Raw genomic sequence first — 144,179 nt, 5'->3', positions numbered from 1 at the left:
GCAACTTTTGCCTCTACAGCTGCTACCTACCACCGCGCTTTTCTATCAAAGAAATCTCAGCAGTCCTGGATGAGCTGGTTAGCGATGCAATAGTGACTTTAATGCCTGGGCAGAAGAATGGGGCTCAGCCTACACCAACGCAAGAAGCGAACACTTCAGAAAGTGGACCTTAGCTTCTGCAGCGGCTCGCTTTTCCAGCGTGCCCAATGGTCACTTAGCGAGTTATACACGGCTAGCGACCACAAGGCAATAATCTGCAACTTAGCTGAAAGGAGACCTACCAGAGACCCTCCACCGGAACGACACTTTAACCATAAGACTGTCCAGCTGGATAGGTTCATTAGGGAATTTTTAAATCCTGCCATTGGCGAGAACGCAGAAGATAACGTGGCGAGCATCACTCAAGCAGGAAAGAAACGGGGAGCCAACATTGCGAGGAGGAGGAAATCACAGAGGCGCGTAGCAATTTCTTACGGGCTAGACGGCAGCAGCAACACAAGCAAGGTGTCGCAACTCGAGCTCATGAGGCAAGTGTGCGCCGAAAAAAGAAAGACACTCTAGAGACTCCTTGAGGAGTCAAGAGGAAATGCTTTCTGGAACTGTGACTCAGCTGAACAGCCGACAAAATTGTAGTAAAAAAATTTAATAAGCATGACGACGATCGTGGGACACCTGTTCACATCTATGCCCACAGCTTCGCAGCGGATGCATATGGCACGTGGAGCCACATCACCGATCCGATCCCAGCCGGAAGAAAACCGAAGGGTTCCCGGGGATACGCCGTCGCAAGCACCTTCAACCTGTGCCTCACGGAAAGCATCTTTGCGGAGGTGTGGGAGATTCAGAAGCTGGTTCTGCTACCCAAGCATACATCAGCGATCGCGTTACACTTGCGGATTACCCCTAGGGTCTGTACTGCAGCCATTGCTGTGGAATGCAATGTACGATGTACTAAGGCTGCCGCTGCTGGGTCATAGGCGTCGCGTATGATAAAGCCATCGTAATCGTTGCAAAAACCATCCAAGAAGCGGAGGGCCATGGAAACATTTCGGGGGCTACAATAGAGTAGTACCTCCCTTCGGTTGGGCTAAACATAGACCACAAAACGGAGGCGGTCCTTATATCCACCGCAAGCAGCCATTCCACAGCTGCCATTCAAGTCGGAGGCGTCTCGATCAAATCGGCGAGACTAATACGGTATCTAGGAATCAGGAGCAGCTGAGACGTGCCTCAAATACAAGCCTAATTAGATGCAGGCAGCTGGGAAAATGCTGACGCAGATACCCGATGAACCATAGGCAACTGTATATGCAGACTTTGTCGGACCATTGCCCAGATCGAAGCATGGCAACCAGATGCTGCTAGTGCTGATAGATAGGTTTTCAAAGTGAACAGAGCAGCAACGGCAGAAACACTTCAAAAGGCGTTCCGAGAAAGAGTCATCGCTAGGTTTGGAGCCCCAAAGGTGGTAATAACGGACAATGGAGTTCAGTTTGCCAGCCGCGCACTCAAAAAATTCATCAACGAAATGGGCATTAAGCAACAATTCACAGCACCGGAACATGGAGAAAGCTGCTCAGCACCAAGCCAGGCATTACAATCTACGAAGGAGGCAATGAAATCCAACAATAGCGGACACGGTCTGGGCGAAGGAGCACCATTTGTCAAAGGCAGCCGAGGGTTTCGCGGCAAAGCTAGCGCCGAGATATGACGAACCGTACACGGTAATAAACTTCGTCTCACCAGTCATTTGTAGAATCCGCCACAAGGATAACAAAAAGAAAGAACCGTCCACGTCAGTGAGCTTAAGCAACAAACACAAGAACTCGGTACAGACAAGCAAGGACAACACGAGCATGCAACGATAAAAAGTGCGAACTATAGCGTCGGGCATAAGCCAGAGTCTATATAGACCGCAGGATAACACGAGCATGCAACGACAAAAAGTACGGACTATATCGTCGGGCATAAGCCAGAATCTATATAGAACGCAGGATAACACGAGCATGCAACGACAAGAAGAGCGGACTATAGCGTCGGGCAGGTACCAGAGTCTTTATAATACGCAGGACACAAGGATGCACTGCGACCCAGACAACGAGGCAAACAGATTCTGCGTCGTGCATGAAGACGGAGTCATTCGTTTATACGGCGCGAAGAATAAGGTGATGCACAGGACAAGAAACCAAAAAGATCGCAGGCCAACAACAATCCGTAGCGTCGGGAGACTCTGTACGAATCGCGGAAAACCACGACCAGATCTTTGTTTCCCGAGGAAAGAGGGGAGACGGTTCAGCTCGAGAGCTTTACCGTAGCATGCCAAGCCGGAAAAACACGAAAATGACGAGAATTTACATAAACGGCAACAATTAAAACAAGAAAGGAAGGAAACTTCGGCAAGCCGAAGTTCATATACCCTTGCAGCTATTGCAAGAATTAGATACTTTTTAAAACATTCAAATTAGGACTTACTTGCGTTTATGTCTAAAAACATTGAAGCTATGATGATTTACAGCTCAATTATTAGATAGTTATTTTATATATTTTTATTATTTCTATGGTAGCTATATGATATAGTCGTCCGATTTTGATGAAATTTAAACCGTAACTCTGAAATATTTAACCATTACTATATGTCGAAGAACTAAAAATAAAATTAAAAAGAAAGAAAGCAAACTTCGGCAAGCCGAAGTTCATATACCCTTGCAGCTATTGCAAGAATTTAACATTTTTGAAAACATTAAAATTATGATTTACTGCGTATATGTTTAAAAACATTGAAGCTATGATGATTAGCAACTCAATTATTTGATAGTTATTTTATATATTTTTATTATTTCTATGGGAGCTATATGATATAGACGTCCGATTTTGATAAAATCTAAACCATAATTCTGAAATATTTAACCATTGCTATATGTCGAAGAACTGAACAAAAAATTAAAAAACAAAAAAGTTATAATTTTTTTCATTTATTTTTCCGATTGTTCCTATGGGAGCTATATGATATAGTCGTCCGATTTTGATATAATTTAAACCGTAAATCGGAAATATTTTACCATTAATAAATGTCGAAGGGCTAAACAAAAAATTAAAAAACAGAAAAGTTATAATTTTTTTCATTTATTTTTCCGATTGTTCGTATGGGAGCTATATGCTATAGTCGTCCGATTTTGATGAAATTTAAACCGTAAATCAGAAATATTTAACCATTACTAAACGTCGAAGAACTAAACAAAAAATTAAAAAACAGCAAAGTTATAATTTTTTTTTCATTTATTTTTCCGATTGTTCCTATGGGAGCTATATGCTATAGTCGTCCGATCCGGCTCGTTCCGACTTATATACTACCTGCAATAGAAAGACAACTTTTGGGAAAGTTTCATGCAGATAGCTTTAAAACTGAGAGACTAGTTTGCATATAAACGGACGGACAGACGGACAGACTGACAGACGGACAGACGGACGGACAGACGGACATGGCTAGATCGACTCTACTAGTGATGCTGATCAAGAATATATATACTTTATAGGGTCGGAGACGTCTCCTTCACTGCGTTGCAAACTTCTGACTGAAATTATAATACCCTCTGCAAGGGTATAAAAATGAAAAACACACACATAAAGTGCACATGGAATCCGGGGTCGCTGTGAATCAAACCACTTGCCAACTAAATGCAGAACGACGCAAGAAGGTGATGAACCTAGCAGGGTCATTGACCCCGGCCCCAAGGGCAGGAAAGGTCAACTCTGCAATCCTGGGCCAAGCTTTGAAAGAAAGAGACAATAAGTAAACAACAAATCGATAGGAAATTGCGCTTACCATATCATTTTGCGAAGTCACTTTAAACAAGGGATGGGGGCACTTTGATGTAAGGCGGCCGATTGGCACTGGACGATAGTGTCGATCGGTGGGCACAAAATACTGGAAATATCGGCACAAGGAGTCACACTGTGGAACATCGATAACAGCGGGTGACAACGCCACGTTGGGTCACGGAACCGATAGCAGCTGAAGACCGATCGGTTTGGCGGAGAGTGACCATACAACGGAGAGTCACACGGGAGAATATCGATAACACCGATAACAACTGGAGACCGATCGGCACGACGTAGAGTGACCATCCGACGGAGAGGACAAGTCACGGAGATCGAGAAAGTAATCGGGGAACACATCTGGGGCGGGAATTCAAAAGTCTATGGGGAAACGTCTGAGCGAGAATTCAAAGTGTACGGGGGAAACGTCTGGGACTGGAGTCTCAAAATCTGGAAGGAGGATCGGCGCTGTGGAACTCAAGAAGAAGCTGTGAGCGTCGATAGGAACCATCTGGAGGAGTGACTCGACTAGAAGATTACAAGTAAACAAGGACAAGTTCGAGGAGAAGATACGTTCAGGGAAGGATGTCAATATTTGGAGGATTCCAAGAAAGAGAGAACAACGAGTCTCTATTGCGTTCCGGAAGTAAGGGGAGAATGTGAGGAGTTGAATAACTCCCCACAAGTTAAGAAGCAAGCAAGAAGAGAGCGGCCACGGGCCGTGTGCAGCAGGAAGTAACAGGACGGCACCGGACTTTGGACCCTGATATTGGTGCCGTGCGCAGAGGGCGAAAGGTCTAACGGTAACGACAAAATTGTAGTAAAAAAATTTAATAAGCATGACGACGATCGTGGGACACCTGTTCACATCTATGCCCACAGCTTCGCAGCGGATGCATATGGCACGTGGAGCCACCGATCACCGATCCGATCCCAGCCGGAAGAAAACCGAAGGGTTCCCGGGGATACGCCGTCGCAAGCACCTTCAACCTGTGCCTCACGGAAAGCATCTTTGCGGAGGTGTGGGAGATTCAGAAGCTGGTTCTGCTACCCAAGCATACTTCAGCGATCGCGTTACACTTGCGGATTACCCCTAGGGTCTGTACTGCAGCCATTGCTGTGGAATGCGATGTACGATGTACTAAGGCTGCCGCTGCTGGGTCATAGGCGTCGCGTATGATAAAGCCATCGTAATCGTTGCAAAATCCATCCAAGAAGCGGAGGGCCATGGAAACATTTCGGGGGCTACAATAGAGTAGTACCTCCCTTCGGTTGGGCTAAACATAGACCACAAAACGGAGGCGGTCCTTATATCCACCGCAAGCAGCCATTCCACAGCTGCCATTCAAGTCGGAGGCGTCTCGATAAAATCGGCGAGACTAATACGGTATCTAGGAATCAGGAGCAGCTGAGACGTGCCTCAAATACAAGCCTAATTAGATGCAGGCAGCTGGGAAAATGCTGACGCAGATACCCGATGAACCATAGGCAACTGTATATGCAGACTTTGTCGGACCATTGCCCAGATCGAAGCATGGCAACCAGATGCTGCTAGTGCTGATAGATAGGTTTTCAAAGTGAACAGAGCAGCAACGGCAGAAACACTTCAAAAGGCGTTCCGAGAAAGAGTCATCGCTGGGTTCGGAGCCCCAAAGGTGGTAATAACGGACAATGGAGTTCAGTTTGCCAGCCGCGCACTCAAAAAATTCATCAACGAAATGGGCATTAAGCAACAATTCACAGCACCGGAACATGGAGAAAGCTGCTCAGCACCAAGCCAGGCATTACAATCTACGAAGGAGGCAATGAAATCCAACAATAGCGGACACGGTCTGGGCGAAGGAGCAAAGGTCTAACGGTAAAACCGTGGACTTTGGACCAGGAGGCAAGTAGACGTAGATAACTAGCGGTAAACGGAGGCCTATATAAACCGGCCGAGCGCATGAAGCTGGATCAGTCGATTTCTACCAAGTCAACAAGTAACAGTGAAACAACGTGAAGGAGCAAGTAAAGCCGTGCGGAGTCATCAAGGAAACAAGATCGCTACGTCGAGACGTTCGGGACATAGAGCTTAAGTCTCCGAATTGAGACACAGGTATCTGAGGTCCTTACGGCATCACACGGCTAAGTCCAGGCGCTTTGTCACAACTTCTGTCGCGATTTGAGCTTGGCATCCCACCCGGCGTGTCCGACAGAGTTGAACAAATAGAGTCCTTCGACGAAGAACCGTGGGCTCAAAAGGAAAGTTGTCTAGAACTAGCTACCTGCCTACAAGGACTGCATTGGTGAACTCCGGCGTATGCCTGATCGTCCTGCAGGAACTGTACAAGGTCCTGGTGCGACTAACCCGGAAGGACGCGAATTCTTAAGTCTGCGGCAGAGAGGGTAGGGTGAAAGCATTCGTCTAGAACCTGGCGTTTGACCCAGTCTGGGAACGGTGACGCAGTCCTAATCCCTGTAATCCCGCCGAACCAAAGGCAGCAGAGGACATCGCGAGCGAAACCGTCGTAGCAGCTTCGCAGCCAGCACGATACAGCGAGACGTTCAACGTGGGAAGGAGACGACGACCGAACATAGTTCTACATTATCAATAAACTACCGAGGCCGAGGGTCAAGTCGGCGAATAAAAGTGATCTTTATATGTATACTTCCAATCTTTCTGTGCGTTTTCACTGATCAACAGGGCGTTCACGTTATATAAATTTGGTGGGACGAACACTTACATCTTCTGAGCTAGCCGCACGATATTCGTAGCGAGCAGATAACAAAGAAAATCAGTTCGTTACAACCCCTATTGACGGACTAGTCAACTTTGTTAGTTTCGTAAGAATATAAAACATATAAGAAACCTGGATGGTCATCCCTGGCCAATAGAACTGGGGAAGTGTCTTAGCCATTCCTTCATGAGCTGCCGTTGGGTCCGCATGGGCACGATCCTTCGAGCTCGTCATCCAGATTTAAGTTCACATGAATACCAAACATCGGTCGCATGTATCCGTGATTTCTTAACGCTCCGGAAAAACAATTAGTCACTCAGTCGAAAACGTTCGAAAAAATTTATAAACGCGAGGTTTTGCGATTCGCGATGCTAATTCGCTTATCGTAAACTAAAGATTTAATTAAGTAATTAATTTGTTGTGTTTGAATAGAAGCGTTCTCGGTGAGTGCTTGGTACAGACTGACTTTATTCAGAGATCAGCGAGAGAATGAACAAAAGTAACGTGTGTATGTATACATGTGTGTGCTTATAGAACGAAGGAACACAGATTAGTTTTGGATGTGCGAAGTAGCGAGAATACATTTTTCTTATACATAACACATCTTCTCCTTTAATTAAGAACTATTTATTAGCTTAGATTTTCTGAAGTCCTTTGGCTTAAAACGATCTACTTCCTGGCGAACACGACTGCTTTGGCGTACTGGTATGCCTGAAAGACGTCGTGTAGATTGTTTCTGCCTTGACTGCTGGGTAGGCTCTGCTGCGCGTTCAGGAGGACGAGAAACAGGAACAGGATCAGGTTGCTGAACAACTGGCGGAGTTGAAGGTCGATCTTGTTGCTGTATTTCTTGATTGAAGGATGGTTTTGGCAGTTCAGGAATCCACCAAAACTCTGGAGGTCTCTTGATTGAATTGTTTGCTGACAACTTCGGTTTCAGCTGGTTGAAATGGCGCTTGATGTAACCATTTGACGTGCGAACAATGAACAGCACTTTCCAAACTGGACGGTCGATAATGCCTTCAATCCACTTTTCTCCCCTTGAATAGTTTCGAGCGTATACCATTTGATTAGAGATGTACTTGGTGATTTTCTGTTTATCTTCGACAGGTTGCTCGAAAAGTTGACTAAGCACTGTGCGGACTGGTCGACCGTGGATTAACTCGGCAGGAGTTTTACCTTGGGCGTTTGGAGTGAACCTGTAAGAAGAAAGATATTTTGTTACAGCTACCCTAAGTGGTATACCGTCTTTGAGGTTCTTCTTAACTGCGAATTTAAACGTCTGTACAAATCGCTCTACTAATCCGTTGGATGCTGGATGAAACCGTGCTGTGGTAATATGCTTAATACCGTGCAGTTTGCAGAATTCTTCGAAGGCGTCAGCTGTAAGCTGAGGACCGTTGTCGCTAACCATGATTTTCGGGTATCCTTCGATGGCGAAAATCGAAGACAGTGCAGCGATCATGTTGACGGTTGTTGTAGACGACATTTGGATGACAAACTGTGAGTACGCGTCTACGCATATGAGCCACATAGCGTCAAAGATTGGACCGGCGAAGTCGATATGAATTCGCACCCATGCTGTTGTTGCTGCTGGCCAATTTTGGTACTCTCTTAGTGGTGCAGGATTGTTGCACTTGCAGATGCTACAAGACTGAGCAAGGCTTTTGATGTCATCGTCTATGGTAAGCCACCAAACATGTTGTCTTGCCAACTGCTTCATTCGAATAATGCCCCTATGGTCTTCATGTAGGAGTTTTAGGATATGGGCTCGTAGACTGGCTGGAATTATAATACGATTTGCGTCTGTGTGTAGGCAAAGCAATTGTCTGTTAATTGTAAGAGCAAACTTCCGGTTAAAGTAAGGCAATAGGGCTTCGTTGCCTGGCTGGAGTTTTTCTGGCCATCCTACAGATACGTACTGCAGGACCTGTTTGAGAACTTTGTCTTTGTCCATGTGGTTGCGAATTTGCTTGGAATTTATCGGTGGTGATACTTCGACTACATTGTGGCAAGCTTCCTCTTCTTTGTCGAAGTCTGGATCTGTACCCACTGGAAGGCGTGTAAGAGCATCTGCATTACCATGAGCAGATGTAGATCGATTCTGGATATCGAAATTGGAGGCCATGAGAATACTAGCCCAACGTTGTAGCCTGTTTGACGTCATCAACGGAAGATGCTTGCCTGGATTAAAAATGGTAACAAGCGGCTTGTGGTCTCTGATTAGGATAAACTTTCTGCCATAAAGGTATTGGTGAAAACGCTTTACTCCAAATATTATGGAAAGTCCTTCCTTTTCGATTTGGCTGTATTTAACCTGATGCTTGTCGAGCGTTTTAGATGCGAAAACAATGGGTCTCTCTCCGCCATCTGGCTGAAGATGCGAAAGGACTACCCCGATGCCAAAGGATGAGGCATCTGTAGCGAGCACAAGCGTTATTTTTTCATCAAAGTGAGCTAGCTGCGTTGCGTTAATGATGTGGGACTTAAGCGCTGTAAAAGCCTGCTGCTGTTGTGGGCCAAAAAAGAAGGCTACGTCTTTTCTGCGAAGTTGATTCAATGGAGCAGCCAACTGCGAATAGTTCGGAATTAAATTACAATAATAATTAACTTTACCCATGAATGCTTCCAATTGTTGTAAGTTAGAAGGCGGACACAACAGTTTTACAGCCTCCAAGCCTGAGCTGTCTGGGAGAATGCCGTTTGCGCTAATTCTTCGCCCAAAGTATTCTATTTCGTCCTTGAAAAAGAAGCATTTTTGCCTTTTGCATCGATGCCGTTCTCTTGAAAAATGCTGAGAACTCGGTCGTTTCGGTTCAGATGTTCCTCGCTTGTAGGTGCTGAGATGCCACAACCTTCTATTCCTTTTAGAAGTTGCTCGTGGTATCTTTGAAAGATTGCTGGTGCGCTTCCCGTAAGGAAGACACTGATATTGAAATAGGCCCAGTGGTGTGTTTACCACCATGATTTCCTTCGAAGCCAAATCTAATTCCATCTGGAGATAGGCATCCTTAAGGTCTATCTTGCTGAACTCCTTACCATGACTAATGATGTGAAATAGAGATTCTTTTGTTGGTAACGGATACTGTTCGACGTCGATTTGTGCGTTGACTGCCTGTTTAAAATTGCCACAAATACGAATATCGCCACCTGGCTTAGGAGCGAGTACGATTGGGAATGCCCATTTGCTGAATTTTACTGGTTTCAAAATTCCGTTTTTTGTGAGTCTGTCTGCTTCGAACGAAATTTGGCGGCATTTATAAAACTTTGGTGTCGCTGAAGATTTTAAAAATACGCTGGCTTTGAAGTCTTTAATGACACCCATGCCTGGTTCAAACACTTCGCTGTACTTGTTGCAGAGGTCATTTACTTTGTCATTATGTACCTCAAAAATGTTTGATACTTGCATGATATCAAATCCGAAAACGTTAAATAAATCCATGCCGAAGAGATTAGTCGAAGTTTCTATATTTGCCACGATTATGACCACTTGTTTCTCTTTCTCTCCGCACTTTGCGAAAGTGTGCATCTCCCCTAGTATTGGTATTGGAGTATGTCCAACCGCATGTAAAACTCGGGAACACTTGTGCAATTTCGGCTTCTGCAGCAAGGCGTATGTATTGGAGTTTATCACGGATGCTGTTGCTCCGGAATCCAATTGAATTGAGATAACTTGTTTTAATATTTCAAGATCAATAACTTTTCTGTTTTGTTGACATTTTACTTGACCTGCGACACTGTAAGCTGCTTCGATCACTTCAATTTCGTTTGCTTCGTTCTTATTGGACTTTACTTCCCGGTTATTTACTTGACCCGGCCATTTGACATTTGACTTGACATACTTTGACATACAGACGACTGCTATATGACCTTTCCTACCGCACTTGTGACATACCGCTGTTCTGAACTTACATTTTTCTCTCTGGTGAGTTTGACCACAACCAGAGCAAGATTTAAGATCACCTTTAAACGATCTGGCATCCTTTCCGCTGCTTGCTGACTTTTTTGTATATGTGTGGATCGCATCGATTGGATCCTGTTTGTATACGTTCTCTTTTAGCGTTGCAACGGTTTTTGTTGTTGTCTCATAGGTTTCTGCAACTATGAGTACATCTTCAAGAGTTGGCTGTGACTTTTGAAGAGCAGATGCCCGGACTGCATCATACGGAGTATGTACTATGATCTAATCTCGTACATAATTTGATAAACAACCGTTTGCGTTGCACACAAATTGGCATTTACGAGCGATCCCGCGCAAGTCGGCTACCCACTCTCTATGTGTTTGTGAATGCTTCATCTCTCGTTTGAAAAACTCGTAGCGAGCTGCTACAACATGGCGTTTAGTGGTGAAATGCTCCATTAGCTTATCTGTGAGCTGCTTGTATGTATACGTGTTCAAATTGTTACTCCCGAATAGATTTTTTAATAGTTCGAATATGTTAACACCACACCATGAAAGGAAATAGGCTTTTTTTTTTGTTCTGCACTAACCGAATATGCGTTGAAGTGCTGCGATAATTGTTCCAGATATGACTCCCAATTTTGATTGTCTTTGTCGAATTTGTGGAATGGAGGACACATAGATAATTTACCCGCGTGGCTTGAATCACTAGCAACTGGAGAAGCGTTTTTTTCTAGAATTTCTTGCATCCATGTACGTTGTTGTTCAATAAGAGCTGCTGTCAATTCTTGCTGTTAAGCATGCATTGTCTGGATTAGGTTCTGATCTGCCGGCATCTTGATGAAAATCAACGAGTAACGAGTAATACAAGTTTTCTGACCGCCGAAAACCAGAGAACTAGTTCTTGCTCTCCCGCCCTGTTTTTCACCGCTCAAACGCCATGGAGTGAGCAAAGCAAAACTCCAACCGAGCTTCTGCCACTTAGTGAACCAACAACAGCAACTACTACGTCAATTACAACGGTCTCTTTCGCCAACAATGCAATAACGGCTCCACTCCCTTCTTCTCCAGCGGGTAAAGCAACAACACAACCAAGTGCAAAAATCGGGTCAAAAGGCAAAAACAAAGCTACGGTATAAGAAATGACAATTCCGCAAGCGGGTTCAGCCATGCAGACAGGCATGGATAGCTACATTAATATTTCCAAGCGCAAGCTAACACCCCCAAAAAAATCTGACGGCAATATGCCCAAAATAAACCGTACCATCAAAGGCCCTGAAAATCTCGGGCCATTAAATGAAAATAGATTTTCCATTCTGGCGGAGCCTGAAACAGAGTACGAAGAATTAGCCCCAAAGAAACTAAAGCCCCCACCTATCTTTATTCGGGAGAAGATCTCTAACGTCCTAGTAAATAAAATAGTTGAGCTTGTCGGGAAGGATAACTTTCATGTTATTCCGCTTATGAAAGGGAATATAAGCGAAACCAAACTTCAAACCAAAACCGAAGATGATTTCCGAGTAGTGTCGAGGTACCTAAACAATGCCAAAAAGAATTACTACACGTACCAGCTGAAAAGTTGCAAGGGCTTACAAGTTGTCCTCAAGGGAATAGAACCCGATGTGACCCCCTCTGAAATTATAGAGGCTTTAAAAGAAAACGGTTTTTGCGCTAAAAATGTTATAAATATTATAAACAAAAACAAGAAGCCGCAACCACTTTTCAAGGTCGAGCTATAGCCAGAAAGCATAACTTTGAAAAAAAACGCAGTGCACCCGATCTACAAGTTGCAGTAACCGTAGGATCACAGTAGAAGAGCAGTACAAACGGAACGAGCCAGTGCAATGAACAAATTTCCAGGAATACGGACACACCAGGGCTTACTGCACCCTCAGGTCAGTTTGTGTAACTTGTGGAAAATGCCACGGCTCCGAACCCTGCCCTGCCAACAAGGAAGACTCTCTTACTAAAAAGTGTGTAAACTGCCAAGAAAACCACACAGCAAACTACAGAGGCTGTCCAGTCTACAAGGAGATGAAAAGTCGTATGCAACGAGCGACAATGGCATGCCAGAACAGTTACATGAAATCACAAACGACACCGGAAGTTTTCTTCGCAGCCAGGTCATCATTTGGGCCTTCAGTTATCAGTTATCAGCCCACATAGAGCCGAAAATTGATAACAGCCACAAAGTAACATGGAAACTATGATGATAACTTTGCAACAAAATATGATGGAATTTATGTCCTTCATGAAAACCACCATGCAAACTCTAATGCAAACCCAAAATATCTTGTTACAAATGCTTGCAGCTCAGCAGTCCAAATAAATTATGCCTAAACTAAATTTCTGAACGAAAACCCCATCGACATTATGTTGCTGGCAGAAACGCATCTCACCAGCAAATATAACTTTCAATTACGGGGATTCACGTTCTACGGCACCGATCATCCAGATGGCAAGCACATGGCGGAACCGGCATCTTAATAAGAGACCAAATCAAACACCACTTTCACCAATTAGGGACTTCTACAATTCACTTGGAGAGCGATTCATAGCAGCAAGCACAAACACTGGGGATACCGACTTGTGACCCCCAAAGGAAGGCAACTATATAATGCACTCATCAGAACATGCAACAAACTGGACTACGTACCACCAGGAAGTCCAATATACTGGCCTTCAGATCCTAGAAAACTATCTGATTTGCAGTGACAAAAAATATTTCTCGTAATCTAATATCTGCAAAATCGCTTTTGGATCTATCATCGGACCACTCACCAGTGCTAATAACTCTATTAATCGAGCACCCTTGCAGGCTGACGTTGCATCGAACCAACTGGCTGAAGTTCAAAAAGTAAGTTAAGTTACGCCCACATTGAACTAACTCCACAGCTCAACGTTAAGGAGGACATCGACCGCTATGCCGATGCACTGGAGTCTGTACTCGTCGCAGCAGCCAAAGTCTCTACACCGCAAGGGAGGGATGGGCACACACAAACACAAAACTCTTCAGGCAGATGGGCCAGAAGCGACAAAGAAAGAGCTTGTACATTTGCTTTACACCTTCGAAATGTTTTTCGGCCAAACCCTGCAAATAATTCATTCACACTACCGTCGCCGTCAATTCAAATTGGATCTGAGACGGCGCCAATTCTGGTTCAACCAAACGAAATTGCAAAAGTCATCAGGGACCAATTACAAACAAAAAAGGCCCAGGCGGTGATCTAATAACTCCTAAGATGCTAATTGAACATCCAAACTGTGCAGTTGAGGTCATTTGTAAACTCTTTAACGGGATTACACGACTTGGCTACTTCCCAAAAAAATGAAAAAAGTCGGTAATCATAATGATCCCAAAGCCAGGAAAAGATCACACAATACCAGCTTCATACAGACCGATAAGTTTACTCTCGTGTCTTTCAAAACTGCTCAAAAAATGCCTTTTGACGCGCATAATACCATATCTGAAAGGACACAACGTTATTCCGGCACATCAATTTGGCTTTCGAGATAGCCATGGAACAATAGAGCAAGTCAACAGATTAACAACAGAAATACGAACTGCATTCGAGCTTCGGGAATACTGCAGTGCGGTATTCCTTGACGTTGCGTAGGCTTTCGACCGAGTCTGGCTCGATGGCCTTACGCATAAAATCAGAATGTAACTGCCGGAAAACACTCACAGGATACTTGAATCGTACCTTTACAACAGAGCCTTCGCCGTGAGATGCAACACTACAACATCCGACGATTAAACGATAGAGGCTGGAGTTCCTCATGGTAGCGCCCTTGGTCTAACTCTATTTCTCCTTTACACCGCAGATATTCCCACGAACGAGCGGCTAACTACTTCTACATTCGCAGACGATACCGCGATCCTAAGTCGGTCCAAATGCCCAATTCAGGCAACAGCACTACCAGCTGATTATCTCGTGGTAGTGGAGAGGTGGTTATCAGACCGGCGTATAAAAATAAATGCGCAAAAGTGTAAACACATAACGTTTACTCTTAACAGATAAACGTGTCCCCCGCTAACTCTGAACGTACCTTGGCGTCCACCTAGACAGTAGACTTACATGGCGGAGACATATCGAATCTAAGAAAATTCATTTAAGACTAAAATCCAATAGCCTCCATAGGCTCATAAACGGTCGTTCCCCCTTCTGCCTGGACTTCAAGTTCGTGCTCTACAATTCAACGCTTAAGCCAGTCTGGACTTACTGCTTCCAATTGTGGGGAAACGCGAGCAGCAGTAACATCGACATTATCCAGCGAGCACAATCAAAAATCCTGAGAACTATCACTGGGGCACCTTGATATGTTCGGAACGGCAACATCCACAGAGATCTTGGCATTTCATCCGTAAAAGATGATATATCAAAACAAAAACCGTCCTACCACACCAAACTAACTTTTCATCCAAACCAACTCGCCAGGGTTTCCAACCGGACCCGATTACAACGAAATGACCTTCCAGCTCAGCAATAGTTATTAGAGTCTTACATCTTGACTGTCAGATATAGTTTTTAATTTAAGATTTCATATACTTATTATTAGTCTCAATTCAGAGAAGATTCAATAAATAAAATGCATATATAAACAAAAAAAAATAAGACGGTTGAGTCGTTGAGCCGGCTTGACCGACAGCGCCGACTGCGGAGCTCAGCACTAAGCTAAATCTAAAAATATAAAGTCTATGGCCTTTATATTTTTAGCTTTAGCTAAGTGAACACGAGATGAGCTGATGAGTTTTGCGTTGCCGTTACAGAGCATTTAGATTGACTTAGAATGGCAGTATCATCAGCAAATGTTGATGTTTTTTTAAGACTGGTTGTCTGTAGATCTGCTGTGTAAATGATATAAAGTGTCGGTCCAAGCAAGTTGGTGTACTCCATTTTCAATTGGATGATATTCAGAGAAAAAATCTTTGCATCGCACTGCAAAACTTTCTTCCTGCAGGTATGACGCCAATATTTTGTGGGTGTTTTGTGGAAGTATAATTTTAATTTTATAAATTATGTCGTCTAACCAAAAACGGTCCAATGCTTGGGCAATATCTAGAAAAATTGCGGAGCAATACTCTTGTTTTCTTGATCAATGGTTCCGTGTTTTTCGCGAAAACCAAATTGGTACATTGGAATGGCTTTATAGACCTGAAGGTGTTGCTTGATGCGACTGTGGAGCAGCTTTTTAAATATCTTCGATAGAAACGGCAGGAGGCTGATGAGCCTATTTGACGATGGTTGGGACTTATCCTTTCCGGCTTTATGGATCATTGTGATGACAGACTTCCTCCATTGCTGAGGATAATGGCCCCATTTCGTCACGCTATTAAATATTATTGTGAGAAAATATACTGCACAGCTCGGCAATTCTATGATCATTTTAGGGGAGACCCGGTGCACTCTTGATTTCTTGAGACTATATGACTCTTCATCTGAATAAAATATAATTTTGATTATGATTATGAAGTAGCTTTATGGTTGTTGATTATTGGAACCTCAAAGCTATTTGTTTCTGGAAGTGGTTTGAAGTCGTTTTCTAAATGGACGGCAAATGTATTTGTCCTCTTTTCGTTGCTGCGAGTCCAATCTCCTGTTTGAGGGTGTAATGGTGATTCACTTATGATTGGTGGACATATGCCTGATTTAGCTTTCTACAGTGAATATAGTTTTCTATTTGGAGGTACTCTCCATATTGAATACTTAAGCTCGATTTATATCATCTTCGATGGCTTTTCGTAGTATGTTATTGGCTATATTTAAGCTCACCATCGACGCAGGTGACTTATAGGGTGCCACCCTCGTTGAAGCCTTCTTTTATTGCGTAGCAGTTCTTCAATATGCCTAGGATCAAGACTGCTGGAGGGAAGTGTTGTGTAGCCAATGACATAACAGACACTAACGCGATTGGGCAGTAATTAATATGCGTACTAACATACGTTCTGTATTTATGCCAATTTTAACTATAAGTTAAAAAGAGTGAGTGTTCTGACAGCTGTGGATGGCCATAGAGGTGAAGAAGGTGACAAGTATTCCGCGCTACTATGAGCAATTTTCTTGTAACAGCTTAATTTATAAAGTCAGGTTATTTTTCCGATCTGTGGACCAGTATTTAGGTTTGCTCGGAGAGATGAAGTCAAGCTTGTTTCGTGGTGTTATTATAGCGTAGTAAAGTTTTTTTCCTTTGTGGTTTGTGAGTTGAGATCCCCAGTGGATGTGTTTTGCGTGTTAGTCATCAGCTAGTATAAGGCGGTCATCTAATAGGTCAAAGAATTTTACAAATTCTGCTTCGGAATCGGAGAATCGAGGTGGACTGTATTCAGTGGCTAGGTTTATATCAAACAAAAACACCTTTTAACGATGTAAAAAATTCGAGACGATCGCACCGTCAACGAACTAAATATCTGATCTCAAACTTTGTGACAAAAACTGAATAAGCATTTAACTAAATAAATACACTTTTTAAGTGTTCCCATTCGGACCGCTTCATCCAGATATTATATTTATGTATTTATTAAATTTGAAATCACATATTTTATATGTTGAAGGTTTGATCCTCACGGCTTTTTTTAAATATAGTCAGATAAAAAAAAAATACTTTAGCTATACTTCAGTACTAATTTTATTATAACAAACTACTGTAGAAGGGCTTTTCGAGCTATCTTATAAAAAAGTAGGCAGTGGAGTTTAGGTTTTAGATTCAGAATGCTAGCCTGTACCAAGTGCAGCCCATCATGATCAGGTGGCGCCCTCTAGCGCGGGGCCCGAACTCTTCCGTAATGGCAACGCAAGAATTAAAATCAGCTGAGTGGAAGTCAGTGGTCTTTGGTCAATATCAATTTTGACAGGGAGATATTTCCGTTTTGGTGTAACCTGCTAAGCGCACGGCTTTAGCTTATTCTTTCATATTTCCACCGCCAACGATACCAGTTGTCTGGAATAAATTTTCCCCGACCAGCAGGCAGCCCTCGTGGTTTCTTGGCTACTTGGTTAAGAAATAAACTGTGAGTAACAACCATCCAAAAGAAAAAATAAGCAACGAAAGCTTATTAGTGCTTCTATTTAGTTTTTTTTTTAAATAAATCTATTCCTATAACGCAACACGCGTTCAACGGTGGCTAAATATAGGGAACTATCAGAGGTCTGTCGGATGCTGGCTTAGCACAACCATATTCCTCCTGAGACCACATCTAACCCTAACCGCTCTGGCTTACAACACTGCCTAGTGGCCATACCTAGTAGCGCTGCCTAACAGGCGTACCACGATCAGCAGCTACACAGCAGCCTAAGTAGGCAGGTGCAGAGCAGGTGCAACAACAGCGGTAGTACGATCAGCCGCTACACAGCATCCCAAATAAGCCCAAAAGCCAATTGAAATAGAGCAGAGCAGGTGCAGCAACATCAGGGCTATCCTCAGTAGCTATACAGATGCCTAAGCAGGCCCAATAAGCTGTCCATTGCAGAGCAGCAGCCGCAGCAGCAGCATCAGCAGAAGCTTTTGCTACTCATCCTAACCCTACGACAACATAAAACTAATTCACGTTGTTGCTATATTTTTCTGAGTAATTTTATTAGAAAAAAAGTCTACATGGTATGAATATAGATTTTCCATAAAAAAAATGTAATAATTATAATAAGAGTTCTTAATTTGCTGTGGTTATAAGATAATGAAGAGAAAAATTATAGGCAAAGAGATCAATATTGCTGCTGAGAGCCTTTGAAAACTGACAGTGAACATAAAAAAACAAGAAAGGAAGAAAACTTCGGCAAGCCGAAGTTCATATACCCTTGCAGCTATTGCAAGAATGAAATATTTTTTAAAACATTAAAATTATGATTTACTTGCGTATATGTCAAAAAACATTGAAGCTATGACGATTTGCAGCTCAGTTATTAGATAGTTATTTTATATATTTTTATTATTTCTATGGGAGCTATATGATATAGTCGTCCGATTTTGATGAAATTTAAACCGTAACTCTGAAATATTTAACCATTACTATATGTCGAAGAACTAAAAAAAATTATAAAAACAGAAAAATTATCATTTTTTCGTATTTATTTTTTCGATTGTTCGTATGGGAGCTATATGATATAGTTGTCCGATTTTGATGAAAATAAAAACGTCATTCTGAAATATTTAATTATTACTATATGTCGAAGAACTAAAAAAAATTGAAAAACAGCAAAAATAAAATTTTTTTTGTATTATTTTTCCGATTGTTCCTATGGGAGCAATATGCTATAGTCGTCCGATCCGGCTCGTTCCAACTTATATACTACCTGCAATAGAAAGACAACTTTTGGGGAAGTTTTATGCAGATAGCTTTAAAACTAAGAGACTAGTTTGCGTAGAAACGGACGGACAGACGGACGGACAGACAGACATAACTAGATCGACTCGCCTAGTGATACTGATCAAGAATATATATACTTTATAGGGTCGGAGATGTCTCCTTCACTGCGTTGCAAACTTCTGACTGAAATTAAAATACCCTCTGCAAGGGTATACAAATTGGCGAAATAAATAATATGTGAATGTGCTCAGTAAATGTATAATCCCGCAGTTTAAACGCGCAAATACAGTCAATAAAATTCGTACCTAAAATATCAACAAAAAACAAACGAATGTTTACTGTTCAAAAAACCTAGATACTTCAAATAAAACCGACGACCATATAACTAATTAAACATGTATGAGAAGTCTATTTGTTAGACAATCGCCGCTGCCAAAGATATTTTGCCGCCGGAGTTAATTGACTGTAAGTTACCTTTAACATACCTTGTTTCATTATTTGCTTTATTTAGTTATTTCGGCACTGGTCAAACCGAATAAAATTTACGATGTTTTGTTTTGAATATACATATTTGAGCGTTTACGCTGTATTGCTGAACCGTTGCTTGCTGTTTTAATAAACGAGGGCCGGTACAAAAGTTCCCTCAAGACTTACACGCGCAGTCACTTATAAATTTAAAAACCTGAAATCTTTACCATGATCATATGATATTTACTTACATTTTTTTATAAATTTATATATATATTAATCCCGTTCTCTTTCAGCAACAGTAAACTCTTTGCCATATTCGACAAGAAATAATGATATTAATTAGTTAGACAGTTTTATTGTATGTATGTAAATAAAACCGTAATTTTGTGAAGCACTAGTTTTCAAATTATTTGTTTTGTAACACACAAGAATAAAGAAAAAAAAATAAATGAAATCGAAATGATAGAGAGCTTTTACTAGGAATAAAATCTAACTATATAAAAACATTCTTTATGTTTTGGCAAGTGTATCTCTCACGTTTTGTTTTGTTTTCGTATTCTTTCCTTTCTTCAGCCTTTGTTTTCTCTCTACCTTCCCAATGTCCCCAAATAAATAGTACGCGAATTTTAATTGATTTATACTAGCATACGAGCATTATAACGTGGCGGTTTTGTTTTCTTTCGAGTATCCACCCCATGCCGACCAGACATATGAAACACCGAGGATATCGCGTACTCCGCAAACGCGTAAATTTTTCCACCAGATCTTTTTTAATAGATCGTTATGCTACAGAAATAATTATGGCACCCAAGGTGTGAAGCCTGACCTTGCTTGCCTCGATAGAGAATAAAATAGTCAACTTCATCAAACAGTGCGAAATTTTCATATACCGCTGAAGACTAAAAATATGGTTACAACATTACTTTTCGTTACATTTTCTAACACAAAAAAAAATTAATAAAACTATTTGCACCTACACGCTTGATTTAACATAAATTTGGATTAGCGAACTATTAATGTAGAAATGTTCCGAACATTTTTAATTTCAATGTGTCATTAAAGAGGAAAAAGCTAAATCAAGTAGGATCCTGCGATTGGAAGTGGATATTTTAGAAAATTTCTATCACCTGCCACACAGCAAAATAAAAACTCTGATAGGCTTTTGAAGTAGAAAAGGATTAGATACACTTTCATAAAAAGGGTTCTACCGTTACTTACAATATTCTCGAAAGGTGCTTAGGGTTTCCAAGATACGAACTGATTTCTTGCCAGAACTATAAACTTGGATCTAGATGGATATCAGTGGCAGTACCGCTTTGGAATTTTGTTTTGTCTTTTTTCTGTTCAATTTAGTTATTGCAGGTTGCAAACAATTAAAAGTCGCAACATAGGTGTGCCAGAGTAGAAGCTTTATTTAGTAGCTTTAAAACTTTTGTATTAGACGTTTGTACGAAGATTGGAATGTCTGCAATAGTTAAACCTAATTTTTGTTGTTTACTCTTGAGCAATACCATAATGATCACTAGACACGAAGATTGTTCTGATTCCCGGAAATTATTTTTAATTTAAAAGAAAAAAAATGTTTCAATATTGAGTTATCTTTTTGATTAATTATTATAAAAAATTAATGATTACTAAGAAATGTTAGGTAAAGACGAACCAGCTGAATTTATTTCAGTCACGGCAAACGGTGACCTCTTTATTTGTCTAAGAGGAATTGAATACGCTGCTCAATTGATATCAGCTAACTGTCACACATTTTATCGAGTCTGTTTTAACACAAAGGTTCGAAATCATAAAAATTGTCCTGTGAGTAAATCAGATTTAAAACCCTGTAGTGAAAGTGCAAGTAGGCCATCGAGTGCACTGGGTAGGTCTCAGATTGATTTGAACAAGGAACTAGCAGGAATCCTATTACAGGCGACTATAACATGGAAGAGTAGTTTCAGAAAACCGTTAGGGAAACTAATATAAAGCTGAAGCTTTAGCAGAAACTATTAGCGCTGGGTTGCAACGAAAGTTAACTCTTTTGGAGAACCAACAATAAGCCGCAGATGCTGGTATTAGGCTAATAGAGAGTGATGATCAGCTTCAGGAATGAGGGAACTTTCCTGCAACAGGACATTCTTCGGCTACAGGAAATCTACCTCCAATAGAAAGTAGGCCTGTAGCAGGCAATTCATCTCCAGTAAGAAATTGCTCAAAGCAGGAAATGAGTCCGAATCTAGGTTTTTCCAGATGAATACAAATTTAAGACTAGATCGTAATAGCCAGATAATGATAAACTGGAAACTGCGTTTCCCAGGCCGGTCATACATGTCGATTGTCGAATTTATTATCGACTTGAAGCCTTTACCTTTTAAACTAACTTTGATCAAATAGCTCGTTATATAAGTTATATATAAGACGGAAGTGCTAATGACTGGTTATCATAAAAGCGTTCAAATAAGTCAGGGTACCGCATCATTGCAGTGGTTCCACAGACATTACCGCGTTTAAAAGCTACCTAGAAGAAGCCATAAGCCTAGACATTTCGTTAAAAACAGGAGAGGAAATAGACTATGCTGTGGAGCTTTTCACAAACACAATTCACAAAGCGAGCTATATAAATACGAATCACACCCACAGAAACCAACAACCAAGCCAACTGTACCTTACTACTGAAATTCGAGAAAAAATTCAACTCAAAAGGGATCTAAGAAAACGTTGGCAAGAAACTCACTATCCTGCCGACAAAAGGTTATACAACAAAGCTGCGTCTGAGCTTAAACAATTACTGTCTAATCTACGAAATGAATCTCTAGCGGCATATTTGAGAAACTTAGACCCTAGTTCTAGCAACAAAGAGTATAACCTTTGGAGAGCAACCAAATATCTAAAGAGACCTGCAAAAAGAAACATAATCATCCGCAAAAGCAATGGAAATTGGTGTAGATCTGACGATGAACAAGCTGAGGCATTTGCTCAACACCTGCACTCTGTGTTTCAGCCAAATGATATTAGCAATCCTATAACAGAAGCTGAAATAGAAAACTTTCTTGGGTCACCCTGTCAAATGAGCTTGCCTATTAAAAGAATTCATTTTGACGAAGTTGTCACAGAAATTAAATGCTTAAACAATAAAAAATCACCAGGCCCGGATAAGATAGATGGCATCACTCTTAAAACTCTACCATCAAAATGCATACGGTTTCTCACGCTTGTATTTAACGCTATTCTCAGGCTAGACCACTTCCCAAGTCAATGGAAATGTGCAGAAATCATTATGATCCTCAAGCCAAACAAGACAGAAACTGAACTATCATCTTACCGTCCCATTAGTCTGTTGACAATATTCTCGAAAGTATTTGGACGAACTTGCCATTATTCCTGAATATCAATTCGGATTCAGAAAAAACCACGGGACCACTAAGCAATGTCACAGGGTTATCAATGAAATTGTATCTGCACTTGAGAATAAAAAATATTGTACTGCAACATTTCTTGACGTTCAGCAAGCTTTTGATCGTGTTTGGCACAATGGATTACTCTACAAGATAAAGAAATGGCTGCCTGCTCCATTCTATTTATTAATGAGATCCTACTTGACTAAGAGATGCTTCTACGTGCAGCAGAGAAATGATACGTCAACACTACTTCGCATAAAAGCAGGCGTTCCTCAAGGGAGTGTATTGGGACCAGTCCTTTATACACCATACACGGCAGATATGCCAGTAACAAACAACTGCACCATTGCAACATATGCTGACGATACAGCCATTCTGGCAACAAGCTCATCTAGAGACGAAGCATCTCATCTCTTGCAATGTGAGCTCAGTCTGATTGAGGCCTGGTTCCTTCGCTGGAAAATTAAAATCAACTCCCTGAAGTCTGTCCAAATAACTTTTACACTAAGACCAGGAAACTGTCCAAATGTCACACTTAACGGCTTAGAAATTCCACAAGACACCTATGTGAAGTATCTTGGCATGCACCTCGACCGCAGACTAACATGGAAACACCACATAAAAGCGAAAAAACAACAACTCAAACTGAAAACACTGAAAATGTCCTGGTTACTAGGTAGAAAATCAGCAGCCAATTTGGAAAACAAAATTCTTCTCTACAAAGCCATTTTAAAGCCTGTTTGGACCTACGCTATCCAACTCTGGGGAACAGCTAGCAATTCAAATATTGAAATACTTCAGAGCTACCAATCAAAAATCTTGCGACAAATTGTTAACGCTCCATATTATGTAACCAATGCAAATATTCATAAAGATCTAAATATTCCAACTGTAAAAGAGGAGATAAAAAAATATAGTAAGAAATATACAGACAGACTTCACAATCATGTAAATAATTTAGCCCTAGGTCTATTAGAAAATAGCTTAACATTCAGAAGACTCAAAAGATTCCACATTCTTGATCTCCCTGATAGGTAAATTTAAGTAAACGAGAAATTAAATTAATAGCAGGTTTCACTGGAAATCTGCTATTCCTTTTATGTAAATATTAGTGATACAATTTACTTATTGTCATTAGACAGATTGTAAATAAAAATTAAATTAAAAAAAAAAAAAAATCGTATTAGCCAGATAATAATAAACTGGAAACTGCGTTTCCCAGTCCGGTCAAACATGTCGATTTTCGAATTTATTAACAACTTGAAGCCTTTACCTTTTAAATTAACTTTGATCAAATAGCTCACTATATAAGGAATATATAAGACGGAAGTGCTAATGACTGGTTTTGGCGTTATCATAAAAGCGTTCAAATAAGTCAGGGTACTGGATCATTGCAGTGGGTCTCAATTTAAAGATGAACTTTTGGATCTCAACATTCGCTCAGCAATAGATCGACGTAAGCAGAAAGAAAAGGAATCGTTTGATGAATTCTATGAGTCGATCGTATTGTTCGCAGATAAACTTTCGGTTCCGTTGTCGGACTTAGCATTGCTGCAAACTTTCAGCGATGAAGACGAGAGTCTTGAGGTAGCAGCATTTAATTTGACTTGCTGAAACTGTCGAGCGAAAGGCCATCGAACGGCAGGTGTTTTGTTACGGCTGTGGTCAGCCTAATACTTATAAACCGTCATGTACGAAATGTACTGGCACAAAAAACGTAGGAGATCGTGCACCAGTGGCAAGTGCACGGAAAAAACAAACAGCATTACGACTCAGACGGATTTGTAGAGCCACCTCAATCTTCAAAAACAATTCTACCAGACAAAACCACAAACCTGCCAGTACCAAAACACTTGCATTCACCACCAGAGAGAAGCAAAAGATCTTGCTTGCTTTTATCGAGAGACAACAAAGCGCCTAAATTTGTACATCGTTCCGTCCCTTTTTCAGTCGTTATATTTAGTCGGAGACGGTATTGCTAGCTAAGCAAGTTCGGGTGTAGAAAAAGCCATTCAATCATTTCCATCATTTTCTGAAAAGGGTCTGGGTAAAACAAATTTGTTGCATCAATAAATGTAGGTAGTACAAAGCCCATTAAGTAACGACCAGTTTCCCTCTGCTATCGAAAAAATTATGTATGAGGAAATAGATCGTATGATTGGCCTTGGAGTCATTGAAGAATCCAATAGTTCGTGGTCTTCGCCAGTGGTGATCGTAAGAAAGCCAGGCAAAGTGTGCCTCTGTATATATTGTCGCAAAGTCAATGAGGTGAAACGAAAGGTTGCTATGCCACTAATAGAGGGTATCTTAAGTCGTCTACCAAAGGCTGAGATCATCACTAGCCTGGACCTTAAAGAGGCGTATTGGCAAATACCACTCGACATTGATTCTAAAGACAAAACCGCCTTTACAGTTCCCGGGAGACCTTTATATCAATTTAAAGCCATGCCTTACGAATGCCCTTCAACAATGTCAAAGTTAATTGCATAAGTCCAGCCTACCTTCGAAATGAGGTATTCATTTATCTGGATGACCTCCTAATAATTTCTTACACTATTGAGCGGCACATAAGGGTGTTGCGCGAAATTTCAGAAGCATTGGAAAGAGCAGGTCCGACCATAAACGTTCAAAAAAGTTGGTTTTGTATACCTGAAGTTCATTAACTATGGCTGCCACAAGAACTAATTTCGATTGCCTTACCAAAAGCTCACGATAGTCCGTTATCCTCTCATTGTGGGATTAATATGACACTAGAAAGGATTAGACGACGTCAATAATTGTGTAGTGTGCAAAACCACTAAGCATGTGGAAGTTAGATCCGACGATAGATCGGCACTCTTCTTGTAAGAGCAAAATAAAAAAAATCTGGCTTAATTTTAGGATCTGCGGCCAGTATGTAGGCATGCCTGGAGATATGAAGGCCCTCATGTTTTGTGTTTAATTTTAGGCAAATATTTTTAAATCGCTAAACTTATTTGATGATGAAAAATTCTTATTAGACCTTTTTTAAGTAACATGGAAACATACGCAAGGGTATTAAAGACAAAAATAATATGATTATGTTGAGGGGTCAGAACTGTGTTTTTCAGTTTTTTCAATGTCCAAGTTATATGAAAAAACCACCTGGTCCTGGAATTGGTGAACTTTAACAAAAAATTTGAATATAGGTCTCCTGTACAAATGTTAGTTTGTTAGATATAAATTCAAAATATATTAAATTTTTTTTTTAACAATAGAGTCAAAAAACGGTTAATTGCTTTTTTACAAATGTAGAAACACCTAATATTCCTTCAAAACCTCCAACAGCTTTATATTAATTATAAGCGTTAATTAACATTGGGTTATTAAAATAGTAAATTAAAAAACATTTTTAAAAAGTTAATACTAACTACTTACTTAATTTTAATTAATCTATCGCTTTAAGTTTGAGCTATTGGTCTTTTTAAGTATTTCCGCGTACTCAGGAATGAGAAATATCTAATTATTGTCAACAATAAACTGCTTGGTTGATAAAAAAAAAACTACAGTATTGATCAATATACTTGTTCGAAGGTTTGCTTTGATACTGCTTGCTGACTAGAGGCCAACAATTTTATTATCAACACCCGCAACGGTAATTCTAAATGAAAACTGTTGCAGTACAATATTCATGCATTGTCAAATCTGTGAGCTATGTTTTTTTCAATACTTGTAGTCAAGTCATGAGGGACAAAACATTGTAGTAGTTTTAAGGTAATCTTTTTATGGTAACTAGGTTTTGAAGCTGTGCAGTAAAAAGACTTTTGATATCAAACAAAAACGTCTCTTGACGTGTTAAAATTATCGAGACGATCGCACCTTCTACTCTAAAATCTTCTGATAATAGGTTTCGTGACAACTTTTATTTATTTTACCAAAAAAATATTTTCCTTTTTCAATTAGTTTCGTGATCGGTAACTGTGCACAGCCTTGTTACTTAACAATCTTCAAAGCAGAGTGCCGCTTACAAAAAAAGAGGTGTGTTTATAAAAAAGCTAACAATCTGGGTATGGAGTAACCATACAAGACAAGCTGTTTAAAAGACATATGGATCTTTAAGGTCCCTTTCCCACACCTAATTACATATATTATTTTAACCTCAAAGCTTCGATTATAATTCGAGATATTTGTAAACGGTGACACCATGAGTAAACAAAATCTAATCGCAGTGATTAATAGTGTTGCCGGATATGTGTTTAATGTGAGACGTGGCGATCCAATTTCACGTTTTTCGTACAAGATATTTAAAAATGATCATATATTAAATTCAGTACACACAGTAGCAGACAAAGAAATCCGGACACCTAGGGTATGGCCTCTATACGCAAACTTTTAAAGGGCGTAAAATATGTGAAAATTTGTTATCTGATTGGATCTTTTATCATGTTATCTATTAAGTATTTAGTTTTAAATTACCATCTATTTTAATTATCGTAAGCTTTTGGTGCAAAACAAAAAAAATTAAAAGTGTCGAAAATTACTTATACTGATAAAGTTGCTCCAAAAAGTGACATCATAGACTTTTACGCTTTGTAAGTATTACTACAGGGTTGCCCATATTCGACGGACCCATGTTTTTTTTTTAAAATCAAAGAAAAAAATAAAAATTTGGCGGTTGGCAATCTTAATCATTTAATTTGTTCCAAGAAGATTTGTTTACATCAATTTTTGAATATGATATCTTTCAAATGCCCGCCTCTGGCGTTGATGGCGTATTGTGCCCTTTTTGCAGCATTTTCCATCGTTTTCGCCAACATTTCGGCCGGAATAGCGGCTATTTCTAGGGTCATTGGCTTGTTAACGTAAACCTTGACTTCAAATATCCCCACAAGAAGAAGTCAGGCGACGTCAAATCAAGCGAACGCGGTGGCTTTTTTTTTGTTTATTTCCCATTCAATGTGAAATGTGCTTCATCGGACATGATAATTTTGTTCCAAAATTGATCGTCATCTTCGGCCATTTCGGTGACTCTCGCGTGGCATGTATTGTTCCATGGTAAAAATCTGCTTGGACTGACGCTTCAAACGCGGTATGTCATTAAGCGATCTGGCATCTCTGTCAAAAGTTATGGCGTCGTCAGATGGGTCCATCGAATATGGGCAACCCTGTAGAATCTGTATTTCAAATACCAAAGCTCTAGCTTTAGTTTCCGCAATCTTGACATGGCGAGATCAACTCGGCTATTGGTCCTTAATAAGAATATTAAAAAGTATTTTTTTATTTTTGCTTTTTAAATTATTGTTATCAAAATCAAAATATTTAAATTTTTTGTGAATAGCACAAAATAGTGCAGGGATGTCAAATAATTAAAAATAAAATGTAAAACGGTCTTACCGACAAAGATTTCCGTCCAACCCAGCTAAGGATCTGACCAATCCGATTTGGCGATTGGTGGATTGATGCAAACTTCCGGTTGATAGACCCAAGACTGGTTGTATATTGTCAAATATGCGAGATATGATGAAATTGTATATATTACATTACATTAGTAGGCCAAAATATAACTCCAAAAATAAAATATGCGGACAATCTTTTGAGTGCGGCAATATGGTAATGGAACTTTTACAAGAATATTCAATCGAAATAGAAGTTGCGGGCTATTCAAATCAAGTCCTTAATGAATTCTTCACACTGGGATCATATGCGAAATATCGGACCTTGGCAGACTATCGGGGTCTCGAATGCCTCAGTTTGTAGTGTTCTCCATGACTTTAGTGTTGAAGTCTGGAAGGCTCTTTCACCTTCGTTCTTGTCTCCTCATTTCGCGTAAAAGCATTTAGGTTGCTAAATGAGTTAGGCTTTAATCATTATAACTTGTTAAACGACCTCAAAAAAATTATGCTATGAACTTTTATAATTACAAAGGATTGTATTAAGTAATTCTCTTGGCCTTGGTAGACCACAAGTATCTAATATGAGCTTATTCAACAAAATTAAAAATTAAATGTTTTTAAATCCGCAGATATGGATTTGCATTTTTTATTATTGGTGCTCCCGGCAGTTGTAATGATTCTCGAGTTTTTGAACAGTCCCAGCTGAAAAGGCTGATCAGAACAAAGGACTTTTTCCTTGCAATGCAATTTAAAGCTGCAGAGTCTTTGTTCCGGTTTCGGTTTCCCAATTTTCAAAACGCTGATGAAACCTCATCCATATTCTACGACTGCACCGCCCCAAGAAAAACAGTTGAATAACCATCTTTTAAGTGCAGACGAGTCGTAAAAAACGGTTTCCACGAATTGGAAAAGGTCTTATTCTGTTAATAAATATATGTAGCCCTGTTGTTCAAAATATCTACAAATTGTGCTTAAAAAGTTATATTGTCCTCTAAAAAAAGATAGATTTTGTTGCCATTTCGATTTGACTCCTCGTCTCCAGGCTTTGTACAGCCAATCACTTTGGAAAACTAAACTCACTCATACAATTTTTTATTAAATTTTACGGCACGGAAAAAAGATGCGATTTCTGAGTCACGTCTTGTTGGCTACGCAGTGTGGAATCTAGTGGCCTATAATTGCCCTGTCCAACTTCCACCCTCTATTTTTGTCTGATTTTTCTCTAAAATATTGGTCAACGGAAATTTTCAAGGCCTCATCAGAGAATAGCCCGAGCGAACCGAACTAATTTGAACGGCCAGATCGCCAATGTCTTCTACACCAGTAGGAGAAGCTGCCACCTTCCTATTTTACTTTTGCTGTTATCGGCTTCAACCGCAATATATTATCAGTGTATATCTTGTAAAAAGTGTCGTCGAATGTGTCGTCTGTTTTCTTAAAATTGATTTGTTAAGTGTGCAACCATGCTGGTACTAATGTTCAAAAGCCCTTAACAATTTTATGAAGAAATTTATTTATTACTTAATAGTTTATCTTTCCACTTCATAAGCATATGGGGGAGGTCAAATCTTTAAAATTGTATTAAAATTCTAAAATAAAATACATTTTCTGCAATTCCTATAGCATTCATTACTTCTTGCTTGCAACACTTGTGTGTCTCGCTCATATCACATTAACAACATGGTTTTGTTAAACGAGGTCAATCACCACAAACTTACTTGAATTGACATCTAATTGATTAAATATCGAAATGTAGACTGATGTTATATACATATACGGTACTAGTAGGGCTTTTGATTCTGTGAACTATTCTCTTCTTTTATTCGAAGTAGATAAGCTCAAGTTACCGAATAATATATAGCTTGGATTTCAAGTTTTTTTAATGGAAGAATGGAAGAAGACAGTTTATTTTGATAACGAAGTTCCTTTTGACCCAAAATTAAAACTCGCCTTCCACATAACGTCTACTATAACGTTTACAAGGCTATCTAGGGTTTATTAGGAAACCTTGGTCGGACATAGTTCTTTTGTAATCGAATTTCAAAATTTCGTGTTATAATCATAAATCAATAAATCATAAATCAAACTTCGGCAATACGAAGTTCATCTACCCTTGCAGCTATTTCAAAAATGAAATATTCTTGAAAACATTTAAACTTTGATTTATTTTCGTATATGTTTAAAAACATTCATTAAGCTCAATTATTCGATCGTTTTTATGGCAGCTATATAATATCGTTTTCCATTTTAAATAAAATTAGAAGCGTAATTCTGAAATATAAAAATACTATTATATCAAAAATAATAATAAAAGGGTTATAAATGATTAACGAAAATGTACGCACAACTATGTATTTTATTTTACATGCATAGCAAACATAAAGTAACAGAATATTTATTAATAGTATAACCTTGGCATTATTTTAAGTACAATATTTTAAATTGGTCCGATAGTTTTATCCGAATCTTCTTTTGGTTTCGAGAAAATCTTTCCCTCGTCTGAATCGTCATGTGTAGGTAGCTCTTTATTCCAAGATTGTATTTCAGCCGTTCCAAAAATCTGATACACAGCATAAGTCAATATCGAAATAATCGCGGATACTTCAAAAACTATTCGCCATTGATCGATGGAGTCCTGAAAAAATATAGAAATGAAGTGTTAATATCAAGCTATTCGGCTATAGTTTAATGCTATATTGCCATATGGTGATGTTGCAAAGGCTTATTTTTTTTTTATATTTTTTTTAATTAAAAAAAAAATTTCGTAATCGGTCATAATTGAAACGAGAACAAAAGCTTACTAAACCATTATGTTAGGCAATAATCAAGATAAACGCAAAATTTTTCGAAAACAACCAAACTAATTAAATTTTTGTCGATCGTGCTCATGGCAACTTTGGGATATAGTAGTCCGACCGGTCATGATCAGTGTTAAAACAAAAAGTATGATTCGGCAGTTGTGAGATTTTTTTTACACTGCAGCGTGAAGTCAGTAAAACACATATGAGGCAAATATAAGATATTGTCAACCGATTTTGACAGTTTGATTTGGATAGGCTCGAAATACTATTAAATGCCGATTTAAGCTGTGACAGCCCACAACAAAGAACAAAATTAATGAAATACCAAAAACATTGAACATTCCAAAACAAAGTTGTTTTATTTGGAAATCCTGGTCCCGCGTAACTATTAAAACACGCGCCCAAAGCGAACAACACATAATTACACGAAGCCCTGTAGCCAACAGTCATCGTCAGATCTGTCACGATGACGCCGATAATGGGACTATCACCATCGCTCACCGCAGCCTCAGACCAGTCCTCGATCACCGAGAAATATCAACTGAAGAGGAATGTCTTGCAAAGTTTTCTGGTAGCTAGTCTTAATAGTGGTGCTGGATCCGTAAGAGATCGGTTAAGATCGGCTCTACGAATCGCTGTGAGGATCACCGACGCCTAGCGCGGTAATGATCATTGAGCCCGGCCAAATTTGGAATTCAAAAGGCTCCCGACCCAGAAACGACACGTTCCTTCCGACCGAACACTATAGATGTTCTTGACCGACGCGAGGCACCACATCAAGCTAAGCTCGGCCCTCCGCAGCACCGTAGCAAGCAGTAGCACAACTCGGCTCTCCCGCAGCGCCGACAACAGTAGCACAGAGACGCCCATCTACTCAAATTACCTATTGTAAATTAGTTATTACGAACCTAAGAAAATATAAGCATACTCCATAGCGTTTTCTCTCTGTGTCACCATTGGGGAAAGGGAGAGAAAAAACGATCTAGAGAGGAATTAAATTTCTGCCTCTACACAAATTTAACAAACAAAAAGCGAAATTCTAAAATTTTAAAAATTGCAGCTATGGATGTTGAAAAAAGCTTTTTGACCGGAAAAAAACTTTTTTTAAATAAATCGGACTTTCTTTGAGTGCATCTAACGAAAAACAAAGTGCGAAGATTAATCGTAATTAATCGTATAAGCAAAAGTGCTCAGTACTGCTGGCCACACTTATCCTAAGCTGGTGTTAGAAAGCTAGTTTAACTCTCTCTTCTACCGGCATCTTTTAAAGTAGCAAGACGGTTTTTTAAAAAAACAAAGATATTAATTGCAAAAATTATTTTTTTTGGTGAAAGGCGGTTAACTTTTTAAAGAGAAAGCAAGTAAGTGAACTTAAAATTTATTTCGTCAGAATTTCTTAAAAGAGCCACTCGCAATTCAAAGAAAAAAATCATCATTGGAAATATTATACATTTTGAACTATTGCACGTAGCTATTTTGAAAAACTCGGAATTACACTTAAATTATTTAATTTATATGATTGTTCATACAAAACTAAAAAAAAAATGAAAACGTTTACTTAATCAATCTAAAAATTTAAAATTTAATTTTTTCTATTTCTTTTCAGTGGCACTAGAGCTAAATCAGCCGGGGTTGTGCACAGAAAAATCAAAAAAGAAAGCGTTTCAAAACCTTATAAAGTACATAAATACATAATTATAAATATTTAGTTAAACTGAAAACAAATAAGTAATAAATAAATATATATTGAGTTAAAGTATACGTTTCAGATGAAAACATTTAGTACATTTTCATACGAAGGTTTATATGAAAACGTTTATATGAAAAATCACGGGTGAATCACGGGTGACTTACACTCTTTCACGGGTGATTCACCTCATGATTTGTTTTAGAACTGCGGAGTACTGTATCAACCATAAATTGGGAAAGGACTGAAGAGAAGGAGAATAGAGCTCGTTATATTAGATGTACATTTTGGTGAATTCCAAGTCATGCTTCTAGGAAACTTATATGTGTGTAAATTTTTACAGGTTAATCTCTATCTTTTGTAGTTTCCGAGATCCCAACGTTCACTCAGAAGGGCAGATGGACAGACAGACGGACTCGGCATGCTTTGCAAAAAATACTATACCCTTTTACTCTACGAGTAACGGATATAAATTTGGAGAAAACTAACAAACGTTAAATAAAGGCATTAGATGGAGCAAAATATTCCATTTGAATATTTCGGTATAAGGGCATTATTTAACGAAATAGATTTGAGAAAAGTAATTAGGAAAGAAACAGCAGAAGATTCGGAAGAAAAACGGAAAAAAGAACAACAATATATTTTGCTAAGAGTGAAGATACTGCAAAAGAGGTTTTGCGAAATCTAGACTCAATCTATCCTTAAAACGTTAGGGCGATAGGCAGCTATGACTCCATTTTGCTTTGTTTTCCGGAGCATCAGATGCCTAATTAAATGAAGCCCATCTTCGGATGACGGCGTTATAACGGCGATTGAAAACTCGTCTGTTGAGCCACGAGATCAAGTTAAAGAATATTAGCAAAAATACTAGACTAAAGTTTATGCAGAATATAAAAATAGACAAAAAACCTAAATTTTCTTATAAAAACAATAGTAAATTTGGAACAACTATCCTCGAAGTTATAGAAAATTGTTTTCATGGCGGCAAGACTGGTCACTTATGTATTCTATCCTGATATCCCAGAAAACTCGGTCTGATTAAAAAAAACGCAGAAAGCAGGCCAAACAATTGTATTTCACCCAGGAGATGTAAAAAGGTAACATAATTGTATTGAACGGATAATGTTCCATTGGCTTATTTCTTTTTAAATTTGCTTGTATTGCAAATACAACTAAAAATAATAATTATAGTTTGTAGCATGAGAGACTATAAAAGCAAGGGAAAGTTTTTAGAAATTAAAACAAAATACTCTCTGATTATGAATGAGTTTTGTGAAGCTTGTGTAAACGAGAAGCAGGCGAGATAAAGTTTCAATAAAAATAAGAACCACATAATGCGACCATTATTTGCTGGTCATTTTGGTGTGTGGTCAAATTACAGCATCTACTGTTGATCATAAGAATTATTATTTGGTTTTGTGAAGAGTTAAATCAATCTTCACAAATAAAAGCAAGCAGTCAGGCAATCACGCCAGCAGTGGCCTATTGGTTGCCAGATACGCGTCGAATTCGCTCGTAGTAACCGTAGTGCGGCGAGAGAGTGTAGTGCAGTGTGAACAGAAAGGGACAGGAAGGCCCCGAGAGAGACGGCAACAAGAGAAAGAGCGTCAACGTGCCGGGAGCAAGAGGAAGTAACGGGACAGCACCGGACTTCGGACCCGGCTGTGGTCCCGTGTACTTTGGACAAGGTGACTTTGGAGGCAAGGAGACGCCAATAACCAACGGTAAACAGAGGCCTATATAAGCAGGCCGAGCGCAGAAAGCTGGATCAGTCGTCTTTTACCAGTCAACAAGTACCAGTACGTGAAGAATCAAGTGCCTTGCGGAGTCAAAAAGGAGTAAGATCGCTTTGCCAAAACGTTCGGGTCTTAGATCTTGAAGTCGAAGGCGACGAGCGTCAAGCGAGGGGCGAGAAGCAAGCCATCGGTTACTTAAACATCTACAAGTCCCCGGCAAAAAGGCTAGGGTGGAAGCGTTCATCTCCGGGACGTGCGCCTGAACCGTCAGGTAAGAGCTGAGCAGGCGTTCGGGGCGGCAGAGAAGGACAGGAGGCTGTGGCTGAGAAAGGACCTAGTCTGAGAACGGTGACGCATCCATAAGCCCTGAAAGCGGCCAAGCCAACGGCAGTGGAAGGAACCACAAGCACCCCGAGCGGAACCTGCAGCGGAATAAACCTGGTGCGAGTTGATCAACGCCGGAGTTACCAGGAGTAACATTGTGGGAAGGAGAGTGCTCAGACGGGGCCGGCGAAGAAGGCGATAAAGTACCATTTGTCATTATCAGCCCCAGGTCGAGGGTCAAGTCGGTAAATTAAGATCCTTTGTATACACCAACTATCTGTGCGTTCTTGTTGGTCAATTGGGCGGTCACGTTTATATAAGTTTGGGGGGGCGAACACATAAATTTTAACTGTTCCCCAATTCTGGGAACAAATGCTACATGTACACTGTCTTATATATTAATCTTATAATCAAAAGTGTTCTGCTGAGTACTGATCTGGCCTGAGTTAGTTTCAGTAAGCTCTTTTCTACTGCAATTTGAAAAGACAAGAAGTGTTTAAAAAGAATAGAAAACATATAACTAAAACTAAAATATTTCACTGTATACATCGGAAGCTAATATACATACTGTATCAAGCACATATTGTGTAAGGACTGAACTGACTTGTCCTTTTTTGCAAGAATAGGTTGCAAAAAAAGTGTAAAAAATTGGTCGGAAACTAAGTGCTTGTTACAATGATTTCTAGATTTCCTCCGAAATAGTACCATGAATACTTTTTAATCAATTCTTTGGCAGTTTTGGGGTCCTATTCATTTAATTTGTCCAAAATACTGTTGTTGCTTGAAGTATAGGGGCATAGCGATAAATAAGGTTTTCATTAAATCCTGCAGTTTTGGATGCCAATTTGCAAACTTTTGAAACACACTCGCACTTCTTTGTGTGAGTACTTGACGAAACTTGTCATTATGTGTGTGACGACTGCGGTTTTACACTGTTCATATCGGCCTTAGCCTCGTCCGAAAATAAGCCTTTGCCGACGACTGATCTATATTAGTATTTGAAAATTTTTGCTTATACTGACTACGACCCGTACTTCCATAAAATTCCCATTTTGCAATGAGTCTTAAATTTTTAATTTAATTATCCGTGATTAAGTCAACTAAGTTCCTTTAACGTATGGGATATTTTCTCTACAGAAATGTTCTCTGGATATCTATATATATATATATATATACACAAAGTATTCGAAAAAAAGAACCTCGATTGGAAAATAAATTAAATTGCATAATTCAGCTCTCGAATAATAATTTCGCAACAAATTTCAAAACCCTTCAACTTGGATTGTTATTCCCATTTGGTTGTCCAACAAAAAGTGGAAGAATAGAAAAAAAAAGAAAAAAAACAATAAGTCCAAAGTGAAATTAAAAATAAACTAAAATACAATTTTTATTTTACTATAACAAAAAAAATTACTATAACAATGGCACAACCAGTTATCGCCGCACCCCAAATCGTTGCGCTAAGCGATAACAACCTTGCTGAAGCTCGTCGGCAGCTAAAAGACAACATGCCATTTAAGGGTGATCCAGAAACTCCCTACACCTTCGTCAGCAGAGCGGACTACGTAATTTCACTCTAATGATGTACGACAACAGAGGATTCTTTTGGGAGCCATCGAAAGAACCTTGACGGACAAGTAACACGATCACTGGGCCTTCCGAATATTGAAGATTGGTCTACCCTTAGATCGAGACAAGTTGTAGAATTTAAACCGCAAACACCGAACTACAAACTACTGGAGAACATCAGGAAGACACCTTACAAAGGAAATCTGAGAGCATTCTGCGAAGAAGCAGAAAGAGGAAGTCAAGTACTGATTTCGAAATTGCATCTGGAAGGTAACCAGCCAGATTTTCTTATTTATATTCAGGCGATTAAAGATTCCATTAAAATATTGATCAGAAAATTACCAATACAATTATTCATTATTTTGGTTCATAATGATATTACAGATCTAAGATCGTTAATTACTCTTGCACAAAATGAGGGAATATATAAAGAACGCGTTAATTTTGAATTAAAAAAAATCCAGAAAACCGTAATAAAACCCCAAACCCTTATCAGATTTCTAAATTAACAAATTTCCAAGCCCAATATCGACCAAGTTACCCACAATATTGTCAACCATTCCAACCTAATTTTAATCAATTGTTCACGTTTGAGCATGGATAATTTGGTTGCTGGTGCAACACCACTTCAGATTACACTTCTGACCTAAGAAGCATGTCCCCCCTCCCCAATTATTGATAGGATGGGATAACCCAAATAATTGACATTTGCCATTTATGACATACATTTGTTCCCGAAATGGAGTATACATATAAACTCCTAAAACTAACCCCTAGAATTGGTTATACATAAGAACACTGCAGACAGGCATGGATCGCTTCATTAATATTTCCAAGCTAACACCCCCAAAAAATCGGACGGCAATATGCCCAAAATAAACCGTACCATCAAAGGCCCTGAAAATCTCGGGCCATTAAATGAAAATAGATTTTCCATTCTGGCGGAGCCTGAAACAGAGTCTGAAGAATTAGCCCCAAAGAAACTTAAGCCCCCACCTATCTTTGTTCGGGAGAAGAACTCCAACGTCCAGTCAACAAAATAGTTGAGCTTGTCGGAAAAGATAACTTTCATGTTATTCCGCTTATGAAAGGGAATATAAGCGAAACCAAACTTCAAACCAAAACAGAAGAAGATTTCCGAGCAGTGTCGAAGTACTTTAACGGTGTAAAAAAGAATTACTACAGGTACCAGCTGAAAAGTTGCAAAGGCTTACAAGTTGTGCTCAAGGGAGTATAACCGGATGTGACCCACTCCGAAATTATAGAGGCTTTAAAAGAAAACGATTTTTGCGCAAAAATATGTTATAAATATAATAAACAAAAACAAGAAGCCGCAACCACTTTTCAAGGTCGAGCTGGAGCCAGCCAGCAGAACTTTGAAAAAAAAAACCCAGTGCACCCGATCTACAAGTTGCAGTAACCGTAGGATCACAGTAGAAGAGCAGCACAAACGGAACGAGCCAGTGCAATGCACAAATTGCCAGGAATACGGACACACCAGGGCTTACTGCACCCTCAGGTCAGTTTGTATAGCTTGTGGAAACTGCCACGGCTCTGAGCCCTGCTCTGCCAACAAGGAAGACTCTCTTACTAAAAAGTGTGTAAACTGCCAAGAAAACCACACAGCAAACTACAGAGGCTGTCCAGTCTACAAGAAGATGAAAAGTCGTATGCAACGAGCGACAATGGCATGCCAGAACAGTTACATGAAATCACAAACGACACCGGAAGTTTTCTTCGCAGCCAGGTCATCATTTGGGCCTTCAGTTATCACCAACGTCATTTCCTCCGCTAGTGCTCTAAGATCAGGCACAGCTCACATAGAGCCGAAAATTGATAACATACAGCAGGCCATGGGACAGCCACAAAGTAACATGGAAACTACGATGATAACTTTGCAACAAAAAATGAATCAATTTATGTCCTTCATGAAAACCACCATGCAAACTCTAATGCAAAACCAAAATATCTTGTTACAAATGCTTGCAGCTCAGCAGTCCAAATAAATTATGCCTAGCCTTCGAATAACTCTGTGGAACGACAACGGTGTTTCACGGCATATACCTGAAATAAATCATTTTCTGAACGAAAACCACATCGACGTTATGTTGCTGGCAGAAACGCATCTCACCAGCAAATATAACTTTCAAATATGGGGATACACGTTCTACGGCACCGATTATCCAGATGGTAAAGCACATGGCGGCGTCCTAATAAAAGACCGCATCAAACACCACTTTCACCAACAGTTTGCAAAAAATTATCTGCAAGCTACATCGATAAAATTACAATTGGGTAACTGCAACCTTGCCATTGCCGCTGTCTACTGCCCACCCCGCTTTACAGTCACCGAAGACCAATTCATGGACTTCTACAATTCACTTGGAGAGCGATTCATAGCAACGCCAAGCACACACACTGGGGATCCCGCCTTGTGACCCCCAAAGGAAGGCAACTATATAATGCACTCATCAGAACATGCAACAAGCTGGACTACGTATCACCAGGAAGTCCTACATACTAGCTTACAGATCCTAGAAAACTACCTGATTTAATTGATTTTGCAGTGACAAAAAATATTTCTCGCAATCTAATATCCGCAAAATCGCTTTAGGATCTATCATCGGATCACTCACCAGTGCTAATAACTCTATTAATCGAGCACCCTTGCAGGCTGACGTCGCACCGAACGAACTGGCTGAAGTTCAAAAAGTAAGTTAAGTTACTCCCACATTGAACAAACTCCACAGCTCAACATTAAGGAGGACATCGACTGCTATGCCGATGCACTGGAGTCTGTACTCGTCGCAGCAGCCAAAGTCTCTACACCGCAAGGGAGGGATGGGCACACACAAACACAAAACTCTTCAGGCAGCTGGGCCAGAAGCGACAAAGAAAGAGCTTGTACATTTGCTTTACACCTTCGAAATGTTTTTCAGTCAAACCCTGCAAATAATTCATTCATACTACCGTCGCCGTCTATTCAAATTGGAACTGAGACGGCGCCAATTCTGGTTCAACCAAACGAAGTTGCAAAAGTCATCAGCGACCAATTACAAACAAAAAAGGCCCAGGCGGTGATCTAATAACTCCTAAGATGCTAATTGAACTCGCAAACTGTGCAGTTGAGGTAATTTGTAAACTCTTTACCTTGATTACACGACTTGGCTACTTCCCAAAAAAATGAAAAAAGTCGGTAATAATAATGATTCCAAAGCCAAGAATAGATCACAAAATACCAGCTTCATACAGACCGATAAGTTTACTCTCTTGTCTGTCAAAACTGCTAAAAAAAATGCCTTTAGACGCGCATGATACCATATCTGAAAGAGCACAACGTTATTCCGGCACATCAATTTGGCTTTCGAGAAAGCCATGGAACAATAGAGCAAGTCAACAGGTCAACAACCGAAATACGAACTGCATTCGGGCTTCGGGAACACTGCAGTGCGGTTTTCCTTGACGTTGCGCAGGTTTTCGACCGAGTCTGGCTCGATGGCCTTATGCATAAAATCAGAATGTTACTGCCGGAAAACGCTCGCAGGATACTTGAATCGTACCTTTATAACAGAGCCTTCGCCGTGAGATGCAACACTACAATATCCGACGATTACACGATAGAGGCTGGAGTTCCTCATGGTAGCGCCCTTGGTCTAACTCTATTTCTCCTTTACACCTCAGATATTCCCACGAACGAGCGGCTAACTACTTCTACATTCGCAGACGATACCGCGATCCTAAGTCGGTCCAAATGCCCAATTCTGGCAACAGCACTACCAGCTGATCATCTCGTGGTAGTGGAGAGGTGTTTATCGAAGCTAAAAAAATTCATTTAAAACTAAAATCCAATAGCCTTCATAAACGATCGCTCCCCCTCCGCCTGGACTTCAAGGTCGTGCTCTACAATTCAACGCTTAAGCCAGTTTGGACTTACTGCTCCCAATTGTGAGGAAACGCGAGCAGCAGTAACATCGACATTATCCAGCGAGCACAATCAAAAATCCTGAGAACTATCACTGGGGCACCTTGATATGTTCGGAACGGCAACATCCACAGAGATCTTGGCATTCCACCCGTAAAAGATGATATATCAAAACAAATAGCGTTCTCATCCAAACCAGCTCGCCAGGGTTTCCAACCGGACCCGATTACAACGAAATGACCTTCCAGCTCAGCAATAGTTATAAGAGCCCTTACATCTCGCGTCAGTCATCTTGACTGTCGGATATAGTTTTTAATTTAAGATTTTATATACTTATTGTTAGTCTCAATTCAGAAAAGATTCAATAAATAAAATGCATATGTAAACAAAAAAAAATATAAAATAAAAACACTGAAACTAGTACATAAGTGGAAAAGGGTATAAAAGACGAGATGAGCGCCAAATAAAGATCAGTTGTGTTTTAGTCAGGGATTCGGCGGTTAGCAGTATAAGTTGCTAGCTGAACGGAGTGGTTTTAGCTGCCCCCAAGACACGCTGCTAACATATCGTCCTTCAAGCATAAGATTTCTTTGCTCATGTAGACTACCAAACCAATCGGTATACTTGACGGTATTTTGTATTTGTATTTTGTTATAAATTTTCATCCTAGTCACTAAGAGTAGCAAATAATTGTTACATTATACTTAAAACTAATTTTCATAAAAACTAACCAAAGTCGCCTATTTTTACTTTAATTTACGTAATAGTATTTTTAAGGTGTGTGAATAATTTTATCTTGAATTGCGTGGCACTGCTTATATTTTTAAGGTGGTTGAGGAGCTGATCGAATAGCATTAATTTAAAATTGTCTTTCGGATTTCAGAGATTTAGGTCTTATGCAAGTAAGACTGTTTTAGCTATTAGTAAACGCATATCGGTGGGCAGGCAATTTTTAGTTACGGATAATGTTCTTATTATGCCATATGTTTTCCCTGCAGACTTTGCAATATGATCATTCCAGGTAAGAGTTGAATGTAAAACCTAAGTTTACAGCTGTATCAACGTACTCAAGTGGCGGGTTATTTATACTCAGTGGGTGCCAATTGTTAAAATTATCTTTCCTTTACTTATGACAAGACATTTTGATTTTGATGGGTTGATCCCAAGCCATCGGTTACTTCAACATCTACAAGTCCCCGGCAAAAAGGCTAGGGTGGAAGCGTTCATCTCCGGGACGTGCGCCTGAACCGTCAGGTAAGAGCTGAGCAGGCGTTCGGGGCGGCAGAGAAGGACAGGAGGCTGTGGCTGAGAAAGGACCTAGTCTGAGAACGGTGACGCATCCATAAGCCCTGAAAGCGGCCAAGCCAACGGCAGTGGAAGGAACCACAAGCACCCCGAGCGGAACCTGCAGCGGAATAAACCTGGTGCGAGTTGATCAACGCCGGAGTTACCAGGAGTAACATTGTGGGAAGGAGAGTGCTCAGACGGGGCCGGCGAAGAAGGCGATAAAGTACCATTTGTCATTATCAGCCCCAGGTCGAGGGTCAAGTCGGTAAATTAAGATCCTTTGTATACACCAACTATCTGTGCGTTCTTGTTGGTCAATTGGGCGGTCACGTTTATATAAGTTTGGGGGGGCGAACACATAAATTTTAACTGTTCCCCAATTCTGGGAACAAATGCTACATGTACACTGTCTTATATATTAATCTTATAATCAAAAGTGTTCTGCTGAGTACTGATCTGGCCTGAGTTAGTTTCAGTAAGCTCTTTTCTACTGCAATTTGAAAAGACAAGAAGTGTTTAAAAAGAATAGAAAACATATAACTAAAACTAAAATATTTCACTGTATATATCGGAAGCTAATATACATACTGTATCAAGCACATATTGTGTAAGGACTGAACTGACTTGTCCTTCTTTGCAAGAATAGGTTGCAAAAAAAGTGTAAAAAATTGGTCGGAAACTAAGTGCTTGTTACAATGATTTCTAGATTTCCTCCGAAATAGTACCATGAATACTTTTTAATCAATTCTTTGGCAGTTTTGGGGTCCTATTCATTTAATTTGTCCAAAATACTGTTGTTGCTTGAAGTATAGGGGCATAGCGATAAATAAGGTTTTCATTAAATCCTGCAGTTTTGGATGCCAATTTGCAAACTTTTGAAACACACTCGCACTTCTTTGTGTGAGTACTTGACGAAACTTGTCATTATGTGTGTGACGACTGCGGTTTTACACTGTTCATATCGGCCTTAGCCTCGTCCGAAAATAAGCCTTTGCCGACGACTGATCTATATTAGTATTTGAAAATTTTTGCTTATACTGACTACGACCCGTACTTCCATAAAATTCCCATTTTGCAATGAGTCTTAAATTTTTAATTTAATTATCCGTGATTAAGTCAACTAAGTTCCTTTAACGTATGGGATATTTTCTCTACAGAAATGTTCTCTGGATATCTATATATATATATATATATATACACAAAGTATTCGAAAAAAAGAACCTCGATTGGAAAATAAATTAAATTGCATAATTCAGCTCTCGAATAATAATTTCGCAACAAATTTCAAAACCCTTCAACTTGGATTGTTATTCCCATTTGGTTGTCCAACAAAAAGTGGAAGAATAGAAAAAAAGAAAAAAAAACAATAAGTCCAAAGTGAAATTAAAAATAAACTAAAATACAATTTTTATTTTACTATAACAAAAAAAATTACTATAACAATGGCACAACCAGTTATCGCCGCACCCCAAATCGTTGCGCTAAGCGATAACAACCTTGCTGAAGCTCGTCGGCAGCTAAAAGACAACATGCCATTTAAGGGTGATCCAGAAACTCTCTACACCTTCGTCAGCAGAGCGGACTACGTAATTTCACTCTAATGATGTACGACAACAGAGGATTCTTTTGGGAGCCATCGAAAGAACCTTGACGGACAAGTAACACGATCACTGGGCCTTCCGAATATTGAAGATTGGTCTACCCTTAGATCGAGACAAGTTGTAGAATTTAAACCGCAAACACCGAACTACAAACTACTGGAGAACATCAGGAAGACACCTTACAAAGGAAATCTGAGAGCATTCTGCGAAGAAGCAGAAAGAGGAAGTCAAGTACTGATTTCGAAATTGCATCTGGAAGGTAACCAGCCAGATTTTCTTATTTATATTCAGGCGATTAAAGATTCCATTAAAATATTGATCAGAAAATTACCAATACAATTATTCATTATTTTGGTTCATAATGATATTACAGATCTAAGATCGTTAATTACTCTTGCACAAAATGAGGGAATATATGAAGAACGCGTTAATTTTGAATTAAAAAAATCCAGAAAACCGTAATAAAACCCCAAACCCTTATCAGATTTCTAAATTAACAAATTTCCAAGCCCAATATCGACCAAGTTACCCACAATATTGTCAACCATTCCAACCTAATTTTAATCAATTGTTCACGTTTGAGCATGGATAATTTGGTTGCTGGTGCAACACCACTTCAGATTACACTTCTGACCTAAGAAGCATGTCCCCCCTCCCCAATTATTGATAGGATGGGATAACCCAAATAATTGACATTTGCCATTTATGACATACATTTGTTCCCGAAATGGAGTATACATATAAACTCCTAAAACTAACCCCTAGAATTGGTTATACATAAGAACACTGCAGACAGGCATGGATCGCTTCATTAATATTTCCAAGCTAACACCCCCAAAAAAATCTGACGGCAATATGCCCAAAATAAACCGTACCATCAAAGGCCCTGAAAATCTCGGGCCATTAAATGAAAATAGATTTTCCATTCTGGCGGAGCCTGAAACAGAGTCTGAAGAATTAGCCCCAAAGAAACTTAAGCCCCCACCTATCTTTGTTCGGGAGAAGAACTCCAACGTCCAGTCAACAAAATAGTTGAGCTTGTCGGAAAAGATAACTTTCATGTTATTCCGCTTATGAAAGGGAATATAAGCGAAACCAAACTTCAAACCAAAACAGAAGAAGATTTCCGAGCAGTGTCGAAGTACTTTAACGGTGTAAAAAAGAATTACTACAGGTACCAGCTGAAAAGTTGCAAAGGCTTACAAGTTGTGCTCAAGGGAGTATAACCGGATGTGACCCACTCCGAAATTATAGAGGCTTTAAAAGAAAACGATTTTTGCGCAAAAAATGTTATAAATATAATAAACAAAAACAAGAAGCCGCAACCACTTTTCAAGGTCGAGCTGGAGCCAGCCAGCAGAACTTTGAAAAAAAACCCAGTGCATCCGATCTACAAGTTGCAGTACCTTCTGCACCGTAGGATCACAATAGAAGAGCAGCACAAACGGAACGAGCCAGTGCAATGCACAAATTGCCAGGAATACGGACACACCAGGGCTTACTGCACCCTCAGGTCAGTTTGTATAGCTTGTGGAAACTGCCACGGCTCTGAGCCCTGCTCTGCCAACAAGGAAGACTCTCTTACTAAAAAGTGTGTAAACTGCCAAGAAAACCACACAGCAAACTACAGAGGCTGTCCAGTCTACAAGAAGATGAAAAGTCGTATGCAACGAGCGACAATGGCATGCCAGAACAGTTACATGAAATCACAAACGACACCGGAAGTTTTCTTCGCAGCCAGGTCATCATTTGGGCCTTCAGTTATCACCAACGTCATTTCCTCCGCTAGTGCTCTAAGATCAGGCACAGCTCACATAGAGCCGAAAATTGATAACATACAGCAGGCCATGGGACAGCCACAAAGTAACATGGAAACTACGATGATAACTTTGCAACAAAAAATGAATCAATTTATGTCCTTCATGAAAACCACCATGCAAACTCTAATGCAAAACCAAAATATCTTGTTACAAATGCTTGCAGCTCAGCAGTCCAAATAAATTATGCCTAGCCTTCGAATAACTCTGTGGAACGACAACGGTGTTTCACGGCATATACCTGAAATAAATCATTTTCTGAACGAAAACCACATCGACGTTATGTTGCTGGCAGAAACGCATCTCACCAGCAAATATAACTTTCAAATATGGGGATACACGTTCTACGGCACCGATTATCCAGATGGTAAAGCACATGGCGGCGTCCTAATAAAAGACCGCATCAAACACCACTTTCACCAACAGTTTGCAAAAAATTATCTGCAAGCTACATCGATAAAATTACAATTGGGTAACTGCAACCTTGCCATTGCCGCTGTCTACTGCCCACCCCGCTTTACAGTCACCGAAGACCAATTCATGGACTTCTACAATTCACTTGGAGAGCGATTCATAGCAACGCCAAGCACACACACTGGGGATCCCGCCTTGTGACCCCCAAAGGAAGGCAACTATATAATGCACTCATCAGAACATGCAACAAGCTGGACTACGTATCACCAGGAAGTCCTACATACTAGCTTACAGATCCTAGAAAACTACCTGATTTAATTGATTTTGCAGTGACAAAAAATATTTCTCGCAATCTAATATCTGCAAAATCGCTTTAGGATCTATCATCGGATCACTCACCAGTGCTAATAACTCTATTAATCGAGCACCCTTGCAGGCTGACGTCGCACCGAACGAACTGGCTGAAGTTCAAAAAGTAAGTTAAGTTACTCCCACATTGAACAAACTCCACAGCTCAACATTAAGGAGGACATCGACTGCTATGCCGATGCACTGGAGTCTGTACTCGTCGCAGCAGCCAAAGTCTCTACACCGCAAGGGAGGGATGGGCACACACAAACACAAAACTCTTCAGGCAGCTGGGCCAGAAGCGACAAAGAAAGAGCTTGTACATTTGCTTTACACCTTCGAAATGTTTTTCAGTCAAACCCTGCAAATAATTCATTCACACTACCGTCGCCGTCTATTCAAATTGGAACTGAGACGGCGCCAATTCTGGTTCAACCAAACGAAGTTGCAAAAGTCATCAGCGACCAATTACAAACAAAAAAGGCCCAGGCGGTGATCTAATAACTCCTAAGATGCTAATTGAACTCGCAAACTGTGCAGTTGAGGTAATTTGTAAACTCTTTACCTTGATTACACGACTTGGCTACTTCCCAAAAAAATGAAAAAAGTCGGTAATCATAATGATTCCAAAGCCAAGAATAGATCACAAAATACCATACAGACCGATAAGTTTACTCTCTTGTCTGTCAAAACTGCTAAAAAAAATGCCTTTAGACGCGCATGATACCATATCTGAAAGAGCACAACGTTATTCCGGCACATCAATTTGGCTTTCGAGAAAGCCATGGAACAATAGAGCAAGTCAACAGGTCAACAACCGAAATACGAACTGCATTCGGGCTTCGGGAACACTGCAGTGCGGTTTTCCTTGACGTTGCGCAGGTTTTCGACCGAGTCTGGCTCGATGGCCTTGTGCATAAAATCAGAATGTTACTGCCGGAAAACGCTCGCAGGATACTTGAATCGTACCTTTATAACAGAGCCTTCGCCGTGAGATGCAACACTACAATATCCGACGATTACACGATAGAGGCTGGAGTTCCTCATGGTAGCGCCCTTGGTCTAACTCTATTTCTCCTTTACATCTCAGATATTCCCACGAACGAGCGGCTAACTACTTCTACATTCGCAGACGATACCGCGATCCTAAGTCGGTCCAAATGCCCAATTCAGGCAACAGCACTACCAGCTGATCATCTCGTGGTAGTGGAGAGGTGTTTATCGAAGCTAAGAAAATTCATTTAAAACTAAAATCCAATAGCCTTCATAAACGATCGCTCCCCCTCCGCCTGGACTTCAAGGTCGTGCTCTACAATTCAACGCTTAAGCCAGTCTGGACTTACTGCTCCCAATTGTGAGGAAACGCGAGCAGCAGTAACATCGACATTATCCAGCGAGCACAATCAAAAATCCTGAGAACTATCACTGGGGCACCTTGATATGTTCGGAACGGCAACATCCACAGAGATCTTGGCATTCCACCCGTAAAAGATGATATATCAAAACAAATAGCGTTCTCATCCAAACCAGCTCGCCAGGGTTTCCAACCGAACCCGATTACAACGAAATGACCTTTCAGCTCAGCAATAGTTATAAGAGCCCTTACATCTCGCGTCAGTCATCTTGACTGTCGGATATAGTTTTTAATTTAAGATTTTATATACTTATTGTTAGTCTCAATTCAGAAAAGATTCAATAAATAAAATGCATATGTAAACAAAAAAAATATAAAATAAAAACACTGTAACTAGTACATAAGTGGAAAAGGGTATAAAAGACGAGATGAGCGCCAAATAAAGATCAGTTGTGTTTTAGTCAGGGATTCGGCGGTTAGCAGTATAAGTTGCTAGCTGAACGGAGTGGTTTTAGCTGCCCCCAAGACACGCTGCTAACATATCGTCCTTCAAGCATAAGATTTCTTTGCTTATGTAGACTACCAAACCAATCGGTATACTTGACGGTATTTTGTATTTGTATTTTGTTATAAATTTTCATCCTAGTCACTAAGAGTAGCAAATAATTGTTACATTATACTTAAAACTAATTTTCATAAAAACTAACCAAAGTCGCCTATTTTTACTTTAATTTACGTAATAGTATTTTTAAGGTGTGTGAATAATTTTATCTTGAATTGCGTGGCACTGCTTATATTTTTAAGGTGGTTGAGGAGCTGATCGAATAGCATTAATTTAAAATTGTCTTTCGGATTTCAGAGATTTAGGTCTTATGCAAGTAAGACTGTTTTAGCTATTAGTAAACGCATATCGGTGGGCAGGCAATTTTTAGTTACGGATAATGTTCTTATTATGCCATATGTTTTCCCTGCAGACTTTGCAATATGATCATTCCAGGTAAGAGTTGAATGTAAAACCTAAGTTTACAGCTGTATCAACGTACTCAAGTGGCGGGTTATTTATACTCAGTGGGTGCCAATTGTTAAAAATTATCTTTCCTTTACTTATGACAAGACATTTTGATTTTGATGGGTTGATCCCAAGTGCATTGTTGCCGGCCAACTCATTTACACGTTCAAGATACATTCATTTATTCTGTTAAAAGGACGACTCACATACATTTGGACATCATCAGCATACAAGTGTACATTACATTCAGATAACGCATTAGAAAGGTCATTTACATACAAGGTAAACAATAAGGGAACAAGCACAGACCCTTGGGGTACACCACGATTAACATTTTCATATGAAGACGAAACGCTAGACAGTACAACAGATTGACGACGATTTTGTAGGTACGAAGACACAAGTTTAACAGAAGTTTTATAATAGATAAACATATTACGTAGTTTTGCACAAAGGACATTATGGTTTACTGTATATATACTATAGTCCAGTAAAACTAAGAGTGTTACATTGTTTTCGTCTATTTGTTCCCTTATGTAGTCTGCAATTTTTAAAATAGCTGAGGTAGAGCTTCTGTTTTTCGTAAAACCAGATTGATTATAAGTAAGCATTGCATTGTCGGATATAAATTTATTAATTTGATCAGCCATGAGATTCTCAAATACCTTGAATAGGTATGGTAAAATCAAGATGGGTCTGTACTCATTATTTAATTTAGGAATCGGAATTATTTTGGACATCACACTATTAACACACATTAATCTAAATCTAATATCACAGACAGTTTCATGTACAAATCGTGGACTCAGATATTTATTTTCAGTGATTTCAGGTACTGTGCAGTTTAATAATTTTTTATTAAGTTCATTTACATTTATGTCTTGTTCAAGTCTTAGTTTAACTTTGCATATTCCCAGGTTTTTAATTATTTTCCATGTTCGAGCAGTGGAAGATGGGTTGTTGAATTTATGGGAATATAAATTTGTCTTGGCGGTGCCAGTAAGATTGTTCACTTTTTTTCTCAATGACTTGAACACTGCGTAAGCTTGAGGTGTCCTGTACCTTCTCCACTTATTGTACGCCCCGTCACGCTGTAATATTGCGTCTTTGATGTTTCTTTGGAACCATGGTTTTTCAGAAAAACGAATAACTTTGCTACGAACAGGTACGAGACAGTTATATAAATAACAAATATGGTTTTGTAAAAGGTTAACTTGTTCGTCTACTTCGGAAAGGGAATATATGTCATTCCAATTGCACAAATTAAAGGTGGAGTCCAAAAGGTCATAGTTGATATTTCTAAAGTTCCTAAAAACTATTGGATGGTCAAGGTATTGTAGGTCAAGTGCGTCAGTCAAGTATATGAGGTCGTGTTTTGAGAACGATGGGACAATAAGTTGGTCATATGTAGCTACTTTGTCTGTATTAGACACATAAAATAAGTCTAAAAGCGAGTTGCGGGTTTTGGTAAACTGCTTAGGGGACACGAAGTTAACCAATTTCATCCCCAGCGATTTTATGTCCTCTGCAAGGTGGGAATCCCTTAAAATATCGCTATTAAAATCGCCTATTATAATGACTTCTGAATAATTTAATGACACGTCAGGAAGGATATTTAATAATTGTTCATAGTCCATCCGGCAGTTAGGTCGGTATATACACCTAATTAGTAGCTTGTCAGAATATCTTTGGCATCTAATTTCTATAAATAAATATTTAATTGCACTACTGGTTGAGTGTTTAAATACAAACGTGGAACTTAACTTTTTACTCACATATATTACAACCCCACCCCCATGACTATCACGATCAGAGCGACGCAAATTATAGCCATCACATTCAACTAAAACATCACAGAAATTAATGCGACAGATTCTAATCCTAAATAAGTATAATAAAACTAATGCTTATTTCACAAAAATGGAATATAAATATAAGCGCCTCTTAGGTGCGAAATGAATTATCATTTAAAGTCCCAGAACTAGCAGCTTCTAGAACAGCTAGTTAATCGGGGGTGCAAATCTCCATTTGAGCCAGTTCCAGGCTTTGCACGCAAATCGCCTCTCCTCCCTCTCTCTTCTTTACGAAGATATCTCCACGGCGAGAGAAAACAGCTGCTAGGCGCGTCTGCCTCTTGAGATGCATCGCCCGCTTGAAGATTTCGTTTGGTCAGCTGTTCGTTTATATATATAAACGCTGGCGAGTACAGGCCGATGGGCTTTAGGCTCAGTTACGTTTTGTTTTCTTTTCGGTATCGCGCACAGCAGTGTAGCCTTATCATGCACGTGTTCCATTTTAATAATTATAATTGGATCCACTACTGTGAGGGTCGATTTTCGCGGTCGCATTCGAAAGATCGAACGTACTTTAGGCGGCGGGGTCAGTTTGAGAGAGAAGCACAGTGCGTGAAAAAGTATCCACGGTAGAAAAGTCCGAAATGCGCACTTAACGGTGCACTACGGCAAGATTAGGAAAACAAAAATAAATACATCGACGATTGCAACCTAAGACTGCTGCGTGGGACGAAAAGGCGGTAAACGTGAGAAAGATCAGGATCAAGCGACAGCGTGCGACCTTTTTAGGAGGCAACTGCGGACACTTGAATATAGAGCTGAAAAGGCGTGGGAAATCCACTCAACGAGGAGCACGTGTAGGACCGCGGCTAAAATTGTTGCGACAGCGGATGCTTGTGACTGCAGCGCAGCTACAACGGCGTGGGAGGTCCACAAATATACCGAAATCAAGTGTCGGACCGCGGCTTACACATCGGCAAGCGACAGCGGAGGCTTGAAAATAAATCCAAAACGGCGTGGGAGGTCCACGAAATAATACGAATCAAGCGTCGGACAACGGCTAATAGGATAGCGTCAGTGGAGGCTTGGTGCAAAGAAAACAAGAAAGCAAGCAAACTTCGGCAAGTCGAAGTTCATATACCCTTGCAGTTATTTCAAAAACTAAATACTCTTGAAAACGTTAAAATTATGATTTACTTGCGTGTATGTTTAAAAACATTGAAGCTTTAATGATTTGCAGCTTAATTATTCGATAGTTCCTATGGCGGCTATACAATTGTTCCTATTGGAGCTATATGCTATAGTCGTCCGATTTTGATGAAATTTAAACCGTAATTCTGAAATATCTAAACATTACTATAACTCGAAGAACTAGAAAAAAAAATTAAAAAATACCAAAGTTATAATTTTTTTTTTATTTATTTTTATGATTGTTCCTATAAGAGCTATATGCTATAGTCGTCCGATTTTAATGAAATTTAAACCGTAATTCTGAAATATTTAACAATTACTATATCTCGAAGAACTAACAAAAAAATTAAAAAACACCAAAGTTATAATTTTTATAGCCTTGCAGAGGGTATTATAATTTCAGTCAGAAGTTTGCAACGCAGTGAAGGAGACATCTCCGACCCTATAAAGTATATATATTCTTGATCAGCATCGCTAGGCGAGTCGATCTAGCCATGTCTGTCTGTCCGTCTGTCGGAACGAGCCGGATCGGACGATAGCTCCCATAGGAGATCCGGCTCGTTCCGACTTATATACTACATGTAATAGAAAGACAACTTTGGGGAAAGTTTCATGCAGATAGCTTTAAAACTGAGAGACTAGTTTTCGTAGAAACGAACGGACAGACAGACATGGCTAGATCGACTCTCCTAGTGATGCTGATCAAGAATATATATACTTTATAGGGTCGGAAACGACTCCCTCACTGCGTTGCAAACTTCTGACTGAAATTATAAAACCCTCTGCAGGGGTATAAAAAGAAGCAAACAGATTTGAAGTTTCTATATCAGAATGAGAAGTTAAATTTCAAAGGTACATAGCAGAGGGAACTGAAGAAACTTTTTTTTTTTTTGAATTTGACAAACCTCCAAAAAGATTTGGTGTTAAGTTTCAGCTTGCTCTCGACGCCTGCTTTGTACTGATGGTAAAGAAATTTTTTTAAAAACACAAATTCTCATTTGTGTTTCAAATGCCTATTCCAATCTCTCGGATCGCGCGGTACTAAAAATTTTTTATAAAACATATTGCTAAGATTTTTCAGCTTCTTTAGGCCTTTGGTATACCAAGGCAGCGTAAATGAACTTTGCATCCTTTCTTGTGCATTATTTTAAATTATGTTTAAAATAATTTCTAACATGCGAAAGAACTTGTTGCCATAACTGAGGAAATATCGCTTCTGATAGAACGAAGGCAGCTTTAAGTGAAAATGAACTAGGAAAAATTATTCGCTGAAGGCGTACAATTATAAATGGCCTATGATGAACATCGCAGTTGCTGATAGGTAAATTACATTCAGCTAAGGAAAAATTAATATCCGGACTAAGAAATGCTAAATCTAAGAGCTTATATAACTCATTGAATATATTATTAACTTGTATTAAGCCCATACTGAATAGATCGTCGATGAAAAGAACCTCAAGTGGCTGATGTAAGTTACTTGGCAGTAAGGAATGAGAGTCAGGGTTTCTCGCCCAAGCAAGGGATGACAGGTTAAAGTCATTAATAACGCAGAGATGCTGTTGGTCTAGTAGATTATCATAGATATTGGTCACGTTCTCCAGATGGGCCTTGTAAAGAGAATAGGTACTCTTCAGTGGTATATAAGACGCTACAATTAGTAGCGTATCCACTGGTCCAATAACAGAAACAGCCACTTGATCCAAAAGGCTATCTTCATTGAGAAGGCCGATAGCCAATCATCTCAAGCTACGACAAACAGCCACAATTACGCCTCCCCCTCTAGCGCGTAACTGTCCTTGCGATAGACTTGATACAAGTTGAAATCAAAGTACTCGTAAGAGTAAAAGTTCATGTTAAGCCAGGTTTCAACTAGGACTATGACATGAAAGTTGCCTTGGGATGTAGCAAGAATTACTTGTTCCGCTTTTGTTCGCATTCCAGAGAACTTTGAAATTAATTTTAAGTGGGGAAGTGCTTAAAATGGAATGATTGTCGCCACCAGCTGTTTCGTGTTCGTGCTAATGCATTCCAGTGCATGCGGAGTATCAGCACCTACTGATCCTAATGTTTTAATTCCGCTGATCGCCCTAACTTTAATCCATTGCTTATCTTCAGAATTAAGTGCGCGGCTTTCGCAAAATATATTAGATTTCTCGAAAGAAGAGAAGCCAGAATTTAAGAGCGATGGCTCTAAACTGAAAGCGGCCATGTCCAAGAGAGCAACTTTAAGAGAATGTAGCGAAAAAAGTGGGCGATGTTGTTGTTCATCCATCATCTGGTCAGAGAGTTTAGCAGAGGGCTCTACTCCCAAACGCACTTTCAGAGTCTCATCAAATCCAGAACAGCTATACGAAGCGGGCGGTAAAAATTCCAGATAGGGTTGTATTTGTAGCATCATTGCAGAAAGCTCTATTCCGGAGAGCGGACAAAGAGCATTGACATTAAAACTATGGCTACTATATTAGGAGAACCTCGCTCAAAGCGGACTTTGAAAGCTCAAGACGAGAATTTTGTGGAGCTGTCGTGAGCGTGTGGAAATAATAGAGCGCGTCTCGGAAGAGCACGCAATCAGTAATAGGAATGGAACCCGATGTTTGGCGAGGGTCGAAGAAAACGAACAACGAGAGCTCCAGCTGGTGTTGTTGGATATTTGTCGGTGAATAAAGCGCAAAGAATTTAAAATTTGAAAGAATAAAGGCAATAGGCAAGCCCAGCCTTTGTTGTTGCGAGCACAAACCCAGTATATGTGGAAGAGGATCCCAGAAATGACTCGCAAAGGTGATGAAGCCAGTGGCGCCTATTCCTGGGGGTTTTTTGGATCTGAATTGGGTGCTGATGAAATAGAAGAATGATCAGTGTGCAACTCCAAAATTGTTTCCTTAATAATTGGTCTATTCCTGTGAATGAATCTGCTGGCTTTTACTGCTTCTGGCCAAAATTCATCGCAAAACACAGATTGATAAAATTGCTCAAGCACTGCCAGCTTAAAATTGATGAACTTCAATGCTGATATATCTGCATCTTTTTAAATTAAAGGTATGCAAATTATACGGTCAGTTTTCACGCACAATTTATTAGCAACAAATTCGCACAACGCCTCCGGTCTGATGCTTACTGCAAATTTGCCAATATGCAGAAATTTGTTGCTTGGTAGAACTTCAAATTGATCACAACTAGGGGCTAAACAATGCTAAATGCTAAACAATGATTATTTTTGTAATTCCTTTTGGTGGCAGCTGCTGGAGCGGTGGATACCAGAACAGCTTGCTTAGGATGATGAGATGAAGCATGGTTCGCTTGATGGGAAGTAAAAGAAGTTGCTGCAGGTTTCACCAACTTTTTGCGCTGACTGACATTATTATTGCCAATAGCTGGCACGAGAAAAGCATTAATAAACTTTGAATTTAAGTCTATGTATAGATTTCTTAGCTCCCGAATCTCTTCCATTAGTTCTCCGATTTTACAGTGAGAATCGGTACTCACAACACAACCGTCGCATTGCCAGAGAAGGTTCGGCATATTAATTAGTAATTTAATTGCCTCTTCGGGCAAATCAACACAGGCTGTGTGAAATGTGCGGCGACAGACCGACGAACAACGGACCGCCTCGAAACTTCGTAGCTGCATAGCAGTAACCTCGGAATTGCATTCGGTGCAAAGAGACATAGTTAAATACAACCGATCGAAATGAGAGCTGACTAAGTCTGAAAATCTATCAATGAGTTAGATTTGGTTATTGGAAGAAAATTCTGTTTCCTTTTTTTTGTGAAAATTAAACTTTATTAAGAAAAAAATATTTGTACAATTTTTGAAAATTTCTTGTACAACAAAAAATAATTATAAATATTAAAGAATTATTCTGCGTTTCAATTTTTTGTTTGCCTGTTTGGTTCCGTTTTTATTGGCTGTTAAATTTTTGGATAATATTATGTTGAAACAAGCTGTGAGCCACAGTATATGTACGCGCTGATGTTCAAAGCAAGTAATTTTCCTATTAAATACCGTATCTTATATATTTTCTTTTCAGCGTTGTAACAACTCAATAAATCACGTTAGATTGTCTTTTATAAATGTTCTTTATTTTCACTCTCCTTCCGCGGCGAGTGCCAAAATCAAACTAAACTAATTATGTTGAGAACAGTGATCCAAGGTCTAGGAAGGGAGATAGCCTCGTTCTCCTACAACAGTCATCGCTGGCTTAGTTCCTTGGTGCCGGTTCCCACATCCCTTCCTTCCTCACCAGCTTCAGTTTCAATCCATCCTGGTTATGTTGGTCCTTCTCCTCAGGGTCTTGCTGCTTGGATTGGGTTAATGAATCCTAAACTTGACCTAAGCCAGGATTTTGAAGGGGCTCCATGTTGGTATCATCAGGTGATTCCGTCTCTATGGGAATCTTTTTAAGATGACTAACATTTCTCATAAGCGAAACTCAAAACTCAACTCAACTCGAAACTCACCACTAACATACTGACGACCATTATCAGTCCGCAACTGCCTTGGGTATCCTAACCTGCTAAAAATTTCCTTACACGCTTCAATTAACGATTCAGATGTGATTAAGCGCAAAAACTTAAACTCCATACATCTCGAGTAATAATCTATTAACACTAAGATGTATTCGTTATTCGGAAGTGGCCCTAGTAGGTCTGTAGCAACTGAAAGCCACGGCCCGTTCGGAAACTCGGTTCTCTTCATTGGAGGTGGGTGTGACGTCTGGGATATTAAAATACAATCTCGACAGTCCTTGACAAATTTTTCGGTATCCCTGACAATCTGCTTCATTGTCGATTCGCCAGGGTGGCCTTTGTGTGCCAGTATTAACACCGATCGTTTTAGGGTTGACGGAATGACTATACGAAATCCTCTTAGCATAATTGTACCAATAGTTGACAACTCATGTCGGAAAGGGTACAGTTTATTTGAAAGTGCGGAGTTCCAAGAACCCTGTTGAAGGCACATCATTGCGTCGATAATTTCCTCGTCCTGAGCACTTTTTTCGGCGATATCAGATATAGCTATTGATGTTGGTGCAGTATTCTTGATATATCGCAGTATGCTGTGCTCGCCCTTGTGGTCGTAACAAGGGGAAGGTCTCACACAACCAGAATAAACTGTCAGCTATATTTTCCTTGCCGGACTTATAGATGATTTTAAACTTGTGCGCTTGAAGACGAAGAAGTCATCTTGCGATACGCTCCGGAGGTTTTGACGTAGGCTTAAAAATCGCTTCTAGTGGCTTATGATCAGTCACTAGTTCAAACTCGAGTCCTATTAAATAAAAATAGTATTTCTCTACTGCCCAGACTAAAGCCAAACTTTGCTTTCCTGTTTGTGAGTAACATTTAACCACATCAGTTAAGCTTCGACTGGCAAAAGCGATAATATTTGTTTTGAGATCATCTTTAAATTGTAACAATACTGCGCCCAAAGCTACAGGGCTAGCATGAGAGGCTCATGATCTTATATAATGCTGACTTTAGCTTTTGGAATCCATTTTCTTCAATTTGTCTCCAGTTGAATTTCTGTTCCGTCTTTAACAACTCACGTAACGGTTCAGTTAGGTCAGCAAGGTCGGGAATGAATTTACCAACGTATGTGACCAATCCGAGGAAACTACGCATTTCTTCCTTAGTCTTGGGAGCACGGAAAGAATTAATAGCTGTTATTTTCTCTGGATCTACTTCAATTCCTTTATCAGTCAACACATGTCCCAGAAACTTGATTCTGTTCGTCTTCCAAATGCACTTTTCATTGTTTATTTTCTTTGAAAACATCACAAACCTTTTTAACAGATTCATCATGCTCTTCTTCGTTGCTTCCAAAAATAATAATGTCGTCGATATAATTCATCACATTGTTGCACGATGCAAGGAGTTCTTCAAGTCGTCGCTGAAATATTTCAGGAGCCGCATTTATGCCAAAAATCAGCCGTTTATATCTGAACAACTCTTGGGGTGTAATGAAAGTTGTGATCTGTCGACTTAATTCCTCTAGCTCCAATTGATGGTACGTGTCTTTGAGATTCATAATAAATAATTTAGCGTTTCTCAACTTAGTCATAAAAGACTCAAACGTAGGCAAAGGGTAATTTTCTCTAAGAATCGCTCGGTTGGCCTGCATCATATCCAAACGCAGTCGAATGTCCCCATTTTCTTTAAAAGTAACAACTATCGGTGAGATCCAAGGACTGGGACCATTTACTGGTTCAATAATATCAAGCTTGTGCGCTTCCTCCAACTTAGCATTGACCTTACCTTCCAACGCGACATGAATACGTCTCATGGGCTGTTTCACCGGTTCAACATAACAGTTTTCCACTTAGGGAACGGTGTTACTAATTCAATGTGATTTACTGGTAAGCTCATCCGCAGAACATTCAATTTAGTTGCTGTTTCCCGTCCAAGTAGCGATTGTCGTCCTTTCTCAATTACAAAAAAGGATGCAATCAACTCCGAGCTTGACTTGATCGGTATTGGTGCCTCAAAAACACAAATGCGATTAAAAATTGTGTCCGAAGCGTATCTTTTGAATTGGTTGTGTGCATCTGTATGCACATTGAAAACAGTCGCCTTTTTCGCCTGGAGATTTAACCAATCGTGCTGAGAAATAATATTTAAGCGGGATCCGGGATCGATTATCATGGCAACGTCTTCACCACCAATTCTACATTTAATCCATTTTTCATATTCCTCGTCAATGTATATTTTAAAACAGTTTTCTCGATTAATTTCCTTTCCCTCTTGGTTGCCGTCTTTAACCCACCGTACATACTTCATACGACGGTGGGTATAGACGTTTTAAAACAGTTCGGCATTTCCGGGCAAAATGGCCCAGTCGGGAACATCGATTACATTTAGTCTGCCGCGCTGGGCATGTAGGACTATTCTCCTGACCTGACCGCCCACATCTTCCACAATCATTTTGACTGGTTGGCCGCGATGTCCAATTGTCTGAAAACGGCTTCGATAGCTTTGACTGTGATTGCTTATTAATTTCTTCGTCGACCTGGCATGCTTCAATGATTTCGCTTAAGGTATGTTCCTTCTCAAGAAGTTTCTTCTTTAGTTCCGGACTACCCCACGTATCAATAATTTTGTCCTTCAAACATATTTCTTCCATCTCAGTTTTCGTAGAACCAAAACTACATTTTCGGATCTGCCGGCGAAGTCGTAAAATGAATTTCCCAAAAGCTTTGCCCTCTTCAGGAGATATTTTCCTGAAAAGGTGTCTCTTGAATGTCGAATTTGGTTTAGGTGAAAAGTATGTTGTTAGTTTTTGGACCAATATCGAAAATACATTCCCTTCGGAGCACGGACTTTCCAGATTTTCGCAAAGAAAAGGTTTTATGATGCTCTCAGCCATTACGAATTAATGCTGCACCTGAAACAAATTTATATATATATATATAATTGTTTTATTTTATTATTTTATATTAACAATGCTTCTGTCGTGCAATTTTACTTCCAAACTTGGTCAACCTCTTGACTCATGCTACTATTTAGTTTTTTTTTTTATTTTTATTCGGCATTCCGCCTTTGACCACTGTCAGATAATGTCTCATTTATTATTTAAATTTCAAATTTTCATCGGCACTCTGCCTCTGACCTTTGTCAGAACTTGTTATAATTTTTTTTTTAAAGCTCTTTGCTTTTATCTGATCACAACTTCTCATACCCTTAAATGCAATTACTCTTAAAGTTTCCTCTCTAATTATTATTTTTTTTTTCTGCACATACCGTTTACTCGCACTCGAACGAATGACAACGACGAACGAGATGAATAAAAGAGAGATAAAAAAAAACTAACGGGTTCCTGCGAGATAAATTTGTTCACTTTTTACAAACACGTCTTTTTGCATTGCTTAGTTTTATGGTTTACTTTAACGATTTTAGCTTCGTTTTCCATAGATTTCACCTCGTCGCCAATGTAACAACTCAATAAATCACCTTAGATTGTCTAGGAAGGTCTAGGAAGAGAGAGGGCCTCGCTCTCCTACAACCGTCATCGCTGGCTTAGCTCCTTGGTGCCGGTTCCCACAAGCGTTTTATGTTGTATGAATAATATACAATATACATATATAAATCAGATCAACAATTATATATTTATATTCACAATATTAATATGTGTATGTATATGCATATATATAGGGTCTCCCTTATTTTTCTTGTTCGATATATAATAGTCCAATATTTTTGGGAAAAAAGTATTAGCCGTTGCATGCAAGAGAACCCGTGCCGACTTGCAATTTAAGCTTGTCCGTACATGTTGTCGCGGTTACAGCGCTGCGACTATGGACTACGCTTCATTCGTTATTTCATTCGTAAGTTTTGGTGTTATTGGTGCACTATTGTTTTTTTGAGTAAATGTCAGTGACATTGCGAAGTGATAAAGAAAATATTTTTCCTATCGGGCTATCACTGGTGCAAGGTTACCATCAAATCGCCAGGTTCTCTCCGTTTTATTTTATAATATTCGGCAAGTCAAGCTAACTCTCAGTGAAAGTGCAAATCTTGTGACTAGGGAGTGTTTAATATTTTGGGAAAAAACAAGAATTCCCACAAGGGCATTGCCTAACTGCGTGAAGAAACTTATTGATTAATACTATTGTAAATTGTAAAAAAAACTCTAGCCACTTTCAAGGACCGAGAAAAGAATTTTAATATAAGCCGTAATATCTTATTTGATATTGCACATGCTGATGCCATGAAAATAATAAAAATAGAGGAAGACAAACTATTTTTCAATAAACAAAGAGAACCAGGACGACCAGGATATTTAGCTTGTGTAGACAAAAAATTGATGGAGTCTATTGAAAGAAGGGGAAAGGCATGTAAAGCACAGAGAGCTATTGGCTTTTGCATCTACTTCTATACCAAGAAACTTACAGTATTCGGAAGAATCGGACGAAGAATTTATAAATACTGAACTGGTGAAAAAGTGTTAGAAAGAATCTCATCACACCTAAACTTGTCGCAGCTTTAGATCAATGCCAGTTGAATATAAGAGACTCCGTATACATTCTTCAGGCGGTAGTAGAAGCGGTTGATATGAGCAGCGAGGATACTTAGCAACAAGTTCAAAAAAAGAACGCTTGTCAATCATTGCTTCATTTGATGGTAGAGAACAGCTTCTTGCAGTACCAAAACTTGAGAGTTCTTCTGGAAAAGATCAAGCCAAAGCAATCTCAACTACCTTGTTTGACTGGAACATACACAACGAGGAACAAATAATGAACTGCATCGAATACTGGTCGTTTCAATGGAACTTGTGCTATTTTGGAACAGAAATATCATTTGCAATCGATGATTTTAGAGATTTTTATGAGAACAAATCGGTAGCAGGTAACATATGGAGTTAACAAATCGAGAATGTGAAGCACTTGAAGCTGCTGATTACTACAAATACCTCTATTTGGTGCTGATGAAAACACAATTATTGGTATGGTAGATATACGCCAAAAAAGGAATCGTAGAGTTAAGTGCAGGAATCTACTACAAAATATGAGTGACGAAGGCACAGATATCTATTTCCCAAGTCGGGTCCAAAGGGACCCCAAATCGTCCAAAAGAGTTGGAAATTATTAATATTTAATTTTTTTAACATTTTAAAGTAAAAGATGAGTTGGTGGAAGCCATGCGGTATCACGTTAATCAAGAAGAGTTGCTTAAAATACGAGAAGAGTTTGAAAGTGACTTGTTAAAAGTATCTAATGAACTGGAAAATGAAAACTTAAGTCAAGTGGAAGTTGAGTATGAAAATATTGCTGGATTTGAAGTGTTGTTAGAAAATGAATAAAATGAAATGGATAACCTAACATTAAATGAAAATTATATTTTAATATCGGAAGAGGTATTTCAGCTCTACGTTGACCAAAAAGATTATTCAATAAAATTATAGATACTTTAATGTTTAATGCAATACATGGAAAACAGAAACTGAAAAAAAAATGTACAAAATCCGCGACTGTCTCCTAAAAACGTGTTAGCTAAATTTGTTTCTGCCGTCGGAGGTACAGGAATGTCTTTTTTGATAAACGTTATAAGAAAATATAAAATAAATCTTGGAGAACAAGTCGTTGTGGCTGGACCTACAGGAATCCTTGCTCGCAATGTAACCGGAGTAAAAATACATCGGCTGTTAAATTTACCTGTTAAGCATGGCGGCGTAGTAAAAGTTAATGAGGGATAACCTTAAAAACGTATGCCTAATAATAATTGATGATATTTCGATTGTGTCTAATGTAACATTACAATACATTATTTGGCAACTATGCGAAATATATGATACATTAGAACACCCAGATGGTCTTAGGAAAGATTACATAAACACATTTCTGGGCTGCACCCGACCAACTTATGGGCTAAGTTGTTTTCTTACGATGAACTTACTCAAAATATTAGACAACAATCAGATCAACAGTTTTCTAACACACTAGCCCACGTAAGATTAATCATTTTAGATGGGAATGATTATCAGCTATTATCGAAAAGGGAAATTAAATTATATGTGAATTCAATTGAAACATTTCTTTCCGAACTAATTACACACATTCAAAAGCTGCCACCACATACAATATGCTTAATTCCAACAAGGGAACAACTTAAATTTGAAGAAAATGAGTATAAAATTGAGCGTTTTGAATCAAAATTTCAGCTAAACCAAAATATCTTTATTGTACGAAAAAAATGTACAATAACTTTTGCATACCATTCATAAAATCCAAGGGCTAACAATCACCTCTGGAGTTGTTGATATTGGTGATAGTGTTTTTGCTAATGGACAAACATATGTTGCGTTATCTCGCTTAAAAACTCTTTCTGGCTCACACATTTTTAACCTTAAGCCAAAAAATATTAAGACAATTGATGGGGTAATAATAGACTATAACCGGTTAAGAAGTAAATAAAAAAAACCTACAGCATCTTGGTGCTAATAATAAGAAAAACAAAAATGTGTCAGATAAAAATATTTACCTACGATGTGAAACAACTGCTATCAATGAGCCTTCAATATTAGCCAAATTATTACAAATCGCAGGAATAAAAATATAGCAATCGTTAATTACGTTCGTGGTTTGAAAAACCTAAATACTAATGAATGATATGGTAACTCTTCAATGTCTTATAAATATAGGGTGCGTTAATGAATCAGTTCTGAATGGTCAAAATAAAATTTTAAAAGTACCGTTTTAAAATACTCAAACCCTTTAAAGTTGGGAACAAAAGTTAACAATTCTGATTTGCGGTCTATAATTTTTAATAAAACTGAACAGCAAGATAGCGGAGACTTTTGGCAAAAGCTTTTGGAATATCTTTCTTTAAGAGGAATAACCCCATTTGTTTTACATAAACATGTGGTAAATTTAATATGCTCTTACTACAGCCATAGACCCCCCAGTCAGACAACAGAAAATGTCATTGCAAACTTATATATTCCGGAAAAAAGAAAGTCCACACCAAATGAACTAGAAAATTTTAGCTACGGTGCTTGGAAAAATATTGAAATAGCTTACATCATCTACAAAGTCAGACACTAATTGAATACTCAAGCCGTGCTCTTACTTTTGCACTTAGTTTAGTCGATCATTCCTATTCAAAACTAATAACTTTTATTTAAAAAGCACTTCACAAAGTGAATATTTCACCAAGGTCTATGATTTAATAGGGAACATTATACATCCTTTTTACGAAAAAAGGAAATCTTTTTTAAAGGCGATGATGCAATAATAACTAAATCTTCTTGGCCTCGTAACAGCTAAAATATCTGTACATACTTTTCTATAAGGGAAGTAAATTTTAGCAGTAGTTAGTTAGTAGTTAGTCAGGTTTAAAAAATTCTTCTCAAAGGAAAATACAAATACTTGTTTGGCAAAAATCGTCATACTGAACCCTCATCGAGGGTTCCGACTGAAAATGACGCTACAATGCCTATGCGATGTCAGGTATGCTTTCAGCAAAGAATAACTGTCGAAACTGTGTGTCCTGGTTTTTTTCAATAGCCAAGACATACAGGGATGACTCGTGATCATGGTATTGAGGTACTCTTTTATTGTAACCAGGTGTTGTTTCAAAAAAAACTTCTGATATCAGACAGGTGGGATCGTCACGTTAATTTTACTTCGTCAAGAGGTGTTTTTGTTTGATATATTATTCTATTCTTCGGTAGCTTGGAAAAAAATCGAAGGATGTTTTGATAATCACGAAATTTCTTATAAGCAAATATGGGTTTCTAGATATGGCGGTGTACATTATGAGTAAAATTACTTAATTGGGAGCTGTTTTGCGCCGACCACGACGAGCACTTTCCGCTGTTTGCTAAAACGCATTTTCGGTTGAATTTAATACAATGGACTCCGTCACATTTAGTCAATAATATTTGTATTGGAGAATTGAAGATTTTGGCGATCAAAAATAAGCAGCAATATTTTCAAATATGTAGCAAAGCGATTTAGAAATATCGGTCAATTCAGATATTTAGCCGTTATTCTTAATGTAAATTTAAACAGCAACGATCACTTCCTGTAATTTTTTTGTGTTGCTACCCTTGTTTGTGCACTACTGAGAATATGCAGTCGAGAAAACACACATTGATACGAAACGCCTTTGAGAATAAAACAAACAACGCAAAACTATTTCGAATTGATTTTTATAACATTAAATTAATGTGTATTAAAAACTGTCACCAATCACGACAGAGAGAAACAATAACACAACATAAAAACACGAAACAGGTGCGAAGCCCCTCAAATTTGAACTTGAAAAAATAAGAAGGCATATTAGTTCATTAACGTTTACAAATACATCCGCAAATTTCCACTGATTTACTTAGTACATGTATCACTTTAAGGCTCTAATAAAGACAATATAAAATTAACCTAAGGAGGAATAGGGGGGCACCACAATTAAATTTGAATTGTGTTCCTCCGGTTTTAAACTAGAAGATTGAACATTTAAAATGGTGTTAATTTAGTGTAAATATTTTCAGATCATTTTTTTTTAAATTTGGCCTTTGGACACTCTGCAATGTGTCTTTTCTTCTTTTTGCTGCGGAGTTGACTTTTCTTTTTCAACGCCAGTGCAACAAATTTTTTTTGTCCATTACTTGACCCTACACTGGGTCTTTTTTTAAACCTTTTTTCTGATTTAGTATATGGTGCACAATCATTTTTTGTACAAAATATGCTTTTAACTTTCTTTCAGTGTACATCTTGTAATAAAAAACGTCGTCACATGTGTTCAAGTGTTTTTTTTTTAATTGTGTTCTTAAATACACTGGCGGTTCAAAAGCCTATTTCAAATAGTTGTAGTTCTCAGAGTGCATCCTTGAACCCTAACATCACATTTGTTGTTTTACCGTGTTTTTATACAATGCTATAGACAAAGATATTTATGATTTAGTATGACCTCAAACTGTTTCTCTTTTCCTCTTAAGCCGTTACTTAAAATGATAGAAACACTGCTAAATTGGCACCGAATATAGTTATAAATAATAACTTTGTAGATAAAAAAATAACTTTAAAGTTTCCAAGAGGATGGGAAATCCGGCCCAAATTCTGTCTTTTTATTACATGTAGTAGGTCGAACAAAGACGGATCGGAAGACTACATCATTTGGATCCCATTCGAGCAATTGGAAAAACAGATTAAAAAAAATTATAATTTTGCTGATTATATTTTTTACTTCTCTGATTTGAATTCTTGATATTTTCGCATAACGGTTTTAATTTCATTTAAATCGACCGACTATATCATAAAGCCCATTGTGGGGTCAATTTAGCACTAATATAAATTTAGAATTTACATGTAACACTTGAACTTGAATATCATTACTGTTTACTTGAACCACCAGTTGGTGGTAAATCTCTTGTACTTATACCCGTGTATTTTCACCACTCTGGCCACGAAGGCTTTTGAATACGTAAGAATAAAGAACTTCACTTTTGGTACCGCGTGAAGACGGTTGTTATACGCTTCATTAACTTAACTACTCCAAATATACCCTGCCATTTTGGAAAGTGAGCCGACCCATCGGCCCATCATCGGCAGAAAAATTCAAATCTGATAACCGTTTTGCTGAACTACGCAACGCCACAACGGTAAGACTACGCCATCATTGCAGTTTGCAGACTTCGCCTAGAGCGCTCACGCCAATCGCTGAGCCTCTTTTCATCTTGTCTCGCCGTCACTGCAGTGCCTTTGAAATCACATTCACAGGGCACAATATACGCATAAACGCAACCAAGCTGCCAATATTTATACGATTTATCACGTCATTTCTCATTTCGGAACTGGTTCATCGGTGAACCAGTAGCTTTAAGCTACGCTGCCACACTCTGTTTTCCACAAATTGACGGCTAACTCTTGAAAACCACGCATTGAAAGTTCAAGTTGTTAAAACCTTTCGCACATTATATCAAGATTTGTATTCTAAATTTTACTCTAAAAATTGAGCCCCCCACGCAAAAAGCGATGAAACAAAAGCTTTGTAATATCCGGAGGAGTATGTCGCGGATCGGAACAGCGGTTGCCAAGACCGAACAGTCTGAGAAGCCGCAAATTGCGCTGGCGCCGGCAAAACTTACATGCCGGCTTACTATTATGAAGGCCAGTTTTAAACAAATTATGGCTGTCCAAATCGACATCGAGGCCATTGACGCAGGAGACGAACAGCTCAGCTACCGCTCCGAGCTGGAAGATTTGGTCATCGCCAGCTTGTGCACAACTCTACGGTTCTTACGCCGGACATGTTGATGAGGCCTGTTCCCACTTCGTCTATCAAGCTACCCAGGCTCTTTTCCGATTGTTTCCGGCGAGTACTCGGAATACAAAAACTTCACCACGACTTTCAAGCAAGCGGCAGACCAAATCGATGTCTCATCATGGACCCCGCTAAAAATGCGCCACTCGCTGATGAAAAAAAAACTTTTTAGCAGTCACGCACAGTAAACCAAGGCCAAGGCACCAGTTCCAAAAGTTTTTCATCTTTAGAGGACTTAATAACCTCAACATAGAACGTTTATGGCGCATTAAAGAAGTGTGCTTACCAGCACCGACACTCACACCAAAGCAAGCTAAAGGCGAGACACTGTTCATGGATGGATGATGTTCATGGATGAACATGAGCGTCACACGGAAAGAATCACAAAGCGGGCTATTCTTTCAGTGGCGCCATACTATTTGATCCGCTGGGACTTCTTTCAGGAACCATCATGGTGACAAAAATCCTGCTACAAGGAATTTGGCTCCTGAAATTTCAGAGGGACGAGTCGGTCCCAATGCCTCTTCAACAAGCGTGGCTTCACTCATTACAGCATTTGGATTCCATGGCTGCACCATGCTGCATCTACGCATGAACTACGGCCGTACAATAACCAAGCCGGTCACCACGAAATCGAGAGTGTCCCCAACCAAGAAAAGGACTCTGCCGCAACCCGAACTTTGTGGAGCTCATCTCTTGGCTCCACTCTGCATGCAGATCATGTCTGCTTTCGCACAAACACCCCCAAGACGTTTCTATTGACGGACTCTCAGTTAGTCATGCTTTGGATGCGACAACATCAGCGTTTGTTTGTTTATTTGTTGAACCTTCACCTTTAGGGGACTAAAAACAAGCTTTAAGATCTTAAATCTTTAAATTTAGTTGATGCTCATTAATAAGGGCATTTGGTTGATGAGTGGCCTCGTTAGCTACAGTTTTGTAGAGTAAACCTTTGTACTCTTACCTTAGTGGAGAGCGGTAGTTTATTAGCCAATGTAGTTGTCGGGACTTATGTTCGCGCTTCGCTTCTATGTGCTTCCTCCAAGTGAGATGCCCATCTAGGTGTAATCGAAGATATGTGTCTTCATTTGTAGATGGTATCAGTACGTTATTGATTTATAATTGTGGACAATTTTTTATATTAAGGATGAAGGTAATGTGTTTGCATTTTTGCTCGTTCACTTTTATAACCACTTGATTCTACCATGCTTTTTTTAGGTCAAAATTGATGATCCGGAATAAATTTTGGGTGTGATTTTGTCGAGCACGTGAGATTTATTTGGCTTTAGATGCTCCTTGACGACCTTGGAGATCACAGTATTCTGGAATGAGACATATGTGGTGTGCTCGCCTTGGCAGGTATTGTGAACACGCCTGCAGCTCTGCAGCTCTATTTTTCTTAAAAGCGTATTAAAGGTATTTTGCAAAAACTATATATTTTTCTACATCGCTGTTAGCCCAAGAGCCATCATGGTTTCGCAACGGTGTTTCTGCTAGAATCGGTGGGCTTATATTAGGATGAGCTTTCCAGAATAAATAAAAAAAATAAATTTGAATAAAAGTTTCTTGGGCCTGCTTTTCTTCTTGCCTCAGTTTTCTAGAAAGCTTCCGTTTGGCACCTACTGGCACCAGATGGTGACCTGCTGGCTTGCCAGTCTCGGCGGAGACGGCTCTCTTCCCTGACTAATTGATCAGCATAACAGTTGATGTTATTTCTGGTACCTGATATTAAACTTTTTAATGTTGCGTTACTTTCAGAAGATAAAAGCAGAGTTTCCAGTTTTTTAAGTATGTTATCTATGTCCTTAGTGCTGTTGATGATTGGATCTAGGCTGATGTGTGAACTGATCTACTTTTTGCATTTTAGCCAGTTCGTTCTATTCGTTGTTACCAACTGTCAGTTTTTGGGCAGCTGAGGGTGCTCAAAGAGTATATGTTTATATATATATATCATATATGGGACGTTTCACTTCAACCGGCCCAGAGCTCTGCCCAAAATTCTATTGAACGAAAATGGACTTATTATAGCTTAAGATTTTCGTCAATTCATACCCTTTCTAATGAAAAGTGTCGTTTTGAAATTCAAAATGGCGTTCTTACTGTGACTCTAAATGCACAAGTATTTGTGGACTTAGCAAACAAATATTTTAAATACTTTATGAAAAACAGTATATCTCGATGGATAATGACTGATTCTTATAGTTTTGAGGTTGCTGATTACGAATCTGAAGTCAGATTTTTAAAATTCAAAATGGCGGATCCAATATGGCGGATCAATTTTTTAAAAGTTAATGAATTCACTTGAAATTCATAACTCGGGGTTTTTTAGAGTCGCTGATTACGAATCTGAAGGCAGATTTTTAAAATTCAAAATGGCGGATCCAATATGGCGGTGCCGGTGGTCAACGGAGAGAGTATCTACAGAGCTACAGGCCCGAACGACATGGTCATAATCCACGAGGATCACGTTCCTCCGCAACGCTGGCTATTGGTCGCATTGAAGCGACAATGGTTTGCAGCTTTACAGTAATAAGTCGACGCATACAGTCGACGCATACAGGCAGCGCTAGCTCTGCCTGCTTTACCTTCAAAACCCGGAATCTATTTTTACTAACTCTATCCTATAAATTCCCTGTGTGGGAGACAAATATGTTGACTTTGTATATCCTAAAACCTAAGCATTGCAATGTATTTTTAGCTAACAACCCCATTCCACTTCTGGTGGCCCCCTTGACTCTGAAATCGTGTATATAAACCCGACCTCAACCCTAATAAAATCAGTACTCAAGTAATCCTTGTGTATTCAATTACTCTGCAATCTACGAGTGAGCATCGCTGTGTCTTTGGCCCTCATATGCATTATTTTCTCCAAGTTAAACCAATTCAAGTGTTGGTTTAGCGTCCTACTGTCACTAGATTATGTTCTAGGGGCAACCACATATATAAATAATAAAAAATCAATAAACCTACAAACATTTGGGTGACCCCGACCGTTGCATGAAATTCTAGTCAACTTGGCGACTAATTTCTGCACATATTTTTCAAGACAGATTCCCGATCAACTTGGCGATCGAATCATCTAGATTTAAAGTTGTGAAAATCTTTCTTAATAAACCAGGTATATATTCAGGATAGGATATTCAGCATATTCCCGAACAACTTGAAATTTTTTTTCAAGGAGTAAATGATCAACTTGGCGATCTTTTACTACAATATTGGAAGTCAACTTGGCGACTCCAATAACATAAATATTTAAAAGTAGAAGAAGTCAACCCGGCGACTCTTCCAACTTACATCAAAAATTTAATCCGATTTACTGAAGTCAACTTGCCGACTTTCAGGATAACCGCCGATTAATTTCCGAAATTGAAGTAGTCAACAAGGCGGCTCTTCAACTGGAATACAACAATTTCAAGTAGTCAACACGGCGACTCTTGCACATTTTGGGAAGCGATTGTATCATAACAATTAACAAACAAATTAAATAAAAATTTTAAATAAAAAGATTTGAAATTATTGAATTGGCTCTTTTTCTAATCCTTAAAACCTTACTTGTCTTTGACCATAAAATCGGTTGCGAGTAGAAGCGTATCCAGCTTATATTAAGCAAATAAATTATCTTCCAACGGGTCAGGCACTATGTAAGGCAAAATGGAGGTTGAAAATTTGATTGCTATTCAAAGCAAAATTGGCGAAGAAATCCAAATTTTGCTGAGAAACATCAAAAAGGATTCCAGCAAAAGAAAGGAAAAGGCGTCTTAATTTGAAGACAGAAAACGCCAAATTGAGGAGTATTGGAAAAAGTTCGACAAGGGGAAATAATATTAACCTGGAAATGTTAAATAATACTCCAATACTCCATTTTGAAAAGCAATACTACAGCCAAAGGAAAACGATTGTGTATCAAGCTATCGAAGAATTCAATACTAAAATTCTTCAATCGATGGAAACTGAAACATTGTCAGAAGTTGTGGAACAAATACAAAAATTTATAAGACACCAAGCGGCGGTTCTGGAATCTATGTCAAGAACATATAGCTCCAGAAAACAAATTTACCTATAAATCATTAATTGATAGTTTATGGAAACAAATTGAAAGTCTTCATTTTGAAATTCACAAATTGTGCATCGAACCTGAAGAACCAAAGATACAAAAAATGTTTATCTTAAAGCTTATCTCTCTGGAGAAGCAGAAAGGTTAGTTAGGCATTTAGAATTAACAGAAGTTAATTATGACACCGCCTGGACCATGCTTAAAGAACGTTTCAATAATAAGCGAGTCCTTTCTACTGCGAAATTTGAAAAATTATTTGATCACCCTAATGTGACAAATGATTCTCAATCAATAAAAAATTTGCATGACAACATCAATGAATCATTGCAAGCCTTAAAAAATATTGGAATCAGAACAGAAACCTGGGATCCAGTCCTTCTGTTTCATATGACAAGAAAACTAGACCGACTCACGCACATACTGTATGAGCAAACAATTTTAGATACCAGGGAAATTCAATCAATAAAAGAGTTCCTTGCGTTTCTGGAACAACGTTTTCTCGCACTTGAAGCCATTGGCGGCAAAATGCATAAGGAAAAACACAAAACAAGTGCTTCAGCGACAGCGAATTCATTTACAAACGCGATAGATTTAAGGAAATTTCTCCTGCTGAAAGGCTGGCCTGGTTCCAGCGAAAGAAATTGTGCGTTAATTGCTTAAAGGCAGACCACATGTCCAAACAATGCATGTTTAAATATACATGAATAAAATGCAACAAAAAACACAACACATTGCTATATTTAGGTAACGGAAATTCCAATACCGAACCAAAAACAGCAGCGTCTGCTGCTACTAAAAACAGTTGAGAGAAAAAATACACACTGTTAGCAACGGCTAGAGTCATAGTGCAAGGAGTAAACAATCAAGAAGGAGATTTTCGCGCACTTCTCGATTCCGGATCACAAATAAATTTAATATCTGAAAGACTCGTTAAGCGGTTATCGTTGCAACTACATTCAACAAACCTTCGCATTGAGGGAGTTGGAGGCCAACCGCGAATAAGTAAAGGACGTGCTAGTGTTAATTAAATGATTTTTAAGCAAGAGTCGAAGCGTTTGTTCTTCCTCATATTGTGGCAGATCAGCCCACTGAACAAGTAAAAATAAGTGATTTAAAAATCTCAAACAATATTCCGCTTGCTTGATTTACTGCTTGACGCGGAACATAACTTCTCTATCATAAGGCCAGAGCAAATCAAGTCGTATCCAGGCCATCCGATTCTCCAGAACACCGAATTTGGTTGGGTCATTGCTGGAAAAATCAACATGTGCTCAAAAATGCCACAGAATTGCATGGTCGTTTCCTCAGCCGAGAAAGCAAAATCGTCGTTGGAAAAAATCTGGAAATTGGACAACATGGAACCAATAAGGAAATACAGGACACCAGAGGAAAGACAATGCGAGAAACATTTTTTGGAAAATCTTCAACATGCACAAGACGGAAGGTTAATAGTCAGATTACCTTATTCTGAAGATCCCTCAGCCCTGGGGAAGTCTTGCGATATTGCGACAAGGCGTTTCCTTTCGTTGGAACGAAGAACCAGCCCAGATGTTAAAATTTTGTATAACGAATTAATGGCCGAATACGAAAAATTGGGTCATATGAAATAAGTATTGCCTAATCAAATACCAGAGGAACATTACTTTATTCCTCACCACTGTGTTCTTAAGCCGGAAAGTACTACTACAAAATTAAGAGTAGTATTTGATGCTTCCTGTAAAACATCTACAGGAAAATCATTGAATGATGTGCTTTATCCAGGACCAGTTGTTCAAAGTGATCTGTTTTCTATTCTATTGAGATTCAGAATTCACAAATTGTTTTTACGGCTGATATAGAAAAAATGTATCGGCAAGTTTGGATGAATCCAAAAGACCAATTCAATCAAATGATTGTTTGGCGCTACAATCCGTCTGATGAAATAAAATATTACCGGCTGAAAACTGTGACATATGGCACAACTTCAGCTCCATTTCTTGCCACAAAATGCTTGGAGCATTTGGCCAATAAACATTTGGAAAAATGACCATTGAGATCAAATGCACTAAAGAACGATTTCTATGTTGATGACTGCCTAACCGGAGCAGACACAATTAAAGATGCTCAAAGGATTCAAGGAGAGTTGAACAAAATCTTGCTGCCTTGTGGATTTAAGTTTAGAAAATGGTGCTCTAATTCACACCAGCTACTAAAGTATGTTTTACCTGAAGATATTGCTAGCAACATAAATCTTGGCACTGCACTGGAACATACTAGTGTTAAGACGTTGGGAATCATTTGGAGCCCTAAGGATGACAACTTGTGTGGCAAGGCTCAAGAACATAACACTCAAACAATTATAAAAAGAGTGGTAGCCTCTGAGTTGGGTCAAATTTTTGATCCACTTGGTGGTCAAATTTTTAATGGAAAAATACCTCGTAAGCAAGAACTACACATTTTTGTGGATGCTTCTGAAAAGGCGTTTGGTGCTGTTGTTTATATAAGAGCCATATATAGGAACAGACAAACGACTGTGCGCTTATTATTCGCTAAATCAACAGTAGCACCTCTTGAAAAGCAAACCCTACCGCGACTAGAGTTATGTGCAGCTGTGTAAGGTGCAGAGCTTGCTGAAAAGGTGAAAATGATCTAAACTTACAATCAGAATCCATAAAATGTCATTACTGGACAGATTCGACAATCGTGTTATGTTGGATAAATGCGAAAGCATCGAATTTCCATACATTCGTTGCAAATAGGTTGTCGAAAATTCAAGATTCAACCTGCCCGAATCAATCGAGACATGTATGATCAAATCTCAACGCCGCAGATGCATTATCTAGAGGGATACCCGCATCTCAATTAAGCGACCAAACATTGTGGTTATACGGACCACTGTTTCTTCATGGATCTGAAGAGAAATGGTCAGCTCTATTTAAAGCTCCCAAGGATAACACTATTTCTTTGGAACGGAAAATTAAAATTGTTACATTGGCAACATGTACACTAGGAGAAGAATTATATCGAATTAAACATGGAAACTCGTTTAATCGCTTACAACGTATAATTGCATACATGTTACGATTTTGTTATCGTAAAAATAGAAAACAAACCGAGCTACTGGAGTTTGACGAATTGGAACAAGCTAGGCGGATAATTATACGGTGTATACAACAGGCTGACTTCACAAATGAATTTACTCACCTTCGAAGTAATCCCGAACGACCATTACCCAACAGCAGCAAGATCGCTTCTCTTCATCTTCATTTGGACGAAAACTCTATCATAAGAGTAGGAGCAAGGGTGGAAAATGACCCAATTTCTCGGGATGCAATGAATCCCTACTTACTACTATATAATGACGAGATCGTCAAAATGCTGATACATAAACTTCACGAATACTTTAAAGGGTATTATACGACAACATTATCACATTATCAAAATCACTCCTATGGTTAGAAACGTTATCTTGAAATGCGTGCCATGTAACAGGTTTCGTCCGAAATTGCTTTCTCAAATAATGGGAAAACTACCTGAGCATAGAGTTTCACAAAATCGACCGTTTTTTAATACCGGAGTCGATTATTGCGGATTATTGTGCACCACAAGGCCCGAGGCAAGCGACCTGATAAGGCATACAAAGCAGTATTTGTATGTTTCTTAACAAAGGCTGTCCATCTGGAACTTGTGGGAGATTTAACAACTGCTGCATTCCTTGGAGCACTACAACGATTTATAAGTCGTAGAGGAAAGTGTCAGACCCTATACTGCGACAATGCGACAAATTTCGTTGGCGCCAGCAACCAATTAAAAGAGTTAAAAGAAACAATCCACTCACAGCAGGCTAATAACTCTATAGTACAGCTGTGCAATACGAAAGGTGTCAATTTTAAATTTATTCCACCGAGATCCCCTCACTTTGGTGGATTATGGGAAGCTGCAGTAAAATCAGCAAAAACACTATTATTAAAAAATATGTCAACTGCTAACCTCACCTTTGAGCAGTTGAGCACTGTTATCACAAATGTTGAGGCAGTTTTAAATTCTCGGCCTCTTACTCCAAGATGAGATGATCCTAATGACCTTACAGTCCTAACACCAGGTCATTTACTGATTGGAGAAGCACTAGTTGCTCAGCCAGACCCAGAACCACTTCGAATAAAATCGCTACCTGAACAATGGGAGCTTGTGCAGCGACTTAAGCACACATTCTGGACACAGTGGTCCAGAGAATATTTAACAGGCCTGCAACAACACTCAAAATGGAAACAGGCCCATAAAAATGTAAGAGAAGGCATGATGGTTATTGTCAAGGAAGACAATGTGCCTATGCTGCAATGGCCTATTGGACGAATAGTTAAAATTTATCCAGGCCAAGATGGATATGTGCGAGTTGCAGACGTAAAAACTGAAACAGGAGTATTTAAAAGAGCGATTCATAAGCTTGCTATTACCATTACGATTAATATAACCAGCTTTGATTTAAGGCCAGGAATTTATTACGAACAAATTGGATCTACTCGACTAGCAACTGACTGGACAATCATAGCTTATTATGATTTAAAACCGTACATTTTACATTTTTTACACGTTTATGAAGAAATAAAAACTGAAAATGATTTACTCCACATGTCAAGAACGCGTCGTTCTCCCTTGGATATTGTTTGAAATATTGCCAACAGTTTATTTGGCGTATTAGACACAGAATATGCCAAGAAGATGTCATCAACTATTCAAAAGGTGAATTCGAATGAAGATTACATTTTAGAATTAGTTAAAAATCAAACTTCGATAATTGATTCTACAATAAACATTATGAAACGAGATGAAGCTGCTATCGATAAAAGGATAAAAATAATGACACAGCAAATGGAGTATATAGCTAATGCTCGTCTAGATTCTCTTAAGGCCTTACAATGGTATATTGCGTTGACGAATCAATTATCCATATTGACAGCAAGTCTTCAGAGAGTCCAGACAGAAATTTCACATGTTCTGACAAATATGCATCACAATGAAATAAGTCCACTTCTCGTTTCTCCCAAGCAACTTCGACAACATTTGGATAAACTCAAAATTCACGTGCCTCAAGGAAAAATGCTCCCTCTCGTCAACGACGATGTACTTCAACTTTATAAGTTGATGAAGGCAGAAGCAAAGGTGGTAAAGGATTATGTAATCTTTAAATTAACACTGCCGTTAGTATCAACACAGTTATTTGAAATATATAACTTGGTTCCAATACCGGTAATTATCAACAATAAAATGATTTCCCTTGATATTTAATATCCAATTATGGCTGTGAATCAACATCGAGATCAATTCATTACTATGTCGTCAAGTGAATTTGAACTTTGTAACATATTCGAACATGGCGAAGAGTATATTTGCTCAGATAAGCAATCCATGTTCTCCATTGACAATCATTGTGAGTTTCAATTGTTTAACAACAAATCCTCGGCATTGTGCCAAACAAAGGGTTCAACGAGATCATTCTCATGGCAAAGATTGAGAACAAGAAATCAATGGATATTTTTAATTAAATCACCGATGGAGTTATCAGCAGTATGTGATGATCAATTATCAACCCTTACAATTGATAATATTGGACTTTTATCCTTGGATCCGAAGTGCACTTTAAGAAATCCTGTTCTGAGTGTTATTGGCAATCAGGTAACCTCTACTGGAAATTATCGTATGCTCGATTTGGTAGTCTAAATGAATATTTAACACCGCTTGCTAAAGTTTCGCAAGCAAATAATTCATTAAAGCTAAGTTATAATGAATTAAATGAGCTCAGCAAGGAACTGATTCCAAGAATAAAAATAAAAATGAGATCGTCGAACTACAACATCACCACATAAGTGCCTATATCGCCCTAATTTTATCACTTGGGTTGATAATATTTTATGTATGGAAACGTTTCCAAAAGAAGTCGCCTCAACAAACCTCGTCATCGTCAAAGGACATCGACCTGCCAGCGAAGCCAATGTAAATCAACACCCCAAGAAGACATCACCAGACGCCCGTATCCGACGCCTTTGAGATCAATATTGGATAATGTTGAACGCCTGTTCAACGGCCGGGAGTATGTTAGCACACAACTTCAGTCGACGCATACAGGCAGCGCTAGCTCTGCCTGCTTTACCTTCAAAACCCGGAATCTATTTTTACTAACTCTAGCCTATAAATTCCCTGTGTGGGAGACAAATATGTTGACTTTGTATATCTTAGAACCTAAGCATTGCAATGTATTTTTAGCTAACAACCCCATTCCACTTCTGGTGGCCCCCTTGACTCTGAAATCGTGTATATAAACCCGACCTCAACCCTAATAAAATCAGTACTCAAGTAATCCTTGTGTATTCAATTACTCTGCATTCTACGAGTGAGCATCGCTGCGTCTTTGGCCCTCATATGCATTATTTTCTCCAAGTAAAACCAATTCAAGTGTTGGTTTAGCGTCCTACTGTCACTAGATTATGTTCTAGGGGCAACCACATATATAAATAATAAAAAATCAATAAACCTACAAACAACTGTAGTTTCAAACAACTCAAAAAAGTTTCACCTTCAACTCAAAGAATTTCTGTTACCAAGTTTTGTTACTATTTTTGTTAAATATTTATTAAAATTAGTCATGATACTAAACAATTCCAAATCATCGTGTTGAATTAAAAACTTATTAATTAAACGAGAATCTGAGATGCCATAGCGCTGGTGACGAAGTAGCCGATCGATTGACAAACAACAAACGATACCGATTTTCTTTTTTTAGCGGGGAGTCCCGCGGCTTACCACCCGCCCAACGTGACGATTCGCGAGGTAAAAAATTAAGGAAAAGAGACCGGGACAAAGTAGGTTCTACATTTGCGTTAGTGTCCAAACGTTTTAGGAGCGGCAGTGAGTTATAATTAGATGTTATAGAGTAATCAATTGTAGTCAAAACATAACACTCTGAAAGGCTCGTTCAAGTCATAATTAGATCTACAATCATTCAGTATTAGGGGAATATAATAGCTAGTTAAGCTACTTGGCACAGTGATGCCACGTATAAGGTTATTAATAAAGACAGTGCCGCGCATCTAGTACTCCGAAGAAATCTTCAAATTCCTTTGACCATCTTTTAATAAAATCAAGCTTTAACCATGAACAAAATTTGATCGGTATACTTTAGTTTTGGCCTAGAAGGACGCCGAAATCGTTTAGAAAAGCAATTGTATGTAAAGAGCAGGTATAAGTCACGTATTTTGGATTGACACAAAAAAGTCTTAAGTATCTCGATCGCTACGTAAACGTGTGGCTAGCTCAGAGAGGTTTATATTGGGTGATTGTTTTTGACCAAAAGATAACGCAAGGGTTGCGTTGGGATCGTAAAGGTCTTATTCATCTCCTTAAATATAGTCTCGCGGCTCTTCCACTACTGCTACTGCTGATACTCGTCGCTGTCTTTTGCGGCGTCGCTTGTCGTCGACTGTGACGACTCCAACGATACTCTGGATGTTATGCGAACCTCACTGTCGGAACTGGCAAGGTGTTCCGCCTAGCAGGTAGAACTAGGTTCTGTCTCTCAGCCCAGTTACATTTATCGCAGACTCCCTAAGATCGGTCTGGATTGTGTCGGCAAGGTGATTCTCCTAGCAGGTAGAACTAGGTTCCACGCAAGGATTCCTTGAGCTCGATTTAACCACGACCTAGCACCCGTTGAATCTCAGCGTTGTCATCAGCCTTGTAGACTTATAGTCGTTCGGCGTCTCGACTTTGCGATCTCGATCCTGATACTCGTCACTTGATTAACTTGCTACTGGTCTCGCATACACGATTTGATTCTCGCACTATTACTTCGAGCTGAGCTGGGCTGGAGCCGCCCTCTTATAGCCTTTGTTGGTGCCGTTATCCCTCTCCTCCAGCTCGCGTTATCGGGTCCAAGGTCCACTGCCGTACCGTTAGATCACGGTGTGCCCTCTATGTGCAGGTCCGAACTCCGCCAATTTACCAGTCCATCTTGTTGCACTTGCAGTATGTCCCCTCTACTGAACACGTTCCGATCGCATTTATCGATAGTGGGGTCCAGCATTGCCATCGATGTTGCCGTTATCGTGATTGTTTTCGTTGTCCTAGGTTGCCAGGGCTGCATTGGTGTACCCATCGATAGCAACTATCGATCGTCCACGCTGATGTCGCGGTGCATGCCCGGCCATTGGTAACTCGCTGCCACCCTCGCGATTTTCTTCTGGCTGCACATGTGTCCGGCTGTCGGCATATCGTGGCTCTCAGCAATGATTCGCTGCCTTGATCCGGTTTGTATGCATAGCTTCCATTCGAGCACATCCTAGTTGCCTGCTCTGTGAGGAATGTGCCAGGTACAGCCGGTCGGTCTCTACTTTGTTATCCGGATATTTTTATGGACTATCTTGCCCCTCATGTCCTTTATCCAGCTTCATTTGGCTTGTTGCGTTGGTTGACCTGCTGTTTGACCGGCTGATCGTCCTTCATGGTGATCCCGTGTACTGCCACGCTTGACGAGCCTTGCAGATTTTACAGACTCGCTCTTCAAAATCTGGTCCACATCCTTTCCGAAAATCTCCACTCCTTCGTACAATGGTCGGCGCCCCCGTATCTGCTGCAAGCGTCGACTGGATTCTGTATGAATCCACTGCGATCGGCTGGTGGTCCATGGCGCGACCGTGTCCTCCTGCACGGCCTACACACCGAACCCTTCTCTGCCCTTGGCCTTGGCACTGGGTGGTTCTGCATCCTTTGTTTTTTGGAATTTTTCTCCAGTTCTGCCAGCGCCATCAGGGTGTCCGACCCTTATACGGCCGCATAGACATTTGGAGGTCCGGCGTGCTGTTCTCCCTGATCCTGTTCAGGACTTTCTTGGCCGACGCACCCAGGGGCCGTATCACCGTCTGCATGTCCACCATGTAGTATTTAAACTTTTCTCCGTATGTCTGCCTCCTCTGCTTGACCAGGTCCGCTAGCTTCTCCATGTATCCTCGAGGAAGGAAATAGCCTTGAAAGCTGTATATGAAATCTCCCCAGTTGTCCCCCTGCCGCTTGTTGACTATGAACCGCTTTGGGGCTTTGCCCTGCAGCAGCTCTGGCATTGCCCGTGTGATCTGGCTAATATCTAGACCAAAGGTCACGGCTCTTCTGCTCCAGGAACTCCAACGTCTTGTCGTTGCCGTCATACCAAAAGTTTCACTCTCGGACTTGCTTGGCAACCTTGGCGTAGTGCTGCGGATATGGCCGTACGCTTTCTCTCCTTTCTCGGCTACCTTCTCGCTGCCTGCCGTCGCTTGCCATGCTCTGGATATCCAAGCTATATATAAGTTCTTCGGCACTTGCTGTGGTTATATTGAATTTTGGGACCGGCAGCTTCCGGAATTTATTCTCCAGATCTGACACCAATTCCGCCATGTCCGGCTCTTTTGCTCTACGGTCATTAGCGTCTGCCAGGGTCTTCCTCATCGCCTCTACTGAGCCCACGAGTTCTATTTCAAGAACCTTGCTCACCTCGGCGAAATCCACCTTCCTAAGATTATAAATCCAGGTCATGACAATCACTCATGGGCACCTAATGTAACGACCTGATTTCTTAAGTATCTCGCTCGCTATGTAAACGTGCGGCTAGCTCTGAGAGGTTGTGAGTTCGTTCCACCAAATTAATAGTGGGTAATTTCCTTTGACCAAAAGATAACGCAAGGGTTGTGTTGGGATCGTAAAGCTTTTATACGTCTCCTTTAATATAGCCTCGCGGCTCTTCCGCTGTTGCTACTGCTGCTCCGCAATTTAACCACAACCTAGCACCCGTTGGATCTCAGCGTTGTAGCTTTAGCCTTGTAGACTTATCGTCGTTCGGCGCCTCGACCTTGCGATCTTGATCCTGGCACTCGGCACTTGATTAACTTGCTACTGGTCTCGCGTACACGCACTCGCTTTGAATTTGCGCTTGCGCCGCTCTCTTATATCCTGTGCTGGTCCCGCTATTCCTCTTCTCCAGCTCGCGTGATTGGGTTCAAGGTCCACTGCCGCAGCTATAGTTCACGGTGCGTCCTCTTTGAATAGGTCCGAAGTCCGCCAATTCACCGTTCGACATTGTTGTCCTTGCTGTGAGGGTCCTGTGACCAGCGCAGTACAGTTAGTTAACGGTGTCTCCGCTTGCCCGGGTCAGAGGTCCGTTGTTCACAGTTTGAACTTGTTGCCCTCCCTCTACTCCTCCGGCATTTTCGGCTCCTTCGCTGTTGCCATGCAGCTCTCTTGCATCGGGATTTGTGGGGAGTTTTAAGACTCCTCACAACAGTTAGAGCCATTTCAATTTATATTATTATCCATGCACCAGTTTTTAAAGAGATTTAGATCGGATTGTATATCCTTGTGGCAGGAGATAACTTTATACTGCAAACATAATTTATCACCATCTGAGTACAAAAGTGCGAGAATAACTTATAAGTAGCGAGCCGAGATGGCTCCCTTGTGGGAAGCCGGAGGTAACATGGAGAAGATTAGCAGTTGAATTTTGAATGAGGACCCTTTGAGTCCTGCCAATTAGATAGTTTAAGACCCATCTAAGTTACCTACAAGAACTACTAAAAAGTGCATACAAAGCATTTAACGAGACAACAGCCATCTTAAGGGTGATGGGCAAAACGAGTGGGACAAAGCAGGCGACGCATTTAAACATCGAAACCTTACTGGGTCAACTTGAGGACTGGACGATAGACCGACACGGATGCTTCAAGACGTAACTTTTTAGGTTCAAGCACTTATCCTCGGCAATGGCTTACAATGTTATAGAGTGCATACTAGGCACTGACAAGTGGATATCTGACAACCCTGCGTTCAGCAAAGAATAGCTTTGCGGCGGTTCCGTGGGAACGGCACACCTTCCACATCTCTCCCCTAATACTCACCTATCCTTGTATATATTTAAGCTTAAAACTTAATTTAAAAAAAAAACAACACTTAGGCATCACCATAAGCCAAATTGGCCTTGCTATAATCTCGGAGTCTTCTGAGCGACCTTAGCCTTAACCTAACCATGGTCAAGTTAATATGCACTTGAAGCTTTACGTTTGGCTAAAATCTGCTTCTTATATCTGCTTCTCAAATAAGATGAGGACGTACAGGTAATTCTCCTTGTAGCCTCAACATTTTCATAAATGTTAATATCAGCAGATACCTTCCCGAAACTCCGACATGTTTTCGTCCCAACATTACATTGAGAGAGCTGAAGTTGACCTAAGAAGGAACATTATTGGCGTTTTTTACAAGCAATTGTGAGTAGCCATCAAACGTAGCCATTTGGCGCTATGCCTAGCAAAAACGGTTGCATGGGTTCTGGTCCCACAATTCTAAGACTGAAACAAGCCTCCTTCTTTTTTTATTCCTAAACTCAAACTTAATTGTACATTAAACGTCTCTGCAAGTCTGAATAACTAACATTTGAAGAAATTAACGACACCGAAATCCAAAGTATAAAACTACCGTTTCCCGGCAGTTATTTTAAATGTTACTTGATCATATTTACCCTTATCATTTGAGTGTCGTATTCACGCGAATCGCGTTGCCGTTATCCAGTCCGTTTCTAAAAAATTAATAGCCACTTGATCCCCTGACAAAGAATTAAATATCGTAATTTTGTGTTCCAAACTGTGTGCTTATTACTGCGCTAAGTGCCTGTAGACCACTAAACAAATTTACCTTGTTCTTTGAACTTTCTCACTTCACTCATTTGAAAAAAAGCGTTTGTTGTAAATAAATAAATATAAAAGGCATTGAAAAGGCATCTCATGTGCAAGATATCTGCTAGACTAACACTGTAGAGCGTTTTATCCTGAAAATGATGTTCTACTTAATCTGAAATTATACCATATAACTGTTCTGTGGTAAAAAAAATCCAGGGAAGTGCTTGCTTTAGTAGGATTCTATAAATTAATTTATCATCTTCAGACAAACTTTAAACAATGCTCGATACTACTTTTATTGAAAACTTTTTCACGGTGATGTTCAGAATCACGAAAGGTATCCTAAAAAATGCGATTTCATACCAACCATTAGGAAAATTAATTGGTGATATATAAACGCAGAATTAAAAATCTACTGTGATGGTTCGATCGTAATACGTAATACACCAATAGAAAAGCATACCCGAAGAAAGACTCGGAGTCGGTCCCAGCAGCTCAAGGTCAGGGGAACAAGCTAAATAAGAGAGAGAGAGAGAGAGTCCCTCATACCGACAGGCGTCATAAGTCATCGGGAAACTACGGAATCCGCGGCAAAGTATCCGAGTGGCTTGAGGCAGTCGTAGTCAAGGCTAAAGAGAAAACCAACAGCGAGCTCTTGACAATGATCACCAGGCGTAGCGACGGACAGAGCCAAGAGTGTATATAAGGCTCGCTGTACCGCAAGCGGCAAACTTCCGCTCGAGCTCAATAGGACCGCAACGCTGATGAGGCAGGACTTGGAAACGGAGCTGTGGATGTGCGAGCTCTATTATTATCCACTTCTTGGCGGTCAGCGACTTGGACCCACTTGTAACTGCATATAACCTCACAAAGGAGCTGGTGAACCAATTCGCAGTAGAGACTAGCACAGTAAAAAGGAGTAGCCTTTGACCCGCCTTGAGGGACACCCAGTGGCAATAATAAGGCTGTTGTGTAAGAAGGCGCAAGTGGTCCTTGCCAGGAGCAAGATAAAGGTGGGATAGCCAGTTTGCCGAGTCAAGGAGAGCGACTGGAAGCCTAGGTGCTTTAAGTGCCTGGATTTCGGGCATTTCGCGACTGCTGTATAAAGTGCGGGCAACCCGAGCATAAGCCAGAGAGCTGCTCACAATAGGCTAAATGCTTTCTATGCATCAGCAGGAGATGTTCTATGAGCAAAAAACCGTCAGGGAAGTGAATATCATTCAGATCAACCTTAGCCACTGCGAAGCTGCGCACGCTCTGCTGAGCCATACCATGCGGGGCCCTTAGGCAGACGTATCGCTCATCAGCGAGCCGTACTGAAGAACATCCGGTTTGGACCATATACTGCACGCGACCAAAACTGCCGCAATCCTGACGATTGGATCAAGCCGGGGTGAGGTCGGCTGCTACCTACCACCGCGCTTTTCTATCAAAGAAATCTCAGCAGTCCTGGATGAGCTGGTTAGCGATGCAATAGGAAAGCGATCACCACGTTAGTGACTTTAATGCCTGGGCAGAAGAATGGGGCTCAGCCTACACGAACGCAAGAAGCGAACACTTCAGAAAGTGGACTTTAGCTTCTGCAGCGGCTCTCTTTTCCGGCGTGCCCAATGGTCACTTAGCGAGTTATACACGGCTACCGACCACAAGGCAATAATCTGTAACTTAGCTGAAAGGAGACCTACCAGAGACCCTTCACCGGAACGACACTTTAACCCTAATACTATCCAGCTGGATAGGTTCCTTAGGGATTTTTTAAATCCTGCCATAGGCGAGAACGGAGAAGACAACGAGGCGAGCATCACTGAAGCAGCCAAAACGACATGCAGAGCCAGGCATTAAGGAAACGAGGAGCCAACACCGCCACCGGGAGCCAGTCTACTGGTGGACTAGAAGACAGCAGCAACTCGAACTCATACGGCAAGTATATGCCGAAAAACGCAGGACACTCAAGGGACTCCTTAAGGAGTCAAAGAGGAAATCCTTTTTGGAACCATACCATTTAACCATACCACATAACTTTAACCCTCAACTCCAAGAAAACCATAGCCGACCTCCATCGGCGTTGTCTAAACTAGGCAATCAACAACAAATTGCAAGCATCGTCAATACTATTTACTGACCTTTAAGCCTGTTATTGGAAATTATGTCGCTTTTCCAGGATCGTTCAATCCGAAATGTACATTACACTGGCTTACAAATTTAAATTGATGAAATCCTCCAGAGATCAAATAGATTTACCGGCGGAATGTTGAGGTTAATAACTTATTAGATTCGTGAATGTTTCATCTTCAAGAAAAAGTGATAACATTATTTTCGGTTTTCAGGCGTGTATTTTTTTTTTTTTAAGAAATAATTTATGATATGACACTACATTGTTCGCCTCATTCATTGACGGATTTATTGAAGCTCAGAGACAGAGACAACTATATGGATACTGCTTGAGTTTTTTTTTTGGTTATAAGTTTACGGTCACACTGCCTTTTTAACGTTAAATTCAAACTTTATTGTTTTGTTTATTATATTGTGTTTATCCCGCTAATTTTAACTTTTAAAGGTTTTTAGTTGTTACCTTTAAATGGTTAAAAATATTTCGTATACATTTAAGCCTCGCTTTTATATTCCGTTTTGTCGTCAACTCCAATGAATGACCAAAATTGTACTTTTTAAATACAATTTTGTTCATTGATGTATCGGCCCCGGTGGTATTTTATCGAATGTTATTTTTGTTGCCCAATTCCGTCTAGTATTTTCTCCATTCTTTGCTCATTGGAATCGTCACACGTTTGTCCTGCTCGCACTTACGTAAAATCTTACTGGTGAAAATAATAAATGAATGAGGCCGACAATGTAGTGTCATAAGCCTTTTAAGCAGAACTGGAGATAAACAATAAAACTTGCATAACAACTGGAGAAAAACGTAATTTAACCTTTAAAAAAATGATACCATACAAAAAATGTTGAGTGTCATTTTTGGAATCAGAGAGTTTATCTGCTCATGAAAATCAAGGTTTGATCTCTGGAGGACTTCATCGATTTAAATTTGCAAACCAGTGTTATTGAAAACATTTTTTTTGGTTTACCTGTTATTTTCTGTTATATTCTATATAATGTAAAAATAAAGTTTAGTGTATACTTTACCTCTCGAGTTACTATAAATCCAGCAGTCAACGGAGAAATAAAGGACGCAGACATATGAATTGTTTGGCAAAATGCCAGAACGGCAGCAGAATGTCCATAGTTCGGCGCTAAGTCAATTATATTAGCCATTGCTCCTGCATAAGATGCAGTTATAAATATCACCGCTATAAACCATACTGTTAACAAAATGTGGACATTATCTATGTACCCGATACAATATATCAAGAGCCCTGGAATAATTTGTGATAGTGCTGTAAATAATTTTCTCACATTAGTTAGATTTAAAACCTTGTACAACACAAATTTATCAGCCATATAACAAAAAAATACAGATGAAATATACGAGCAAACAAATGGCATTCCAGATAGAAAGCCATTTGTTTCAAAATTAAACTTTAAAACGTTTCCCATAAAAGTGGGACCATTAACAATAAAAATATAATGTACAAATATTCTTCCAAACGTTGTTATAGCAATCGCCCAAGCAGGTAAGGACTTAAATATTTGCAGCCAGGGGACTTTAACTTTGGCTGCATTGTGTGGTTCTCTTCTTACGTTAAGTTCTATGTATTTTAGTTCTTCTTCAGCAATCCGAGGATGCTCTCGGGGTGTATTAAAAGCTAGTAAATACCATAATAAACACCATCCAACTCCTAAGCTACCTGTTGTATAAAAAACGTATGTCCAACCAAATTCTGACAAAATAAATCCACACAACGGGTAAGTTAGCCCGATACCAATGCTGAAACCTTGAAAACTTGACATAAAACGTGAACGTTCCGTTAGTGGTATCCAATATCCAACTATTGCATACATGGCAGGCCAAGTGAGGCCAGAAGCAAAACCCTGGACAGATCTTAACACAATAACAGCTATGTAATGAAATTTTGCTGCTGACGGCATCAAAATGCTACATAAAGCTGTTGCTAACTGGGACCATCCAAATACGCACTTGGTTCCAAACAATTCTGTAGCAACCCCTCCAGCCACCTGTGATAACACGTAACACCAATAGAATGAACTTATTATGACAGATTTTACAATAGATATTTGATCTTCAGAGCCCTGAAAAAAATTAAAATAAAATAACTTTAGCTATTTTCTTCATAATAAAGTTACCAAAATTATTGGCGATCCGTTTTGTTGGGTTTGAGTTGAATTGCCATTTGTAAACATAGCCACCAAAGCGAAATTCATGTCGTTGCGCATCATAAAAGATACCAGAAAACCAGACCAAGAAAGGAAATATAGCACTAGTCGTGCAGGAATTTTGTCTGTAATAAATAAAATTCTGATATTAAAAGAACGAAAGTAAAACTGGCATTAACGATATTATGACTTTAATACTTGTAATTTAAATGTTATAATTAAAAAAAAAAATTAATTTGTATCATACGTTATGTATTAGTGATTGACAATTACTATCAATATTGCCAGAGAAACTAATGGTCTTAAATCATGTTTGATGGGTATTTGTGTAGCCTATTTTTTCTTTTAAAACGAGTCTTATAATAACTTATTTCAATCCAGATAAGGAATAACATGAGGCTTAATCACGATTTTAAAAGGTTGCTAACCGTGTATTTATACTATTTTAGTCTTCGCCAATATTTCTTAAAATTATTTAAAAATTACGTTTCTCTTTTTGACTTGACTTTTTTTTACCCTTGCAGAAGTTTGCAACGCGGTGCCCGTCTGTCCGTCCGTCCGTTCGTTTCTACGCAAACAAGTCTCTCAGTTTTTAAGCCATTTGCATGAAACTTTCCCAAAAGTTGTCTTCTCATTGCAGGATCGGACAACTTAATCATATGGCTCCCATAGGAGCAATCGGAAAATCAAATTTAAAAAAATAATTTTGCTGTTTTTCTATCAGACCTGTTCCAGTTTTGACTTCCGAAAGATTCACACGGATTAGAGTTTCCCAGAACTGTTCCCATTTTTATTTTCGAAAGATTTGCACGGAATCTAAGTTCCCTATGTAAATTCTCTGTCAAATTCCGCAAAAAGCTCACGGAAACTTTTCGCCAAGCATTTGGCTGAAGGGTTCAGATCCGAAAAACAGGAAATTAATTATTTTAAAATTCTTTGCGATAACATAAAGTGCAATTGAAATGTTTACCTATTCTTTGAAGTTTTGAGTCTATTCCTTGCAAAGTCTTTTGAGCAATTAGTTGTCCTGCAGATGCAAACTCACCTGGAGAACAATAATCTTCTAAGTTGTAAGCAATCTGGTTTTAAAAAGCACAAAAGAAGTACAACTGCCATTTTAAAGATATCTGAAGACATTCGCCAAAAAATCGATGACAGCAAAGTAAGCCTCCTAACACTTCTTGACTTTAGCAAAGCATTTGACTCGATAAGCCACGAAATACTCTGATTCACGCACAAATTTTAAAATACAAAATGTAAGTAAGAAAAACGAATATTTTCTCTATTTAAAATTAATATTATTAGGAGGAAACATAGGAAAAACAAACAAGGTGTCATATTTATGAAGGTTACGGAGGAGAACGTGCACATTGCCCGGGGGTTTGTGAAAGGTGACAGATCTTGCAAATGAAAAATATTAGCATTGCATCTTAAATTTCTTTGAATTATTTCGGGCAACTCAGCTGATTTCCAAACGAATTGTTCAACTCTTTTGTTGGTCAGTTTCCATCACCGCCTTTAAAATAAGTAGAATTTGTTATTTTTGGCAACCAATGAGATTTTGATTGATTTTAGACATTAAAAGTGTGCACCAATAATGCATGAAGATAAGGAACAGCAGCAGGCCATATTCTGAACTTTAATTATGTTAAAGGAAAATCCGCCGATGCTAACGAGTTCACTTCCGAGTGAAAACCGGAACAGAACTGTTTTTTTTTTATTTAGTGATGGTTTATTATTTTAGAATTACGTTTAAACTTTGATCGAAATTGGACGACTATATCATACAGCTCCCATAGCAACAAACGGGACATTAAAATAAATGTATTTAAAACATATTGTAACTTCTCTAATTTTTAGTTATTCAACTTGGATCAGCATGTAACCATTGTAAAGCATTTCCCTTCAATTTAGAAATGCATAGTAGATGCCGCTGCCAATTAATTTAGTCTTTATCGGTACGCCGCAGCCATAGCTGTGCAATCATTAATTGTAAACATAAATGTTTAACTAACCTTTGCCTGTGAGGGCTTAGGTTAATAATTATTTTAAACCATTAATAACTCTATTTTATTTAAATGACACCCAACAAAACCGTACCAACAAAATATAAGTGCAGTAGAAAAAAGTGAAATCACCAAGAGTAAGTTACCGAAAATAAAAGTGCAAAAAAAATGAATTCACCACAGATTTTAAGGAATAAAGTGCCGATAATAAAAGTGCAATAATTTAACAGAAAAAAAATTGCATAAAATAAAATCGTGAGTGCAACGCAACCCTTCGCCCCCGCCCCCCTCCGGGGGAACAACCAGAGGAAAAGGGAACTGTAGGGAAACCTCTCGCCCCCTCCGAGGGAACAAACAGAGAGAAAGGGACCCGTAGGGAAATTCCACGCCACCTCCGAAGGAACAACCAGAGCTGTAGGGAAACCCCATGCCCCCTCCGAGGGAAGAGCAGCAGCAGCCGTCGGCAAAACAAAACCACATGATTTTTATCCAAAATGTTCGCCAATAAAAGAAGAAAATATTCAACTTCAAAAACAAAACACACTAAATAAATTTATTGAGATATAATATTTTTAAAAAAAATTTGATATTCAACTTCAAAAACAAAACACACCAAATAAATTGATTGAGATCTTATATATTTAATATATTTTTTTCACCAAAATTAAATAACAAATACTTGAAATAAAACATTCAAGAAGTTCTTAATCGAATACCTCAGTACATGAATACCTCAACTCATGAATAGGAACAACAACTACGTCTGATCAGATGTGAAAATTTTAGATAAATATAAAAAAAAATTGTAAAAATAAAAATCAAAAGACATCAACTAGAGTTAGGAACATAACGAAGAAGACCGCCACCCATCGACAAGTAGGGCCGCGAATATTCGAAACGCCGTTTCCGACACAACGAACTCAGAAGTTCAACAGACAGTTTAAATGCAGGCAGAGAAAATTGCAAATATGGAGGTCGCCATAGCCGGTGCACTCCAAAGGCAGCAGGCACAAATTTATGAAAAATAAGCCACAATTATGGGGGAATTCTTTACTTAAAGATAAAACTCCAAAAATCAAAACAATCCAGGAGATTTAAATTATACCGGAGAAGGAATGTAGCGAACCCCTTAATATGGTTAAATCGGTTCCAGAATTCGACGGGAAGCAGGAAATTTATGTTTCCTGACGACAGGCCGCCACTGCTAACGACCAAATTTTTTGACCAAAACCCATTTTTTAAAAGTCGCTAAATATTTTTTTTTTTATTCGCGATGGATAGGGTAACCTTAATCTTAAATGTTGCAAGTACAAAATTTTAACAGAGCGCATTACTGTTAAGCTATCAGCTGTTAAAGGCATTTGTTGGTAAAACTTGAAACTTCAAATCTGAAATCCTCCACTTTCTTATTAAATTTCCAAATACTAAGATCGTTTGTAAGAAAATAACTACCCACCACAAGAAGATCCTGGACTTTAAAAATATAATCATAGTCGCTGGGTGCTTAGCACGAAACCTCAATATCGGCTACTACAAGACGACTGCCGGCGCCACCCTCTGCAACAAATCGTTACTGGAACCATTGCGCACTTCTCGACGCTCCCAGGACACCTTGACCCAGTCACCATAGTGGAACAACGATGCCACGATGACCAAGCAAGAGAACAAAATATATCTGGAACCTACCCGGTGTAGTAATAAGATCTAAGTAAGCAACTACTCTTAATAAACATGGCCAAAGTAGTTTTAAGTTATATAGTTAAGTTATATTTTAATGTGTGTGTAACCCTGGATATATTTTGTGTGTGCTATCCCTGGTTTGTAAAAGTATCGAAGCGTTTTGCGTTCCTAAAAAAATACGCACGAAAAAGAGAAAAGCGTGGCCGGTGCGATCCAACGAAAAAGCTGAACAAAAGATAATTAAATTAAAGCAGAACAAAGAACACTATATTTCAGAAGTGGTAACTGAACCTAACCAAGTTATATTGGAATAGGAAAATATCTGTTAACATGGCTTCACGCATTAATCTCGGCGAACTCAAATTAATGGAAATCAAAAGTTTCTGGGAAAAACTTGGCTTATCCACAAAGGGAAACAAAGCCGCACTAATTGCGCAGTTAAGTGCTGTACTACCGTCTGAAATTGCTCCGGAGTTGTATTACGAAAAGGTGAAGTCTACGAAAGGTGGAGGCGAAATTGGTGTTGAGATGGCTGTCGCCAATGCAGCCAACAACAACAACGAAGAACGAATCGGAGAGATGGCTTTCGCCAATGCAGCCAACAACAACAACGAAGAACAAAGCGAGGAAGAAGATGAAGACGTTTTCGGCAACGAACTTAAACTTGTCGAGACAGTTGATCGTGGTGGCGTTCAACTTTCAGGAAACGGCGTTCAACTTCCAGGAACCGGCGTTCAACCGAGTACTTCAACCTTCGGCGTTCAACCGAGTACTTCAACCTTCGGCGTTCAACCAAGTACTTCAACCTTTGGCGTTCAACGTAGTCCAGCTAGCAACATACTGGCCGAATCGGGTGGCAACGCTGCGGGAATGGAACAGGCGATGCAAAATTTACGTTTCGAAAATGTGGACCGTCTTTCCAAGCCAGAAATGAACTTGAACACCGTGAAAGAGCTACTCCCAGAATTCAACGGCGATGGAAAAATAAACGAATGGTTGCTGTTGGTAAAAAATGTTCGTGATGTGTTCAAAGTCAGTGATGACGTCATGCGTCCATTAATTTGCTCACGCTTAAAGGGCAAGGCTAATTTTTGGCTGTTATCTCGCCCATCACTGTTGTCTGGGAGTATCGACTTGATTCTGGCACAACTATTATTGATTCTGGCACAAAAATTATTTTTGGAACCAAGGATAACGTCCTGGAAATGCGACACAAGTTTGAAAACCGCCAGTGGCAATTCGGTGAGAAGTTTGCCAACTACTACTTTGACAAACTTACTCTGGCAGAAAACATCACTATGAAATAGTGCAGTACTTGATAGATGGCATACAAAATGTACAACTTAAAAACCAAGCGAAACTACTACGTTTTGCAGTGCCTGCTGATGTATTGGAAGCCTTTCAAGATGTAGAGAAACCCAGAGCTCCGGTACATCAAAATAGGACGCAAGGAAAGTCTTCATCAAACCCTGCGACCCCGGAACAGAGGGTCATCAAATGCTTTAACTGCCACAGTCTTGGCCATCTGGCTAAGAAATGCCGCAAGCCAGTACGGGCTGATGGAGCTTGCTATGCCTATGGAGAAGTTGGACACTTGGCTCGAGAGTGTTTATTGTACAAGAAAAAAGAAACTGGCAACGAATATGTAAGACATTTTAGAGTTCAATTTAAAAATACGATACATAATTCTAATAATTCTTTATTCCATAGAGTGCCTCATTTCTAGAGAAGTCAGTAGTTCCCAGTAACGTAATCATTGATAAGAACAAGTTGAATAATACATTCTTCGGAATAAACAATAGTAAACTAAATGTATTTGGAAAAACAGTTTGCCTAATTAAAAGTTCAAATAAAAACGTATTGATTGAATTACTGGTTGTAACTGATGAATCTGTAAGGTACTCAATGGTAGTAGGACGCGATTTTTTAAATCTAAGTAATTTTTAGCTCGTACAAATAGTTAACGATGCTAACCAATTATCTGTTAAGCCAGTGGGCATACATTTAGTGGAAAAGTGCGAAAGTGATTTATCAAACAAAGTAGATTTCAATGTAGAGAAACAGTTAGATGTAGAGACAAAAGTAAAGAGCAATCTTGGAAACAATTACAAAGTAGATTTCAATGTAGAGAAACAGGTAGATGTAGAGAAAAGAGTAGAGAAATCGAACAAGCCCAAGGTAGCGAAATGTTTAGAAATTATATCGAATATTAATGTTGAGGCCGATGAAGCTATAGATGACGAAGCTGAAATAAAAATTTTTTCGAAACTTGATTTGAAAAACGGATTTAATCATGTGTTCATGGATGATAATTCTGTTAAGTATACATCTTTTACCACCCCACTAGGGCAGTTTGAATTTCTAAGATTTAACCAGAAAAGACAAGAAGTTTGTTTTTAATACAGAAGAACTAGATGCGTTCACTATACTTAAGGAAAAGTTAATTGAAGCTCAAATTTTAGCAATATATGATCCAAGAGATGAGACAGAGTTGCACTGTGATGCATTAGGTTATGGCGCAATATTATTACAAAGGAAAAGGGATAACAAATTTCACCCTGTCTTTTATTTTTCGAAACGTACAACCGGTGTGGAGTCAGGGTACCACAGCTTCGAGTTGCAATAATAAACGCATTAAAAAGATTTCGAGTTTATGTACAAGGAATTAGATTCAAAATTGTGACTGATTGCAATTCGTTAACTTTAACTTTAAATAAAACTTCAAAACTATGACTACGAGCTTGAGCACAGATCGGGAAAAGAATACAACATGTGGACGCACTGAGTCGAAGTAATAGTATTCATGTAAATCAAACAGTACTTTCGAAGAAAATCTAATTATATGTCAAGGAAGAGAGGAAAATATAAATAGAGTTAAAGAAATGTTATTAAATCAAGAGGATGAGCACTATGAACTACGAAATGGTGTCCTGTATAAAAAAAGTAACGATAAGCTACTGTTTTTGTGTTCCACCATGACAAAATGGGGCATGTAGGAATTGACAAAGTAACGGACCTCATAAGTAAGACTTATTGGTTTCCAGGTATAAGAAAGAAAGTTGAGATTCACATAAAGAACTGCCTAAAGTGTAAAGCATTTTCTAATAAAACAGGTAAAGCTGAGGGTTTTTTACATCCTATTCCGAAAGGTACAAGTCCGTTTGAAGTTATTCATATTGATTACTATGGTCCTATAAATAGTAAGGAAACGAATAAAAATCACATACTAGTAAAATTGACGCATGTACAAAATTCACCAGATTATATCCAACCAAAACAACTGGTTCCAAGGAAGCAATAGAAGCGTTACAAAACTATTTCAGATCGTACAGTAGACCTAAAAACATAATATCTGATCGAGGCAGCTGTTTTACGTCAAAGGAATTTGAGGAGTTGGTTGAAAAAAACAATGTAAGGCATGTTAAAATAGCAACAGCTTCGCCACAAGCTAACGGGCAAATAGAAAGAGTGAATAGAGATTTAGGTCCAATGATAGCAAAGTTAACCGACGTAGAGAATAATCAACCATGGCACAAAGTTTTAGACAAAGAAGAGTTTACAATGAATAACACAAAAAACCGAAGTTTGAATCAATACTCAAGTGTAATGTAGTTTGGGGTTAGACAGAGGGGTAGTTATATTGATAGTTTAGGAGAAAATTTTTTCGATGAAAGTCAAGAAATTTTGCACAAAGACATAAACGAAATACGACTACAAGCTAATATATGCCAGAAAAAAGCGCAAGGATATAACAAAAACTATGTTGATTCAAAATAACAAAAACCGCAACTATTTTCGGAAGGAGATTATGTTATTGTTAAGTTAAGTTAATTCCCAAATTCAAAGGGCCTTATGTTGTTTCCAAGGTGTTAGATAATGAAAGGTACTTTACTTTAGACGTAGAGAACTTTCAGCAGTCACAAGTGCCATATTCGGGTATATGGGCGGTGCATAATATGAAACCCTGGCTTAATGGAAAAGACAAAGTTGATGTTAATGATAGTCTATATATAAGAGATAAGGAAATTGATCCTGCTGATGAAATTAGCAATACAAATACAATTATTGTAAATAAAAACAAAAATAATAGTAAAACAAGAAAGAAAGCAAACTTCGGCAAGCCGAAGTACATATACCCTTGCAGCTATTGCAAGAATTAAACATTTTTGAAAACTAGTTGGTTTTGGCGACCTTTCCAAATATATTAATTGTTAACCGGCTCGAGGTCACGATGTTGAGAAAATAACAAAATTTTTAAATTTTGGTTATTTGTCAATATATTTCGGATGCTCTTCGGCAACCGTCTTCAGGACAACTATAAAATAATAACAATGATTTTTATATTCTTCACAAACAGAAAACAATTTACATTTGACATACATTTAATTTACATGTCTGCGTCCGGTGACGTGGAGTTGTTAACTAATTTTTTTCTTGCCTAGTAAATGTCTATATAAATGCGCAATTGTCAGTGTCCGTTTTGTAGTTCATCCGTATGTCTGCAGATGTTTTTATGATATGTAGCATTTCTATGGTGAATCGTTTGGCATAGTGTTGTTCTTGTGATAAGATACTCGTCTCTTCGAAGTTCGGAGAGTGATTATTCTTGGCACAGTGGGACATGAGTGCTGTTTTTTGCGCGTTCGTATGGTGTCTAGCTTTGAAGTCCGATTTATGCTGTGCTAGTTTAGTTTAACAAAACGGTAGCTATGAACAAAGATGACTACAACCAAAAAATGAAGGACATATTAAAGGATATGAACACATACAGGACATTAAGGAAAGACCCCACCTCTAGACTACAAACAAAAAATAACGAAATAGTGGACAAACTATCAAAAATGGAACTTATCTCCAGGATGGAAAGAAATACATACATATGAAGCTGATTTTTCTGTTCGTGAAGCACCTTTTTATACTCTTGCATAGGGTACTATAATTTCAGTCAGAAGTTTGCAACGCACTGAAGGATACATTTCCGACCCCACAAGGTATATATTTTCTTGATCACTCGCATGTCCGTCTGTTCTTCTGTCCGTCTGTTCGTCCATTTCTACGCAAACAAGTCTCTCAGTTTTAAAGCTATCTACAGCCACAACCGATTACAGCGAAACGAATGTATATTTAAGGGTGTATATGTATATGTCAATATAATTAATAATAATAGTAATTAATGTAAAATAAAACCAATGTAACTGAGAGAAACCTGTCATATCAAATAAAGAGTTGAGAGAAAGAAGTGTGACCTTCTCAGACCATTTAAGGGTTTCAAGAACGTGGCTATGTGGGAAGTCACCTTAGCCGGGTGTGGAGCAATTGTTGTTGCAATAAGGAGAGTGAAATAAAAGTAGTAGAGAATAAATTAAAAATGACACGTGACTGCAAAATGACAAGAACACGATAGAGTTGTGCGGAGTAGTGGAGTGTTCAGAACTCATTCTTTCGAGAACCTTCGAACGGAAAACACGTACAACACGTACCCGCTTAGGGCACGGTCGCAGATCGCCTGCCTTTTCTATTCGTTTTACTTTCGCTAGTTAAAAGCAAAGACAAATCGGTCTGCCTGCCCAACCAACTAATCTCAATCATAAACATTTAAACTTTGTAAATGGCCTTGGTGCCATTTAGTGCGGTTTTATTTTATTTGGGCATCACAAAGGTTAGCGTTAGTGAAAAAGCTTACTGACCCAACAGATAGATTGTAAGGAAGTTAGAGCAGAAGCTAAAGAGAATATGGGTAAGAAAGCAATATATGACAAGAGTAGTGTTGATCAAAATAAGTCATAAATTGTGAAACATGGGATTGGCGACTATGTCTTGCTAAGAAGTGAGGAACGGCATCAAACGGCATTGGATCCCAAGTTCAAGGGATCGTTTGTGGTAATAGAGTTGCTGGAAGGTGATCGTAACCTGTTGAATTCATTGACTGTATATCGGAACGGTGGTTCGCATAATTCGGAAAATTTAGACGCTGGCGGAATGTATATTGTTCAACGTTGATGCACTATAAACAATATAAACTAAACCAAGCACGAGCGCGGGCCCTATTGGCATAGTGGGCAGTTATCGATTTTGCGTGGAAATTACACATAACATAATGTAGAGACATTAATAAAAAAACTAAAATGAAAAAATAAAATTAAGGCAGGGATAGAGTTTGAAATGCAAATTTTGATTGTATAGATTATTATAATTATTACATATAAGAGGATGGTAGTTGCGGGTTGGTCTGAGAGGCACATTAAAAGTTAAACGGATTCAACATCACCTTTGACAAGATTGTGCATAAAAATAGTTCCAAGCATGATTCTACGATTTACAGGTAAATTAAACAATAGTAATCTACTAGAGTACGAAGGCAACCTTACGATTTTATCCCAGTTCAAACCACGAAAAGCGAAAAGAAGAATGTATTTTGTACCAACTCAATACAATCAATGTGAACTTGATATTGGGGACTCCAAACGAGAGAGCAATATTCTAAATTAGGACGGACAAGGGAAGTAAATAATAATTTAGTTGTATAAGGATCGTCCAAATCTGTTGACCATCGCTTAATAAATCCAAGAGTACTCATAACCTTGTTATTTTTTTTGGATCAAGAAGAACCCCTAAATTGTTGACCGAATATATGCGGTCCAGTGGCATGAAACGAAAAGAATAGCTTATAAATGAAGGCGTACCCCTATAAAATGTCATTACGTTACATTTAAGGCAATTCAGATTAAAGAGGTTAGACACCATCTCTGAAAACAATCGATATCAGACTGTCGATATCGAAACCCAATTGCAAATTACTATGGGACAAAGTTTAACATCGTCAGCATACATTTGTACTCGAGAATGTGTTATGACAGAAGAAAAACCATTGATGAATAAATTAAATAGCAATGGGTCCAAATGACTTCCCTGAGGCACTTCAGACGCTACGTTAATCATATTGAAAACAGGGTTTTTAAAAAAAATATCCCTCTGAGTTCTTCCATCAAATAAATCCAAGTTAATATATTATTTGGAAACCCGAGCTGTTCTGATTTAATTTAAAGAAGAGAATGGTTAAAAGATTCAAAACCCTTTCTAAAATCTGCATTTAAATAATATTAAAACCTTTAACAACGATAGATATCAAATGAAGTTGGTTTGTGGTATTTGCCCTTTGCTTAACAAAACCATGTTGATAAGGTTATATAAGTGAGGGACACAAGTGTTGCAAATGAAAAGTAATAATACGCTCAAATGCTCAAGGTGTTGCAAACAACTCAGAAATACATCTTTGATTTTGAACATCCGACTTTCCTCCCTTTTTATACCTTTGCAGAGGGTATTATAATTTCAGTCAGAAGTTTGCAACGCAGTGAAGGAGATATTTTTGACCCTATAATGTATATTCTTGATTAGCATTACTGGGAGAGTCGATCTAGCCATGTCCGTCTGTCCTTCTGACCGTCTGTCCGTCCGTCCGATTCTACGTAAACTAGTCTTTCAGTTTTAAAGCTATCTGCATCATACTTTCCCAAAAGTTGTCTCTCTATTGCAGGTAGTATATAAGTAGGAACGAGCCCGATGGGACGACTATAACAAAATGCTCCCATAGGAATAATCGAAAAAAAGAAAAAAAAAGTTATAACTTTGCAACAACAAAACTTGTATCAGCCTTTAATATAAGATTGGGCTAGCATTTGTAATTGCTTGATCAATATTATTGAGTAAGACAAATGAGATTCAACGAAAAATCAATCTCTGCTTATTATAATTATCATTGTTAATCTTAAGGGGTAACACAACTCCAGCGGCTGGAAATAAGACTAAATCAATATTATTGAGTAAGACAAATAAGATTCAACGAAAAATCAATCTCTGCTTATTATAATTATCATTGTCAATCTTAAGGGGTAACACAACTTTAGCGGGTGGAAATAAGACTAAATTGTATATTGTTTTACGGAAGTATGTATGATTTATGAAACATGTAATGAAGTATGAAAAACCATTCTTTTTTTTTAATTTGGAATAAAATCACGGCTATACCACCAATCTACTGAATCTTCTTTTTTTATTACTAAAACATATATCGAAAAGACCTCAAACAAAAACCAGTAAGACTATTAATTTACGTACTATTGCCTATAGAAGTCCGCAAGGATTTTTCGTTAATTCAGTTTTTGTTAAAATTGTTTCATTTGGAAGAAAAGCTTAAATTCAATCTGTGAAGCTGTTGTCAAAATTTCAATCGCTCCGTGCGACAGTCTAGACGTTGCCTGACCGTCCAGTTAAAAATACTTAACGAGCGCGGAAATCATAGATCAAGGCGCTTCGACAAATTGGGTATTTAAATGATTTCAACATTACACTAAAGTATTGTTTAAGCCAAAAACAAATTAAATTTGTTCTAGATTCTAGATTGTTACGCACGCCAGTGTTTATTGGAGAACAATTTTTCGATTTTTGATTATTCGAAAACAGAACCAAAAGCCTTACTAAAATCTGTATTTATAACATCCGTCTGCATTTTATTATTAAATCCTTTAACTATAATAAATGTCAATTCAAGTAGGTTTGTGGTAGATCTTTGCTTAACAAAACGATGTTGATAATGTGATATTAGCGAGAAACACAAATGTTGCGGATGAGAAGTAATAATAGATCAAGGCGCTTCGACAAATTGGGTATTTAAATGATTTCAACATTACACTAAAGTATTGTTTAAGTCAAAAACAAATTAAATTTGTTCTAGATTCTAGATTGTTACGCACGCCAGTGTTTATTGGAGAACAATTTTTCGATTTTTGATTATTCGAAAACAGAACCAAAAGCCTTACTAAAATCTGTATTTATAACATCCGTCTGCATTTTATTATTAAATCCTTTAACTATAATAAATGTCAATTCAAGTAGGTTTGTGGTAGATCTTTGCTTAACAAAACGATGTTGATAATGTGATATTAGCGAGAAACACAAATGTTGCGGATGAGAAGTAATAATGCGCTTAAATGCTTTAGGCATTGCAGACGATTTAGAAATACCTCCATTATTGTGAAATCTGACTTTACTCCCTTTTTATGGAGTCGAATAATAAAAGAATTTTTCCAAATAGTTGGAAAAACTGATGTTGAGGTAGACAATTGAAGGAGTTTAAGAATCGGCTTAAGGCACTAAACCTAAGCACGCGCTCAGGAACCCCGTTAGGTCCTGGAGAGTATGTTGGTGTTGTGGTATCCAAATCCTTTAGAAGAGAACTTTCTGTTTTTACCGCGAAAAAAACAGTTTCACCAGTTTGAATTCTAAGGGTAAACTGCATTAAGACAAGAATCCGCACCATGGGTAGTTTGGAAGAACTTGGCTAAAAATCTGCAAATTCAAAGTCAGTAGACGCCTCAGTTGAGTTTAATCGTACAATGAAGGCGGAGTTTTTGGGCTTGACATTTACAAAGTTATAAAATTGCTTCGGATTATTTGAAAATTCGGTTTTACACCAGTTCAAATACATAAAAAAGCTTTGACTGTTGGGAACATTAAAATCCGATCGAGCAACCACATATTTCAAAAAATCAGATGGCTTGTCTGTCCTTTTGTACTTTTTGTCTTTGAAGCTCTTGTCTAAGCCACAGCGGTCTGATATGTCTTGGAGCAAGACTGCCAGGAACGTACTCGTTAAACAACGTGTTTAAAATGCTATAGAATAATTCAGTGCCACTTTCCATATCCATGCAAATGTATAAGTTTGTCCAGTTGTATTCAGAAAACAAGTCGTTTAGCTAATTAAAGTCGCATTTACGGAAACATTTCGTTTTAGTTTCACAAATCAAATGTATCAGGGTATCAGGACAGGGCAGGAAAATTATCAATTCCATTAAGGGTGTGTATCCGTCCTCTGGGACAACTGGAGGGTCAATTCTGAGAGTGACCGTCTGAGCTTCAAAACAAACACAATATCTAATTTCCTAATTAAAGAATTACGGATAAAGCTAATTTGTTGTAATGAAAGTTCTAAAAGTCCATCTACAGAGTCATGATCTGACAAAGGCGTGCAAACAAGTGAGTCAGTAGGAGATGACCAAGATATATCTGGGAGATTAAAATCGCACAAAACAATCATATGATCCAAGTCAGAAAGTAGAGATGGAACAGATTAAATAACAGAGGGAATATAGCAGGGGGATATAAGAACAGGTTACAAAAATAGATAACGCATGTAAGGAAATATTTACACTAACCAATTCAATTTCATTGGGGTTATCAGTCTTAATTATCTCCGATGTAAGACTGGAGTTAACAGCAATAAGCACCCCACCTCCCCAGAGAGAAGCGCGATCAGTTCTATAAGTGTTAAAGTTGTTTGAAAATACTTCGGAGTTGGAAATCTCCGGTTTCGTCCAAGACTAAAATATGTTCATTTAAGGCAGAGGACTCAGCGTACAGCCAAGGTAACTTGATATTAAGTCCCCTTGAATTTTGAAATGCTAGAAATACAGAATTGTTCAGTTTTTTGGAACAGGCTCACAAATCGTCCGATTGTTATTTCTTTGTCTTTTATGAACAAATTCTTTAATTATTAGTTCATCATCAGCCCAAAACACTTTTATAATTTAAAACATTAAAAGGTTGTGGAGAAACAGATATTTTAAAATTGGAAATCCTGCGAGCGTATGAAAATTTAAATTTTTCAGCTGTAATGTTTGAAGATGGGTATTTTTCTTGAATAAACTCCATAACATTATCAGATGTGGTTTCCGGGGTATATCGAGAAACAAATTATAACAATATCCTTTGATATAGTTGGAAGAGCGTCTGCCACGAGATTTTATTTGCCTGGATTATAAACCAGCTTTGCGCCGTGATCGTCAATAATTCCCTTCCAGCGCTTGTAAACTTTTTACCCCCTATAAGTAATTCCAAAAAATTTTCAAGGCCAAAACTATGGCGAGGAGCTCTCGGTCGTTGGTTGCAAAATGTGTTTCATTGTCTCGTAGGGCCCGTGATCGATGGCTGTCGTAAAAATGTTTTGGACGTTTTTAAGCCCGAACGGCAATCTACAGAATTCGTATTTACTGTTGCCAGCTCTATTTGCTGAAAGCCTGACTTAAGGTCGAGTGTTGTAAAGAATTTTGATTCGCCCATATTTGAGAGTATTATCGTAATTGTAGGTATGGGGTGTCTTTCATTTGTAGTTTTTTGCTTTAATTTCCTGAAGTCGATACTAATCGCTACCTTTTGACCCCATATTGGTCAGTACCTTTTTTTTGTCCACAACCAAAGTAGGGTTGTTATATTGAGATTTGGATGGCCTAATTACACCGTCTGCAAGAAGTTGTTTAACTTCTGCATTGATGAACTCAGCTACGCTAATGGTATGCGTGTATGATTTTGGGTATACCTGCCCGTCTGTCTTTATTATGGCAATCGTTTTTATATTAAACGGGAGTGTTTCGTCCGGGTCAGCGAAAGCTTTGTGATTTATATACCCTTGCTGAGGGTATTATCATTTCAGTCAACGCATTGAAGGAGACACTCTGCATTCTTATAAAGTATATATAAGCTAACTAAGTTAACCAGGCGGCGGCAATGACCGATCGCTCCGGCCAAATTGCTAACACAGCGTCTGGCCGGAAGCCCGTGCATAGCCGGCAAGCATTTCATTTATGGTATCTTTAAGTTTCAGTTCTGATTTAGATTCAACAAAGAGCACATCGCTCATAAAGCAAACTTTGGCAACCGACGTTAAACAACTTATCATTTGAACACTGACTGAGTCTCTAGGCCAGCAGTGAACGGAGGGCAGTTACCCTTCCAACGTAACCTTCCTAGTTCATCATTGGGAATTCTGTGGCCAGCCGGCGAACAGACAGCAGTCAACAACCAGCAGCCAACAGGCAGCAGCGGACCTGACGTCCACCCACACCGAGAAGACCGGAGATGCTATCGTTTACCTCACCATTACTCTAACTGGCGCCCAACGTAAAAATACCATTTGAAATAAAATCGGGGAACCATGTAAGTGAGCAAATCAATATATATACTCCGCGACATCTGCATGCGATAAACGACAAATAAATAAATCAAATAAATCGCTGCCAGAATATGTTCTGCAGCTCCGCCTACATAATTTCGTACTAATTTTAAAAAACAAAAAAAAAATATCATTTTTTGTTTGACAATTTAAATTGTGGAATTTTATGAGTTTTTTATTATGTTTATTTCTGTTTATTTGCTAAAGACAAAAATATATCTCAGTGCTAAATATCTAATAATATAATACAAATATTAAACTAATTAATTGGGAGTTTATTGAAATAATGTTATTGGCGACGAAACTGTCTCTTTAAATTATGGGCATTTAATTCAGCCCTTTTGTGTCGTTGTATATTTTGCCTATTCCTAAAATTCTTTGTGTGCCTCGCAACAATCTCTGGGTTTTTAGCTATCCATTAGCTCCCCATTCCTAACTTATAGGAATAATATAAAAGAAAGCGACACAGAGTCGGACAGTGAGAAGCTTCATATTGCCTCCACACCAATACGAGCAGCCATTAGTGCCCGTACAAATACAAATATGGCCATAAGCGCAGAACAGCTCAATGCGATCATTTAGGCTGCCATTAACAATGCCTTAAGGGAAAAAGCTGTCGAAGACCTGCGCAGAGAAATAACTGGACAGCCAGTTGAAGGCGGCACAGATTGCGCCCACCACTGTCGAAGCCCCTCAGATACAGATCTACGAGCCCGTAGATATTACAGGCAACGTAGATTGGATCGAGCCGCTGGACGCGGTCAAGTGTCTACCCAAGTTCACGGGGGCACAAGAAAAATATGTTTCCTGGCGGCAAGCAGCAAAAGCGGTATAGCTCTCGCCATTATCAGGCGGTGGTTATCATTAGGAGTAAAATTAGGGGCGCTGCCGATGCCGTGCTGTCTTCGTTTGGCACGCTGTTAAATTTCCCTGCGATTATAAATCGGTTGGATTTTACATTCAGTGACAAGCGACCGATGCATGTTATCGAGCAAGAAATGGGCACCCTTCGCTTCGGCGGCAAAGGTCTTATGCGACAAATTCCGGAATGATGCCCTCCGAGTATTAATCTCGGTATTAAGCGCAATCTCACAGACGTCCTCTTCTCGGCAAAGCCGAAGGACATGCCAACAGCACTTACTTTGGCACAAGAGGTGGAGTCGAATTATGATAGGTACATATTCGCAGCTTCATTTGCGAAGAGCCAGGAAGATAGGGATAGGAAACAATATCCGAAGGCGCAAGAACGCCAACAGGCTTCTGCGTATACTAATTCCCAGACAGGTGCTGGTAAGAATCCATACTACACAAAGCAGCAAAAAGTTCGGGAAAATACTCCTGAGCCCATGGATATCGACCCAGCCCCGGCATATCAAAACAGGAAGCTGGCCGTCTCCGATCGATCGGGCCCTCACAAAAGACAGAGGGTCAACCACGTCGCGCAGAGCGCAGGCGAAACCGAAGAGAAGTACTCCGCCGCAGCCTCGAGCGCGGCTCAGGAAATCAATGACGACGCCATTCATGAATATGATTCGGACGATATTCATTTTTTAGCGGAAAATCCCTGTTACCCGTCATCAGACGAAGAGTAACGGGCATAGATATGAAGTTTTTAATAGATACGGGCGCGTCAAAAAATTTCAACCGTCCATTCGAAGGATTGAAAGGCGTTCGCCCAGTAGAGTCGGCAATTACGATACATTCTATCCATGACGTCACCAACATCTCTAAGAAATGGTTTATTTCCCTGTTCAACTTGAAGGCTACGTTTTTCATTTTACCAGATTTGTCCTCCTTTGATGCCATCATCGGTCACTTTGTCCAGCTTCTGGCCACCTCTAGCTAGGGAGGTCTTTATATAAATGCTCGGCGAAAGGAAAAAAGCCTTCGCAAACCCTAATGAGGCCCTACCTTATAACTGTTACCATTCTTACCATCAGAACTGTTAGTGAGGAGCCCATTTATGCCAAGCTTTACCCATACCCAATTGGAGCAGCAGATTTCGTCAACAACGATCCAAGGGTTGCTAAAAAAAGGCAGACCCAGTATGGGTAGTAGATAAAAAGGGAACTGACGAAGCGGGCAACCGGATAATGCGGCAGGTATTGGAGGTTCGATTGTTCCTTGGCCTGGCCAGCTATTACCGATGCTTTATTAAAGATTTAGCGTCAATAGCTAGGCCCGTCTCCGACATTCTAAAAGGAGAGCATGGAAGTGTCAGTAGGCACAGATCCAAAAATATCTAACGACGAATGCCTCGGCATTTGGCATAGGCGCGGTACTATCCCAATAGGGAAGTCCCATTACCATGATCTCGAGAACCCTAAAGGACCGAGAGGTTAATTACGCTACTAACGAGCGGGAACTATTACGCCATTACTTATATGCAGTAAAGGATATAAATATCTATACTGTTCACCAGCCATTGACTTTCGCAGTATCGGAGTCCAATCCGAATGCAGAAATCAAACGGTGGAAAGCTCGCATCGAAGAGTCCGGCACTAAAATGTTTTATAAGCCCGGCAAAGAGAATCTCGTTGAAGATGCCCTCTCCAGAGAGCAACTGAATGTTGTGGAGCAGGAGGAAGCTTATTCCTGTGCGGCCACTATTCACAGGGAAGTGTCACTAACACACACCATCGAAACATCGGATAAGCCATTGAATTGCTTTCAGAACCAGATAACTCTGGAGGAAGCACGCTTTCCGTCTAAACAGCTCTTCGTGCTCTTAGGAAACAAAATACGACACAACATTGACTTCACATGCAGTCGCTGCTTGAGGAGCTCGCGGACACCATTGTCCCCAAAAGCGTACGATGATACAGGATGATTTGGTCCGGCAGTTCCCCGCCACCAAATTCTGGCACTTCAAGAACCGCGTCACGGACGAGAAGTCCTCACCACCATAATAGGGCTCACAGGAAAATGTCAAGCAGGTACTTTCGGAATACTACTTCCCGAAAATGAGCGAATGAAATCGTCACTAATTGTAAGACCTGCGGTAAAGCAAAATATGACAGGCATCCTTAATAACACGATCTCGGCGAAACGCGAGTCCCGTCTCATGTAGGGGAAATGCTGCACATAGACATTTTCCTCACTTCCTCACATGCATTGACAAATTTTTGAAATTCGCAATGGTCCAACCTATTTCCGCTAAAACCATAGAGGATCTCAAACCGGCTCTACTACAACTCCTGAACGTCTTCCCTAAAGCCAGGGTCATCTACTGCGACAATGAACCCTAATTGAAATCGCACACCATCGCACACGGATGCCACAAAATCGACAAAGGCATCAGCGACACCGTAGAGTTGATTTTACTGGCCACGGCTAAATATAACAAGTCCATCCATTCGGTCATCGATAAGAGACCAGCCGATGTGGTAGTCACACAATCGAGTGACCCACAATGCAAAATACAGGATAAGATTAGGTATGCCCAAAATAAGCTGAGAAGCAGCGAAAATGCTTCCCGACAGAACAGAGTGTCGACAAATTCCTAGTGAAATCCAACAGGAGACTAGGCAACAAGCTTTCACCGTTTTGCGAGGAGAAAACCGTGGGGAGGGTGGTCCACTAGGACAACTTTATGTAGGCGAAGCACAACTATGTTGCCATTCGTCTGATAATTTTTCACTACTTTTTCTATTTTTTATCCCTAACCACTTGGCTTAAGTTTTTGTCATTATCAAGTTTTATTTTTATTATTCTTTCTCATTACTCATTTACGCGCATTTTGTTAAATTTCGCTTATCTCTTATATTTTGGTGGTGGGCTACCCAAATTTTATAAAACATTACAATAAATCCAAAATTACAGGTTCACATCCATTCCTCTGCTATTCCTTTTGGAATCTAAAATCGGCACACGTCACAGACTACTCGCAGGCCAAATACATTCCCATCATTGATGGACAAATTTTAGTATGGGAAGAATTCGCATTCGTGAGACACTCAGCGAATCTCTTAGAGTTCACCTGCGTGACCTGCTCGAATTATTGAGCATCCACCATAAGGTAGCTAGAAGTTTAGACATCTTGGGAGTGGCGTTATAAGTAATGGCGGGAAAGCCAGACGCGGAGGGCCTTCAATCAAACTTATTCATGGACAGTTAAATATTTATAACAAAGTACAAGAACAAATCAATAGCATTTCCGACATTGTCAATCAAATTCTGAGGTCGGCTAAAGAATCCCAAATTGACTCGGGATACCTATACGAGATGTTATTGTCTCGGAATAGGATGATTGCAATGGAGGTGCAAAATTTATTGCTAGCAATAGCTCTTGCTAAATTCAATATCGTTAGCATATTAGATCTGCAGACCTTGAAAGTGTATTAATCGAGGAGCCCACAGATATCCCCATTAAGGATATATAGTCACCATTACTCTAATTTATATTTTTGATCAGCTTCACCAAAAGAGTCGATCTAGCCATGTCCGTCTGTCCGTCCGTCTGTCCCTCCGACTGCCCGTCTGTCCGTCAGTTTCTACGCTAACTAGTCTCTCAGTTTTAAAGCTATTTGCATACAACTTTCCCAAAAGTTGTCATTCTATTGCAAATAGTACATAAGTCGGAACCAGCCGAACGAACAATCGAAAAAAAAAATGACAAAAAATTATAATTTGGTTTTTTTTTTTAATTTTTCATCGACGACTATAACATCAAGCTTCCATAGGAACAACAAAAATATTTTCAAAAAAATATTATTATAAATGTAATTTAATTTAATTGAATTTTGTTATTACTCTTTTTGACTTATTAATAGTTTGCAACTTCAGAATTACGCTTTTAATTTTATTAAAATCGAAAAACGATATCATATAGCTACAACTATCAAAACTATCGAATAATTGAGCTGCAAATGATATTTTAATGTTTTCAAGAATATTTAATTTTTGCAATAGCTGCAAGGGATATATCATTTCTTGTTTACAATAGTTTCGTCAAAAGTGGATTTAATTGCAGGGGGAACGTCTTGGTCATCAATTTTTATGAAGTTAACGTTTTCGACTTTAGTGAACTGAATGTTTTCAGTGCCATTGTTAGTGTGTAAGGTATTTCTGGTAAAATCGAGTTTCGCCCGATAATGCCGTCAAAGTCCTTAAGAACGCTAAGAAGGAAAAAGGATGTTTTTGTATTGAACACAGAAACAATGCATTTTTTATTTACTTTGGTAAAGTTATGAATTGAATTTACAGTCCGCTGCCACGACGCCCGTCAGCCCCGGGAGTGGACTAATGTAATTCTATGAGGTGCCTGTATCTAGTAATAATTTTATTGCTCGCTCTGCTGTTTCAGTGGCACTTGCCTGAGCAACGGAGTCATAAGCTTCGTTGTCAGGGCTTTCCTGTGGCAATAAATTAATTTTCTGCTGGGCTCGTACCGACTGTCCCTTATGGCACGTTGTGAGCTGCCTGAACCGGGATGAGGAATCAACCTCCATTGGTTCAGGCGCCGGTTGGCTTTGACTTTTTCCTATACTTTTGTATGGTCTCTGTTTCAAGGAGCCAGTTTGGTTGTTGATTTCCCGTTGAGTTCTGAGGAAATGGGAATTTTTCTATATTGCCCCCGTTTTCGTTTTGTTTGTAATATGTTTGCGAATTTTTCCAACTGGCTTGTTGCTGGTTGCTTGACCTATTTACTATTTCTTCGTTGTGTCTGGCGAAAGTGGCCGCAAAGAGGCTTCTGTCATTGCTAGACATTGCGACTTTTAAAAAATGGGTTTTGGTCAAAAAATTTGGTCGTTAGCAATGGCGGCCTGTCGTCAGGAAACATAAATTTCCTGCTTCCCGTCGAATTCTGGAACCGATTTAACCATATTAAGGGGTTCGCTACATTCCTTCTCCGGTATAATTTAAATCTCCTGGATTGCTTTGATTTTTGGAGTTTTATCTTTAAGTAAAGAATTCCCCCATAATTGTGGCTTATTTTTCATAAATTTGTGCCTGCTGCCTTTGGAGTGCGCCGGCTATGGCGGCCTCCATATTTGCAATTTTCTCTGCCTGCATTTAAACTGTCTGTTGAACTTCTGAGTTCGTTGTGTCGGAAACGGCGTTTCGAATATTCGCGGCCCTACTTGTCGATGGGTGGCGGTCTTCTTCGTTATGTTCCTAACTCTGTTCTAGTTGATGTCTTTTGATTTTTATTTTTACAATTTTTTTTTATATTTATCTAAATTCACATCCGATGAAACGTAGTTGTCGTTCCCATTCATGAGTTATTATTGTTAAAAGGTATTCATGGGTACTGAGGTATTTGATCAAGAACTTCTTAAATGTTTTATTTCAAGTATTTATTATTTAATTTTGGTGAAAAAAAATATATTAAATATATTAGATCTCAATCAATTTATTTGGTGTGTTTTGTTTTTGAAGTTGAATATCAAATTTTTTTAAAAAATATTAGATCTCTATAAATTTATTTAGTGTGTTTTGTTTGAATATATATATATAAGTTGAATATTTTCTTCTTTTATTGGCGAACATTTTGGATAAAATCATGTGGTTCGTGTGTGATTTCTTTAAATAATCCATTGTCTCAATTGGATTTAACGACTTAAATTTCTGACATCGAAATATGCTGTTTCCCCTACCATTGCAAATGGGACATTTGTTAGTACACAATGTGCTTACATTGCAACTAAATATTTTGTACAGGCTTTTCATCCTTAATCGAGCAAAACAATCACAGCCACTGCTCCAAAAATTTCAATTTTTTTAGGTTGACTGTCACCACTACTGCGCCACCGTTAAATATGGGCCTCTCAATATTCGGTAGGCTTGACGTGTTTTCTATTTTTCCCACCACCTCCAAATTACTTACTTCTTTCTCCTTAATTTGTTCATTTATTTCAGTCGCTAAGGAATTCGCAGAGTTTCTCTTTTCTGGATTTGAACGTTTCTTGGAAAGTTTCATTCCTTAAGCTGCTTAAATTTTCTTTGTCTATGCTATTTTTTAACCTCTGCCCTTTTTAAGAGTCTCATAGTCGATCTTTAATTGATTAATTGTCCACAATATCTGATCATACGTCTTTTTTGCATAATATTCATGGTCTACTGGACCACGCTTAATTAAAAAGGTATGATTTGCTATAAATTCTATTTTTAACTCGATTATACCCTCTACTTCCTTGTTTGAGAAATTTCTGCCACCTATTTCGGTAATTTTCCTTCAGGCTTTGTTTATTTCGGACTGCCTTTTAAGCAGATTCAAGATTTGCTCATTATAAACTTAAATATATCTTATCTTGATTTTGTGCTGGTCGTTGCAGAGTAGTCGCTAAGGTGCCGTGTCAGCACCTGATATCTGGCCACGGCGATCGCTTGCTGCGCAAGTGTTTTGGCTGGACCCGGGGCAGTTGCACTCGGTATGCGCGGTCAGCAGATCCAATGTTGCGTGTGTTGGCCACCGGATAATTGCATGTGAATCGCGTGTGTTAACTTCTCCCTCCTTCAAATAATCGTCGTCCCGGCTCGTCCGCTCGTTCTGCATCGCTGTCCGTTTTTGGCCTGGCGTTTCAGGTAATGATGGCCTAGCCAAACGGTAGAGCATAGTAGAAAGGCAGCAAGTAATGCGAAGGAGCTGCTGGGGAAGGACCCCAATGTAAGATTCTCTCTGAGGGTCCCGATGTGGTGGAGGTTGCTCAGACTTAGCTCATGAAGAAATGGGAGACTAAGTCGGGTTTGGTGAGCTGTGATGTTGACTATGGTTATAGCCGATACAGCAGGTTTTTGCATCGAGCTTCCAAATTGGTTTATGCACCAGGTATTGTTGAGGGCTATTCCTCATCGGAATATGTTACCGGTATAGTGTTCTTTGTTCTGCTTTAATTTAATTATCTTTTATTCAGCTTTTTCGTTGGACGCACCGGCCACGCTTTTTCGAATGCCTCGCTCGCTCTTCTTCGAGCGTCTTTTTTTAGGGATGCAAAACACATCGATACTTTTACAAACCAGGGATAGCCACACACAAAATATAGCCAGGGTTACACACACTTTAAAATATAACTTAACTATATAACTTAAAACTACTTTGGCCATGTTTATTAAGAGTAGTTGCGTTTAGTTCTTATTACTACAAATCGGCCGTCCTGACTATGAGGATCTCCCGATACTCGTTGACTTACTTCTAGTAACAATGCTACTTTGGCCATATTTATTTACTTTACAATTGTCGTTTACTTCTATGTTTTTACCCTTGCAGAGTGTATTATAATTTCAGTCAGAAGTTCGCAACGCAGTGAAGGAGACATTTCTGACCCTATAAAGTATATATTTTCTTGATCAGCATCAATAGACCAGGCGATCTAGCCATGTCCGTCTGTCAGTCAGTCCGTCCGTCTGTTCGTCGACTCGTCTGTCAGTCTGCACGTCTGTCAGTCTGTCTGTCTGTCTGTCTGTCCGTCCGTTTCTGCGCAAACTAGTCTCTCAGTTTTAAAGCTATATAGCATATAGCTCCCATAGGAACAATCGAAAAAATAACTTTAAAAAATTTGAACTTTGCTGTTTTTATACCCTTGCAGAGGGTATTATAATTTCAGTCAGAAGTTTGCAACGCAGTGAAGGAGACATTTCCGACCCTATAGAGTATATATATTCTTGATCAGCATCACTAGACTAGTCGATCTAGCTATTTCCGTCTGTCCGTCCGTCTGTCAGTCTGTCAGTCTGTCCGTTTCTACGCAAACTAGTCTCTCAGTTTTAAAGCTATCTGCATGACACTTTCCCAAAAGTTGTATTTCTATTGCAGGTAGTATATAAGTCGGAACGAGCCGGATCGGACGCCTATAGCATATAGCTCCCATAGTAACAATCGAAAAAATAAATAAAAAAATTATAACTTTGCTTTTTTTTAAATTTCTTTTTAGTTCTTCGACATATAGGAATGGTTAAATATTTCAGAATTACGGTTTAAATTTTATCAAAATCGGACGCCTATATCATATAGCTCCCATAGAAATAATAAAAAAAATATAAAATAACTAATTATTGAACTGCAAATCATCATAGCTTCAATGTTTTTAGACATATACGCAAGTAAATCAATGTTTTCAAAAATGTATTACTTGTTAACCGGCTCGAGATCAGGATGTTGAAAAAATAACACAATTTTTTAATTTTGGTTATTTGTCAATATTTTTCGGATACTCTTCGGTAACCATCTTCAGGACAACTACAAAATAATAGCAACGATTTTAATATTCTTAACAAACAGAAAAAATTGTACATTTGACATACACTTAATTAACACGTCTGCGTCCGGTTGTTAACAAATTTTTCCTTCCTTAGTAAATGTCTATATAAATAAGCGCAATTGTCAGTGTCCGTTTTTATGATATGTAGCATTTCAATGGTGAATCAGACAAAGGTAACAAAACGGTTGCTATCAACAAAGATGACTTCAACCAAAAAATGAAGGACATATTAAAGGATATGAACACATACAGGACATTAAGGAAAGACCCCACCTTTAGACTACAAACAAAAAATAACGAAATAGTTGACAAACTATCAAAAATGGAACTTTTCTCCAGGATCGAAATAAATAAGTTGACAACCACCACAGCATTACCACCACGAATATATGGACTACCCAAAATTCATAATGAAGGAACCCCTCTACGACCAATCTGCTCCTCCATCGGATCACCATCCTATGCATTATGCAAATACATAATTGACATACTAAAAAACATAATAATAGACTCCAAATATAACATCAAAAATTCAGAAGAATTCAAAGACAAAATCAACAACACATATATTGACGACGATTAAAGATTAATTTCATTTGACGTAATTTAATTATTTCCGAGTATACCGACCGATCTAGCCCTGGATATAATTAAAAACAAGAAAGAAAGCAAACTTCGGCAAGCCGAAGTTCATATACCCTTGCAGCTATTGCAAGAATTAAACATTTTTGAAAACTAGTTGGTTTTGGCGACCTTTCCAAAGTATATTAATTGTTAACCGGCTCGAGGTCAGGATGTTGAAAAAATAACACAATTTTTTAATTTTGGTTATTTGTCAATATATTTCGGATGCTCTTCAGACAACTACAAAATAATAACAATGATTTTTATATTCTTAACAAACAGAAAACAATTTACATTTGACATACATTTAATTTACACGTCTGCTTCCGGTGAAGTGGAGTTGTTAACTAATTTTTAATTTGCAACATTTAAGACTTTTAAAAAATGGGTTTTGGTCAAAAAATTTGGTCGTTAGCAGTGACGGCCTGTCGTCAGGAAACATAAATTTCCTGCTTCCCGTCGAATTCTGGAACCGATTTAACCATATTAAGGGGTTCGCTACATTCCTTCTCCGGTATAATTTAAATCTCCTGGATTGTTTTGATTTTTGGAGTTTTATCTTTAAGTAAAGAATTCCCCCATAATTGTGGCTTATTTTTCATAAATTTGTGCCTGCTGCCTTTGGAGTGCGCCGGCTATGGCGGCCTCCATATTTGCAATTTTCTCTGCCTGCATTTAAACTGTCTGTTGAACTTCTGAGTTCGTTGTGTCGGAAACGGCGTTTCGAATATTCGCGGCCCTACTTGTCGATGGGTGGCGGTCTTCTTCGTTATGTTCCTAACTCTGTTCTAGTTGATGTCTTTTGATTTTTATTTTTACAATTTTTTTTTATATTTATCTAAATTTTTCACATCCGATGAAACGTAGTTGTCGTTCCCATTCATGAGTTATTATTGTTAAAAGGTATTCATGGGTACTGAGGTCTTTGATCAAGAACTTCTTAAATGTTTTATTTCAAGTATTTATTATTTAATTTTGGTGAAAAAAAATATATTAAATATATTAGATCTCAATCAATTTATTTGGTGTGTTTTGTTTTTGAAGTTGAATATCAAATTTTTTTAAAAAATATTAGATCTCTATAAATTTATTTAGTGTGTTTTGTTTTTGAAGTTGAATATTTTCTTCTTTTATTGGCGAACATTTTGGATAAAATCATGTGGTTCGTGTGTGATTTCTTTAAATAATCCATTGTCTCAATTGGATTTAACGACTTAAATTTCTGACATCGAAATATGCTGTTTCCCCTACCATTGCAAATGGGACATTTGTTAGTACACAATGTGCTTACATTGCAACTAAATATTTTGTACAGGCTTTTCATCCTTAATCGAGCAAAACAAACACAGCCACTGCTCCAAAAATTTCAATTTTTTTAGTATGACTGTCATAAAGTTCAATAGTCTGAGTGTTAAACTTTTTAATCACTAGATGATTAAATATCACATCAACTTTGTCGGACAGATTGGCCTTCAATTTTAAAATGTGTTTCGCTTCATTTATTTTGTCAATAAAATTGTTTAATTGCCTGACAGAATAAATATCTAAAATTTAAGCTTCCATTAATTAAGCTGCTTTACTTTTTAAAGTCGATTTTAAATAATTAAATTTAAGGGAAATACTTAGATTCTCCCTTGTATGTATTAAATCGACTTACAATTCTTGAAATAATTTTTTGCGCCACCGTTAAATATGGGCCTCTCAATATTCGGTAGGCTTGACGTGTTTTCTATTTTTCCCACCACCTCCAAATTACTTACTTCTTTCTCCTTAATTTGTTCATTTATTTCAGTCGCTAAGGAATTCGCAGAGTTTCTCTTTTCTGGATTTGAACGTTTCTTGGAAAGTTTCATTCCTTAAGCTGCTTAAATTTTCTTTGTCTATGCTATTTTTTAACCTCTGCCCTTTTTAAGAGTCTCATAGTCGATCTTTAATTGATTAATTGTCCACAATATCTGATCATACGTCTTTTTTGCATAATATTCATGGTCTACTGGACCACGCTTAATTAAAAAGGTATGATTTGCTATAAATTCTATTTTTAACTCGATTATACCCTCTACTTCCTTGTTTGAGAAATTTCTGCCACCTATTTCGGTAATTTTCCTTCAGGCTTTGTTTATTTCGGACTGCCTTTTAAGCAGATTCAAGATTTGCTCATTATAAACTTAAATATATCTTATCTTGATTTTGTGCTGGTCGTTGCAGAGTAGTCGCTAAGGTGCCGTGTCAGCACCTGATATCTGGCCACGGCGATCGCTTGCTGCGCAAGTGTTTTGGCTGGACCCGGGGCAGTTGCACTCGGTATGCGCGGTCAGCAGATCCAATGTTGCGTGTGTTGGCCACCGGATAATTGCATGTGAATCGCGTGTGTTAACTTCTCCCTCCTTCAAATAATCGTCGTCCCGGCTCGTCCGCTCGTTCTGCATCGCTGTCCGTTTTTGGCCTGGCGTTTCAGGTAATGATGGCCTAGCCAAACGGTAGAGCATAGTAGAAAGGCAGCAAGTAATGCGAAGGAGCTGCTGGGGAAGGACCCCAATGTAAGATTCTCTCTGAGGGTCCCGATGTGGTGGAGGTTGCTCAGACTTAGCTCATGAAGAAATGGGAGACTAAGTCGGGTTTGGTGAGCTGTGATGTTGACTATGGTTATAGCCGATACAGCAGGTTTTTGCATCGAGCTTCCAAATTGGTTTATGCACCAGGTATTGTTGAGGGCTATTCCTCATCGGAATATGTTACCGGTATAGTGTTCTTTGTTCTGCTTTAATTTAATTATCTTTTATTCAGCTTTTTCGTTGGACGCACCGGCCACGCTTTTTTCGAATGCCTCGCTCTCTTCTTCGAGCGTCTTTTTTTAGGGATGCAAAACACATCGATACTTTTACAAACCAGGGATAGCCACACACAAAATATAGCCAGGGTTACACACACTTTAAAATATAACTTAACTATATAACTTAAAACTACTTTGGCCATGTTTATTAAGAGTAGTTGCGTTTAGTTCTTATTACTACAAATCGGCCGTCCTGACTATGAGGATCTCCCGATACTCGTTGACTTACTTCTAGTAACAATGCTACTTTGGCCATATTTATTTACTTTACAATTGTCGTTTACTTCTATGTTTTTACCCTTGCAGAGTGTATTATAATTTCAGTCAGAAGTTCGCAACGCAGTGAAGGAGACATTTCCGACCCTATAAAGTATATATTTTCTTGATCAGCATCACTAGACCAGGCGATCTAGCCATGTCCGTCTGTCAGTCAGTCCGTCCGTCTGTTCGTCGACTCGTCTGTCAGTCTGCACGTCTGTCAGTCTGTCTGTCTGTCCGTCCGTTTCTGCGCAAACTAGTCTCTCAGTTTTAAAGCTATTTAGCATATAGCTCCCATAGGAACAATCGAAAAAATAACTTTAAAAAATTTGAACTTTGCTGTTTTTATAACCTTGCAGAAGGTATTATAATTTCAGTCAGAAGTTTGCAACGCAGTGAAGGAGACTAGTCGATCTAGCTATGTCCGTCTGTCCGTCCGTCTGTCAGTCTGTCAGTCTGTCCGTCCGTTTCTACGCAAACTAGTCTCTCAGTTTTAAAGCTATCTGCATGACACTTTCCCAAAAGTTGTATTTCTATTGCAGGTAGTATATAAGTCGGAACGAGCCGGATCGGACGCCTATAGCATATAGCTCCCATAGTAACAATCGAAAAAATAAATAAAAAAATTATAACTTTGCTTTTTTTTAAATTTCTTTTTAGTTCTTCGACATATAGGAATGGTTAAATATTTCAGAATTACGGTTTAAATTTTATCAAAATCGGACGCCTATATCATATAGCTCCCATAGAAATAATAAAAAAATATAAAATAACTAATTATTGAACTGCAAATCATCATAGCTTCAATGTTTTTAGACATATACGCAAGTAAATCATTATTTTAATGTTTTCAAAAATGTATTACTTGTTAACCGGCTCGAGATCAGGATGTTGAAAAAATAACACAATTTTTTAATTTTGGTTATTTGTCAATATTTTTCGGATACTCTTCGGTAACCATCTTCAGGACAACTACAAAATAATAGCAACGATTTTAATATTCTTAACAAACAGAAAAAAATGTACATTTGACATACACTTAATTAACACGTCTGCGTCCGGTTGTTTACAAATTTTTCCTTCCTTAGTAAATGTCTATATAAATAAGCGCAATTGTCAGTGTCCGTTTTTATGATATGTAGCATTTCAATGGTGAATCAGACAAAGGTAACAAAACGGTTGCTATCAACAAAGATGACTTCAACCAAAAAATGAAGGACATATTAAAGGATATGAACACATACAGGACATTAAGGAAAGACCCCACCTTTAGACTACAAACAAAAAATAACGAAATAGTTGACAAACTATCAAAAATGGAACTTTTCTCCAGGATCGAAATAAATAAGTTGACAACCACCACAGCATTACCACCACGAATATATGGACTACCCAAAATTCATAATGAAGGAACCCCTCTACGACCAATCTGCTCCTCCATCGGATCACCATCCTATGCATTATGCAAATACATAATTGACATACTAAAAAACATAATAATAGACTCCAAATATAACATCAAAAATTCAGAAGAATTCAAAGACAAAATCAACAACACATATATTGACGACGGTTAAAGATTAATTTCATTTGACGTAATTTAATTATTTCCGAGTATACCGACCGATCTAGCCCTGAATATAATTAAAAACAAGAAAGAAAGCAAACTTCGGCAAGCCGAAGTTCATATACCCTTGCAGCTATTGCAAGAATTAAACATTTTTGGCGACCTTTCCAAAGTATATTAATTGTTAACCGGCTCGAGGTCAGGATGTTGAAAATATAACACAATTTTTTAATTTTGGTTATTTGTCAATATATTTCGGATGCTCTTCAGACAACTACAAAATAATAACAATGATTTTTATATTCTTAACAAACAGAAAACAATTTACATTTGACATACATTTAATTTACACGTCTGCTTCCGGTGACGTGGAGTTGTTAACTAATTTTTTTCTTCCCTAGTAAATGTCTATATAAATGAGCGCAATTGTCAGTGTCCGTTTTGTAGTTCATCCGAATGTCTGTAGGTGTTTTTATGATATTTAACATTTCTATGGTGAATCGTTTGGCATAGTATTGTTCTTGTGATAAGATACTCGCCTCTTCGAAGTACGGAGAGTGATTATTCTTGGCACAGTGAGACATGAGTGCTGTTTTTGGCGCGATCGTATGGTGTCTAGCTTTGAAGTCCGATTTATGCTGTGCTGGTATAGTTTTTAGTTTCGATTTTGTTGTTCCTATATATATCATGTTGCATATTTCGTTGTTGTTGCCGTTGCACAGTATTTTATATATCATGTCTTTTTTGTCAATTTCATTTATCTTTGATTTTGTTCTGTTATATATAGATTTTAATGTGTGATCCGGTTTATGTGCAATACTTATGTTTTCTTTGTCGTAGCATTCCGATTTAACATTTCACCGGTTTCTTTCTAGGTTGCCACCCCTTCAAGCATCGAGTACCCACTACGACCATCGATAATGGTCTGGCAAGGTCTTACGATATGGTGACGTTGGTCAGGCGCGAAGTAATTGGCAACTCTTAAGCTTAGATTTTAACCTTATTCACGTATGTTGGCTTATCAGGCGATATGCGATTGTAACAACAAAAAATGCTCCACGGGTGTTTTTATTATATTAATAACCTAACATAATATTTTACAAAGTAGTCGATAAAAAAATAACTAAATTAAACTTGTGTGCGACGTGGAACGATGCGTCACACCCCCTTCCTACTTCGGGGGGTCGAACATGATCCAAATGGTGCTTTTGTTCGACTGGTGACCCGGTAGCTTTCCTCGGGGCGTTGGAGTCGGTAGCCTGCAGCGCTCAGGCGTGTTGCAGGTCCACTTCTCCGTGAGGTCTAGACGGATTTCGTCCAGCGATTGATCCGAGCTCTGCACTAGTGGAGCAGCTGGTCCGTCTCCATCCGTCATCCAGTCTAGCACCATGCTCTCGACCTCTGGTGGGAGTTCGGCCATCAAGGCGACCGTTGCCTCGTCGGAGATCCCCAGCTCTAGTGCGTTGGCGCTGGTGTCCGAAGGAGTTCGGTTACGGAGGGTCCTCTTGATGGTCCCCACTGCCTGCTGCTGTTCGGATTGCTGGCTGCGTTTCCTCCTGCGGCTGCGTTGAAATATGGCGACGTTGTCTTCGTCGGAGTCGCTGGATTGGGACGACCAGACCATGCTTTTTCCACTAGCCGTGTCGGACGATCCTGTGTGATCCAGATGACGGACGGCATAGGGGCTTTCTGCTCGCAGCATCCTGATGGTAGCAGGTAGCTGGTTGAAAACGGCGTGGTTGCCTTTTCAGAAAAGGGTGTCATGGGTGGCCGGTTCTTCAGCGTGCAACGCGGAGCTGTAGGCTGCCTGGGGTTCCTTTGATGAGGGTGTCAGGTCAAGGGCGGCGTCAGAAGCGGAGTGTGTGCGCTCTGACTGACGCGCCATGCCGGTGGTTGGGTGCCCAGTGGGCAGCGTAGCGCTGACAGTGGCGCATGGCGGAGTTGTCAATAGCAGGGCGGCGATGCGGAACGCCTCCGTAGCCCGTTCCGTCGTCGCTCGGCGGGTCGCGTCCGCCACTGGCTCCCTCATCGTCAGCCTGAGGACTGTCACTGTCATCCAGAATGCTGGGACACATAGCGTGGTTCGTCCCAGTAACGAGGCGAAACACCTCCGTAGACGGTCCCGTCATTGCTCGATACGTCGCGTCCTCCGCTGGTTCGCTCGTCGTCGCTGTCATTCGCAACATATACCTCCGGGGATGGGGCATAGCGTGGTGTGGCAGGACGGCGAAGGTGAGAAATTCCCTCATCGTGTTGAAGAGGGATGGAGTTCGCGCGTTCGTGAGCTGCGTCCGACTCACTAGATGACCTGGCACTTGGTGGCTTCGTCTTCGTACGCTTTGGGTATCCCGTCCCGGGGCGCAGGCGCGGATCTCGGGGCTTTGGTGACGGAGCTCGTGGCGGAGTAGTGTCACCGTCGTTGTCACGGCAAAGGTCACTTGGTTCATGGTAGCTTACTGCAGAATATTTATAATAAGGGTGTACCTATATTATATATATAATATTTAATATTTATTTATATATATATATAAATAAATATTAAAGTCTCCTTACGGTGAATAAAGTCTTAAAAGCTAACAATGATTGTTTACATAGTTTAGTGGTTTATTCTTCTAATAACCCCTCGTTGATACTTGGCGTCGTCGTGTCGTCTCATTCGGCTGGAACGGGAAGGCAGGTTTCTTGCCTCTTCGGGGTCATCGTCTTCGGATTTGCTGGATGGAGAATGGAAAGCTTTTAAATCTGCAATATTGGCTAACCGCCCCTTTCGTTCGCCGGGGAGGCGTAACCGAAAGATATTGGAAGAGGTGAAGGCCACGACTTTATATGGTCCATCAAACTTTGTCGCTAATTTAGCCACGAATCAATCGGAAGCCTTTGAAAGTTGGTGTTGTCGCACCAAAACAAAAGATCCTATGGCTGGACGCCACTCCCTGCGGCGGAGATTGTACTGACGACCCTGATCCTTGCTGGCTCTTTGTATGTTACTCTGGACGATGCTGTAGATCTCTCGTAAGTGGTCGAAACGCTTTGCTTGTGAGCTGGGTGCCGCACACCATTTTCTTTGGTGCTTCGAAGTGACCTCGTATTCGCTCCCGAAAGGCTCGAGTCAGATACGCCGAGTTTGCTTTGCGTAGAGGGATCAGTTAAATCCATTTAGTGAACGCATCGAAGAAGACAAGTAACATGTTGTTGTTCCCTTGCTTGAAACGGGGCAGCGGGCCTACGAAGTCTGCACATAGTACTGCAAATGGTTCCTCGGTCTGTCTCGTGAGCATCATGCCGGCTTGTCTTCGTTGGTCTGCTTTAAACTTTTGGCATAAGACACATTTTCGTACATAGGCTCCGACATCGCGGAACATGCCAGGCCAGTAATATTTCTGAAAGATACGGGGAATGGTCTTTCGTACTCCCAAATGGCCTGCTGTGGGCGCGTCATGGCATTCTTGTAAAACTCGTTGGCGATGCTCGCTTGGCACACATAGTTTTCATGGTATGTAGTCCTGGTCGTCGGGGTGATGTCCGAAGTGGCGATACAGCTCTCCGTGCTCGATCAGGAAACTTCTGTGGGTTATACTTGATGTCCTGTAGTTTGCGCTGAATCCACTTGCACTGATGGTTTTCTGTCGTGATCCGCTAAAGTCTTTATATACTGGACGTCGTATTGATATTGCTGGAGTTCTAACGCCCATCTTGCTTTTCTTCCCGTCTTTCGACTTCAGATCGAGCAGGAATTATTGGATTATAGTCTATTGAATTTTGATCTCTTGATCGAAGTTTTCGGGTTCAGCTATTAACCAGTCATGATCTGTTCACAGTGTATTGGAAAGTCGTCATTAACTATTTGGAATTTGAAAGGGATTATAAATTTTCCAGTCTGTATTTCTATAAATGTTAAGCCTTTTGATTTAAGAGTAATCAGCTCCTGTACCTATTAAAAGGGTTAAGGAAGTTAAGTGTGATAGTTCTTTTTTTTTATAAATGTTGAGACTAAGATATATTTTATATATAGTCGCTTCGTGTTTTTTAGTTTTAATGTTCTGCTTCAATAGGTCTGACTTGAGCATTTGAGTTTCCTCTATTATTTGAGTTATTTCGGAAAGAACCTCTTTAGTTTCCGCTGTTATTATGTTGGTTTTGGTTTTTATAGTAACTCGGGTTTTGATATTGGCCTTGGCCATAATTTCCTCGATTATTATAATATTAGTAATATTGGCCTCTAGCTCGATAATTTCCCTGGTAGAAGTTATTTCTAGCGCGTATGAAATTACCTCGACAGTTTCCTCTACCATTGCCTCTATAATAACTAAGTCGGTTGTTTGTATACACTACACTGTGGTTATTTGTTTATTGGGTACTACAGTGAATGTATTTAGTTATACCGTCATTCATATTATTGAATAAGCTAGCTTCCAAAATTGTTTCAATTTTTCCGCTTTTGCAATTCTCAATACTAGACCCAGTGGGACAAACAAGGAGATTTCTTAGAGAAAATGACGACATTTTAATATTGACCTCAGACAAAAATAACAAAACGGTAGCTATGAACAAAGATGACTACAACCAAAAAATGAAGGACATATTAAAGGATATGAACACATACAGGACATTAAGGAAAGACCCCACCTCTAGACTACAAACAAAAAATAACGAAATAGAGGACAAACTATCAAAAATGGAACTTATCTCAGGGATCGAAAGAAATAAGTTGACAACCACCACAGCATTACCACCACGAATATATGGACTACCCAAATTTCATAAAGAAGGAACCCCTCTACGACCAATCTGCTCCTCCATCGGATCACCATCCTATGCACTATGCAAATACATAATTGACATATTAAAAAACATAACAATAGACTCCAAATATAACCTCAAAAATTCAGAAGAAATCAAAGACAAAATCAACAATACATATATTGGCGACGATGAAAGATTAATTTCATTTGACGTAATTTCATTATCTCCGAGTATACCGACAGATCTAGCCCTGGATATAATTAAAAACAAATGGACAATAATACAAAAACACAGTAAAATACCGCAGACAATATTTATGGACATAATAAAATTGTGTATTCAAGAAAACAGATATTTCAAATTTGAAAAACATTTTTATACACATTTAAAAGATATTGCAGATATTGTAATGGAAACTGTCCTGGACAACACGTTAAAAAAAAACAAAGACGACGAAGATTACTGACAAAATACGTAGATGACCTGTTCGCAATCATTCAAGATGACATTAAAACTACACTGACCGTGCTCAACTCTTTCGCCAATAATATAAAAATTACAATGGAACTAGAAGAAAACGAACAATTAGCTTATTTGGACTCAGTAATAATTAGACGTGAAAACAAATTAAAATTAAAATGGTACAAGAAACCAATTGCGTCCGGACGAATCATCAATTTTAACTCCAAACACCTAAAACAAATGATAATAAATACAGCTAGAAGCTGTTTACAGAGAATGCTCAAAATTTCAGACACTGAATACCACGAAGAGACGACTCAGGAGATAAAATCAATGTTAACAGACAATGATTTCCCAAAACACATAATAAAAACATTATTATCGGAACACAAAACAACAAAACAAAACAGCGTTAAAAGCAATAAAAACACAAAATATATGTCAATGTCAATGTCCCGCCATTATCCGAACGTGTATCGAAATCGGAATGCTACGACAAAGAAAACATAAGCCGGACCACACATTAAAATCTATATACAACAGAACAAAATCTAAGATAAATGAAATTAACAAAAAAGACGTGATATATAAAATACCGTGTAACGGCAGCAACAACGAAATATGCAACATGATATATATAGGAACAACAAAATCGAAACTAAAAACTATACCAGCACAGCATAAATCGGACTTCAAAGCTAGACACCATACGATCGCGCCAAAAACAGCACTCATGTCTCACTGTGCCAAGAATAATCACTCTCCGAAATTCGAAGAGGCGAGTATCTTATCACAAGAACAACACTTTGCCAAACGTGGTGGTAATGCTGTGGTGGTTGTCAACTTATTTCTTTCGATCCTGGAGATAAGTTCCATTTTTGATAGTTTGTCCACTATTTCGTTATTTTTTGTTTGTAGTCTAGAGGTGGGGTCTTTCCTTAATGTCCTGTATATGTTCATATCCTTTAATATGTCCTTCATTTTTTGGTTGTAGTCATCTTTGTTCATAGCTACCGTTTTGTTACCTTTGTCTGATTCACCATAGAAATGCTGCATATCATAGAAACACCCCTTTTGTAGTTCATCCGTATGTCTGTATATGGATGAACTACAAAACGGACACTGACAATAGCGCTCATTTATATAGACATTTACTAGGGAAGGAAAAATTAGTAAACAACCCCACGTAAAAACTAGACTAGCACAGCATAAATCGGACTTCAAAGCTAGACACCATACGAACGCGCAAAAAACAGCACTCATGTCCCACTGTGCCAAGAATAATCACTCTCCGAACTTCGAAGAGGCGAGTATCTTATCACAAGAACAACACTATGCCACACGATTCACCATAGAAATGCTACATATCATAAAAACATCTACAGACATAGGGAGGAACTACAAAACGGACACTGACAATTGCGCATTTATATAGACATTTACTAGGCAAGAAAAAAATTAGTTAACAACTCCACGTCACCGGACGCAGACGTGTAAATTAAATGTATGTCAAATGTAAATTGTTTTCTGTTTGTAAAGAATATAAAAATCGTTGTTATTATTTTATAGTTGTCCTGAAGACGGTTGCCGAAGAGCATCCGAAATATATTGACAAATAACCAAAATTTAAAAATTTTGTTATTTTCTCAACATCGTGACCTCGAGCCGGTTAACAATTAATATACTTTGGAAAGGTTGCCAAAACCAACTAGTTTTCAAAAATGTTTAATTCTTGCAATAGCTGCAAGGGTATATGTACTTCGGCTTGCCGAAGTTTGCTTTCTTTCTTGTTTTACTATTATTTTTGTTTTTATTTACAATAATTGTATTTGTATTGCTAGTTTCATCAACAGGATCAATTTCCTTATCTTTTATATATAGACTATCATTAACATCAACTTTGTCTTTTCCATTAAGCCAGGGTTTCATATTATGCACCGCCCATATACCCGAATATGGCACTTGTGACTGCTGAAAGTTCTCTACGTCTAAAGTAAAGTACATATCATTATCTAACACCTCGGACACAACATAAGGCCCTTTGAATTTGGGAATTAACTTACTGGACATGCCTTGCTGCGAGTTAAAATTTCGAACAACAACATAATCTCCTTCCGAAAATAGTTGCGGTTTTTGTTATTTTGAATCAACATAGTTTTTGTTATATCCTTGCGCTTTTTTCTGGCATATATTAGCTTGTAGTCGTATTTCGTTTATGTCTTTGTGCAAAATTTCTTGACTTTCATCGAAAAAATGTTCTCCTAAACTATCAATATAACTACCCCTCTGTCTAACCCCAAACTACATTACACTTGAGTATTGATTCAAACTTCGGTTTTTTGTGTTATTCATTGTAAACTCTTCTTTGTCTAAAACTTTGTGCCATGGTTGATTATTCTCTACGTCGGTTAACTTTGCTATCATTGGACCTAAATCTCTATTCACTCTTTCTATTTGCCCGTTAGCTTGTGGCGAAGCTGTTGCTATTTTAACATGCCTTACATTGTTTTTTTCAACCAACTCCTCAAATTCCTTTGACGTAAAACAGCTGCCTCGATCAGATATTATGTTTTTAGGTCTACTGTACGATCTGAAATAGTTTTGTAACGCTTCTATTGCTTCCTTGGAACCAGTTGTTTTGGTTGGATATAATCTGGTGAATTTTGTACATGCGTCAATTTTACTAGTATGTGATTTTTATTCGTTTCCTTACTATTTATAGGACCATAGTAATCAATATGAATAACTTCAAACGGACTTGTACCTTTCGGAATAGGATGTAAAAAACCCTCAGCTTTACCTGTTTTATTAGAAAATGCTTTACACTTTAGGCAGTTCTTTATGTGAATCTCAACTTTCTTTCTTATACCTGGAAACCAATAAGTCTTACTTATGAGGTCCGTTACTTTGTCAATTCCTACATGCCCCATTTTGTCATGGTGGAACACAAAAACAGTAGCTTATCGTTACTTTTTTTATACAGGACACCATTTCGTAGTTCATAGTGCTCATCCTCTTGATTTAATAACATTTCTTTAACTCTATTTATATTTTCCTCTCTTCCTTGACATATAATTAGATTTTCTTCGAAAGTACTGTTTGATTTACATGAATACTATTACTTCGACTCAGTGCGTCCACATGTTGTATTCTTTTCCCGATCTGTGCTCAAGCTCGTAGTCATAGTTTTGAAGTTTTATTTAAAGTTAAAGTTAACGAATTGCAATCAGTCACAATTTTGAATCTAATTCCTTGTACATAAACTCGAAATCTTTTTAATGTGTTTATTATTGCAACTCGAAGCTGTGGTACCCTGACTCCACACCGGTTGTACGTTTCGAAAAATAAAAGACAGGGTGAAATTTGTTATCCCTTTTCCTTTGTAATAATATTGCGCCATAACCTAATGCATCACAGTGCAACTCTGTCTCATCTCTTGGATCATATATTGCTAAAATTTGAGCTTCAATTAACTTTTCCTTAAGTATAGTGAACGCATCTAGTTCTTCTGTATTAAAAACAAACTTCTTGTCTTTTCTGGTTAAATCGTTAAGTGGCTAATTGACCTAATTGCTTCTAAACCCGTTTCGTTCGCTTTTATCCCATCTCCATTGACTGTATATCTCAAGTAATCAATGGATGATTGCAAGAATTCACATTAATCAGTCTAAGTTTTAATTTGTTTTCAACTATACGTTTCAAAACTTCTTTTAAAATTTCGAAATGCTCAAACAAACTCTTCGTAGCTATCATAATGTCATCAAGATAGTACACAACTTTTCCCGGTCGCACCAAATCGGCAAATATCTTGTTAATAAATCTTTGGAATGTTGGTGGTGCATTCGTCAAGCCAAACGGCATTCTTAGAAATTCAAACTGCCCTAGTGGGGTGGTAAAAGATGTATACCTAACAGAATTATCATCCATGAACACATGATGAAATCCGTTTTTCAAATCAAGTTTCGAAAAAAATTTTTATTTCAGCTTCGTCATCTATAGCTTCATCGGCCTCAACACTAATATTCGATATAATTTCTAAACATTTCGCTACCTTGGGCTTGTTCGATTTCTCTACTCTTTTCTCTACATCTACCTGTTTCTCTACATTGAAATCTAATTTGTTTGATAAATCACTTTCGCACTTTTCCACTAAATGTATGCCCACTGGCTTAACAGATAATTGGTTAGCATCGTTAACTATTTGTACGAGCTAAAAATTACTTAGATTTAAAAAATCGCGTCCTACTACCATTGAGTACCTTACAGATTCATCAGTTACAACCAGTAATTCAATCAATACGTTTTTATTTGAACTTTTAATTAGGCAAACTGTTTTTCCAAATACATTTAGTTTACTATCGTTTATTCCGAAGAATGTATTATTCAACTTGTTCTTATCAATGATTACGTTACTGGGAACTACTGACTTCTGTAGAAATGAGACGGGGCTTCCCGAATCTATGAGGCACTCTATGGAATAAAATTTATTAGAATTATGTATCGTATTTTTAAATTGAACTCTAAAATGTCTTACATATTCGTTGCCAGTTTCTTTTTTCTTGTACAATAAACACTCTCTAGCCAAGTGTCCAACTTCTCCACAGGCATAGCAAGCTCCATCAGCCCGTACTGGCTTGCGGCATTTCTTAGCCAGGTGGCCAAGACTGTGGCAGTTAAAGCATTTGATGACCCTCTGTTCCGGGGTCGCAGGGTTTGATGAAGACTTTCCTTGCGTCCTATTTTGATGTACCGGAGCTCTGGGTTTCTCTACATCTTGAAAGGCTTCCAATACATCAGCAGGCACTGCAAAACGTAGTAGTTTCGCTTGGTTTTTAAGTTGTACATTTTGTATGCCATCTATCAAGTACTGCACTATTTCATAGTGATGTTTTCTGCCAGAGTAAGTTTGTCAAAGTAGTAGTTGGCAAACTTCTCACCGAATTGCCACTGGCGGTTTTCAAACTTGTGTCGCATTTCCAGGACGTTATCCTTGGTTCCAAAAATAATTTTTGTGCCAGAATCAATAATAGTTGTGCCAGAATCAAGTCGATACTCCCAGACAACAGTGATGGGCGAGATAACAGCCAAAAATTAGCCTTGCCCTTTAAGCGTGAGCAAATTAATGGACGCATGACGTCATCACTGACTTTGAACACATCACGAACATTTTTTACCAACAGCAACCATTCGTTTATTTTTCCATCGCCGTTGAATTCTGGGAGTAGCTCTTTCACGGTGTTCAAGTTCATTTCTGGCTTGGAAAGACGGTCCACATTTTCGAAACGTAAATTTTGCATCGCCTGTTCCATTCCCGCAGCGTTGCCACCCGATTCGGCCAGTGTGTTGCTAGCTGGACTACGTTGAACGCCAAAGGTTGAAGTACTTGGTTGAACACCGAAGGTTGAAGTACTCGGTTGAACGCCGAAGGTTGAAGTACTCGGTTGAACGCCGGTTCCTGGAAGTTGAACGCCGTTTCCTGAAAGTTGAACGCCACCACGATCAATTGTCTCGACAAGTTTAAGTTCGTTGCCGAAAACGTCTTCATCTTCTTCCTCGCTTTGTTCTTCGTTGTTGTTGTTGGCTGCATTGGCGAAAGCCATCTCTCCGATTTGTTCTTCGTTGTTGTTGTTGGCTGCATTGGCGACAGCCATCTCAACACCAATTTCGCCTCCACCTTTCGTAGACTTCACCTTTTCGTAATACAACTCCGGAGCAATTTCAGACGGTAGTACAGCACTTAACTGCGCAATTAGTGCGGCTTTGTTTCCCTTTGTGGATAAGCCAAGTTTTTCCCAGAAACTTTTGATTTCCATTAATTTGAGTTCGCCGAGATTAATGCGTGAAGCCATGTTAACAGATATTTTCCTATTCCAATATAACTTGGTTAGGTTCAGTTACCACTTCTGAATTATAGTGTTCTTTGCTTGGTCATCGTGGCATCGTTGTTCCACTATGGTGACTGGGTCAAGGTGTCCTGGGAGCGTCGAGAAGTGCGCAATGGTTCCAGTAACGATTTGTTGCAGAGGGTGGCGCCGGCAGTCGTCTTGTAGTAGCCGATATTGAGGTTTCGTGCTAAGCACCCAGCGACTATGATTCTATTTTTTAAAGTCCAGGATCTTCTTGTGGTGGGTAGTTATTTTCTTACAAACGATCTTAGTATTTGGAAATTTAATAAGAAAGTGGAGGATTTCAGAATTTTGGAAAGCGCTTATACTAGATACGTCCCGTAATTCTACTTAACTAATGTAAATAGGCTGTTTGTCCTTAAATTCGCCAATGTCGGTGCTATCTAGGATTGCCGGACTTACAATATTTAATTTTGCCAGGGTTAGCCCAATGAGAATGTTTTCTAGGTCCGTAATAACGATTCTATTTCTTGCCAAAAATCATTTCTAAAAGGAGTATTTCTTTCTTTAAAATCTTCTTCAATAATATCTTCTGAACATAGCGGCGAGAGCTTGTTTTCTAGGAGTTTATTTGTTTTTAGGAAAACCTTGTCCTTGTATGTCCTATCTTTCTTTATTTGGTTAAAAGATTATTCTTGGGATTTTTGAATTTGCTTTCTAATTGTTCCCTCGAATACCGCAGACTTTGAGTGTATTATTTCAATGGGTTTTTCATTGGTTACTGAGTGTATTGACCTATTATATTTGTTAGTGGCCAAATGAATTAGTTCAGTAGTGCAGTAGTGTCGTTCAAGTTTTTTTTTCTAATTTAAGGCATCGGGCTTTTCTACCTGGCCGTTTGAGGTGCTGTGTAGAGGTGGCCCGTTGGAAACAGAGATATTGAAGTTAGTTAATATAAATGATTTTATAGATTCGGAGCTTAAAGATGTTTCATTTTTGCAACAGATGGTTTTTATCTTTGGAAAAAATTTACTATATTTAATACGTGTGCTTCTACATCTACAATAGTCCTCGATGCAATGGCCTGCACTGTGGCGAGTTTAGATAACTTATCTGCGCATGTAAAAAAAGGGAGAATTTTTCCCACAGAGGCAGGTATCGGTGTTTGTCCTATCGCCTGTTTAGATGGATAGAGAATGTACTTCGCCATGGAACACGGTTTTGCAATTCGAGGTTATTTCTGTTGCTAACCGAAGCCTTTTGGGAAAAAATAGTCCCTAAAGACTTGTTTTACGTTTTCCTGAGCTGCGGTGGGCCCTGTTGTGTTCTGTTATAACAATTTCTCTTTGTTCGTTCGTATTCGTTATGTCTTGCACAAGGTTTTTCGCATGTTTGAACGATGTGCTTGGAAATAATTCTACTAGCTAACTAGTATTGCATTTACTACTTTAGCATTAACTACATCTTGTAAAGTATTAAGCAAATTTTCTCGGTCAGCTATTTTTTTGTGTCTATCTTTTCTTTTAAGCAAGATGAGTGTGTCTATGGATGAACTATTTCCTTCTCCGTCTGCCACAAGATTTTCTTTGTATGGTTTATAAACCAGCTTTGCGCCGTGATCGTCAATATTTCCGTTCCAGTGCTTCAATTTTGAGCTAGGGTTTTTATCTGGGACGGCGAAGATGAGGGGCTGGTGGTCGATGAAGATCTGTAAACCTTATACCCCGTATAAGTAATTCCGGAGATTTTTCAAAGCTCTCGCTCGTTGGTTGCAAAATTTATTTCATTATCTCGTAGGGCACGTGATATCATCGTGATCGGTCGTCCATCCTAAGATAGAACTACTCCCAAACTAAAGCCTGTCGCATCTGTTGTCAAATAAAAAGGTCTGTTATAGTCTGGGTACGAGAGTAAAATATCTTGTTATGCTAGGATTTCTCTCAGCCTGTCCAATTTTTCCTTTTGTTCCTTGTTAATTTTGATGTCGATTTTCCTTGACTGGTATTTTCTTGTTTTTCCGATTTTTCCATTCGTGATAGAGCACCTAAAGTAGCTATCTAACCCTAGAAATTGTGAGGAATCACATTTTTTATTCTTTCTTTTATGTACATATATATATATATATATACTCACGACCCATGTAATCACTAGAAGGGATTTATAATTATAAGTTTAGCCTACGGCCCATAGAATAATCGCGTTCTTATTTGTAAATAGCAAATAGCTAGAATAGCCAGTTTCACAGAACACTCGGTCCGGCAACCACACAACAGGGCTACCACTCCGAAGAAACCACGATCTAAAGGGATTTTCTGGAAAAGAATGAACGGTCACACTGGACCGGGTAAATTGAGATCCACGCGGAATAAGTCGGCGTCATTCTCGATTTTACCGGGAACGACGGCGGCCGGGTGCCGTCCGTACCACCTGCCGCATTCCGTGACGATCCGCACCAACCACGCTGCAAACGGAGTAGCAGCGGCCGGCCAACCCAGTGCGTGGGACCCGCACTCACCCAATAACGACAACAGCGGCAACCTGGCCGAGTGAAACGAGGTGAGAGGAGTGCGGTTAGGGACAACGCGGCAGGGACCGAGTGCGAGTGGTTATGCGAGGATATAATAAATTAACCAATTGTTAGACTGTGAAAAATGAATGTGTTTTAGGTTCTCTGGATGTGTTGGTCATAAGTCCCTGCGGATACGCGGGGCAGGGTGTCAGTGTTGGTCATAAGTTCCTGCGGATACGCGGGCATGGTAGTTTTTTTTTAGCTAGATTTTCCATGCGGCTACGGGTAGAAATCCCTGCTAGAATTCCCAAGCTTCACGAGAGTGTCCTAAATCTTTGACCGATACTCCCGTCTTCAACTGTCTCAACAGATTATAAATTTATCTGAGGAGCATCCTGGGTTGACTAAGACGCCTACCCGAGCAATCGCATCCTTACAAAATAATCTATGGTCGAAATGCGTTTTAGGTGGGGGAAAATGTGTGATGGCCTTGACCTTTTCAGGTGAAGTTCGGAGCCCCCCTTGTGATACTATGAATCCCAAGAACTCAACGCTCTTTTTGAAGAACTTAGATTTTTCTTGGGATAGTCTCATGCCTGCTTCTAAAAGTTTTGTTAGGACCCAGTCCACGTCTTTAACATGGTCCTCCTTAGTTTTTGAGAATATTATAAGATCATCGACATACACATAGCATATCTTTGATTTTTCATCCCTTAATACATCATCGATGGCTCTCTGAAAAATGCTTGAGGCGTTTTTAAGCCCGAACGGCAATCTATAGATTTCGTATTTACCGTTGTTTATTGAAAAGGCCGTTTTTTCTCGGTCCGTTTCTGCCAGCTCTATTTGGTGAAAGTCTGACTTAAGGTCGAGTGTTGTGAAGACTGTTGATTCGCCCATATATGACAGTATTGTCGAAATTGTACGGATGGTGTATCTATCATCTGTAGTTTTTTAGTTTAATTTCCTTAATTCGATTACTAATTGCTACTTTTTGACCCCAATTTGGTCAGTACCTTTTTTGTCCATAACGCAAGTAGGGTTGTTATATGGAGATTCGGATGGCCTAATTACGCCCTCTGCAAAAAGTTGTTTAACTTCTGCATCAGTCCTTAAGAACGCTAAGAAGGAAAAAGGATGTTTTTGTATTGAACACAGAAACAATGCTTTTTATATTTACTTTGGTAAAGCTATAAATTAAATTTACAGTCCGCTGCCACGACGCCTTTCAGCCCCGGGAGTGGACTAATGTAATTCTTCGAGGTGCCTGTATCTAGTAATAATTTTATTACTCGTCCTGCTTCCGTAAGTGTAATGTAAGGAAGCAGGGACTTTACGCTAAAAAATTGTAGGAGTCTTCTAGGTCATTCTCTATTTCAGTAGGACTTGCCTGAGCAATGAAGTCATAATCTTCGTTGTCAGGACTTTCTTGTGGCATAAAATCAATTTTCTGCTGGGCTCGTACCGACTGTCCCTTATAAACAGAGACATCCATTAAGTCAGCAATAATTACTGGTTTTTGCTCTTGTTTTAATATTTGATGATATCGTCATTGTGTACGATTACTGTACTTTAATGAAATCATCATAATCCGGATTTTGATCTAGTTGATATTAACTGTAGTAAAATTAATTAAATTACTTCTATGTTATAAATAATTTCCCATGGTGACCTTTTATTAGTAGCCCTTCTTATATTATCTGATTCCAATTTTTTTATTTCTTTATAAAAACTAAATAAGTTCTCTAGTTTAAATCTGCGTAAGAATCGTACGTCAACACGTCTTTATTGTCTTGAATAAAAGATACTCGTGATAGGATAAAATAGGGTGTAGTATGAGCACCTGAGGTGCTCATATCCTCGTGTTTCTTTTTATAAACTTCCTGTCGAAATTATGATATCCCTTTTCTTTTCTGTTATCATTATGTGTCTCAAACATTTTCACTTGTGTATTTTTTTAAATTTCAGGAATATTATCGGGACCTATTTTATAATATAGTACGTCAAAGGGTTATTTGGTTCTGTGTAGAATGAATGAACTGATTATATTCTTGAGTGGCTCATATTACTGTTTCGGAATAGTCGGTTAAATTAAATTCTTCTTTTATGCATCGAGCTTATTCTGTAAATGTAGAATTTGCCTCGGGTCTGCGTTATGTAAAGTTAAGCCGCGCCTGTGTGCAAAAGATTAAAATTGGACCGAGGTTAATCTCGGTCATTAATACTTTGACTTGTGAAAATTGTTGAAGAAGTTCTATTTCTTTCTTTTCGATGCTTAATTTATTTTGTATTTCTTTTACTTTTAAAAATTTTGAACAGGTTGTTTGTGCACAATATATATCAATGTGTAAATTTTCGCCTTCTCTATTTGGGATTGGAGCTTCTCCAATTTAATTTTATTTGAATGTTTGATATATTTGTTTTTATTGCAAATTTTAAAATTTAATATATATTATTTTAATTTTGTAAATAAGTTCGGCCAATAATACAATCTACTGATTTGTTTATAATTTTCGTCGAGTCCCTGATGAGCTCTACTGTGAGTTTCTTCTATTATTTTAGGTCTTCCTCATCATCTACATATTGAAGGAATTTTCTCATATAAAGGAATTTATTCATGAAATTTTCTTTTAGAGATCTTTGAATTGTATTAAAAACATACATACATCAAATCATACATATGATTGTTCTGACAGATCTCTATCGGACAAATTGTTAATCTGAATTCGTGATAATGCATCAGCAACTACTTTAGTTTTACCTGGTTTATAAATTACTTTTGGAGTGAAACTTTCTATGAAGGAGTACCAGCGTTTCATTTCGATTTTAGGATTTTTATCGGAGATTGCAAAAGATAATGGTTGATGAACGGTTTCTTATTAGTTGCATAAACTTGGTCTGCTTTGGTCAAGGTTTTTAAATAAAACAAATTGTTTACCTTCTTGAGATGAAACTGCATCAATTGCGACGTCCGAAGCATCGATGGTCAAGGTACATTCTTTATTATCTTCCGGTTGAACCATTTCTACTTGGGCAATGAGATTTTCTTTGAGCTCGTTAAAAGCTTTAATCGCCGAGCCATGATACAGAATTAACATTTTTGTTGACACTCTTTTTGATGAGGTTTAGGCTTTAAAAGCTTAATTTAAAAATAAATTTCTATAACAGCCTGTAATGCCTAGAAAACTTTTAGTTTCCCAACATATTTTTTGGAAGCGGATATTTGACAGATAGAGCATAGGGATATTGTTTCCCGTATATTGGTCTGTCGTGAATTTTGAATGCTTTGAATGCTCTCTCATGATTTTTAGTTCCCAAGATATTTTTATATACTGAATTTTGAAGTTTTAAATATAGCCTCGCGGCGCTTCCGCTAATGCGGTTACTCCTGCTACTTGTTGTCGTCCTATGCGTCGTGGCTCCTTCAGCGGCAGCGCTCCTCACTGTCGGGACCGGCAAGGTTTTTTGCCTAGTAGGTAGTAGGTAGGACTAGGTTCTGCCTCTTCGCCTAGCCACCTTCATCGCAGGCTCCCTAAGATCGGTCTGGATTGTGTCGGCAAGGTGTATCGCCTACCAGGTAGAAATGGCTTCTGCCCCATCGTTCAGCCACTTTTATCGCAGACTCCTCGCAAGGACTTTTTGAGTTCGATTCAACCACGACCTAGCACCCGTTGGATCTCAACATTGTAGCCTCAGCCTTGTAGACTTGGCACTTGATTATCTTGCTACTGGTCTCCTTCAGCTCGCGTAATCGGGTCCAAGGTTCACTGCCGCACGGTGCGTCCTCTTTTTACAGGTCCGAAGTCCGCCAATTTACCGTTCCACCTTGTTGCACTTGCCGTATGAGGGTCCAAAGTACAGCTCGGTACCGTTAATTCACGGTGTCTCTGCTTCGCCCGGGTCCAAGGTCCGTCGTTTACAGTTTGCCTGTTGCCCTTGGCTCCTCCGGCATTTTCGCCTCTTCGCTGATGCTATGCAGCTCCCCTGCATTGGGATTTGTGGGGAGTTTTAAGACTTCTCACATTTCACCCTTTCTTCGGAAACGTGACGAAAGTGGTGATTTTCCCACCCCCTGATGTTCGTTCATTCAAATTCCCTGCCAAACTCGTACTCCTCGTGATCCCAAGACAGTTCCCCGAAAGACTTCAACTTTCCCTAAAATGTTCCCGAAGACTTTCTCAGACAACGCCCTGAAGGAAATTCATCTTTCCCATGGATGGCTGCATAAGACTGTACTCCGTTCCCCATACAGTTCCCCGAAAGGTTTTGACTTTCCCAAAACTACATCTCGTTGTGCGGGTGCACAAGCGGTGGGCGGCGCCAATCGATGGCCTCGACCACCTCCCATCCTGGCCTCCTCCTCCGGCTCGTCGGGCGCGGGCCATGTCCACGTGACATGATGTGACTGATGTCGGGGTGCATGCCCGGCCAATGGTACTTCGCTGCCACCCTCGTGATTGTCTTCCGGCTTCCCATGTGTCCGGCCGTCGGCATATCGTGGTTCCCATCAATGACTCGCTGCCCTGATCCGGTTGGTACGCGTAGCTTCCATGCGATCACATACTTGTTGGCCGCTCTGTGAGGAATGTGCCGGTACAGCCGTTCGGCATTCACTAAGTAGTTCGGATATTTTTGGGGGTTCTGGGCTATCTTGCCCTTCTTGTCCCTTATCCAGCTACATTCGGCTTGTTCCTTCGGTTCACCTGGTAGCTTCGTCTTTATCCTTAAGCAGGTTTGCGGCAATGGCTGCCTTGACAGTGCGTCCTCCACAATATTCAGCTTGCCTTTCCTGTACTCGTTTTCGAAGTCGTATTGTTGCAGCTCCAGTGCCCATCAAGCTCTCGATGCTATTCAACCACTTCAGGGCCATGTGATCTGCTATCACTTTGAAGTGGTATCCCTCCAGGTAAGGCATTAATTTCCTTATGGCCCACACAATGGCTAAACATTCCTTTTCAGTGGCCGAGAAAATTTTCTCCGACCCATTTAAGGTCCGTTTCATTCCCATTCAGAACCATTTCGGAAAAGGGCGTTCAGCGGATGCACTAGCGTGGCCAAATCTGGCACAAAACGCCATTACCAAGATACCACTCCCAAATACCGCAGCAGCTCCTTGACAGTTGCCGGTGGATATCTTCTGCGAAGCCGTCCAGATGCCCTGGTCTGTAATGCGATGCTCTAAGTATTGAAGTTTCTTCCTGAAGAATTTAAACTTATCAGCGTTTACTTTCAGATTCGCCGCCTGTAGTCTTTTAAACACTTCCTTTAGGATTCGCATGTGCTCTCCTAGCATCCGTCCGATATCGATAATATCATCCAGATACGCAAAGGCGTGCGGCATCATTTTGGGTCCTATAACCTGGACCAACGCCCGTTGGAATGTTGCTGATGCCGGGTGCAAACCGGAAGGTATAACTTTCCATTGGAACAGACCTTTCCCGGGCACTGTAAATGCGGTGTACTGCCTGCTGGCTGCCTCCAACGGTATCTGCCAGTACCCGTCCTTTTGGTCGAGGCTGCTAATGTATTTAGCTTCCCGCAGTTGGTCCAGGATATAGTTGATCATCGGAATTGGGTATGCATCTTTCACAGACTTTACGTTAACTTGCCTGAAATTCACACACAGCCTCCATTTCCCGATCTTCTTCCTCACTATTGGTGAGCTGTACGATGCAGCTTTTTTCGAGTAGCTCGTCTACTTTGGCGTTGGATTTTCTCTGCATTTTTGGATTTTTCGAATAGTACCGCTGTTTGACCGGCTGATCGTCCTTCATGGTGATCCTGTGTACCGCCACGCTTGACGTGCCTTGCAGGTTTTCCAGGAGCCCTCCGGGGATTCCGTGACTGCTACCGACAGTTTTTCCTCCAGTCAACCTCGGTGTCTGTCCTTCGCCGGTATCACAACGCTGTGACCTGCGTAATTCACCACGGCTCTGATTTTGGTGAGTAAGTTCCATCCTAGCACCAGTGCGTCGATCAATCCTGGTAGGATCAGTAGCTGCATTGATACTGTTCTTGTGCCAAGTCCGATTTAAATCTCTAGCTGCGATTTTATGTCTCCGCATCTTCCGTCCGCCATTCGTACTTGCCTTTTTGTGGCTCCAACCTTTCCTGCCGCCTGCAGCCTGTCCACCAGCTCGCGTTTCCCGAACAGCACTGCACCGTTCTGTCACCTATTTTTCCGCATTGCCAGCAGAACGTGAGTCGGCGATTCCGGCATTGCCGCTGCAAGCGTCGGCTGTATTCTGTATGAATCCACGGCGATCGGCTGGTGGTCCATGTCCCTGTAGCGTATGCCTCTGTGGCCGTCCGTGTCCTCCTGGCACGGCCTACAGACCGAACCTTTCTCTACCCTTGGCCTTGGCACTGGGTGGTTCTGCATCCTTTGTTTTTGGGAATTGTTCTCCAGTTCTGCCAGCGTCAGGGTGTCCGACCCTCATACGGCCGCATAGATATTTGGAGGGCCGGCGTGCTGTTCTCCCTGATCCTGTTCAGGACTTCCTTGGCCGCATCACCGTCTGCATGTCCACCATGTAGTATTTAAACTTTTCTCCGTATGTCTGCCTCCTCTGCTTGACCATGTCCGCTAGCTTCTCCATGTATCCTCAAGGAAGGAAATAGCCTTGGAAGCTGTATATGAAATCTCCTCAGTTGTCCCACTGTCGGTTGCTGACTATGAACCGCTTTGGGGCTTTGCCCTGTAACAGCTCTGGCATTGCCCATGTGGTCTGGCTTATATCCAGACCATAGGTCACGGCTCACCTGCTCCAGGAACTCCAACGTCTTGTCGTTGCCGTCATACCAAAAGTTCCACTCTCGGACTTGCTTGGCAACCTTGGCGAAGTCCTGCGGATGTGGCCGTACGCTTTCTCTCCTATCTCGGCTACCTTCTCGCTGCCTGCCGTCGCTTGCCATGCTCTGGATATCCAGGCTAGATATAAATCCTTTGGCACTTGCTGTGGTTATATTGAATTTTGGGACCGGCAGCTTCCGGAATTTATTCTCCAGATCTGACACCAACTCCGCCATGTCCGACTCTTTTGCTCTACGGTCATTAGCGTTTGCCAGGGTCTTACTCATCGCCTCTACTGAGCCCCTGAGTTCTATTCCAAGAACCTTGCTCACATCGTCAAAATCCTCCTTCCTGAGAATATAGATCCAGATCATGACAATCACTCATGGTTTTTTTTAAATCAGTAAAAAGTTTTAAGCGCAGTGAAGGAGACCTTTCTTTATTAAGTGTATATATTCTTAATCAGCATCACTAGGAGAGTCTATCTAGCCGCCTGGCCGTTTCCACCTATAAAAGTAATCTATTGCAGGTAAAATATAAGTCGGAATTTCGCTGTTCGGACGACTATATCATATAACTCCCATTGAAACAATCTTCACAAAAAGGAAAGAAAAATATAACTTTCAATTTTTTTGTTGGTTCTTTTTATACCCCTGCAGAGGTTATTATAATTTTGGTCTGATGATTGTAACGTTTCCGACCCCATAAGGTATATATATTCTTGATCAAGATCAATAGGTAGGGTCGATGTAGCCATGTCCGTCTGTTCGTCTGACCGTCTGTCTGTCTGTTTCAATAACGTTTGCGAGTCAGTTTAAAAGCTAGCTATCTGAAACATTCACAGTCGTCCTAACACATGTGTACGCAAATATAGTTTGAAGGCGACCCGATCAGACGTCTATATCCTATAGCTCCCATAGGAACAATCGGATAACTTGCAAGAATTGAAAATATTTCGCGCAGTGTAATAGCAATTGCATCAATCTTTCCAAATCGTATTTTTATGCATATCGGACGTCCATATCCTATCGCTTCCATAGGATATGGGGGCCAGAATTTATAGGTAAATAAATTTGAACAAATTTAGAGAAATATATTTTGCCATACAAATTCGGATATTCCTCAAGTCACACGTAGAGTGTATCGCTGACATGATCGCATAGGGCGCTCTCCTTCGCGCAGAACAGTAGCCTGCGTAGGAAGAAAACAAGCGAAAAAAGCTTAGGAAAATTCCATGAAAGTTAGGCAACGTTACGTTAAGCGTCTACCTGCTTAAGCTAGTCGCATCGTTCACTCGCGTTGACTGAGTCGCATAGTGCGATCTCTCTTGTGCGTCAGCGAAAGTGCGTAGGACCCAATAACGAGAATAAAAACCTGGAAGGATTCCATTTTTTGAAGTTTTACAACCTCGGTTAGTGTAGATAGCCAGAATCTTCGTTCATTTCATTTCAAATCGTTATAGAGTACACACATCTACGCTGCGATGGCAGTTTAAGAAGAGAATGAATAAATGAACGACACGTGTAGCCTTTAAATGTTTGATACCGGCGAGTCAGCCAACATGAAGTTACGGTGCTACCCTTTGTTTGAAAACTTCAGCAGGTAAGTGTGAATAAAAAAGGCAGGTGAGTAAGTGATAGTGTTGTTTTGTTGCAGCATGCCAAGAACGTCAAAAGCGTGTTGTAAAAGCTGGCCAGGGAGTACCAAGTATTATCACGGCAGGGAGGCTACAGAACGGGGAGTGAATATCACCTAGCTACCCCGAACTCTTAATTAATCTTGATCTACTTAGACTTCAGAGTCCGTCCGCTTATCGAAAAGGCTGTTCACATCCCTATTTGTTTGGAACCTGTTAGATTACCGCAACTTTTACAACTTTTATTTGTTTTTTTGTGACAGTGTTTATCTTATAGAAGTCGAGGAAAGACCATCCAACGAGTTTAGTACCGAGCAATGCTAGAAGTGCACGACTCCGACTCTTCTATACACTAGATGGAATATTTTCCGAACATCTGGTGCTGTCGAGTGCCAACGGCCCAACGAGCGGCACGTTGAACACTACAAGGAACAATAGGGTGAAATCGGTTAAAATTCTATGTTATTCAAAATATTTCGCGCAGTAAATTAGTTATTGACATGATTCTTTCCAAATCGCTTACATGAAATACTTTTGAGGATCTTTCGCGCAGTATATTAGCTATTCCAATGAATTTTTCCCAATCCTATTTTTTGGTGCATACCTTGATCAGGGTAAAAAGGGGTACCAATCAAACGGAATAGTAGGGTAAATCAGTCCAAATTTGAGGTTTTTCAGGATATTTTACGCAGTGTATAAGCTGTTGACATCAATTTTTCCAAGTCTTATTTATTTACGCATACCTTGATCAGAGTAAAAGCGCTTGCCGATCGGGCGTCTATATCTTACAGCTTTCATAGGAATATTTGTTACACTTTTGTTATTCTTCTCGCTACTTTTGCAATTTCGGCAAAGTCTGCAAGGGTATTAAAACTTCGGCTTGCCGAAGTTAGCTTTCATCCTCGTTAAATTTTATTTAAATCGAACGAATATATCATATAGTTCCCATGGGAACAATCGGCGTTATAACAATAAAACGGTCGAAAAATTGAGCTGAAAATCATTATAGCTTTAATGTTTTCTACGTATACGAATAAATATCGATTTTTTTTTTTGCAAAAACCTCAAGCGTATAAAAACATTAGCTTGTTGAAGTTTGCTTCCTTTCTTGTTTTTAATTTGTACAGGATTAGAACAAATTTTTTTATTAAAGTACGTCATGACCAGCAATTGTTCCCAATTGACTTGTTTATTAATAACCCCACGAAAAACACAGTACTGTCCTCTTATCACAAAAATTAAAGGCCATAATAACTTTGCTTATACTAATAATAATATGATATCACTATTAATTCTAATAAGAATAACTCCCAAAGCCGAATTTTTAGAGAAAAGTGTGTTATAGATCTAAAGTTGTATGACCTTAAAAGATAGAAAAATGTATACAAAAACGTAAATAGCGCTTAAAAATACCCCTTTAACGATATATAGCACGCAACCATATCTAAAGTCGTTTGGAAGTTGTGGGCGTATGAAATCTAGCATATTTATCAGTTTCCCGCTAAGCTAGCAAATTTTCCAAAATGTAGTAGAAAACAAAATTTTTCAGCTCGAGCTGCTTAATACAGTAAAATTCGTTTCAGGACCCTAAAACATCGCTTTGATACGCATATACAACCCAAAAACGAAAAAACGGTCTCATTTCAAAAATACTGTATTTGTTGTTTATTGAATATCTTTTTAACGAAGTATCGAGATTGAGATAATTATGGTGTCGTTGTACGCGTATTTAATGCCAGAAGACAATATTTTTTTCGCACTTTCATCATCATTTCTCCGAAACCAAATGACTTTCTAAAACGTAGTATGCACAAACTCTTAAAAAAGTGAAACCTTTTGATTGGTATATCATTTATTAAGATCGGACTATTCTTAGCTGACTCCGAATGTTGTGGCTATATATAAGTAGTCTCCTTGCGCACGCTTACCTGTGGTCATCGTCACTACATGTATTGCGGTCCATAGTGATAAAAGAGTTTTTATTCTACCTCGTCGGCTGCTCATAAATGGAAAATTGCTGTATTTGTCTTGTTTATTGAATATCTTGTTATCGGAGTACCGAAATAAGATAACTGTGATGTCGTTGGACGCGTATTTTTTTTGCACTGTATTTTATTTATTGAATCTTCTCTGTTAGAGACTAACGACAAGTAGACAAATCTTAATCTAGTATATTTATATAATTAATTACAATTTATTTTATTTTAAACTCGGCCCTACAGATCTCACAGATATCCAGAGAAACAGAGGAGCAATACTCTCGCCCTTCAAAAGCGATTTGTTCGTGCAACTCAGCGAACGTCTCAGAATATGGGCGTGTAATAGAGGAGACAAATAACATGATCGACATGTTTCAGACTGTGGTTTCCATGTCAATCCAAGCTCTGTTAGTGCCAATACATCTTGCACTTTGAGGATAAGATTGCAAATGGGTCTCGCTAAGATATTTTAAGCATCTTACTGCTAGAATTGGAGCACTTGCTGTTCCATACGTACCAGTATTTAGGCTATAAGTTCTAACAAAGCGCCTGGACTTAGCCGTGTGATGCCGTAAGGAACTCAGCTACCTGTGTCTGAATTCGGAGACTTTTAGCTCTAAGTCCCGAACGTCTCGACGTAGCGATCTTGTTTCCTTGAGGACTCCGCACGGCTTTACTTGCTCCTTCACGTTGTTTCACTGGTTACTTGTTCACTTGATGACTGTTACTTGTTGACTTTGTAAAATCGACTGCTCCAGCTTCCTGCGCTCGGCCGGTTTATATAGGCCTCCGTTTACCGCTAGTTATCGGCGTCTCCTTGCCTCCTGGTCCAAAGTCCACGGTTTTACCGTAGTTTTTAATTATTTCACAAAGTTTAACTCTGGAAAATGTTCCACTGTAACTCCGAATTATATCACTGAAACAAATCGAACTCAGTTTGAATGATTTCCAATTAAACTAGCGCAGTGTTATCCAAAATAATTTTTAATTATTGCGAAGAGGTGTTATTGCATATCCACAATGTTCCAATGTCACTCCAAACCAAAACACTTAAAAAGGGCTCAATGTGGTTCGAACATTAGAGTGACTTCTAATTAGACGAGCGAGTTAACTATATGTAGGTTCTTTGACAAAATGTTCCTGGATAAGCCCGACCAAATAAATGTTTGGACTTGCTGGTTTCAAGTTTAAAATCAGAATGAATTCTTTATTTTATATTTCTTTGCTCGAAGCCTAATGTTTACATACAATATGCTGACCTAGCGGAAGGGAATCGTAATTGGAGCGGATGCATATATAGGGCTTGGATTCCGGAGTGGTTGCGTTGTTTGTTTGGTTGAAAAACTACCATTCAAATCACTCAACTTTTTTAATGTTTATAAGCTGTATGTGTGCAGCCACAGCAAAACGAAACTGGCACAAAGAGAAGACGAATACCAAAGATACGGTAATTCTTTTCCTGTGACACTTTTGGCTAATACTTGCGAATTAGCGGTAATATATATTTTATTAAGTTTTTACCTTATTTGTTTGATGCCAACTATGTAGTTTTGTAATAGGGCATTCTTACTCTCAAGCCAATTTTTGCGATGAGGGCTTTTAATCTAAATTTAATTTCCCGGCGTCCAACCAAATTTTCCAAAATGTGTCCAACGATCTGGCTCTAACGAAAAGTCCAACATCTCCAACAAAATGGGTCCGACGAAAATGTCCTAATGTCCACAAAATATACACACTGAGGGCGCCAAAATGGTCGTGCAACTCACGAAAGCCGATACGGCAATTTATTTTCCAATAATAATTCGGACAGTCAGAACAAAACTTGTGGACGCCTTCGTTTTCAAATTGAGAGTGCTCCACCCAAATTTATTCAAGCCTTCAATTGCATTTTGTTCGTGCAACTCACGAATGCCGATACGGCAATTTATTTTGCAATAATAATTCGGACAAACGAGAACAAAACTTGTGGACACCTTCGTTTTCAAATTGAGAGTGCTCCACTCAAATTTATTCAAGGTAGAGCCTTTAAATGAGTTTTAAAGTTATGATAGTGGTTTTCGCGAGTGCGAGTGAGCGGAAGCTCTTTCTAATACAAGAGCGCAAGTTCGACTTCAAGAGGTCTTAGGTACTAATTGTTACATTGTTTTACAAAAATAAATCGCCACCAAATTGACTAAACATCGGCCACGTTGACAGCATTAACAGACAAATGCTTCAACTAACAGGAATAGGTGCAAGGCTTACTCTTTTGGCTGCGCAGATGCGGGCGGCAGCGTTGCTAGCGTTGTGCAGATAAGCTGGCGTGACAACCGCTCCCTCGTTGGGACTTCCACTGTCTACGATGAGTGGCCTCGAATTTAGCTTCTACCTCCACTATGACGGTATGGAGCTCGTCCTCCTTTGAAATAGCGCTGCCCATAGCCTTGAGAAGAAGATGCTTGGCTGATTTTACGGCCGCCTCCCAAAGGCCGCCTGTATTTGGCACTCTAGGAGGGATGAATTTAATGGTGAATAGGTCGTTGGTGTCGAAAGGTTCCAAAAGCTCCGTCAGGATTCGAGCAGCTCCCACAAAATTCGTGGCATTGTCGCAACAGGACCACGACGACCCACAAACCTGGATAAGCATAAAATTAATGTATTAGACGTCAAATCTTTCACAATTTGCCTTGGAAGCAAAGCAGACAAACATTATGTACATCTTGATTGGCTGCTTTCCCCGAATTCCAAGTGAGACTTTAACAGGCCAAAACAAATCCGCTCCGGTTACTTCAAAGGGTCTATTTCCATGCAATCGATCTCTTGGTAAATTACCCATTTTCTGTGGTAGAAGTTTCGGTTTATAGTGAAAACAATGAACGCACTGCCGTACAATGGTACTGCACTCGCGACGTGCGTTTATAAGCCAAACCACTTGAGAAGCCAAACCAACGACCGTGGACCCGCGTGACAGTTGGTTCTATGTAAGTGTCTCAGGTATAGGGTCACAAATTTTTAGGCATCAACAAGGGGAATTTAGCGTTGTGAGCAATGGAGGCATGTAGAAGACGACCACCTTCTCGCAACAAAGAGTATGACAACGTTCCAAACTGTTCAACAGATAGAAACGGATTTATTTTTGGAATTCCACCACGGATATTAGCGGATTTTTCTAGTTTTACAATTTCTTCTTCTCTTTGAATAGCTTCAACTACTTTAAGAAGCACTGTTCCAAGAGTCAGAGTCCAGAGTCAGCCAAACTACGAACAAAACAAGCAGACCGTTCATGGGTAAAGCTTTATATTTATTTAATGGGATCTTATCCACGGCAACAGCATGATCTTTGTGTGCCTGGACGATTTCACTAAATTTGTCTGGTTAGACCGCAACCGCAATAGCCGTGGTAAGCTGCCTCGAAAAGAACATCTTCTATCAGTGAGGAATGCCAAAATTAATACACTTTGATAACCACATTCTTTTCAATAATGTTGCCGAATCATTCAGCCAATATGGAATCTAACACGTTCGAGCCGGCTTTTTTCCCCACAAGTGAATGCTTCTTCAAGCAATGTTTAGTATGGGTACACGAAAAAGCTGAAAGGACATTGTTCAGGCCGCGGAACGGGCTTTAGGTTCTTCTCTTTTGCTCGCCCTCTCTCTTCCTCTCTCCATGTTTGCACTTTAGCGCTCTGACGACGCCCGCAGCTTTCTGCGTTAGGGCGGGCTCTCTGAGTTAGTTTCATTCTTGTCAGTGACTGAATAAACGCCCGGCCGGTCTGCGCAACCGATGAAAAGTTTTTTTCGAGTTTTATTTTGCCACGATCGCCGAGTGTTTCTCACTCATAACTTTACACCAACACATCACTGCTGCAACGCGGAGATGCCTCCTACAGCCGCTGACACCTCCGCGATCATTTTATTCATTTATTTTTTTTCAAGATAAGTACGAAATTTTTTTAGCTATTAATTTGCGGTCTGCAGTCAGCCAATCGAAAACATCGGTTCGTTTGGCTTTCTGTACGATTTTTCCAAATTCCAAGTGCGATAAAGTTCGACAACGGCAATTATTAAAATATCTGCGGCATTTTCCATTTTCCGTTTTTTCATTGATCGTGTGGCAACCGAAATCAAATTTCTTTTTAAGTTCATTTGGACGTACATCAAAGTAAATCATACATCGGAAAGTATATGTTAACTGTGGTCAGCTAGACCAGAGTCGTTGACCTTAGTCAACTTGACAACAACGCTCCGTCCAAATTGCTGTCCTAGCAATGGGCCGGATGCTCATGCACCGACAGCAGACACTGCATATTTGCGTGGCCGCTGTGAGCTTTGTTAACTATAAGTTTATTCCTTAACTTGAGTCTTGTTTCGAATTCTTATGAATAAAGAGCTACCCTCTCACCGTAATCCCAGTTGTCAACCAGTTGTAAATATTATAGTATTATCGCGCATTATTTTCACTGCTGAAAAATTAATTAGCAAAATATAATA

At 39.2% G+C, this 144,179-nt stretch overlaps 2 protein-coding genes across 11 annotated transcripts; both read right to left on the bottom strand.

The window, feature by feature from the left end:
* Positions 1-7,685: 7,685 nt before the first annotated feature.
* Positions 7,686-8,382, bottom strand: LOC121467788 (uncharacterized protein K02A2.6-like). The gene is made up of 2 exons (XM_041710068.1): positions 7,884-8,382; positions 7,686-7,732 (listed from the first exon to the last, which is right to left on the bottom strand). The coding sequence occupies exons 1-2, from the start codon at positions 8,254-8,256 to the stop codon at positions 7,692-7,694; spliced, it is 414 nt and encodes a 137-aa protein (XP_041566002.1). The 5' UTR covers positions 8,257-8,382; the 3' UTR covers positions 7,686-7,691.
* Positions 8,383-30,282: 21,900 nt separating this feature from the next.
* Positions 30,283-132,637, bottom strand: LOC108135457 (vesicular glutamate transporter 1). 10 transcript variants are annotated; one of them, XR_005977829.1, is made up of 6 exons: positions 132,240-132,439; positions 85,537-85,691; positions 84,418-85,482; positions 66,518-66,611; positions 55,255-58,177; positions 54,855-55,203 (listed from the first exon to the last, which is right to left on the bottom strand). XR_005977829.1 is itself a non-coding variant. In XM_041710062.1 (4 exons), exons 1-4 carry the CDS (start codon positions 132,397-132,399, stop codon positions 30,382-30,384), a joined length of 1,578 nt encoding a protein of 525 aa, XP_041565996.1. In that variant the 5' UTR covers positions 132,400-132,431; the 3' UTR covers positions 30,283-30,381. The 10 variants fall into 10 exon arrangements, 5 of the variants coding, with proteins under 5 accessions (XP_041565996.1, XP_041565998.1, XP_041565999.1 ...); XR_005977830.1 differs by having other exon boundaries at positions 54,855-55,190; XR_005977828.1 differs by having other exon boundaries at positions 54,855-55,180.
* Between the last annotated feature and the right edge of the window lie 11,542 nt (positions 132,638-144,179).

Source organism: Drosophila elegans, unplaced genomic scaffold, assembly GCF_018152505.1.
Source record: "Drosophila elegans isolate 14027-0461.03 unplaced genomic scaffold, ASM1815250v1 contig_748, whole genome shotgun sequence".
Taxonomy (NCBI): domain Eukaryota; kingdom Metazoa; phylum Arthropoda; class Insecta; order Diptera; family Drosophilidae; genus Drosophila; species Drosophila elegans.
The sequence above is the reverse complement of the archived record's forward strand: the minus strand, read 5'-3'. Positions and strand labels throughout refer to the sequence as shown.

Coding starts and splice junctions, on each gene's coding strand:
- LOC121467788 (XM_041710068.1), bottom strand. CDS start 8,256: ATGAAGCAGTTGGCAAGACAACATGTTTGGTGGCTTACCATAGACGAT. Junction 7,733..7,883: donor AGAATTCTGCAAACTGCACG/GTATTAAGCATA, acceptor TTCTTCTTACAG/GTTCACTCCAAACGCCCAAG.
- LOC108135457 (XM_041710062.1), bottom strand. CDS start 132,399: ATGTTAATTCTGTATCATGGCTCGGCGATTAAAGCTTTTAACGAGCTC. Junction 85,483..85,536: donor ACGGATCGCCAATAATTTTG/GTAACTTTATTA, acceptor AATTTTTTTCAG/GGCTCTGAAGATCAAATATC. Junction 30,580..84,417: donor GATTTATAGTAACTCGAGAG/GTAAAGTATACA, acceptor ATATTTTTTCAG/GACTCCATCGATCAATGGCG.